Source organism: Eumetopias jubatus, unplaced genomic scaffold (genome assembly GCF_037043125.1).
Source record: "Eumetopias jubatus isolate StellerSeaLion01/CBP00866 unplaced genomic scaffold, mEumJub1_p1.0 scaffold_13, whole genome shotgun sequence".
In the NCBI taxonomy this organism is placed as follows: Eukaryota; Metazoa; Chordata; class Mammalia; order Carnivora; family Otariidae; genus Eumetopias; species Eumetopias jubatus.
Window position 1 is genome coordinate 9,270,790 of NW_028274819.1, and position 139,592 is coordinate 9,410,381.

At 51.0% G+C, this 139,592-nt stretch overlaps 4 protein-coding genes and 1 long non-coding RNA gene across 7 annotated transcripts; 3 read left to right on the plus strand and 2 right to left on the minus strand.

Annotated features, from left to right (window-relative positions):
* The first annotated feature begins 253 nt into the window (after window positions 1-253).
* TUT1 (terminal uridylyl transferase 1, U6 snRNA-specific) lies at window positions 254-11,500 on the plus strand. The gene is made up of 9 exons (XM_028117969.2): window positions 254-395; window positions 1,891-2,081; window positions 5,663-5,978; window positions 6,172-6,272; window positions 8,080-8,546; window positions 9,172-9,281; window positions 9,440-9,550; window positions 9,709-9,801; window positions 10,313-11,500. Exons 1-9 carry the CDS (start codon window positions 314-316, stop codon window positions 11,455-11,457), a joined length of 2,616 nt encoding a protein of 871 aa, XP_027973770.2. The 5' UTR covers window positions 254-313; the 3' UTR covers window positions 11,458-11,500.
* A 1,082-nt stretch (window positions 11,501-12,582) lies between these two features.
* Window positions 12,583-22,733, plus strand: EEF1G (eukaryotic translation elongation factor 1 gamma). The gene is made up of 10 exons (XM_028117970.2): window positions 12,583-12,664; window positions 13,735-13,893; window positions 14,822-14,885; window positions 15,041-15,183; window positions 15,736-15,879; window positions 18,017-18,146; window positions 18,507-18,711; window positions 21,861-22,033; window positions 22,128-22,252; window positions 22,491-22,733. Exons 1-10 carry the CDS (start codon window positions 12,653-12,655, stop codon window positions 22,647-22,649), a joined length of 1,314 nt encoding a protein of 437 aa, XP_027973771.1. The 5' UTR covers window positions 12,583-12,652; the 3' UTR covers window positions 22,650-22,733.
* Window positions 22,734-27,388: 4,655 nt separating this feature from the next.
* On the minus strand, window positions 27,389-28,389 carry LOC114220382 (uncharacterized). Its single transcript, XR_003611552.2, has 2 exons — window positions 28,264-28,389; window positions 27,389-27,695 (listed from the first exon to the last, which is right to left on the minus strand). It is a non-coding gene; the product is annotated as an uncharacterized LOC114220382 (long non-coding RNA).
* A 5,196-nt stretch (window positions 28,390-33,585) lies between these two features.
* AHNAK (AHNAK nucleoprotein) lies at window positions 33,586-64,580 on the plus strand. Of its 3 annotated transcripts, none has more exons than XM_088017422.1 (5): window positions 33,586-33,692; window positions 43,997-44,095; window positions 44,359-44,515; window positions 44,944-45,131; window positions 46,051-64,580. In XM_088017422.1, the coding sequence occupies exons 3-5, from the start codon at window positions 44,359-44,361 to the stop codon at window positions 63,733-63,735; spliced, it is 18,030 nt and encodes a 6,009-aa protein (XP_087873548.1). In that variant the 5' UTR covers window positions 33,586-33,692; window positions 43,997-44,095; the 3' UTR covers window positions 63,736-64,580. The 3 variants fall into 3 exon arrangements, with proteins under 3 accessions (XP_087873548.1, XP_087873550.1, XP_087873549.1); XM_088017424.1 differs by lacking the exon at window positions 33,586-33,692 and adding an exon at window positions 34,609-34,623; XM_088017423.1 differs by lacking the exon at window positions 33,586-33,692 and adding an exon at window positions 34,792-34,806.
* A 67,410-nt stretch (window positions 64,581-131,990) lies between these two features.
* Window positions 131,991-135,021, minus strand: SCGB1A1 (secretoglobin family 1A member 1). The gene is made up of 3 exons (XM_028117878.2): window positions 134,967-135,021; window positions 132,321-132,508; window positions 131,991-132,023 (listed from the first exon to the last, which is right to left on the minus strand). Exons 1-3 carry the CDS (start codon window positions 135,019-135,021, stop codon window positions 131,991-131,993), a joined length of 276 nt encoding a protein of 91 aa, XP_027973679.1.
* Between the last annotated feature and the right edge of the window lie 4,571 nt (window positions 135,022-139,592).

The window sequence follows — 139,592 nt, forward strand, 5'->3', positions numbered from 1 at the left end:
CTCATGGATATTCATGACTTTGGGCCAATTAACGCCTGAATGGCTCAGAGCACACCAATCGGCTTACAGCATGCAGATAAGTATCAAAGATGGGCGGCTTCTCCTGAGGCTGGTGGAAGAGACTCAACGCGGGGTGGAAACGGAACCCTGAGTCCAAGGAGCTCAGTTTCCCGAGGAGTGTGCTTGAGCGATTGGTCGATGTGCGTCACTTCCTGTCGGACTGGCGGAAGTTGCTTCCAAGCGCGTTGCGATTTGTAGGCGTGAGTTCCGGTGGTGGCAGAAGTGGTTGTGTTGCCGGTGCTGGAGAGTTGCGATGGCGGCAGTGGATTCGGATGTCCAATCGCTGCCCCGTGGGGGTTTCCGCTGCTGTCTCTGCCACGTTACTACAGCCAACCGTAAGCGGTGGCTTGTGAGGGGGTGGTTGTGAGTTCTCGTCTTTGGGTCCTAGCGAAAGTTAGGGTTATAGGTCATAGTTCTTGTCAAGTCGGTTGGTAGGGTCACTCACCTCCGTTTTCACGCCGTCTGTACGAAGGGATTGGAGAGTGGCGAAAGTCCCGCCACCTTACTCCCTCCTTCCTGGTGTCCGAAATCTCCACAACGAAAGTTTCTTCCCTCTTTAACGGTCATCTGTTGGACGCCACCTTTGTGTCTGGTACTCTGATGGGCTCTCGGGTGGGGTGAGGGGATTCAGAGATGAAGGAACTCACCATCGAGAGGTGGAGACAATTCCGATGCTCAATAGACATGTTTGGAGAGCTGTAGGATCACAGAGAAAGTAGTAATTAACTCAGGGAAGCCCTACAGAGGAGCTTCCCGAAGGCAGAGGTGTACGAAGGAGCATGGCATGCGTGACAAGGAGATGGGTTTGGCAAAGTGGACAGGGTTCTTGTATGACAGCGCAGGGGACATGAAACCTCAAATTCAACTTAAAAAAAAAAGATTTTATTTATTTTTGAGAGAGTGCACAAGTGTGTGTGTGGGGGGGGGCAGAGGGAGAAGCAGGCTCTGAGCCTGATGCGGGACTTGATCCCAGGACCCCGGGATCATGACCTGAGCGTAAGGCAGACGCTTAACTGACTCAGCCACTCAGGTGGACTCAAATTCCACTTCTGAAGTCTGGAATCGTGATCTTCCCTAAACTGGAATCACGATCTTCCCTAAACAGAATCTTCTGTTCCTTTTCTTTGTGAATGGCACTATCACTATTTGTCCTGTAGGGCAAGCCAAAAATCCAGCATAGTCTTCCCTGGCCCAGCATATACATTGGTGACAACAAACAGCTGACCCAGAATTTAATAAAAATAATAATTGTTAACTTTTCCCATGTTCAACATGTATCAGACCGCCAGGTACTCTATATTGCATAATAACCATGCGGTAAGTACTATTAATATCTTAATTTTGTGTCCTACGAAACTGATGCACAGAGAGGTTAAGTAACTTGCCCAAGATCTCGCACAGTTTGCCAGACCCGGGATTTAAACTTGGGCAGTGTGACCTCAAATCTTGCCCTTGCAATCTCTCTACCATACCTAGAGACCATCCTTGAGGGAATAGTGTAGGGTCCTGCTTTATTTAGTTCTTCTGTATATGACCTGGATAAGTTTCCTGTTAATTTGTTTTATAATTTGCTGGTGTTGCTCTACCTAGCACTTAGAGATGGTTTAAGAAAAACTTGTAGCTAGTTCTCCTGGGAACCACTTAGAATACTTTACATGGACACGTGGCCAAGAGAGGAAGGTGAAAAGAGCCAGGACTTTGTATATTCAGAGGTCACGCTTTCTGTGGCTTGGAAGGATCAGTAGGATTTAGGAGTGCATTTAGGTAAAGTCGGGGTAAGTACACTGAAGAGTGATTTGTATGTTTTCTGTTTTACGTTTGTCTTTGCAGGACCCAGCCTAGATGCCCACTTGGGGGGCCGGAAGCACCGGCACCTGGTAGAACTACGAGCTGCCCGAAAGGCCCAGGGACTTCGAAGTGTGTTTGTCAGTGGCTTTCCCCGGGATGTGGATTCTGCTCAGCTCACTCAGTACTTCCAGGCATTTGGACCCGTGGCCAGTGTCGTCATGGACAAGGACAAGGTAGAGTGAATGGCTCTTGGGGTAAAGGATGAGTCAGGTGTGCCACATACAAAACGAAATGAGAGAGAAACCAGCAGCCCTGTTTCAGCTGGTGCCTTGTTCCATGATGGACACCACAAGTACTCGGGCGAGTCCAGCTTTGTGAGCCTCCCTGAACCGTACCCCCCACACCCCCCCACAACCCCTACTCTCCCACCTCCCCGGCCCCTGCTTGGATTTTATCAGTTCACTAGAGTTAGTCATTGGGGGACTTGTTGGTCATCAGTTTAGTCAGTCAGTCTTCATTTTAGTTGCCAAGTATTAGCTGTTGACTTTGTACTAGGCACTGTGTGTAGAGCTGCATTTTTTAAAAAAGATTTATCTATTTGAGAGGGAGAGAGAATCTCAAGCAGACTCCACGCTGAGCGGGGGAGCCTGACACGGAGCTCGATCTCACGACCCTGAGATCACGACCTGAGCTGAAACCAAGAGTCGGATGCTTAACTGACTGTGCCACCCAGGTGCGTCAGAGCTACATTTTCAATAGTGAATAGGATAGATGTGGCCTGTGCAGGCACAGAGCTTATAGTCTAGTGACTATAAAGTAGACAATTAAATGAGTAACTACAATGAAGTAGGTGCTTTAAGACCACACCATCGGCAGATCTATCCTAACCCCACAAGAGACTGCTAGCAGTTTATTAACTTATGGTGAGAGGTACTGAAATTAACTGGTCAAAATACCCTGTCTTCTGGACAGTGCTAGACAAATAAGCTTGTTCTTTGTGATCCTATTTGTCTTCCAGGCAGGGCTTTTGTCAGTTTCTCTTTAGTCCTTTGAAAAAAGTTCACTGTTGTACTGCTGTGTTGTATCGTCATGTTCTAGTTCTGAGACTGTGCTCTGGTTGTGTAGGCGTGGCTTAGGTGATCCCAAATGGCTTTGGAAGCCCATGTCTTCTCTTAGGATGGGCTGGGGTGTGTTCTTCTTAGAGATCACATTCGGCAACTGACCCACAGAGGCTTTAACAAAAGGGGCTTAATTGTTCTCATTAACAAGAAGTCCAGACCTGGGCACTCCAGCACTTTACTGTTTTCCTGCTCTGTCATTGGCACGTGGCTCTCCCTTCCTAGTTGTGATAATGCTGTTTGTACATCTTGAGGTAAGAGAAGGGGGCAGGCTGAGGGACAGAGTATAAAAGGCTAGTGCCAGCTGAGTCTGACTCTCTTTCCCTGCTTTTCTTTATTTTCCAGGAAAATATCTTTCCCAGGGGCCTCTTCATTAGACTTCTCATTGGCCTGAATTCTATCACATGGTTACCCCTAGCTGTAGGCGAGCCTGAGAAATGAAGTTTTTAGCTGGACATCTTGCCCTTATGAACAATTGGAATTCTGTTAGTAAGAAAGAAAAGGAGAATGTATATTGGGAGGGCAGTTGGCAGTGTCTGCCCCAGATTCCTTTTTCAGAAAACTCCGTATCTCTGTTTTTGTTCGGATTCGTTTCAGTTGTAGGGAATGACCTTTTTTCTGAACTTAAACCTCACGTTTCTGAGGCTTTTAATTATTTTGACAATAATGACTAAAATTTTTATTGAGCAATTGTCACGCCCCAATCATGAGTGAAATGGTTTACATACAGTATCTCATTTCATTTCCACATTTCCTTGAGGGACAGCATCACTGGGAAGTTGGGAGATTTGGGGGATTAAGCCTTTACTTGGAGGCAGTCACAAGTTATTTAACTTCTCTTAGTTTTAGTTTCTTGAGAGAATTGTGCACTCAAAGACAAGGCCAGGCAAAGAGACACCTAATTTCTAGCTGGGGCTTTGATTGCATACTTGGGTTTGAACTGCAGTCTGGTGAGTAGCGTGATTCCTCAGAGTCAGAAGATTGGCCTGGGCAGGTCCAAGTGGCTGCCTTTCTCCTTGGTTTCACTATGGTTCTTTGCCGTGTTTGGCATGGGTGGAAGCGAGGGTAGGAGGGGTGCACCCCCCCCGCCCCCGGCTGGTATTTTTGATTGAGATGTGACTTACACAGCATAAAATTCATACTTTTAAAGTGTACAATTCAAGGGTTGTTAGTATATTTTACAAGGTTCTGCACGCATCATTCCAGAATGTTTTATCACTCCTCATGTGTCTTTCAAGCCTGTGTGCTGGTGAGGCTGCTCCCCCCTATCTCCCCCACCCCCCACTTCATTAATTTTTTTTTTAAATAAAGTTTCCTTTTTTTTTTTTTTTTTGAAGATTTTATTTATTTATTTGACAGGGAGAGACACAGCGAGAGAGGGAACACAAGCAGGGGGAGTGGGAGAGGGAGAAGCAGGCTTCCCGCTGAGCAGGGAGCCGGATGCGGGACTCGATCCCAGGACCCTGGGATCATGACCTGAGCCGAAGGCAGAAGCTCAACGAGCTGAGCCACCCAGGCGCCCCTCATTAATTTTTTTATATGGTGTAAGGTAGGGGTCCAATATTATTCTTTTTTTTTTTTTAAGATTTTTATTTATTTAACAGAGATAGAGAGAGAGCACAAGTAGGCAGAGCGGCAGACAGAGGGAGAGGGAAAAGCAGGCTCTCTGCCGAGCAGGGAGCCCGATGTGGGGCTTGATCCCAGGACCCTGGGATCATGACCTGAGCCGAAAGCAGCCGCTTAACTGACTGAGCCACCCAGGCGCCCCCAATATTATTCTTTTACATGTGGCTATCCAGTTGTCCCAGCAGCATGTGTTGGGAAGGCTATTCTTTCCTCATTGAGTGGTCTTGACAACTATATTGAAAATCAGTTGACCATAGAGGTATGGGTTTAATTTCTGGAGTCTTTGTTTCATTTTCTTCATCTGAATAACTGTCTTTGTGCCAGTGCCACCCTTTTTTCTTCTCCTTTTTTTTTTTTAAGTAACCTCTACCTCCGACGTGGGGCTCGAACTCAAGACCCTGGGATCAAGAGACGCAGTCTCCAGGGATTGAGCCAGCTAGGTGCCCCAGTATCGCACTGTCTTGGTTATTGTAGCATACTTTGTTATAAGCAGGATGAGGCTCTATCTTTACTACTGAAGAGAATGTAAAAGAATATGGACTTTTGCCCCGAGGCAGTCATATTTTTCCCGCTCCTGCTAACATTTTGCCTTAAATATATATATATATATCTCAGTGAATATTGTGGAACTCAACCAGATCATAGCTGTCATGTTGTTGTTATTTCTAGATAGGAAGTCTTTTCAAGGTAGGGTATGTTTATATTTCCACCTAGCACAGTTACATGGATTCCAAATCAATGCTAAAAGGTCTAATTAAGTTAGAAGGAAAAGTTAGGTGATGCATCAGAGTATAAGTGGTGAAATCATGTCATTGGCAAGAGTAGGGGAGAATAGAATAAATAAAATGGGATTTTCAGAGGCAGACTGGGATGAGAGTAATTGTGTGGGATGGGAGTGAGGGAGAGAGTTGTTTTTCTAAATATGTTCCCTGTTCCAGAAACAGTAAGCAGATTTCCCAATTTATAGGGTGGTCCCCATTTCAAAGAATCTCACCCACTGTCAAACCATGTGTTCGGTTTTTATTTTTTATTCCAAAACCATGATCCCTGCCCCGGTTGTGTTTTGCCAGGGAGTGTTTGCTATCGTGGAGATGGGGGACATTGGGGCCCGGGAAGCTGTCTTGTCACAGGCCCAGCACAGCCTGGGAGGACATCGCCTGCGGGTCCGGCCACGGGAGCAGAAAGAGTTCCAGAGCCCAGCCTCCAAATCCCCCAAAGGAGCGGCCCCTGACAGTCACCAGCTGGCCAAAGCACTAGCTGAGGCCCCAGATGTGGGGGCACAAATGGTGAAACTCGTGGGGCTGAGGGAGTTGTCTGAGGCTGAGCGGCAGCTACGGAGCCTCGTGGTGGCCCTGATGCAGGAGGTCTTCACAGAGTTCTTCCCTGGTGAGTCACTTCCCTTACCATGTTTGAGTCCCCATCCTCCCTCCTTCCCCTGCCCCCAAGTCTGCATTCCCCAGGTCTCCTGCAGCTAGAGGCATTTATTTGGCTGTTCTTCCTTCTTTGTGCCCCACCGTATTTTTCTACCCCATACTCCTCTCTAATGGCCCTCGACCTTTATTTTCTGCTTGACATCCAGGCTGTGTGGTCCATCCTTTTGGTTCTTCCATAAACAGTTTTGATGTCCATGGCTGTGATCTTGACCTCTTCCTGGATCTGGGTGACTTGGAAGAGTCGCAGGTGAGTGACCGGGGAGGCAGCTGGGAAGAGTCAGTGGGAATGGTCATGGGACTCTGGGCCAGCACGGTCTCTCTCAGGCCTTCGTTCCTCATTTGTAAAACGCAGATAATGGAACCTGAAAGGGTTGTTACAATTGGAGAAATGTGAATGTATTAGATGGGTATTAGATAGGATGAATATGAGTCGACACAGGATACGTGGCATTGGTAACAGGAAAAAACCAGATTTCAAAACGGTGTATATAATACTGTATTTTGGGAAAAAAAATATGGAAGGACATACAATAAAGTAATTTTGGGGTTATGTTTTTACTTATCTGTATTTTCTAACATCTAATGTACAGACTCTGCTTTTGGAATAGGAAAGGGTTGTTAGTATTTTTTTAATAGGCTTTGTGTTGTAGAGCAGTTTTAGGTTCACAGCAAAATTGAACAAAAAGTACAGCTTTCTATACTTCCTACTTTACAAAAAGGGTTATTTTATTATTATTATTATTTTTTAAAAAGATTTTCTTTATTTATTTGACAGAGAGACACAGTGAGAGAGGGAGCACAAGCAAGGGGAGTGGGAGAGGGAGAAGCAGGCCTCCCACAAAGCAGGGAGCCCGATGCGGGGCTCGATCCCAGGACCCTGGGATCATGACCTGAGCCGAAGGCAAACGCTTAAAGACTGAGCCACCCAGGCGCCCCTACAGAAAGGGTTATTTTAAAGATTTTATTTATTTATTTGAGAGAGAGAGTGAGCTCGAGTGGAGGGAGTGACAGAGGGAGAGAGAATCTGAAGACTCCACGCTGAGTGCAGAGCCCCATGTGGGGCTTGATCTCACAACCCTGAGATCATGACCTGAGCAGAAACCAAGAGTCAGATGCTTAACCGACTGAGCCCCCAGGTGCCCCACAAAAAGGGTTATTTAAAAAATAAATTTGGGGGCGCCTGGGTGGCTCAGTCATTAAGCATCTGCCTCAGGTCATGATCCCAGGGTCCTGGGATCTGGGTTCGAGCCCCGCATCGGGCTCCCTACTCGGTGGGAAGCCTGCTTCTCCCTCTCCCACTCCCCCTGCTTGTGTTCCCTCTCTCACCGTGTCTCTCTCTGTCAAGTAAATAAAATCTTAAAAAAAAATTTGTTTTATGAGTCTTTTTTTTCTTTATCCCTACATATAGACATACATGCACACACACACTTTATATTTTCAGAATCATTTGAGAGCAGGATGCATACATGATGCCCATGATAGTCCAGTGTCTATTAGGGAAACACAAAGGCATCCTCAGGTACAGCCACAGTACCGTTAGCAAGGGCAGATGTGTTAAATGCTACGAGATTTTAGGGGCGCCTGGGTGGCTCAGTTGGTTAGGCGACTGCCTTCAGCTCAGGTCATGATCCTGGAATCCCGGGATCGAGTCCCGCATCAGGCTCCCTGCTTAGCAGGGAGTCTGCTTCTCCCGCTGACCCTTTCCCCCTCTCATTCTCTCTCTCAAATAAATAAATAAAAATCTTAAAAAAAAAAATGTTATGAGATTTTGGTCTGCAGCTCATTCCCTGCATTCATCAGCTGCCCGCCAGCAGGCTAGTATTGGCCCCTCTGTCTCCTTTACAGTTCCTCTGCCTTTTTTTGCCTTTCATGACAGTGACAAAGTTGTTTTTTAATTTTAAAAAGGGGTTGTGAGGATTAACTTAGTTAATACATATAAAACCCTTGGAATGGGACCTGGCATATAAGCAGTAATAGATATATCCTGGGGAATGTTGCCCAGATGGGGGACAGCAGGAGAGGCGAATATTCACGGAGCCCATTTCTATCCACAGCCAGCCCCAAAGGCCCCAGAGTCTCCATCTTTGGACTCGGCCCTTGCATCACCACTGGATCCTCAAGCCCTGGCCTGTACCCCGGCTTCTCCCCCAGACTCACAGCCTCCTTCTCCGCAAGACTCAGAAGCCCTGGATTTTGAAACTCCTTCCTCTTCCCTGGCACCCCAGACTCCGGACTCTGCTTTGGCCTCTGAGACCCTCGCCTCTCCCCAGTCCCTGCCTCCAGCCTCACCACTGCAGGAGGACCGAGGAGAGGGGGACCTGGGGAAGGCCCTGGAACTAGCAGAGGCCCTAAGGGGGGAGAAAACAGAGGGGGTAGCCATGCTAGAGTTAGTGGGATCCATTCTTCGGGGCTGTGTCCCTGGAGTGTATCGAGTCCAAACTGTGCCCTCTGCCCGACGCCCTGTGGTCAAGTTTTGCCATCGGCCTTCAGGTCTTCACGGTGACGTCTCCCTCAGTAACCGGTACCTTTGTTTAGGGGGGTGGTTGGGGAAGGCCAGCTGAGCATTCTGGGGTGGGTGAGGAGGGAGCCCTGATGTGGGAAGCTCCTGTACTTGGGCTGAACCTCAAGGTTATTCTTATTGGGTCCCATCCCTCCTCCTGCCATTTGTCTCCTGTCTGGCATCCATTTTCTTGAACGTAAAGTGTGTTGTTCTTGGGAATACTATTTTTAGGGGATTTAGAAAAGAGTTCCAGGGTTGAATAAATTTGGGAAATGCTAAGTTAGATGCAAATCAGTTTCTCCCTTCCCACCCTCTCCCCCACTTCCTCTTTCCGCCTCTTTCTCCCTCCCTTCTGGTCTTTGTTTCTTTGCATATGAAAGGCTTTGAGCAGTCTTGTAACAAAACCCTTCTTGAATATCCTACCCAGGATGGGCATATGGGATGTAGTGTTCCCCCCCAACACACGTGACATCCTTTTGCATGCCCTTTCTTTGCATGCCTCTTCACATGACTGTGTCAGCAAACACTTGGGAAACCCTCTTTTGGCCTCATTCCAGCCGGCCCCCTGTTCTGCAAGCCTGGAACAAGGGCTGGGGTGATAGTTCAGAGGGTTTCCCCAGCACTGACATCCTTGTCTTGGTTCCAGGCTGGCCCTGCATAACTCTCGCTTCCTGAGTCTCTGCTCTGAGCTGGATGGGCGAGTTCGGCCCCTCGTGTACACCCTCCGCTGCTGGGCTCAAGGTCGAGGGCTGTCAGGTGAGAGTGAATCAGGACAGACTTGGGGCTGAGCTGGTGTTGGGGCAAAGGCAAGGGTTCAGGGAGGGGAGGGGAGGCAGGTACAGGAACCAGGGTTGGGAGATCCAAGCAGGCTGTTAGATGCACCTCCAATCTAATTGGAATAATTGTTTACCCAGGAAGTGGCCCCCTCCTCAGTAACTACGCCCTGACCTTGCTCGTGGTCTATTTCCTTCAGACCAGGGACCCTCCTGTGTTGCCCAGTGCGTCCCAGCTCACCCAGAAAGCAGGTACAGCGGCCCGGCCTCCACCCTCTTTGTCTTGTTAGCTTCGGCTTTCCTCTTTTCTCGTTTAGATGTACTGGGCTACCCCAGGAATGAGATCTCTGCTGTCACCCCCAAATCTGCTCCTGCTTCCGGTCTGACCCTCACCTTCTTTTCTTTCACAGGTGAGGGCGAGCAGGCGGAGGTTGATGGCTGGGACTGTAGTTTCCCCAGGGATGCCTCAAGACTGGAGCCCAGCACCAATAAGGAGCCCCTCAGTGAGTCTGGGGAGCCTGGGAGAGGATTAATAAATGATGTTAATCACAACTGTAGGTTATATCCATCAGTTACCGTTTGCCAGGCACGGTTCTCACAGCAGCCTCCTGGGATAGCTGGTATGGTTAATACCATTTCACAGATGAAGAAACCATGCCTTGGAGCAATTAAGCGGCTTGCTCAAGGTTACACTGCTAGTGAGGGGAAGGAGCAGCATCTGGGGGGGAAGTCGGAGTACAGGCCAGGGCTTGAGGATCCAGTGGTGATGCAAGGGCCAAGTCCAAAGATGGAGACTCTGGGGCCTTTGGGGCTGGCTGTGGATAGAAATGGGGGCACGGGGAGAGAGGCCGGTCCTCTTGTTTATGTAGAGATCAGAGGAGTCTGGCTTCTGGCACTCTTCTGAGCTACTTGGAAGGGAAAAGAAAGTCCTTCTAAGAGAATGCCTCTAGTGCAGGCCTGTCTCAGTCCCGGCCTCTAAGTAACCCGTTCTGCCTGGTCTTCCTCCTCCTCCAGGTTCTCTGCTAGCCCAGTTCTTCTCCTGCGTCTCTTGTTGGGATCTTCGTGGCTCACTGCTGTCCCTGCGGGAGGGTCAGGCACTGCCTGTGGCAGGGGGCCTGCTCTCTAATCGCTGGGAGGGTCTGCGCCTTGGCCCCATGAATCTCCAGGACCCTTTTGACCTGAGTCACAATGTGGCAGCCAACGTGACCAGCCGGGTAGCTGGGCGGCTACAGAACTGCTGCCGAGCGGCAGCCAGTTACTGCCGGAGCCTCCAGTACCAGCGGCGTTCCTGCCGGGGTCGGGACTGGGGGCTGCTCCCCCTTCTGCAGCCCAGCTCCCCTAGTTCCTTGCTGTCTGCAACACCCATCCCCTTACCCCCTGCTCCTTTCACCCAGCTCACTGCTGCCCTGGCCCAGGTGTTAAGGGAAGCACTGGGGTGCCATATAGAACAGGGAACCAAGAGACTGTGGTCAGACAGAGGGGGACCTGAGGAGTCTCCTCAGGGAGGGACGAGCAAAAGGTTGAAACTAGATGGACAGGAAAGAAGCTGTGAGGAAGGGCAGGAGGAGCAGCAGGGGTGTATCGGGGACCACAGTGAAGACGGGGTGGAGGAAATGGTTGTAGAGGTTGGAGAGATGGTGCAGGACTGGGTGCAGAGCCCTGGGCGGCCAGGGGAGCCACCCCAGACGCCCGGAAAGCAGCTAGCCCCTGGTGAAGAGGTGCAGTTGGGCCCTGCAGCACTGGCAGAGCAGGGGCCCAAAGGACCCGAGGCAGCCCGAGAAGGGTCCCGGGGTGAGACAGGGAAGGGCGTGGGGCTCTCCTCAGAGAGCTGGCGCTGTGCCCTGTGGCACCGAGTGTGGCAGGGGCGGCGGCGGGCCCGGCGACGCTTGCAGCAGCAAACCAAGGGAAGAGGTGGAGGCGGTGCTGGCACCGCGGAGTGGCTGGCAGTTGAGGCTCAGGTCACCCAGGAGCTGAGAGCACTGAGCAGTGCCGCACGGCGGCCCGAGGCTGAGCCGCTCCTCACCTTTGTGGCATCTGCCTCCCAGGCTGACCAGACTCTTACCGTCACCCCAATCCAGGATTCTCAAGGCCTGTTCCCTGACCTCTATCATTTCTTACAGGTTTTCCTCCCTCAAGCACTTCGGAACCTCCTTGAGTGAAGACAGGGACCCTAAGGGGCAATAAAGCTGCTAGTTTAATGAACACGACAGTTTCCTCTGATTTCCACCTGGTAGTAATCCTCCTTCCACCCAGTACTTGGCCTTCCCAGACCTTACTGCCTCTTCTCAGCCATGCCTTCTTTGGCTACCCTAAAATAGGTCTCAGCCTGTTTCCTTCCTACCGTTTATCACAACCTGCAGCGAGCGCCTGCAATGGTGTGTGTGTGTGTGTCCCTGCACCCGGAGCCCGCTCGGTAGGGTTCCCGAAGGATGGAGGGCCGGGTGGACGGCTTGGGCGGCAGTACCTGGCAGAAGAACCAAGTTTGCCTCCACATTTACCTTGCCGCCGGGATTTATATGGTGATGGCCTGAAATTGGGGTTCAGGTTTCTTCATCCACTGTCTCACTTAACCGAGTTCATGCTGTTCTGGTTAAAATGGGGGAAACATTTTCCGACCTGAGCGTGGGTAAAGGGCAGCCCATCATGGGTAACTGGCAGCCCCTCCAGGATGACAGGTGGAAGGGATCCGCCGTGTATTCTCGGCTCTCCCCGGCTGCAGGCCCGGTACCAGGGCCCTTATTGCAGCGAATGCATCGCGGAGCCATAGAGTGGTTTAATGGGAGGAAACCTAACTCTGGCAGGGTTTCTGACTTGGGCTCTGGTTAGATCCTCATCCTCTCCTCTAATGGACTTATCCACGCCGGACTTGTTTCCGCTCCTGTGAGTGTCCCACAATCCTGATGTTAGGGGCCTGGCAGGATCTCCGTCAAGTCACCGTGGGTTCCCGAGCTGGAGGGGAACGCCTCTGGGAGCCGGCGCGGCGCGGAGTTGGCAGCTGTGCCACGTCGCAGACAAGGGGAGGTTTTCCAGCTCGTTCTCAGTTTATCCTCCGCGCCTTCAACCTCCACGTCGGGACTCGCATTGGCCAAGCCTGGACGGGAGGGCCGGGCGGGCCAGCCAAGAGCCTCACTGCGCAGGCGCGAGCTTTCCGCCTCGCCAACCAGCAGGCCCCACCCCCTTCTTTCTCCAATTCAGCCGCCGCGGGAGACCGAACTGTCGTGCGTATGCCTTCTGTGCCGTCCTCGCTTTGCGGCTGCTGTTTCTCCACGGCTCCCCCCTTGCCCCCCTCCTCTCCCTGACGGCTTACTTTGCGGCACCGCGGAGAGCCCCACCCCCTTTCTCTGCGGAATCACCATGGCGGCTGGGGTAAGTTTGCCGGCTCCGGCGATCCAGGTCACCGTATCCGACGCCATCCTCTGCCCGAGTAGGGCCCTCCCGCGTCAGAGGAGTTCTGGAGCCGAGTGGGGAACTGATCCGGGGTCTAGAGACCGTACCGTTGAAGAGCAAGGCTTCCAGGCCCCGGAGGGGAACTGAGGCTGGGACTCTAGGAGGCCAAAGAGGTGGAAGGGTCTGGGGTAGAGGAGAAAAGAGATGTTGGGTCCTGGCCGTCTGGGGCCTGAGAAAGGGGTTCGGGTTCATTGCCGCCTCGAGACGTGGGATCCGGGCAGGTTGACAGAACTTTTGCGACCGTTTTGTGGGGCAGCAGCAGGGACGGGGTGAAGAGGAGGGTCTTTGTGGGCAGGTACGGCTGCCTCCGGTTAAGGGTCGTCTGGCGGGGAGGTTTGGGAGTGGGAGGACTCTCCGGACGGTGGAGTCACACGTGCTGGCCAGGTTAATAGAAGGAGAAGCCAACGCCAGGGAACTCACTGCGGGACAACCGGAGGGACGGTACGCGTGACAAGAAGGAGGGGTTCTTTGGGGAGAACGAGTTGATTTAGGAAGAGAAGATGCCATTCGGTTTCTCCGTTGCTCTTCTGAGGGTAACTTGGAAATGGTGTGTGTGAGAGACAAGGGTGATGCTTTGGAAGGGGTGAGCGGCTCCGCAGTGGAGTAGGCAGGTACTCGCTCACCGTCAATGAATGAAACCAGGGCTCCGGGAAGGGAGGAGTGTGTGTGTGTCGGCAGGTGGAGTCTGAGGGAGCTACAGGTTCTGGGTTTCTCGACGATGTATTCGAGATGAGAATGCTTCTGGAGCTGTCCTTAGGGAAGGTCAAGCCTGTCAACAAGCTTTATTTAGCAGTTGGTGTGTAGTTCTGTCTTTGGTATTTCAGAGGACTCTGATTACACATGACCAATACTAGAGAGTTTGGTTCACCAGGGGGAGTAAAAGTGAGTTGAACAGATTGGGAATAACTCAGGGAATTTATCTTGGGAGGTGACATTTAGGACTGGGACCTTTTTACTCATTAATATTCCCTCCCCCCTTTCTCCCATAGACCCTGTACACATATCCTGAAAACTGGAGGGCCTTCAAGGCTCTCATTGCTGCTCAGTACAGTGGGGCTCAGGTCCGCGTGCTCTCCGCACCACCCCACTTCCACTTCGGCCAAACCAACCGCACCCCTGAATTTCTCCGTAAATTTCCTGCCGGCAAGGTAAGTAGGAAAGTGGAGAGGGGTCTTAGGTCCTGAGAACTCAAGGAGCCCTGAGATTGTCTCACTCTGCAGATGGGTCTCCATCTTTAGGGCGCCTGGGTGGCTCAGTTGGTTAAGCGACTGCCTTGGGCTCAGGTCATGATCCTGGAGTCCCGGGATCGAGTCCCACATCGGGCTTCCTGCTCAGCAGGGAGTCTGCTTCTCCCTCTGACCCTCTTCCCTCTCGTGCTTTCTATCTCTCATTCTCTCTCTCTCTCTCAAATAAATAAATAAAATCTTAAAAAAAAAAATGAAGTTGGTCTCCATCTTTAAAAGGGAGCTTTCCGTATAAGTATCTTTTTTCTTTGCATTTCAGTGACTTAAAATTCTTTTTATTTAGAGCTGAATGTAGATTTACATGTAGTTAGAAATAACTCAGAGCTGTCCAGTGACTTGTTACAAAATTCACAGGTTTCTTTGTATTTGTGGGAGTGAGGTTTGATTTTCAGTGCAAATGTATCAGATATCTACCATGAGCCAGCCAAGGGGCTTATAGAGATCGATAAATAACCATGCTAAACGGAGAAGAGAGAAATGTAGTCTGGGGAGCCATACTTTAAAGAATATGGACAGAGATATGACCCTTGGTTTTTGATTTTTTGTCTATTTGATTGAGGGATTTTATATAAACATTTGAAAATATCTAAATCTTTGGGGTTTCTTAATGTGAGTTTAGATTGTAAGGGGAAAAAAATTAAATATTTCTCGTTCCTGGGTTACCGGTAGTACCAGTAGTTTGTATCAATAGTTTGCTGAGTAAGGGTTGTCAGCCTTATGTAAGAACTCTTATCCAAAATGATTTCACTTCCTGGGATTGGCTAGTGAGAACTTCCTGTGTATTTCACTTATTTTTCTGAATTTTACTTATCTTTTGACTGTTTTGTCCCAGGTTCCAGCATTTGAGGGTGACGATGGATTCTGTGTGTTCGAGAGCAATGCCATTGCCTACTATGGTAATTTGCAGTGGGTGTGGGAATGGGAAGATCTGGAATGAAGGAGGTAGGAGAGGATGAGGGTGAACTGGAGTGGACAGGAGAGGAATTTTCATGGACTTGGATTGATGTTGGCATGACCCCAAAGTTCTGACCTTTGTGTTCTGCCTCTGCAGTGAGCAATGAGGAGCTGCGGGGAAGTACTCCAGAGGCAGCAGCCCAGGTGGTGCAGTGGGTGAGCTTTGCTGATAGTGACATAGTGCCCCCAGCCAGTACCTGGGTGTTCCCCACCTTGGGCATCATGCACCACAATAAGCAGGTAAGCCTTGGAACTGGGGGAGAAGCCAAGGGCAGGGATGGCATCAGCTCCTGAGCGTCAGGAAGTAAGAAATAAAATAGATTGAGAGAAGGGGATGCTAAGAATATGTGGGTAATAAAAGACCTCATCATTGGGGTGTGAATATGAGTTGCAGTTGATGATATCTGGGTTCTTTGTCACACAGACCCAGTGGAAGTGGTGCCTGTTGTGAGTGGTCAGAAGAGAGATTTCTGCTGTAGAAAAGCCATACCAAATGGCTAGGGGGGTGGTTAAACCAAATGACTTCTAAGGTTCTTTCTAAAATCCAAAGGTAAAGGAGTAGGTCAGTATAGTGGGACATTAATCCAGACTGCTCCATGAGGAAATTTGACATGGAGAGCTTCATTTGTGATACATTTGGAGTGATCCTAGGATCTGACTCCATTGAAAGAGGATGGGGATGAGCCAGAATTTAGTAAATGAAATAGCTACCTTTGTCCTGTTGTTGGGGGAGGGGAGCAGGGAAAGGGATGGGTACCTACTATTAAGCTTTTGATCATTTTAAATCAATAGGCCACAGAGAATGCAAAGGAGGAAGTGAGGCGAATTCTGGGGCTACTGGATGCTCACTTGAAGACTAGGACTTTCCTGGTGGGCGAACGTGTGACACTGGCTGACATCACAGTCGTCTGCACCCTGTTGTGGCTCTATAAACAGGTGACGTTTATAAAGGATCAGGTTGGCAGAGGGTGGGGGCGGTTAGAAACGACCTGATGAGTCTTCCAGGTTACCCTGAATTCTGCCGAGGACTTGGATATGAGAGAGTGTCCGGTAACAGCTGGTCTCTAGGGATCCCAAGTTTGAGTGACTGCTTTCTCTCCTCTGAGAAGTTTGGTAACGTTCTGTTTCCTAAGTTTCTGTTTGGCAGCAAAGATGTTTAGTTTGTTTCCGTATTTTTTGGGAAGTCCAGCTATGCTTGTGGTTAGTTGTAAAGACGGAGGTAGGGCTGGTAGCTTCAGTATCAAGATGTTTGGGAGGCAGGCTAGGTTCAGTTGGCTTCATTACTTAGCGTTGTAGGTAGAGGGATGTGTATGTGTTTGAGAGGGGGAGAAGGAATTCCTTTAGTTCTTTTTCTTCTCTGTAAGCTGTAAAACCGGCGAGGTAATAATTAGTCTTGAGGTTACTGGGTCAAAGAAGATGACATGTTGCAGAGCAGCAGCTCTTTTTTAAACTTTTTTTTTTTTTTTTAAGATTATTTATTTATTTGAGGGAGAGAGAAAGCACAAGCAGGGGAGAGGGAGAAGCTGACTCTCCACTGAGCAGGAAGCCTGATGCGGGGCTCGATCCCAGGACCCTGAGATCATGACCTGAGCCAAAGGCAGATGCTCAACCGACCACCCAGGCGCCCCTGTGTGTGTTTGTTTTTAATTTAAAGATTTAATTTATTTATTTGAGAGAGAGAAAGAGACAGCATAAGCAGGGGGAATGGCAGAGGGAGAAGCAGGCTCCCCGCTGAGCAGGGAGCCCAGTGTGGGGCTCCATCCCTGGACCCTGGGATCATGACCTGAGCCAAAGGCAGAAGCCCAAGTGACTGAGCCACCCAGGCATCCTAGCAGCTCTTGGACTGATACTAGTCCAGAATGGTAGTTTAATAACTGGGGGGAAAAAAAGCACCTACTTTGTGTCAGACCCTGTGCCAGAGGCCTTGCAGGGATCCTCTTGGTTTTTACCTGTTGTATGGGTGAGGAGAAATGGAACCTGGCCCAACGGCACATAGCTGGTAAGTGGTGGCGTCGGATTTGAACCCAAGTACTGCAGAACCAGTACTATAGAACTGACTGCTCTGGTCTGTCTCTGTGACAGAATTAGTTTCCCTCTGGTCTTAGCAAACTAAAAGATGGTAAATAAGTTCATCACAAAGCTAAGTTTAGTTTAAAGGACTGTGTGTGACTCTGAAATAGTTATTTTTTTATTTTTAATTTTTTGGGGTTATTGAATATTCTTTAATTTCTGAAGTTTGGTGGAAGAAAAGTACATATCGTGTTGTTAATGTTTTTGTTATCTTGTTTATTTGGCAAAATGAGTATTGGTAGCTGTGTTGCCCACCTTTGCTTTTAGTTTTATTGACGTGTGACTTTTTTTAATTTTTAATTTTTATTTTTTTTTAAAGATTTTATTTATTTATTTGAGAGAGAGAATGAGAGAGAGCAGGAGAGGGAAGAGGGTCAGAGGGAGAAGCAGACTCCCTGCTGAGCAGGGAGCCCGATGTGGGACTCGATCCCGGGACTCCAGGATCGTGACCTGAGCCGAAGGCAGTTGCCCAACCAACTGAGCCACTTAGGCGCCCCTGTGACTTTTTTTTTTAAAGACTTTACTTATGTATGTGAGAGGGGAAGAGATAGAACACGGGGGTAGGGCAAAGGGAGAGGGAGAAGCAGGCTCCCTGCTGAGCAGGGGGGCTCATCCCAGGGGGCTCAATCCCAGGACCCTGGGACCATGACCTGAGCCAAAGGCAGACGCTTCACCGACTGAGCCACCCAGGCGCCCTGACACATGACATTTAAAAGAATAGAATGTGTAGGTGTGAAATGGTTTTGTAAAAGGAGTAAGGCTCCATATGAACATATCTATCAAGTAGATTTGTTGTAAACGAAAGACGGGATCAAGTGTGCGTTAAGTTGGACTGTCCTATAAATGAGGAAGGTCAATGAGAAGCAGCCCTCCAGGGTCAGATGGTATCTAGGGAGCTGCCCTCTCGGGCTTGAGAGGGAGATGGAGCCTTGGTGTAGAAAGAGACAAAGGTCTCTGGCTTGAAACCCCTCAAGACCTTTGCTTCTGCTCTGTGTTCTGACAGGTCCTGGAGCCTTCTTTCCGCCAGGCTTTCCCCAATACCACCCGCTGGTTCGTCACCTGCATCAACCAGCCACAGTTCCGGGCCATCCTGGGGGAGGTGAAGCTCTGCGAGAAGATGGCCCAGTTTGACGGTGAGTCTGCTCGGGGAGGAGCGCGTGGCCCGGCTTGGTCTCCGCCCCTCGATTGCCCATCAAGCCTCCAGGTTATGTGGACCCACAGAGTGTAGGGTATCCCACATAGTGACCAATACTTGATACGCGCACAGACTTTCCTTCGTTGGCGTTAACAGACAAACCGCGGTGCCCGTGTGTGTGTTGCCGAGTGTTGTGTTCTTGCTCCAGGACCTACCGGGAGCTGGCGGCCGAGCACGGCAGGGCCTAGATCCCGTAGTCGTCCCACCCAGCAGTTTCCTCCATCACCTTGTTCGCTGCCTGCCTTTAGGGGCATATGGGAAGAGGCAGGACACTGACTTCTACCTTTCTCTGCCCCAGCTAAAAAGTTTGCAGAGAGCCAGCCTAAAAAGGACACCCCACGGAAAGAGAAGGGTTCTCGGGAAGAGAAGCAGAAGCCCCAGGCTGAACGGAAAGAGGAGAAAAAGGCTGCTGCCCCTGCTCCTGAGGAGGAGATGGATGAATGTGAGCAGGCACTGGCTGCTGAGCCGAAGGCCAAGGACCCCTTTGCTCACCTGCCCAAGAGGTAAAGGTATTGGAGGGTAGGGGGTGTGGGACTAAAGAAGGCCGGTTTTCGCCTAGTGTGTTCCCCTCTCACAGCCAGGGCCGTTTTAGGTTGTCTGTATAAAATTGCAATGTATGATGTTTTATTTGCAAGGAAAACAACTTCTTGAGTTTATACTCAAAAATTGGGTGGATTTTTTTTTTTCTAAAGATTTTATTTTGAGAGAGAGAGAGAGGGTACGCGCGTGTGCGAGCACAAGCAGAAGCAGGCTCCCCACTGAGCAAGGAGCCCGACGTGGGGTTCCGTCCCAGGACTCTGGGATCATGACCTGAGCCGAAGGCAGACACCACTGACTGAGCCACTCAGGCGCCCTGTATTTTTACTCTTTTGATGAACAGACAGTATAAACATTCTCACTGAGAAGGGAGGCTGACCATGACTCCACAGTGCCTGTCTGCTTCATTGTTTCCCAGATTGGGGGAATTAAACTTCTCAAGGAGGAAGTAGATGGGATGGTCATCACCCCATCCACTGCCAACCTTTTCAGTAAAGGTTGAGGTTTTTGGAAGAAGAGGAAACTTTCTGGTGTGAAAAAAGCGGGACATCTAGTACTTGCCTGCTATTCTATACTCGTCATCAGCTACTGCCCTGGGTCGTTTCATTAGAATTGCAAGCATTATGAGACCTGTCTTGTCCGGAGCTACTTCACTTGGTTCTCTTTGCTCTCTGCTTTTTTCACCCATTCACTTTGCCTTTCCTAAAGCCATCCAGCCTTGCACTGTGTTGGTCTGTTGGAGTTGAACAGGGTTCACCCTCCCCCATTTGGTAATGGTTGTGTTTTTTTTTTTTTTAAGATTTTATTTGGGGGGGCACATGCATGAGCAGGGGGAGGGGCAGAGGGGGAGAGAGAGAAGCAGACTCCCCATTGAGTGTGGAGCTCAAATGAGGCTCGATCTCACAACCCTGAGATTGTGACTGAGCCGAAATCAAGAGTCCGGTGCTTAACTGACTGTGCCACCCAGGCGCCCCGTTTGGGGAGCAAGGAGTGTAGTTCTTAGGCCCAGGCACTTCGTACAAGACCAAGGAAGTCTCCAGATGCAGCTGCTCTTTACAGATGTATTTCTTTTTGAACTGAGGTGATTGATCTTGAACCTAACACAGGGACAGGTCAGGAGTGAGCAGGATTTTTGGTGCGTGCACATAAGCTGTGATAACTAAGCCCAGTTACATATGCTGCCGTAACACAGACCCAGTTAATTGATAGCTAGAGATTTTCACGTATATTAGGTCTGTGTATTCTGGGCAGAAAACAAATCACCAATAGACTGAAAATCGTTAATAAAGTTAGATCCTTTTGGGAATATCAGTTAATACCAATTTGCTGTATTACCATGGTGCTCTCTTGGGCTGCCAAGATGATTTTCCCCAGGATTTTTAACGCCACAGAGGTAATGTCTTCAAAGATGAAGACTGCTGTTTGTCAAGAGTTAATTCTAGTTATTTATTTATTTTAAAGATTTATTTGCAAGAGAGCATGAGCAGGGGGAGAGGGAGAAGCAGGTGCCCCGCTGAGCAGGGAGCCCCACATGGGGCTCGATCCCAGGACCCTGGGATTGGGACCTGAGCTGAAGGCAGCCACTTAACTGACTGAGCCACCCAGGCATCCCAGTTCTAGTTCTTTTAGTGCCTTCCAGCTACACTTGTTTCAGGAGCCATTCAGAGCCTTTCCTCATCTGGGGAGAAATGGATACAACATGGTCATAAATTATAAAGTTCGAACAGTTCAGGAGGGGGTGAAGAAAAAATCCCCAGTCCCTTTTTTGGGTGGTTGAGGTGGAAACTCCTCAGACGAGGTCTCCGTTACAGATTTGGGAAGGAACGAAGGACCCAGGGTTCAAGGGCAGCTTCTCCTTTGCTACATTGTGACAGTGGGCAGGTCACACCACTTAACCTTATCTGGAAAGAGGGAAAGGAATGGTTTTAACTCTAGGGTTTGTTGGCATTATTTATACTAATGAATGATTCAGCCAATTAAACATTTAGCAAAGGTTTTTTAAAATAGGTTTATGGCACAGTCATACAGTAGAGGATTATTTAGCCACTAAAACATTTGTAAGGGACGCCTGGGTGACTCAGTCAGTTAAGCATCTGCCTTCGGCTCAGGTCGTGATCCCGGGGTCCTGGGATCGAGTCCCGTATCTGGGTCCTTGCTCAGCGGGGAGTCTACTTCTCCCTCTGCCTCTCACCTTCCTCCCTGCTTGTGCTCTCGCTTTCTCTCTCTTTCTCTTGCAAATGAATAAATAAAAAATTCTTAAAACACTTGTAAAAAAGAATTCCTGATGGGGTGACAGTATTAAATGAACAAATCATGGAAGGCACAGAACTCCACACATCGTCTCTGGAAAGCCACCAGCTCTGGAAGCCACCAGCGGGAAGGACATAAACATATTAATCCGTTCTATTGTTTGCTGGCATTGTGGGTGATTTTCTTCAGTCAGCATGTGGTTTTTTATAACTGAAAAGAAAGAAAGCGCACCCTACCACGAGGGGAGGGACTCTCTACAGGGCAGAGCCTTCCGTGTGCCAGGTTGCTTCAAATATCTGAACTAAGGGCTTTGCAGCATTGGGGCCTGTTTCCGGGCAGAGTGACTCAAGGCCACGGGTATAAGGTCTGGGGCCTGGGGCGGAGGCCCTTTGATAGCATTTGCTACTTACATTGCTGTCACACTGTAGTGTGTGTAACCCCAAGAGGCCTGTGGTCGGGGAAGAGACTTTGGTGAGTCAGGGACTGAGTGTGACTCAGTGGGAAAGGGCCCTGAAGGGGGCAGGCCCTCGAAGGAGGAGCGTTCATTCTGGGTCTCCACCAGGGGGCAGCAGTTTTCCGTGCTTTTCTTGCGCCCCCTTCCCCCCCAGCCCGGTGGGTCCCACCCTCCTCAAGCTTAGCTGACTTAGGCTGCAGATAGGGAGCAGAGGAGTGCCCTATGCCCCTCTTTATATGCCCTTCGCTCTCTTCCCTTACAAGGTTGTACCCACCTGCCGATCCAGTGACCTCCTCCTTTAAACCAGTATATTTTAAGTGAAATTTGCCCTTAGTTTCTCTTAGCCTGGCAACCGTTTGTTGCTTCAGGAGGGCTTTCTGCCCATTGACCTTGCTTTTTTTCTCCATTCAGTACCTTTGTGTTGGACGAATTTAAGCGCAAGTACTCCAACGAGGACACACTTTCTGTGGCGCTGCCGTATTTTTGGGAGCACTTTGATAAGGATGGCTGGTCTCTGTGGTACGCTGAGTACCGCTTCCCTGAGGAGCTCACCCAGACCTTCATGAGCTGTAACCTCATCACTGGTGAGAAGGGGGTGGGTCTAGGAAGAGGAAGGGGGAGGACGAGGCAGTGGGGGATGTGATTCTAAAGGCTGCGTGTTCTCCCTCGACCCTTCAGGAATGTTCCAGCGGTTGGACAAGCTGAGGAAGAATGCCTTTGCCAGTGTCATCCTCTTTGGAACCAACAATAGCAGCTCCATTTCTGGAGTTTGGGTCTTCCGAGGCCAGGAGCTTGCCTTTCCGGTGAGGAAAGGTGTAGGGGAGGAGTCTGTCTCTTCAGGGTGGGGCAAGGGGATGGGAAGTCCGCCGGCATCCCTGCGCTTGTAGGCATTCAGGAGAGTTAAGGGAGTGTGTACAGGAAGGACTGCCATGGTCACTGCCTTTTAGGACCTGATGACGTGGGTCTGAGCTGGAAGTAACAGCTATGGGACAGTGTCTGGTAACTGACCACATGCTGCTTAACCTGGCTTTCTATCCGCAGCTGAGTCCAGACTGGCAGGTGGACTACGAGTCGTACACATGGCGGAAACTGGATCCTGGCAGCGAGGAGACCCAGACGCTGGTTCGAGAGTACTTTTCCTGGGAGGGGGCCTTCCAGCATGTGGGCAAAACCTTCAATCAGGGCAAGATCTTCAAGTGAACATGTCTTGCCATCGCCTAGCTGCCTGTACCCGCCCTTCAGGGAGATGGGGGTCATTAAAGGAAACTGAACATTGAACCCTTAGCTGTCCTGCCTCCTTTATGAGTCATGGCTTCTTCAAAGGGGAGTATAGATACGTTGGAGCAGGGTATTTTCTGGGCCTGCAGTACCTCCCTTTGCAGGAGAGGAGTCTTCGGAAGGGCAGAAGAGAGGCCTCTGCTCTGCCTGTACTGTGATGACTGACTTCTAGCCTAGCTGGGAAAGACTGGATGCAGTTAGGGTGGGTGGTGACATGGAGCTTGGTAACTACCCAATTCTTCAGGACCGGATTGCTAAGGTATGAAAGCGCACAGTGTTTGGAGGAACTTCACGTTATTTCTCACAGTTGCCCTGGGAGGGAGGGAGGTGGCATCGAGGGTCTTAGTTGAAATATTTCAAACAGGCAGGAATATCAGGCACAGACTACTCAGAACAGGACCGGCCTGTTGGCACTAACCTGGCTGCGGATCATCTCTGGGGTATTCCTACTTTCTCATAAGGAAGTGGGGTTCGGAGATGTAAGTGGCTTGCCTCTGGAGACAGGATTTTGACCCCAGTGGGTGTCACTGGAGCTTGTACTGGAAATGTGCCCTGCTGCTTCCTGGAATGTGGAGCAGTCTGACTTGCCACCCAAGAACCCACTCAGACCGGGGGTATTAGTTTTTCTCTCTTGAGCTTAATTTTTATCATGCCCTTTCTTCACAGGGTCTTGTTCCTACTTTGTCTTTTTTTTCTATTGTCTTTCTGAAAAGCATTGAAGGTCTCCCTGTGTATTACCAGTTCAGGTGAAGTTGGAAAGCTCCAGTTTGATTCACATTTTGAGGCAGATGCAGAAACAGTCACGATTCAACCTTTGGTCTCTAGTTTATGGTTTTATACGTGTTATTTCTCTCCCACCCTTAGTCCAAGCACAGAGAAGGGCTTAGCATGGGAGGGGAAGAAGGTGATCTTTCCAGGTACAGATGGTCTGGTAGCTTGGGAGAGTGTAGGGCAGTCATCTAGCTGGGTACTTGGACTACAGTTGGGGTTCTGGGAAGAATGGGCGGAGGAGAGTCCCAGTGTGGAATCCAGCTGGGTGAGGATGGGCTGGTTCTTGCTCAGGGTTTGCTCCCTGGCAGGTCATATTGAGTTGGATCCAAACTTGCCACCTGTCTTGCTTCCAAACATTCCGGGCTGCTCTTGGTTAGAATCTAAAAGTGCTAGTTGCTGGCTGGGTTGGGCCCTGCGCTGGGTGCCGGGGCCTCACCTAACCTGTCAGACTCCCTTCACAAATTCCGTTTCCCACCACACCTCCCTGCTCCTTCGCTTGTGTAATCTTCACCCTCTTCCCAGTATCCTTGACCTTCCCAGTAGCTGAGGACTTAGTCGGGAGAGACCCCAGTTCTACAAGGTTTGAAGGGGCAGGCCAGAGACCAGGTGTGGGGCCCTGCTGCAGAAAACGGGGTTTCAGCAGGGGGGGCTAGAACTTGGGCAGTAGCAGGCCTGGCACCCCAACGTGGACTGGGCGGGTCTGGGGGATCCCGCCTCTCAGCCTCCCTCAGACTGCAGGAAGGGTGACTCATCTGCACGTCCTGCCTCCGGTGCCTCAAGTGCTGGTGGTTTGGTGCAGAGGAGAGTTGGCCAGGTTGTTGGATGAGGCCAGGCCTGTGCTTGGGGGAGGGCCAGGACCCTCAAACGGAGGTGGGGTGGGCAGCCCAGGGGGAGGGTGTGTGGCCTCGGGCAGGGTAGCTGTTGGCCTCCAAAGCTGGTTGGAACTAGAGGGCCTTTGCCCTGCCCTGGTGGGCAAGAAAGAGGTTAACAGCAGGAGTTTCTAGCGGCAGATGTGGGGCGGGGGGAAAGGGGAGGTCCAGCTGGAGTTGGTTCGGTCCCGCCCTGCCCCGGGGAGGCCTGAGTCACCGCACAGCCGCGGGCTTGGGGCTGTGCTTGGGACTCGCGCCCTCCCGATCCTGGCTGGGGCCCCGCGCTTGCTGGAGCTCTGGAGCTTGGCCCGGCTGCCCTGCTCCTCCCGGCCCCGCCCGGCTCGCCCCGGCGGCCAGTGAGCGCCTGCGCCAGGGGGCCGTCTCTGGTTGTTGGGCCCATTTCCTGACATGCCCGGGAGGCTCGTGCCACCCGCGCACCACCTAGAGCTGGCATCCCGGCGCCCACACTGCAGCGCGTGCCTGCTGGGGCCCGGGCCGGAGTCGCAGGGAGGAAAGGGAAGGGGGCCTTGTGAGTGGGTCGGGGCTGAGAACAGGGCGTGATCTTGGAGAACTAGAGTAAGATGGAAGGAGGGAGCCGTTTTATCCACTTACTGGGCAAAATCTTAGAGCGTCTAGAAGAGGTGGTGGAGAAGGGAGAGGGGTCTGGGCTCAGGTGCTTTCGACTGAAGATGAAATCTTTATTTTATTTTATTTTTTTTAAAGAAATATTTTCTTTTTTTTTTTAAAGATTTTATTTATTTATTTATTTGAAAGAGCGAGAATGAGAAATGGAGAGAGAGAGAGAGAGAGAGCACAGGGAGGGGGGAGGGTCAGAGGGAGAAGCAGACTCCCTCCTGAGCAGGGAGCCCGATGCGGGACTCGATCCCGGGACTCCAGGATCATAACCTGAGCTGAAGGCAGTCGCTTAACCAACTGAGCCACCCAGGCGCCCCTGAAATCTTTATTTTAATTGAGTGTAGTTAACATACAGTGTTATATTAGTTTCAGGTGTACCATAGAGTGACTTAACACTTCCATATATCCGCAGTGCTCATCGGACAAGGGCACTCCTTGATCCCCATCCCCTGTTTCACCCATCTCCTCACCCCCTCCACTCTGGGAACCTCCAGTTTGCTCTCTATAGTTAGGAGTCTGTTTCTTGGTCTGTCTCTTTTTTTTCCCTTTGCTCATTTGTTTTGTTTTTTAAATTCCATATACGAGTGAAAGCATACGGTATTTGTCGTTCTCTGACGAACCTATTTCACTCAGCATAAGACTCTGTAGCTCCATCCATCGTCCCCGCTGCAGAGGAAGTCTTTACCGAGCCCAGCGCATGAATGGGAATGCCTGAGACTTGGTTCAGCCTGTATACAAACCGGTAGATACTGGTTATGAGCAGCTATTTATTTTAGCTTTGTTGGCCCTCCTGCTTACGTCACTTATTAAGACGCCTAAAGCCTTAAGTTCTTCCAAGAAAGACCTAGATTGTCTCCTTTTTTTCCTGTCCTGTTTGAGCTGGAGCTGGACAGCTGCTCGGCACCCTGGGTCAGACCCATCCCACCAGCTGCCCACATGCCCCAGAAGTGCCACTTCCCCTTTTGAGAGGTGGGGGAAGGCTCTAGAATGTTGAAGGGAGAGGAATGAAGTGTTTTGGAGGATCCACCCAGTCATTTCTGAAATCAATATTGTGGTTTTCATGGCAACCAGCACTCTTTGTCCTCGGAACCCAGAACTTTCCCTCCACACGTCAAGTGGGTTTTCCTGGGTGACTGTGGCTTCCCTGGCTCACCCCACCAGCCGTACCTACACTGCAGGGTAACTTCCCCAGCTGGCTCTGGTCGTCTGTGTGTTTGAGTGCCGTTCTGGGGTCCTCACCCTCTTCTCCGTGCCCCCACCCCCCATGCCGTGGAGCTAAAATGCCAGTGCTCCTGAAAGGTTAGGGAAACAGTCACCTGCTCCTGTCTGTTTGCTCTAATCAGGCTGGCACGGCTCCCGGGGGAGGCTGTCGTTTTACTCCAGTGGAATTACTGGGGTGTCCCAGTGCTTCAGCACCCAAGCGATGGCTGGAATGGCGGTCAAGGTGGCTGCTGAGCTCTGTGCTGTAGTCACTTGAGTGTCTCGGAAGAGGCAGAATGCCATGGGCACGTGGGGCTGCTTAAGTGGCAAAGGTGTCCTTGGTGACCCTGGGTCTCTAGGTGTTCCTGGGGCTCTTTTCATTCTTGTGGCCCCCTCCCTTTCGGGGGAACCTCCCCCTACCCTCTGCTTTCCTCATTTCCTCAGGATTCCAAAGGGGGCGCCTACTGACAGGAGCTTGTTTACACGATGGGCTTGGCCATGTGCAGAGCAGGGGCCAGACGGTCAGGGTTTGGGGCTATTTCTGATCGGATCTCCCATGGAATGTGCTTCCCTCTACTTCCAGCTGCCCCCTCCCCTCCGAAGCAGGAACAGGTGTCATGTGAGGGCCTCTCTCGCTGGCTCAGCCCTTTTGCAATCATCTGGCTGGCTCTGCCAGGATGGGGGTGGATAGTGAGGTTGGGCAGAGCCAAAGGGTGACTGAGGGGACATGGCAGGGCAGGGAAGGCTATGGAGTTGAAGGCCGAGGGTAGAGGGCTTGCCAGGGCCAGGTAGGAGGGCTGGAAGCAGCTGAGTAGGCCAGGGAGGCGGTCCCATGAGCTTAGGGCTACACTGGGACCGGAAACTTTCTAGGTGCAGGGGAGATGAGTTGGTTATAACGGGTCCCTGGCCAGTCATTCTTCAGGGAGATCTGCATTTCCCCTGAGTCACAGGGAAGCCACGGGTGCTTTCCTGCCAGGCCAACTCTCTGTGGGGTCTGAATCACCGAGTTGCCAAGGGTGTTGGCTGCCCTATTGTGGCAGTGCCTGGGCCCTACCCCACCCACTCCTGTTAGGACAGGGGTGAGCAAACATGCTACTTTATCCCACCCTCCTCAGTGGGAACACTCCATCTCTTGGACTCAGACTTACAGAAGGTACCTCATGCAGGATTGCCCGAGAGACCCCGTTAGGTAGTCCCTTTACTGTAGCCAGGAGGAAACGAGCGCAGAGAGGGGAAGTGACTTATCAAGGGTGCATGCAAGTCTTTCCATAGTTCGCGAAGCCATTCACTGAGTCACTTTGCTTCCTAAGAGCAGGAGGGCGGCGCTTCTCCCAAAGTTGCGGGGCGACTATGATGGACCAAGCACACTTGGTTTCCGAGGCAGACAGAGGGTGGTATCCAAGGCTGCCAGCAGCCCTGGCTGGGTATTGAGCACAGAAGTAGAGCAGGTCCCAGGGCAGGTCAACACCCCGCGCTCCAAGTCCTCCAAGTCCTGGGGCGGGCAGAGGGCGCAGGGTGTAGCAGAGGCGGGACTTATGGTGACAGGAACCTCAACTATGTGGTGACTCAGGCTCTGGGCAGCTGAGGCCCTGCCTTCACTGCTCAGTCTAATCTCCTTAGACTGGACTTGGGAAGTGCAAGCGGCAGAGGGAGGGAAACCCGGGCTGGTGCCCCATACCCCCCGGAACTGGAGGAAAGGCAGAGGAAGTTGGAAAGGGTGGCGGAAAGGCAGATTCCAAAAAAGGGGAGAGGAGGCTGGTGCTCCCCTCCCTGCCCGCTCCCCGCTCCCTGCTGGGGAGGGGAGCGGGCAGGGGCGTCTGCTGCTCCCTCCGCTCCCTCCGGCTCCCTCCCTCCCTTGGCTCCTGTTTACCGTCGTCCTGCCCCGTCCCCAGCTCAGTTCTGAGCTCTGCTTTTCGGCCCCCCTCCCTCCCCTTCACAGCCCTATTCATTCGTGTTCCGCCCCCTTGTGTTCCTTAACTTCAGCTCCCCATTTCCCCTCTCTTCTTGCTCTCCCCGCATCTGCACACCCACACCTCCCCAGCCTCCAGGCCATTTCTCACCATGTCCACCTGTCCTGCGCTCCCTGCCCACTTTGTCTCCTTTCTCTTGCCTGGACGCTCGTTCTGTGCCTTCTTTCCTCCCAGAGTCTGTACTCAGAGCCCTGCGTGCAGTCTCTTGTTCTCTAGTCAGCTTTAACTTAGGTTCTGCTTTGGCCTGAAGATTTCAATTAGGACCGAGTATAATGGGCGGGTTTCCGGTATCCCGGCTGTCTGATCTGAGTGATTCAGGAACTCCTTATTTGAAGTCCGAGGTTTAAGTACAGGCTGGGGTTTGAACTGAGCTGGAATACTTGGCTTCATATTTTGAGTTTGGGTTAGGAGTTTGGGGTTTCAGAATTGCTTAGGCAATAATGTCTGGATCCCAGCATCACTGGGGAAGACAGATTAGGAAGCAATGAAAGGGAACATCGAAGGGCCTGATGTTTGGCGGAGATGCTCCTCTCTGGGTGTTTGTGTGTGGGGTGGAGGTGGGGTCGGGGAGATCCCAGATGGCTCAAAGAAGGGGTAATAGTCATTTCTCTGCTTCCAAGGCTGACACGCCAAAGGGCCCTCATGGGAATGGCGGGGAGTCCGCTTTCAAAGAGACTGCAAACAGATTGCACACTTCACTTCCTTGCTGGGATCACAGTTTAAAAGCCATGATTACTCTCTGAGCAGCCGGCGTCTTGTCTTCCCTGTAATACACTGATTTTAGAGAAGGGGACTGTGGGGAGGAGGGAGGGGAAGGGGAATCCCCTGGCAAGGGGCCCGTCCACAGAGCTCCCTTTGTGGTTGCCATGGAAACAGGCATAATAGGAACAAAACAGAGGCACGTTGCCTGGCAACAAAGAAGCCCAAGGTTCATCACACACACTATGCGTGTGTATATCAGGGAACTCCCGGCGGCGGGGGGGGGGCGGGGGGGGGCTGAGGGGGGGAGGGAGCAAAACTTCTGGGGAAGCTGGGGTATCCCAGTGATGACGAGTCCTAGGACTCACCTACCTTTGCCAATGAATCCACAGGCCCGCGAGGTCGGGTACCTCGGAAAGGTGAGGGCGTGCGTGCTGGCAGGAGGCCTGAAGTCCTCCCGGAACAGCCCCCTCCCCCCCACCAGCCCTGATTTTGACAGAGGCATCTGAAACCTTCAAAAAGAGAAAGGTTTTCTTTGCAAAGTTGAGACGGTGGTGGGGGAAATCCTTATAATTAAAAAAAAAATAGTGTGTGTATCCACGAGTGTATGTTGGGGGAGTGAGGTATCAGTGTAAAGGATCTGGCAGAAAAGATAATGTCCCATTTTCAATGCATAGGACCTGCGAGGAGCTCAGAATACATTTCCTTCAGGACGGAGCACTGTGAGGGCAGGGATTCCATCCTGTCAGGTTTTTTGTTTTTTTTTTTAAAGATTTATTTATTTGACAGAGAGAGAGAGGGAACACAAACAGGGGGAGAAGCAGGCTCCCCGCTGAGCGGGGAGCCCCATGTGGGACTTGAGGCGGGACTCAATCCCAGGACCCTGGGATCAGGACCTGAGCCGAAGGCAGCCGCTTAACCGACTGAGCCACCCAGGCCCCCATCCTGTCAGGTCTTTATCCCCTGCACCACCAGCGCCAGCAGCAGAGGCCCCCGGCCTAGTGCTGCACACAGGATAAATGTTTGTGCAGAGGCATGAGACGCCGGTAAGTGGGGGAATTGCTCCCTGGAGGCTGAGAGTAAAAGGAAGTGTGGGGTTCAGGATGCTGTTGTGAAAAAGACATGGACTTTGGGGCCAGTTATCCCTGTAGTTCATTCATTCATTCATTCATTCATTCATTCATTCATTCATTCCACAAACTTCTTCAGCGATTGCCATATGCCTGCCACTACTCTAGGCACAGGGCAGACAACAAAGAACAAGAAAATCCCCACTCTCATGGAGCCTAGATGCCAGGGGGAGTTTTGACTCCTGCTTCTGAGGGCTGTGTGCCTTTAGGTGAATCACTAACCCTTTCTGAGACCATTTCTTCCCAGAGCATGTGAGGATTAAATGATCTAACACATGATAGTACCTGCAGTGGCCTGAGACACAATCACCATTACAGCTTCTGGGGGTGAGGGGTGAGGGGTGGGGGGGCTACAGCAGTGGGCAGGAGAAGGGTTGGCAGACATTTCCAAAAGGGTGTGTGTCTCCACTTACACCACTGAAAATTGCGGAATCGGGGCGCCTGCGTGGCTCGGTCGTTAAGCGTCTGCCTTCGGCTCAGGTCATGATCCCAGGGTCCTGGGATCGAGCCCCGCATCGGGCTCCCTGCTCAGCGGGGAGCCTGCTTCTCCCTCTCCTTCCACCTGCTTGTGTTCCCTCTCTCACTGTGTCGCTCTCTGTCAAATAAATAAATAAAATCTTAAAAAAAAAAAAAAAAGAAAATTGCTGAATATATTCCCTTCCCCTGGGCCGAGGAGGCTGACCTAGGAAAGCCCAGCTCCCCATTCCAGTGGGTACGGATTGTGGGGTGTGTGTGTGTGTGTGTGTGTGTGTGTGTGTGTGTTTTACGGGCCAAGGGTCTAGGTTACTCCTCCTCTCCTCTCCTAGCTCGCAATGGGGCAGGAGCCAGTCCCCATGACCACCCGCCACCAGGTATGACACTCCTACCCCTGAATGAAGGACCTGGACAGTAATCCCTACTCCATAGCTGCTCCCCAAAGCAGACTCTCCTGCCTTCTTTTCTGTTGACCAAGAGGGTGGCCAGAACAAACAGTGGAGCAGATAAGTTGGCCTTGAGCCCAGGACACTAGCCTCTGCTCTTTCACTCGCGGGGGGTGGGGGGGGGCTGACAGAGCCCATGCTGCGGGGAGGGTACAACATCCACACCCTCCCCCACTGGTCCTTTCCCGCTGCTCCAGCCCCTCCCTCCAAACTCCCATCGACCTTCTGCAGCTCCCCTGTGTCTCTGTGGTGCATCATCGATGTTTCCGAAAACCTAGGTGTAAATCCACTCCCCTTTTAAATATGTCCCGGGAAAACGTGCACTTTAAGGAACCAGGTGATTCATAAAGTTAAAAATCCTTCGGTCAACTGTTAACAGTGGTTACTTTTGGGGAGAGGGACTGGGTAGGGGAGGAGGGAGACATTTACTTTTTATCGTTCTACCTTTCTGTATTGTTTACATTCTTCAGCAGGTGGAGGCATTGATTCTATTTAAAAAATGTCAACAGGGATTATCTGACTCGCAGCATGACGGGCCCCTTTAGTTTCTCTGTATTCTTGCTGCATTTGTTAAAAGCTGAATAAATGTCATTGAAAATGAAATTAAGAATTAAAAAGCCATCAGTAAAGGGAATAATGAGCTCTCGGTATTTGTTTTTAAAAGCATCCCAAAGTTGAACAGTTTAGATGTTTTCTTTTTAAACATTTTATTTATTTATTTGAGGGAGAGAGAGCATGAGCAGGGGGGAGGGGCAGAGGGAGAAGCCGACTCCCCGCTGAGCAGGGAGCCCGATGCCGATGCTGGGACTCAATCCCAGGACCCTGGAATCACGACCTGAGCCCAAGGCAGATGCTTAACCCACTGAGCCACCCGGTGCCCTAGATGTTTTCTTTAATAAGGTTCTAGAAAAGGGGTACAGAACAAAATAGAGGAGGTGGTTCTTTCCAAAGCCTGGGTTTGTGATGTGTGTGCCTGCCATTGCCTCTGCCGTGGGTTTGAGTCCCTATCTGGGTGCCTCCGTGTGTGTGTATGTGTGTGTGTGTGTGTGTGTGTGTGTGTGTGTGTGTACGTGAGAGAGAGAGAGAGAGAGAGAGAGAGAGAGAGAGAGAGAGGTGGGGGGTGCGGTTGGGGGGGGGAGAGAAAACGCACTTGCGCACCAGAGCAAGTGAGAGACAGACAGAGTGAGAGAAGAGACAGAGAGAGAATGCTGGTGCCCAAGTCTCTGCTTTGTCTGTCTTTGCATGTCTATGCCTGTCTGAATGTCTACACATGTGTCTCCACCTTTCTGCGTCCATTGTGTGAGTCTCTGCACAGCTATGGCTCCTTCGCCGTGTCTTCCCTCCCCCATGGCCTGTGCTGGTAACTGGACCTGGGACACAGCCCCCAGGGCTGGCAGCAGAGTTGACTGCTGGGTATTTTTAGCCTGTAAACATGTTTGCCATTTCAGAGGACAGGGCCGCAGGTCTCAGCCCCAGCCCACTCATGATCTTGCCGTGAGGAGGGTGCTCCCGCCTGGGGCCAGGTCGTCTCGGGGCCCCAGCCTGGGGTCTTCCTTCCTCAGCATTTGGGAAGGAAGGAAAACCACCTTGATGTGGGTAGTGGGTGGCCACCTAGGAGGGAGGATAAGAGGATTCGTGGGGGAGAAGAGAATGGGAGTATGGAAGGGGGGCTGGGTAGTCAGAAGGCCCCCCCCGCACCCCATCATTAAACGGTTAATAAAATCTCATGGAGTTAGAAGTAGCTGTGGGAAATGGCAGTAAATTTGGAAATAGCGTCCTTGCAAGTGGGTAGGTGCGGGAGGGGCTCGGATAAGAAGTGGGTAAGTGGAGGCAAGGCTGGAGCTCACGCTTCCCTCCGGAGTCCGCAGAGGAAGGTGGGCCTCCGGCTCTGCTCCGCCAAGGGCTGCCGGCCTGACTCCCGTGTCGCTGCAGCGGCGGGAGCTGCACCGTGGTGCGTGGGGCACTGGGGACTCCACATGGGCACCCTAACTCCAGGGGTGGGGCCAGCGTCCACAGACCGGTTTTGAGGGGGGAGGGATTGGGGGGGCCCTCCGAAAGTGGGGAGGCGAGAAATGGGCGCGGCTGCATGAAGCTTGGGAACCAAGTGAAGAGCCTGGGGCCTGGGATTTGAAGTGTAGATGCCTGGGTTGAGAGAAAACTCAAAGGTCCGCGTCAGGCAGGAGGTCGCGGCCCAAGCACCCAAGCCCCCCAGCCGCTTTCTGAACTTCTTGGCCCTTCTTGCAAAATGAGCTGATTCGCAGTTCCAGCTGGGAAGATGAGCCTCAGGGAGCTTCGGGGAGTTTCTTGTCGGGGAGACCACACACTGAAAACGTTGGGGGGTAGATCCAGGCGCGGGCCAGGGCAGGGGGCACTGGAGGGGGGCGGGGGAAGGCAGCCCCTCGGACGTGCGGCGCCCCCTCGTCCCCGCGACCCCCAGTGCCCGCCCCCCCCAGCAGCCCGCCCCCCCCCCCAGCAGCCCGCTCCCGGGTCCGTGCCGAGTCGGCCCGCTCGCCCGTCCCAGCCCCGCTCCGGCCCCGCCCGGCCCCGCCCTCTCCCCACTGCTCCGGGCAGACCCGCCCGCCGGAGCCGGAGTTACAAGAGCCGCCTCCGCGCGCGGGGGCCCGGCCACTCGGAGCAGCTCCGCCGCGGGGACTGCACCGCCCGCCCTGCCGGACCCGCCCCGACCGGGGCTCGCCGCCTGCAGCAGCCGCAGCACCGCGACCTGGGGCCCCGCGCGGGCTATGGCTGTGCCCGGGGGCTGAGCGCGCAGGTAGGGGCACCGGGCGCGCCGCGGCGCCGCGTGAGCCGGACTCCGAGAACCGGTGAGGGGAGGGGGGCTGCAGGGGCTTGGACCAGGCGCTTGGGCCGGGCGCACTGCGAGGATTCAAACAGTGTGGAGCAAGCTGGGCAGCCCGGGGCCGCGCGGGGAGGCGACGCGTCGCGCCCTGGGAGCCAAACTGTGCCTTCGGAGTTGGGGCGCAAGTTGGGCAAAGTTGGAAAATCGCTCCGAAGCGTGTTTTGCTCCAGTCCCTATTTCTCTCGAGGGCTGGCCCCGTTCCTGGCCTGGGGGCCCCTGTGGGTCCCCGTCCCATCCCCTCCTTCTCCTTGGGGCGGTGGCTCAAGCGCTCTGCTCCCGCTCCTATTCCGTGTTTACTGGAGAAGTTTCCGAGGTCGCCGCCGCGGCCCCTCGGCCCCTCCCGGAGCCCCCGCACCCCGCGCCCCCTCCGCTGTCCCTCCCCGCTCCCCACACCTCCGCCTCTAACTGTGCGTCCGGAGTCTTCCCGGCCCCACCCAGTTCTGTACCACCAGCCTCTCCCTTTCTCAGCCCCTCTCCAGCTGCCCCGCCCTAGTCTGGCCCCGCCGCGTTCCCCGCTCCAGAAGTCTCCCTTCTTCCTCCAAGGCCGTGCTGCCTGAAGTTTGCAGCGCGCCTCGGGGCGGGACGGGTGGGAGTGGGGGTGGGGGGCGTAATTAGGGAGATTCCAGCGCGGGGGGGGATGGGCGGGGAGGGGGGGTACTGTGCGGCGGCCCGGCCCTCGGCACCGCCCCTTCCCTTTCGGGGGCGGTGCGCTCTCCCCCACCCCACTCCCAAACCCGTCAGGGCGGGATGGCCCCCGCCCCAGCGCCTGGCACGGCGCCAGCGGCCTGAGGAATGTGGTGGTTGGAGCCGCTGACTAATTCAAACCAGAACTCGGGGAGGAGTGGTGAGGGGCAAAGGGGAGGGGGAGGAAGGGGCTGTGTGTGGGACGTGGGGGCGGGAGCCGGCTCCGCGTAGGAGGAGGGCTTAGCTGTCGTCTCGGGAACCCTCCGCTCCAGCCGCGCGCTCCAGGAGACAGGGTTGGGGGAACGAGGTCCTGCCATGGAGTTGGAAAGGCAGAGTGCTTAGGGTGTGTTCGGAGCGGTGTTATGTAAGGCTTTCCCATGCAGGGAGAGGGAGTGCAGCGTGGGAGGGCCTGGCCCTCCCCTGGCTGGCCTGGGCGCCCCCTGCAGTGCCAGGGCCCGGGGTGTGGGGGGCGCAGCCCGTGGGCGTCGCTGGCCGCGAGGGACACGTGGGGTCTGAGCAGGCCTGGCTGTGCCCCTTGCGTGGGAGGGGAGCCGAGCGGGCAGACGGGGCAACTCACAGCTCTAGCTGGGCGCTCGCACCAGGTGGGGGACGGCCCTGGCGCCTTTGCACAACGTGGCCACAGAGAATTGTGTGCGTGGTGTGTGCTCTCGCCTTTCACTGGGTGTGGCTGCAGAGAGGTGGTGGCGAGTGCCCCCAGGGAGCCCGCGGGGTGCTGCTGACAGCGCTGCTCCGTGCAGTGGGTTTATGGAACGGCAGAGTGGGACCATCCCCTGTAGTGGGGTTCTTAGAGAATGACTTGGAGTTTGGGAGAAAAAAGGACTCGGGTATTTACCTCTGTGTCCCCAGCACAGCGCTGGGCTCCCAATAATTGCTTTTGAAATAGTTTCCTCTGTTAGAATCCAGCCTCCCGGAGGCAGGGATCACCTGCTCCTCCTTGCACAGTCCAGCGTTGGTGGGGACTGGGTTGGTGTTATGGGACCTAGTGACAGGGGCTGTAGGGATAGGTGGAGGCGGGGGGGGGGGTGGGGAAGAGGAAGAGATTGAAGGTGCTTTGGAAGGCATTTTCAGGCCCTGCACCTATGCTGCGTCTAAAGTAGGGGGGCAGATTCTGCTTTCTTTTCCGTCTCTTCCTTTGCCCTGCCATGAGGGAAATCCCTGCGGCAGGGTGTGGCACTCACTTCCTTTCCCAAGCGTAATGGGGAGATTTCCTTCTCCTGACCCAAAGGGATAATGGGTTGGGCCAGCACAAGGTAGGCAGAGTGTGCAGAGTGGGGAGTCGAAGGGCGCCCCAGGCTTAGGGGGTACTTCCTTGCTCTGAGCTGTGAGCTGGGGTATGAAGGAGGTGGGGTGGGGCAGGGAGGGAGAGGACCTGGGACAATGAGAGTTGGGCTAGCATAGGACACAGGGTCTGCCAGCTTCAAAATGGGGCTTGGAGGGTGTCTAAGCCCCTCTCTAAAGCCTTTTCCTGAAGAGATGACAGGCAGAAACATTGGTCATCGAACAAGGACACATAGGGCGCCACGTAAGTCAGGCGGGGCTTCGTGCTGGTGACAGGGAGGCCCTTAAGCAGTGATTCAGGGGTCCTGGTTTGGGCAGCCCCTTGAAGAGCTAACCCCACAGAGCTGGGGACTTGGACCAGCCAGACTTGGTTCAGGGTGGTGAGGCTACAGTCCAGGGCCCAGGGTGCACCTGAGAGAGTAAACCACGGAAGACTGGTGGAGGGAGAAGGCTAGCAGCGGACAAGGGCAGGGAATGGGCTGGGGGTCTCCGGGGTCACCTGAGTCCCAGGGAGGCCCTGGGTGGAGCTGCCCAGGCATTGCCAGACTAGATTCTTTGGCTTAACTTGGAATTAGCTGGCTGGTGCTGGTGGAGCACACTGCCCAGAGCCTGAGGAGCTGGTTTGAGAGGTTGGGGCAAAGCTGTGGGGGTGGAGGGGTGTGTGGGGCTCTGGGGTGTGGCCACCACCTTCCTCAGAACTTGGGAACCGCCTGGGGACAGACAGAGGCATACCAGGAGAGCTAATCCTGCTCTTGATGGGAACTCTCCCACTGCTGGCTCTTCCCCACCCCCCCACCACTCCCCAACGCCCCCAAGTTTCTCTCCCTGGAGCTGGGCTGACCCTCTGCCGGTGCCTGAGGACAGGAAGGGAGGTGGCTGCTGGAGAAGGTCTAGAATGTGCTGGTTTCAGTCAAGTGGTGGCGGCGGCCGATGTCTAGGGCCTTCTGCTTTCTCTTCGGCCCCCACAGGCTTCATCCAGGCTAGCCGGGAGCTGGCATAGCCCTGGTCCCGGACCATCCCGCTGGGCTCCCAGGCCTTCTCGGGCCAGCTCAGTTTCCTCTGTGCGTGGTGGCCGGGGCCAGGGGTGGGGGCCTGCGTGGGTGGGCCATAGTGGGGCTCAGCAGGAATGTGTATGTGCGCAGGAGTTCTGACAGAGCCCCTCTTCCTCACCCCTGGCCTCAGTTTCCCCCAGGAGGAGGCCTGGGCTGTTGTAGTTGTGGGTCTTGCCTGCGTCCAGGCGGCGCCGTTTCACGGTGGCCTTGCGTCCCTGTGACCGCTGGCGTCATAGCTGTGAGGTGTGTGTTATTCCCTGTGGGAGGATGTTCTTCTGGCTGAGCATGGTGGTCCTGGATGTGTCACTCTGCTTGCATCTGGGGCTTACAGGGCAGGGGACAGAAGTGGGACTCTGTCCTGGTGGTGGAGATTTCATAGGGGCTGCAGGTAAGGACTAGAGTCAGTTTCTGCATCCTGGACAGCTTCCGGGCCCTGGAGTTCATATCCAGAGGCCCTCGGGAGGGTGAGGATAAGCTCTGGGAATGAAGCCCCGGCTGAGTGATGCCGAGCGAGGCGCTGCACACGGCTGGTCAGGGAGGGACATCCTGCCCTGTCCCTGGGGGCCAGAGCGGAGGTTCTAGGGGAAGGGGAAGTGCCTGGAGCTGATCCCGGCTTCGTGTCCCGGCTGGGTTGGGGGGCGGCTCTTTGGCGGCTGAGCCTGGGGGCCTGGCCCTGCGCCCCTGCACTAGCGGGGCCTGACCGCTGGGCGGAGAGCTCGCCTGTTGCTTGGGGAGTTTCTGCACCCCCTGGCAGCTCCCGGGCTGTCACCTTCCCCCGGGGTGAGATGGAGCGTTCCTCTTCACCGCCCCTGCCCCATGGAGGGTGCCACCCTCAGAGCTGGTGTCTTAGTCCCCGTGGTCCTGGGTAAAGGCTCTCTCTTCCCGGGCTGTGCGGCCAGAGGCGGGGACTTGGGGCTGGATAATGGGCTGCTGCCCCCATCCCCTGTGGCAAGGAGGAGGGGAGTCCCTCTCGGTCATGGGAGGAAGAGGGAATCTCCCTCCCTGCTGGAAGTGAGAACTTGGAGCTCGCTGGGGGGTGGGAGGAAGCTGTGCGCAGAGGGCCAGGGGAGAGAGGTGGAGAAAGGTATAAGGGAGGGACCCAGCAGGCCCGTGGGGTAGGAGCGAGCGGGACTCCCCTGGACGTTGAGGTGGGGGGCCCCTGCTGGGGCTGACCAGGAGGAGAGGGCTGGAGTGACCCAGCTGGAGGAACTTCCTGCTGGTGGGAGCTGTGCGCTGGGCCAGTGGCCCAGGTAGCCAGGGAACAAGGAGATAGGGGCGCACGGGTAGAGGGAGACACTGACTCCCGGCACCGGGTTGGCAGGTATAGGCGCCTTCCATAATGGGCAGGGCCTGGGGCTGCCCGGACAGGTGTCTGTTGGGAGCTGGGGAAGGCGGGGCTGTGGGCCCTCTCAGGGCTGGGAAGAGCGGGGAACGGGGCTGATGAGCGTGTCTGTGTGCACGCGGAGGGTGCCCGTCCTTGTGTGTCCTTCTGGGAATGTCTCTCCAGTGCCCAGATCGCCTGTGTCTTGCAGCATGTTAGTGGTATTCTCCCTGATAATCCCGCCCTCCCCCCAACACACAACAGGCCCCCTTGGGCTGCCCCCCCCCCCAGGATGAGCGGAGTGTAAACGTTCTCGATGCCGGCTTAGACTCTTGAGATTACCGTGCTCTTCTCCCCCAGTTAGAATATGGCAGAGCTCTGGCAGCCGCCTCCATGGAGGTCCATTTGGAGGCTTGGGCCCCAGAAGCCATGCCTGCCCCGTGTGGGATGAGCATCAGCCCTGTTGTGGTTGTTCCCATTTCCCAGTGAGCAGAAGTAGCTGCCTTGCCCTACTGGTGCTTTTCTCTGGAGTGGGTCTCGTGTCCCCCAAGCCCCAGAGGGGACCCTTCACCTGCTGGGGTCCCAGAGAGCGTACAGGTGAGCTGGGGGTCTGTATGGTTCAGGATATCTGACTCCTGGGGACATGGCCTCAACGAGCCCCTCAGATCCTGGCTCCCAGGATTCCTGGGACTCTGCTCATCCAGGTCTGCTGTCCCCTTTTGGCCGGGAAGTGGCTGGTGTGTGGGCACGGGAGGCGTGGGCGCCGGCCCTCCCTCCTGCTGCTTGTGGCACTTGAAAGGGGTCAGGTTCTCTGGGCGGGTCTCCTGCACTCCCTGGGTCTTTGGGTCCCCTAGGGGCATCTCAGCCCCTCTTGCTGAGGCCTCCCCCCGCACCATGTCTCCCTCTAGGTGAGCATGGAGGCCCCTTCATCTTCCCGTGGGTGTCTCTCTGGCCCTCCTCCAGTGTAGGTCTCTCTTCTGTGTATCTCCCTTGTGCATCTTTCTCTGTGGTTTCTCATCCTGTGTGTATTTATTTGCGCTTTCATTCCTCCACCGAGGTAAAGGCTGTTTGCTTTGGAGCCACAGAGTCCTAGAAGCCCGGGCTTACATCTCAAACCCTAGCTCATACTTGGGCAAGTCATCTTTTCTCTGGAGGCCTGCTGCTGCATCTCTAAAATAAGGACATTAATTATTAATCACGGAGGGTTGTCCGGGATCGAATGAGCCCCCAGGCCTGGAACTACAGCACGCCACAGGAGCTCGGCAGAATTCTCCTTTTCTCAGTCTGTTGGGGGTTTTCTCTCAACGCAGCACTTTCCCTTCCTCTTTGCTGTCTGGTGCTTATGAGAGCGGATTGCCCCTCTGGGTGTGTCTTCCTTTTCTTTCAATATCCTACCCGCTCGTCCTTTTATAAGGGGACTTTCCCTCTGGTGGAGGTCTCTACCTGGGGTGTGAGTCATTTCATTCTTCCTGGGCTCGGGAGGTGCTTCTCCCTGGCTTGTGTGTATGGTGGGTCTGATCCGTCCCGTACCTGCCATTGCGCTGGGTACAAGTCCCAGTGCTGTTGGTGTTGTCTCCTCAGTGGGTGGGAGCGCCTCTCTCTCCCTTGGAGCCTCACCTCCCGTGTCCATCCTGTGCTGGGCATGTGCTCACACTTGTGCCCCTCTGGTATGTAGCTTCAGGTTTGGCGCACAGAAGGCATAGAGGCCCACGGCCATGTCTCTCGGGCAGTGGGCCTCTGTCAGTTCCTGTCATCTTGACCCTGACACTGGCTGCGAGGCTGTTTTTGGCTGCAGCGGCGGTTAGGCTGGGCCCCCCCCCCCCCCCCCCGGCTGACTTCATACTCGCTCTTGGGGGACGAAGGGGCTCTGTTCCCTAAGGGCAGGGTGGGAAAGATGCTCCTCTGGACGCCACCCCTGGCAGAGACCCTTTGCCCTGGGCAAGGAGTCTGCCTCCCGGATCTGCCCGCATGTCAACCCCCGCCCCCTCCGGTCTGCACATTCCTCTTTGAAGGCTTTTTAAAAAATTTTATTTATTGGGCGCCTGGGTGGCTCATTTGGTTAAGTGACTGCCTTCGGCTCAGGACATGATCCTGGAGTCCCAGGATCGAGTCCCGCATCGGACTCCCTGCTCAGCGGGGAGTGTGCTTCTCCCTCTGACCCTCCCTCCTCTCATGTGCACTCTCTCTCTCAAATAAATAAATACATAAATTTATTTGAGAGAGAGAGTGTGTGCAGGAGCAGGGGGCGGGGCAGAGGGAGAGGGAGAAGCAGACTTCCCGCTGAGCAAGATGCCCAACGGGGGTGGGGGCGGGGGCGGGCTGGGGCTGAATCCCAGGACCCTGGGATCATGACCTGAGCCGAAGGCAGATACTTAACCGACTGAGCCACCCAGGCGCCCGCTCTTCGCAGTGTTGAATTGTTGGCACAGCCCTGTTCTTCTCTCGCTGCTTCTAGCCCGAGTTATGGTGTCTCTGCAGTCTCAGCCTCACGGGTGGAGTGGACGTCCCATCTCGCTCTTTCTCGGCCCTCTAAGCAGCCTTCTGCCTAGAGGGTCCCCACTCCAGTCCCTCCCATCATAAAGGACACTGTGAGCCAGGGTCAGGTGGACCTCGGGGTGGGGAGCTGGCAGACCAGGGTTCTGGGACCCCGACACTCTCCTGTCCTCACCTCTCTGGACCTTGCCTTCCCCATCTGTAAATACCGGACAGTGCAGTCCCGCAGGGCTTTCTGCAGTGGTGGAAATGTTCTGCATCTGCCCTAATATGGTAGCCCTTATGTGGTTGTTGAGCTCTTGAAATGCGGCTACTGCAAGCAATAAACTAACAATTCAATTTAATTTAAATTAATATACATTTAAATAGCCACATATAGCTACCATGTTGACAGCATGGCTATAAGGTGTCTTCTAGCTCCAAAGACTTATGACACTTGGGCCGAATGTGCAGAATTCCCTGGAGTTCCAAAGACCCTCCTTTGGGTAGCCACAGGGCAGGACCCTCAGGCCCCAGGGAAGCCTGGCATCACCTGACTTATGTAGGGGAAGAAGGGCCCATATGGGCTTGGTACAGGCTCCAAAGATGTGGGAGAGACTGAGCGCTGGGACTCAGATGCAGTAAACAGACCCTTCCCACCGTGGTCTCGAATCCCCCAGTAGCAGCCCCATGTGCAGCCACCTCAATGGCCCAGAGCAGAGGAGAGGGGAGGGGAGTTGCTCCTGGCTGCGCTAGAAGGAGAGCCCTAGGCCGGGGCAGGCAGGGTGGTTGGCAGCCCCTCCCAGCCAGGAATCCAGGGGGTGCCCTGCTGGGGCCAACCTGCAGCCCCTGGTCCCACGGCTCCTGTTCTCACGGGCTGTGGACCCTTCACCACTCATGATGGCTTTCTCCCCTCCTTCTGAGCTGCTTGGCTTGAGGTGCATAGCAAGTCCCTCCTGAGCCTCCGAGCTGTGCTTTTGGGGACTCCTGGCCTGGGGCTCCATCCTGAGGGAAGCTGACTGCCCATCTGCGCCGGAGCCCCAGCCCCTCTGGCACCGGGGCTCTGGCCAACGAAGCACTTCATCGATGGGTTTTTAGGCGTGACCCTTTGCATGTCTGGAGCTGTTGCAGCCTCAGTGACTCATTGGGGAAGGAGGGAGGGTGGGGCCGAGCTGTGGGCGAGGGTGAGCTGGCTCTCCGTCTCCACCCCTCGCTGCCTGCTGGCTCTGCTGGGCAGAGAAAAGGGGGGGCCTGCTCAAGGAGGAAGAGTGGGGTGCTAGGCTGGTTGGTGGCTTCAGAGAGCTGAGAAGCCCTCAGGCTGGAAGCCTTTTCCTCCCCTGCCCTGCCTGGCTCCCTGTCTGCAGGGCTGGCTTCTTGGTGCTGGACGCTGGGGGAAGGCGCCTTAAAGTCGCAGCTGTGCTGTTCGCTGGGGTCGGTGTGACTTCCCATAGGGGCTGCTTGTTGGGAGGGGAAGAGGCGATTCCCTAGCTCACACCTGTGCTGATAGGCTGCTCACCGTCAGTGGCTCTGCTCGCCTCCTAGGCAGCACCCATGTCCTAAATACTGCATGCGTGAGTTCAGTGTGTGGAGGACTGGTATCTAGGCGCTGTCTTTCGCCAGAGCTGCTAAGCGCCCGTGAATTTCCGAGGGACACGATCCTGTGCTCAGAGGCAAACTCTAACGCCTTCAAGAGAACTGGCAAATAATAGGTTCTCTTTGCCCCATTCTCTCCTTCTACATTTCATTCCCCCCCCCCCAGGAGGCTCCCCAACCTTCTAGAACATTCTGAGGCTAAATGAGTCACACCCAGAGCACCTTGCTCATAATTTATATCCGGGACAGGAACTTAAGTCTTTAAAATCTCCCCATCTGGTGCATGGAGCGCATTTAGTAAATGCTGGGAGGACACGCAAGTGAAGTTCAGTGACAATCTAAAGCTGCGAGTGGGCGCAGGGCTGGGCTGGGCTGTGCCTGTCCCTTGCTGGTTTTCTTTGCTGTGTCTGCAACAGTGTTGGACATGCAGGAGGCCATCAGTATGCACGTATTTATTGATCGGTTGACTAATTTCTGAATGTAAACAGCTTTAGGGTGGGGCTTTGGGTGAGGCTCTGCCTGATTTTTAGCATCCCCCACACGGTTTCACAGACCTGCTTCTGGATGACTCTGCCCCTGCCATTCTGCGTGGGTGGCTGTAGGCCAGGGCTGTATTCAGAGTCCTGCCTCGTGTCTTCCCAGGGCACCTCTGCAGCTGACAGCTCATCCTGTGGCCAGAGGGCATCTTTGCTCCCGAGTGCCGGCTCCTCAGGGGGCCTGGCCCAGCGCCCTGCGTGGGCAGCCAGATGGGCCCTGACTCCCCGTGTCCCTGAGGCAGCTCAGCTGCATTCAAGCATCTGGGGCGTGGACTGGCCCCGGAGGGGCTCGGGGCTTCTTTGGTTCAGCCTGCTGCATCTGGAGCTCCCAGCTGCTGAGAGTCCCCCTGGTCCTAAAGACCGGGTTGGATCAGGTGACTCAGAGTCACTGTTTGTCAGCAGGGGAGGGAGGGCACCACCATTCCTGCTTTCAGGCCTTCAGTGCTGGAGACACAGAGAAGTGGAGTCTCACGCCGGTTAAAGCTGCAGACCTGAGGTGCTGTAGGGGAGAGAGTTGCAGACTCAGAGCCCAAGGGTAGTGGCACGCTCATGGTGGACCTCAGCTCTCAGTTTCTCCATCTGTAAAATGGGGACAGCAACGTCTCCTTCCTGGAGCTGTTATAAAGAGCCTAAAGAGAATGGGTGTTTTGTGAGACTCGTGTGCGCCTGAGCTTTTTCACACACGCTCGCGCGCGCTCTCCTTCCATCTTCAGGGAGATCCTGTATCAGCTCCGTTTTCACAGAGGAGGAGATGGATGTTCAGAGAAGTTGAGTGACTTGGCCAGGGACATGCACACAGCTGGGAGGACGCAGAGCTAGGGTTTATTTCTTTTTATTTTTTAAAGATTTTATTTACGTATTTGAGAGAGAGAGAGAGAGAGAGAGAGAGTGAGAGAGAGCTCGCGAGCAGAGGCAGAGGGAGAAGCAGGCTCCCCGCTGAGCTGGGAGCCCGATGCGGCACTCGATCCTGGGACTCTGGGATCATGACCCGAGCTGAAGGCAGCCGCTTAACCGAGTGAGCCACTCGGGCCCCAGAGCCAGGGTTGATACCAGGGTTTATATCTGGGTCTGGACTCCCCTAAGCCCCCTTTCTGCGATCCCAGCTTGGACAGTCATGTATGTATGGAGCTGAAGTAGGGGAGGGCTAGGGTTTCGGTGTGGCCCCGAGAACGGAACAGGAGCAAGCCAGCCACCTTTTGCAGTCGGGGTTTTGAGCGAGCTGCCTGTTGAGCGTGAGCATCTTTGTCCACTTTTCCCTAGGCTGTGTGACCGAGATTCCTGACGAGAGAGACTGAGAAGAGAGGCAGGAGGGGCGGGCTCCTGGCAAGGCATCCGCTCCTGAACTGAGTCCTGCAAAAGGTCCGTGGGAGGGAGGGTGTGACGGAGGTGAGGGGCGGGGGAGGGGGGGACCCAGGGTGGGTGGCATCGGGAGGCAGGGCCCCGGGGGTAAGGAATGAGCCAGTGTCCACTTTCCACGGGGACCATTTCCACAGCAGAAATGGGCACCTGGGACACGCTGCACTCCCTGCAAGTTCACAGCACCAGAGATCCTTGGCTTTCTTATCTCCTCATGCCCTCGAGCCCCCACTGTCCTGAGCCCACGTTTCCTTACCTCACCCCAGATGGAGAAGGAAGAAGACACGACCCGGGAGCTGCTGCTGCCCAACTGGCAGGGCAGCGGCTCCCATGGGCTGACCATCGCCCAGAGGGACGACGGCGTCTTTGTGCAGGAGGTGATGCAGAACTCCCCTGCGGCCCGCACTGGGGTGGTCAAGGAGGGTGAGTCACCTCAGGGTGCGGGCTGGGTGCTGGGCTGGGCTGGCTGAGGGCGGCGGAGGGAAGGCCACAGGGGCCGTGGAGGGGCCAGTGCCAGCGACATCAGGACGGTCGGTGCCCAAGTCCTGCCCTCCCCTGCCCTGCCCACTCTGTGTCCCTCGATCCAGAGTCCTCGGGGGGAGTGGTTATGTAGGGGGGTGGAGACGTCGTCCTTAGTGCCCACTTCACTACCCACAAGATCTGCCACTTCGGGCGAATCGGTGGGCCTCCCTAAGCCTTCCTTTCCTCATCTGCGCAACGGGTATTACCGCACCTGTCCTGTAGGGTGGTCATGACACACATTGAATGCAAGTCAGTTCGAGGGCCCAGGATGTGTGCTGTTTTCCCAAGACCCCGTGGGTCTCACCTGCTTCTTGCTCCGTCCTGCTCAGGGGACCAGATTGTGGGTGCCACCATCTACTTTGACAACCTGCAGTCAGGCGAGGTGACCCAGCTGCTGAACACCATGGGGCACCACACTGTGGGCCTGAAGCTGCATCGCAAGGGGGACCGCTCCCCTGAGCCTGGCCAGACCTGGGCCCACGAAGTCTTCAGCTCCCGAAGCTCTGAGGTGGTTCTGGTGAGTGCCCGACTGGCCCATCTGCGCCCTGAGCCCCCTGTAGCCACACTGACCTGCTGGCCACTTCCTGAGCCTTGTATCTGCCTCCTGGGCCTCTCTTGTGGCTCCTTCTCCTGCTTTCTCCCCTCTGCACTCTCTGTTAAGTCAGACCGCGTGTTCCTCCTATTTGTGTGTGGCGTGTGGCTGATGTTGCCCTTGAAAGTCTTCCGTCAGTCTCTCCAGAGTGCCGCAGCATAGGGACCCACTCACGCTGTCTGGCCCTAGATGCCAGGAGGAAGCTCAGCTGCTTGGCAAGGAATCCTCAGACTAGTCTCACAGGTGCCCTGCTCTGCCTCCCAGACACCGTTTTTATCCTTCCAGAGGCCTGGACTCATCTGTGAGTCAGAGGCTGGGCAGCAAAGTGCCTGGGGGACGTTTCTTTGCTCCTTCTGATGGCTTGTTTACTTAACAAATAATGGGTCCTCAAAGTGAAAGTGTTAACCCAAGCACGGCAGAGTCTCAACAAAAGCTTTCTGACGGGTCCCCATTAAACAAGCCAGTGAGTCGAGAATTGAGAGCCCAAGGGTCAAATCCACACAGAGCTGGGAGGCATCCCTGGGATTTGACAGGACAGGTGGAATCTAGAATTGATTGTAAATCCTTCTTCCAGACCACGCAAGGCAGGAGTCAACCCCACATCTCTCCCCCATGGCTTTTGCTTCCCGGAGTGTCCCCAAATAATTCGTTTTCCTCCTGTGATGTGGCTGTCAGCCCCTTTCTTCCCCGCTCCGTGCTCCGCCCCAGGAGGCTCCGTGGGGCCTCCGTTCTGGTCCCAGCTTCTTTGGGAAACAGGCAACCATGTTGGCAGCTGGGCTGTGGCCGGGCGTCTGTGGCTCAGGCAGACCCTGCTACAGCCTCGGCCGGCTGTGTCTTTCTGCAGAGCGGGGATGATGAGGACTACCAGCGCATCTACACCACGAAGATCAAGCCTCGGCTGAGGTCAGAGGATGGACTAGAAGGGGACCCTGGGGAGACCCAGAGCCGCACCATCACGGTGACTAGAAGGGTCACGGCCTACACTGTCGACGTGACAGGCCGCGAGGGAACCAGGGAGATTGATATCAGCAGCCCAGAGTTCAAGATCAAGATTCCACGGCATGAACTGACGGAAATCTCCACTGTGGATGTGGACACCCACTCTGGCCAGACAGTGATCAGACTGCCCTCGGGCCCGGGGGCAGTGTCTTCTACCACGGGCTCTGTTGTGGACATCCGAGCGGGGTCCGTTTCCGCTTCAGGACCAGAGCTCCAAGGTGCTGGCCACTCGAAGCTCCAGGTCACCGTGCCTGGGATAAAGGTGGGGAGCCCAGGCATCAATGTCAGTGCAAAAGGCTTGAACTTGGGTGGCAAAAGAGGGGTCCAAGTTCCAGGAGTGGACATCTCGTCTTCTCTTGGGGGTGGGGCAGTGGAGGTGCAGGACCCGTCTCTGGAGAGTGGCAGTAATGGGAAAATTAAAATTCCCACTATGAAGGTGCCAAAATTCAGTGTGTCAACAGTGCCTGAGGGCCAGGCACCAGTGGCAGGGCTGAGCGTTTCTGTACCTGAATTCTCTGTGGAGCACAAGGGTGGCCAGCCAGGCCTGACCATTGGCGGGAACATCCAGACCCCTCAGCTAGAAGTCAGTGCTCCTTCTGCCAATATTGAGGGGTACGAGGGGAAGCTGAAGGGCCCCCAGATCACTGGGCCATCCCTTGAGAGTAACCTAGGCCTGAAAGGTGCCAAGCCACAGGGGAGCATAGGGGTGGACATCTCGGGGCCCAAAATTGAGGGCACTCTCAGTGGCTCCAGTGTGGAAGTTCAAGCCCCTGACGTTGATATTCATGGGCCTGGGGGCAAACTGAATATGCCCAAGGTGAAAGTTCCCAAATTCTCTGTATCAGGTTCTAAGGGAGGGGGAGCTGGCATTGATGTGGCACTGCCCACAGGTGAAGTGACTCTTCCTGGGATCTCTGGGGACGTCAGCCTGCCTGAAGTTGCTGCTGGGGGACTGGAAGGGAAGGTGAAGGGTACGAAAGTCAAGACTCCTGAAATGAGCATACAGAAACCTAAAATCTCCATGCAGGATGTGGATCTGAGCCTTGGATCCCCTAAACTGAAGGGAGATATTAAGGTTTCAGTGCCTGGGGTGCAAGGTGATGTTAAAGGCCCTCAAGTGGCAGTTAAAGGCTCCAAAGTGGACATAGAGACACCTAGCCTTGAGGGGACCTTGACAGGACCCACGCTTAGTAGTCCTTCTGGGAAAACAGGAACGTGCAGGATCTCTATGGCAGATGTAGATCTCAATGTGGCTGCACCTAAAGTGAAAGGGGGTGTAGATGTCACACTCCCCAAAGTAGAAGGGAAAGCCAAAGTCCCTGAAGTGGATGTCAAAGGCCCCAAAGTGGATGTCAGTGCCCCAGGTGTGGAAGTTCATGGCCCAGAATGGAACCTGAAAATGCCCAAGTTCAGCCCTCCAGGAGTTGAAGGGGAAGGCCCAGCTGTAGATGTGAGACTACCCAAAGATATCAGTATTTTGGGGCCCAAGGTCAATTTGGAGGCCCCAAATGTGAACATAGGGGGCCTGGGAGGCAAACTTAAAGGCCCTGATATTAAGCTGCCTGAAGTGAGTGTCAAGACACCAAAGATCTCCATACCTGATGTCGATTTGCATGTTAAAGGCACAAAGGTAAAAGGAGAGTATGATGTAACAGTCCCAAAACTTGAAGGGGAACTGAAAGACCCCAAAGTGGGCCTTGATGCCCCAGATGTGGATGTTCAGGGCCCAGACTGGCATCTTAAGATGCCCAAGATGAAAATGCCCAAATTCAGTGTGCCAGGGTTCAAAGCAGAGGGCCCAGAAGTGGATGTGAACCTGCCCAAGGCTGATGTGGACATTTCTGGGCACAAGGTAGATGTTAGTGCTCCAGATGCGAGCATTGAGGGACCAGAAGGTAAACTGAAAGGACCTAAGTTTAAGATACCTGAGATGAATATCAAAGCCCCAAAGATCTCCATGCCAGATGTGGACTTACATTTGAAAGGCCCTAAAGTAAAAGGAGAATACGATGTCACAGTGCCAAAAGTGGAAGGTGAGATTAAAGTTCCTGACGTTGAACTTAAAAGTGCCAAAGTGGATATCGATGTTCCAGATGTTGATGTTCACGGCCCAGACTGGCACCTGAAGATGCCCAAAATGAAAATGCCCAAGTTCAGCATGCCTGGCTTCAAAGCAGAGGGCCCAGAAGTGGATGTGAACCTGCCCAAGACTGACATTGACATCTCTGGACCCACGGTGGACGTTGAAGTTCCAGATGTGAACATTGAAGGACCTGAAGGAAAGCTGAAAGGTCCCAAGTTTAAGATGCCTGAGATGAATATCAAGGCCCCTAAGATCTCTGTGCCTGATGTGGATTTGCATGTGAAAGGTCCCAAGGTAAAGGGAGAATATGATGTTACGGTGCCAAAGATGGAAGGGGAACTCAAAGGGCCAAAAGTAGACGTCAGTGCCCCAGATTTTGAAGTTCATGGTCCTGAATGGAACCTAAAGATGCCCAAGATGAAAATGCCCAAATTTACCATGCCCAGCCTCAAAGGGGAAGGCCCAGAAGTGGATGTGAACCTGCCCAAGGCTGATGTGGACATTTCTGCACCCAAGGTAGATATTAGTGCTCCAGATTTGAGCCTCGAAGGACCAGAAGGAAAGTTGAAAGGCCCCAAGTTTAAGATGCCTGAGATGCACTTCAAGGCTCCTAAGATGACTCTGCCAGATGTTGACTTGGATCTTAAAGGACCCAAAATGAAAGGCAATCTAGATATGTCAGTACCAAAAATAGAAGGTGAGATGAAAGTTCCAGATGTGGACATCAAAGTACCCAAGGTAGACGTTAAAGCACCAGATGTGGAAGTCCAAGGTGCAGACTGGAGCCTGAAAATGCCCAAGATGAAAATGCCCAAGTTCAGCATGCCCGGCTTGAAAGGCGAGGGCCCAGATGTGGATGTGAACCTGCCCAAGGCTGACGTTGACATCTCTGGACCCAAAGTTGACATTGAAGCCCCAGATGTGAGCCTGGAAGGTCCGGAAGGGAAGCTGAAGGGCCCCAAGTTTAAGATGCCTGAGATGCACTTCAAGACCCCCAAGATCTCCATGCCTGACGTGGACTTACACTTGAAAGGTCCTAAGGTGAAGGGGGATGTGGACGTGTCTGTGCCCAAGTTAGAAGGTGAAATGAAAGTGCCAGATGTGGACATCAAAGGACCCAAAGTGGACGTCGATGTCCCAGATGTGGACATTCACGGCCCAGACTGGAACTTGAAAATGCCCAAGATGAAAATGCCCAAATTTAGCATGCCTGGCTTCAAAGGTGAGGGCCCAGAAGTGGATGTGAACGTGCCCAAGGCTGACATTGACATCTCTGGACCCAAAGTGGACATTGAAGCCCCAGATGTCAACATTGAAGGACCGGAAGGAAAGCTGAAAGGCCCCAAGTTTAAGATGCCTGAGATGCACTTCAAGGCTCCCAAGATCTCCATGCCTGATGTGAACTTGAATCTTAAGGGGCCCAAACTAAAGGGAGATATGGATGTGTCTGTGCCTGATGTAGAAGGTGAAATGAAAGTGCCAGATGTGGACATTAAAGGGCCCAAAGTTGACATCAGTGCTCCAGATGTGGATGTTCATGGCCCAGACTGGCACCTAAAGATGCCCAAGGTGAAAATGCCCAAGTTCAACATGCCTGGCTTCAAAGGTGAGGGCCCAGAAGTGGATGTGAACTTGCCCAAGGCCAACATTGATGTCTCAGGGCCCAAGGTGGATGTTGAAGTTCCAGATGTGAATATTGATGGTCCAGATGCAAAAGTAAAAGGTCCTAAATTTAAGATGCCAGAAATGAATATAAAGCCTCAGAAGATATCCATGCCAGATGTTGGTTTGCATTTGAAAGGTCCTAAAATGAAAGGAGATTATGATGTTACAATTCCAAAAGTAGAAGGAGAGATAAAAACTCCGGATGTTGACATCAAAGGTCCCAAAGTGGACATTAATGCACCAGATGTGGGAGTTCATGGCCCAGACTGGCATCTAAAGATGCCCAAAGTGAAAATGCCCAAGTTCAGCATGCCAGGCTTCAAAGGAGAGGGCCCAGAAGTGGATGTAAACCTGCCAAAGGCTGATATTGATGTCTCAGGTCCCAAGGTGGACATTGATGTTCCAGATGTGAATATTGAAGGTCCAGAGGGGAAACTAAAGGGTCCCAAGTTCAAGATGCCAAGCATGAATATACAGACACAGAAAATCTCTATGCCTGATGTTGGACTTAATCTAAAAGCCCCTAAACTGAAAACTGATGTAGATGTTTCCCTTCCCAAAGTGGAAGGAGAGTTGAAAGGTCCTGAAATTGACATGAAGGCCCCGAAGATGGATGTGGATGTTGGTGATATTGATATTGAAGGTCCAGAAGGGAAGCTGAAAGGTCCTAAGTTTAAGATGCCAGACATGCACTTCAAGACTCCCAAGATCTCCATGCCTGATGTGGACTTACACTTGAAAGGCCCCAAAGTCAAAGGGGATGCAGATGTGTCTATGCCGAAGATAGAAGGTGAAATGAAAGTGCCAGATGTGGACATCAAAGGGCCCAAAGTAGACATCGATGTCCCAGATGTGGATGTTCATGGCCCAGACTGGCACCTGAAGATGCCCAAGGTGAAAATGCCCAAGTTCAGCATGCCTGGCTTCAAAGGTGAGGGCCCAGAAGTGGATGTGAACCTGCCCAAGGCTGACATTAATGTGTCTGGCCCCAAAGTGGACATTGATGCTCCTGATTTGGATATAGAGGGACCAGAAGGAAAATTAAAGGGCTCTAAATTTAAGATGCCTAAGTTGAATATCAAAGCTCCTAAGATATCCATGCCAGATGTGGACTTGAATTTGAAGGGACCCAAAGTGAAAGGAGAAATTGATGCTTCTGCGCCTGAGCTAGAAGGTGATCTCAGAGGTCCACAAGTTGATATCAAAGGTCCCAGTGTGGATGTGGAGATGCCTGAAGTCGATCTGGAATGTCCTGATGCAAAGTTGAAAGGCCCTAAGTTTAAGATGCCTGAGATGCACTTCAAGACCCCCAAGATCTCCATGCCTGACGTGGACTTACACTTGAAAGGTCCTAAGGTGAAGGGGGATGTGGACGTGTCTGTGCCCAAGTTAGAAGGTGAAATGAAAGTGCCAGATGTGGACATCAAAGGACCCAAAGTGGACGTCGATGTCCCAGATGTGGACATTCACGGCCCAGACTGGAACTTGAAAATGCCCAAGATGAAAATGCCCAAATTTAGCATGCCTGGCTTCAAAGGTGAGGGCCCAGAAGTGGATGTGAACGTGCCCAAGGCTGACATTGACATCTCTGGACCCAAAGTGGACATTGAAGCCCCAGATGTCAACATTGAAGGACCGGAAGGAAAGCTGAAAGGCCCCAAGTTTAAGATGCCTGAGATGCACTTCAAGGCTCCCAAGATCTCCATGCCTGATGTGAACTTGAATCTTAAGGGGCCCAAACTAAAGGGAGATGTGGATGTGTCTGTGCCAAAATTGGAAGGAGATTTGAAAGGCCCCAGTGTGGACGTGGAGATGCCTGACGTTGATCTAGAATGTCCTGATGCAAAGTTGAAAGGCCCTAAGTTTAAGATGCCAGACATGCACTTCAAGACTCCCAAGATCTCCATGCCTGATGTGGACTTACACTTGAAAGGCCCCAAAGTGAAAGGGGATGTGGATGTGTCTGTGCCCAAGATAGAAGGTGAAATGAAAGTGCCAGATGTGGACATTAAAGGCCCCAAAATAGACATTGATGCCCCAGATGTGGACGTTCATGGTCCAGACTGGCACCTGAAGATGCCCAAGATGAAAATGCCCAAGTTCAGTATGCCTGGCTTCAAAGGCGAGGGACCAGATGTGGATGTGAACCTGCCCAAGGCTGACATTGATATCTCTGGACCCAAGGTGGACATCGAAGCCCCGGATATGAACATTGAGGGTCCAGAAGGAAAACTGAAAGGCCCGAAGTTCAAGATGCCTGAAATGCACTTTCATGCGCCTAAGATCTCCATGCCTGATGTTGATTTCAACTTAAAAGGGCCTAAAATCAAAGGAGACTTTGATGTTTCTGCCCCAAAGCTGGAGGGAGAGTTAAAGGGTCCAGAAGTGGATGTCAGAGGCCCCAAATTGGATGTTGACATGTCAGACATAGCTGTGGAAGGTCCAGATGGCAAATGGAAAAGTCCTAAATTTAAGATGCCAGACATGCACTTTAAAGCTCCCAAAATCTCCATGCCAGATGTTGATCTACACTTAAAAAGTCCCAAGATAAAGGGAGAGGTAGATGTTGATGTTCCCAAATTGGAAGGTGACCTCAAAGGGCCAGACCTCAAAGGTGACATCAGTGGGCCAGATATCGACATTGAAGGACCAGAGGGCAAATTGAAAGGTCCCAAGTTCAAGATGCCTGACATGCATTTCAAAGCCCCAAATGTTTCTATGCCTGATGTGGACCTAAATTTGAAAGGACCAAAAATCAAGGGGGATGTTGATGTGTCTGTGCCTGAGGTAGAAGGTAAAATTAAAGTACCAGATGTGAACATCAAGGGTCCCAAAGTAGACATAAATGCTCCTGATGTTCATGGCCCAGACTGGCACCTGAAAATGCCCAAAATGAAAATGCCCAAGTTCAGCATGCCTGGTTTCAAAGCAGAGGGTCCAGAGGTAGACGTGAATCTTCCCAAGGCTGACATTGATGTCTCAGGACCCAAAGTTGACATTGAAGTCCCAGATATGAGCATCGAGGGTCCAGAGGGAAAAATCAAGGGGCCTAAATTTAAGATGCCAGAAATGAACATCAAAACTCCCAAGATCTCCATGCCAGATGTGGATTTACACTTGAAAAGTCCTAAGGTCAAAGGTGATGTGGACATTTCCCTGCCTAAGGTGGAAGGTGACCTAAAGGCCCCCAAAATGGACATTGATGTCCCAGATGTTGATGTTCAGGGCCCAGACTGGCACCTGAAAATGCCCAAGATGAAAATGCCCAAGTTCAGCATGCCAGGCTTCAAAGGAGAAGGCCCAGAAGTGGACGTGAACCTGCCTAAGGCTGACATGGACATCTCAGGACCCAAGGTGGACATTGAAGGCCCTGATGTTAACATTGAGGGTCCTGAGGGAAAGTTGAAAGGTCCTAAGTTCAAGATGCCTGAGATGAACATCAAAGCCCCCAAGATCTCCATGCCTGACTTTGATTTGCACCTGAAAGGTCCCAAGGTAAAGGGTGATGTGGATGTGTCTCTGCCCAAAGTGGAAGGTGACCTAAAGGCCCCTGAAGTTGACATCAAGGGCCCCAAGGTGGATGTGGATGTCCCAGATGTGGATGTCCATGGCCCAGACTGGCACCTGAAAATGCCCAAGATGAAAATGCCCAAGTTCAGCATGCCAGGCTTCAAAGGAGAAGGCCCAGAAGTGGACGTGAACCTGCCCAAAGCTGACATTGATGTCTCGGGACCCAAGGTGGACATTGAAGGCCCTGATGTTAACATTGAGGGTCCTGAGGGAAAGTTGAAAGGTCCTAAGTTCAAGATGCCTGAGATGAACATCAAAGCCCCCAAGATCTCCATGCCTGACTTTGATTTGCACCTGAAAGGTCCCAAGGTCAAAGGAGATGTGGATGTGTCTCTGCCCAAAGTGGAAGGTGACCTAAAGGCCCCTGAAGTTGACATCAAAGTCCCCAAGGTGGATGTTAATGTCCCAGATGTGGATGTTCATGGTCCAGACTGGCACCTGAAGATGCCCAAAATGAAAATGCCCAAATTCAGCATGCCTGGCTTCAAAGGAGAGGGCCCAGAAGTGGACGTGAACCTTCCCAAGGCTGACATAGATGTGTCAGGACCCAAAGTGGATGTTGAATGTCCTGATGTGAATATTGAAGGACCTGAAGGAAAGTGGAAAAGTCCAAAGTTTAAGATGCCTGAAATGCATTTGAAGACTCCAAAGATATCTATGCCAGATATTGATCTTAATCTAACAGGTCCAAAAATAAAAGGAGGTGTGGATGTCACAGGTCCCAAGCTAGAGGGAGACTTGAAAGGCCCTGAAGTTGACCTCAGAGGCCCCAAAGTGGACATTGATGTCCCAGATGTAGATGTCCATGGCCCAGACTGGCACCTGAAAATGCCCAAGATGAAAATGCCCAAGTTCAGCATGCCAGGCTTCAAAGGAGAAGGCCCAGAAGTGGACGTGAACCTGCCTAAGGCTGACATTGATGTGACTGGACCTAAGGTGGACATTGAAGGACCTGATGTTAACATTGAGGGTCCTGAGGGAAAGTTGAAAGGTCCTAAGTTCAAGATGCCTGAGATGAACATCAAAGCCCCCAAGATCTCCATGCCTGACTTTGATTTGCACCTGAAAGGTCCCAAGGTAAAGGGTGATGTGGATGTGTCTCTGCCCAAGGTGGAAGGTGACCTAAAGGCCCCTGAAGTTGACATCAAGGGCCCCAAGGTGGATGTGGATGTCCCAGATGTGGATGTTCATGGCCCAGACTGGCACCTGAAGATGCCCAAGGTGAAAATGCCCAAGTTCAGCATGCCAGGCTTCAAAGGAGAGGGCCCAGAAGTGGATGTGAACCTACCCAAGGCTGATATTGATATATCAGGACCCAAGGTGGACATTGAAGGCCCTGATGTTAACATTGAAGGACCGGAGGGAAAGTTGAAAGGTCCTAAGTTCAAGATGCCTGAGATGAACATCAAAGCCCCCAAGATCTCCATGCCTGACTTTGATTTGCACCTGAAAGGTCCCAAGGTAAAGGGTGATGTGGATGTGTCTCTGCCCAAAGTGGAAGGTGACCTAAAGGCCCCTGAAGTTGACATCAAGGGCCCCAAGGTGGATGTGGATGTCCCAGATGTGGATGTCCATGGCCCAGACTGGCACCTGAAGATGCCTAAGGTGAAAATGCCCAAGTTCAGCATGCCAGGCTTCAAAGGAGAGGGCCCAGAAGTGGATGTGAACCTACCCAAGGCTGATATTGATATATCAGGACCCAAGGTGGACATTGAAGGCCCTGATGTTAACATTGAAGGACCGGAGGGAAAGTTGAAAGGTCCTAAGTTCAAGATGCCTGAGATGAACATCAAAGCCCCCAAGATCTCCATGCCAGACATCGATCTTAACCTGAAGGGCCCCAAAGTGAAGGGTGATGTGGATGTGTCTTTACCAAAAGTGGAAGGTGAGATTACAGTTCCTGAAGTTGACATCAAGGGCCCCAAAGTGGATGTTGATGTTCCAGATGTGGATGTTCATGGCCCAGATTGGCACCTGAAAATGCCCAAGATAAAAATGCCCAAGATCAGCATGCCTGGCTTCAAAGGAGAAGGCCCAGAAGTGGATGTGAACCTGCCCAAGGCTGACATTGATGTCTCAGGACCCAAGGTGGACATTGATGTTCCAGATGTGAATATTGAAGGTCCAGATGCAAAACTGAAGGGCCCCAAGTTCAAGATGCCAGAGATGAACATCAAAGCTCCAAAGATACCCATGCCAGATTTGGACCTTAATCTTAAAGGCCCTAAGATGAAAGGAGAGGTGGATGTTTCCCTTCCAAATGTAGAAGGTGATGTGAAAGGGCCTACTCTTGACATCAAGGGTCCAAAGATAGATGTAGATGCTCCAGATATTGACATTCATGGCCCTGAAGGCAAATTGAAAGGTCCCAAACTGAAGATGCCAGACATGCATGTAAACATGCCCAAGATCTCCATGCCAGAAATTGACCTGAATTTGAAAGGGACAAAGCTTAAGGGAGATGTTGATGTTTCTGGACCCAAGTTGGAAGGTGACATTAAAGCTCCCAAGTTGGATGTAAAGGGCCCAGAAGTGGACATTTCTGGTCCTAAGGTCAATCTTGAAGGCAAGTCAAAGAAATCACGTTTTAAGCTTCCTAAATTTAACTTTTCAGGCTCCAAAGTTCAGACACCTGAGGTGGATGTCAAAGTTAAAAAGCCAGATATTGATGTGACAGGTCCAAAAGTTGATATTAATGCTCCTGATGTTGAGGTCCAAGGGAAAGTGAAAGGATCCAAGTTCAAAATGCCTTTCCTGAGTATTTCATCTCCTAAAGTTTCTATGCCTGATGTGGAGTTAAATCTGAAAGGTCCTAAAGTTAAAGGAGACTTAGATGTTACAGCTCCTAATTTAGAAGGTGACTTTAAAGGACCCAAAGTAGATATTAAAGCACCAGAAGTTCATCTTGATGCACCTGATGTGGATGTTCATGGTCCAGATTGGAATTTGAAAATGCCCAAAATGAAAATGCCCAAGTTTGGTGTGCCCGGCTTAAAAGCGGAAGGGCCGGAAATGGCTGTGGATCTGCCAAAAGGAGATATCAACATAGAGGGTCCCAGAATGGACATTGAGGGTCCAGAAATCAATGTAGAAGGTGTAGAAGGAGGCTTAAAAGGTCCCAAACTCAAGATGCCTGACATGAATATCAAAACTCCCAAGATCTCCATGCCTGACATTGATTTAGACCTGAAGGGCCCCAAGGTGAAAGGTGATATGGATGTTTCTCTGCCCAAAGTTGAAGGGGATCTGAAAGGGCCAGAGATGGATATCAAAGGGCCCAAAGTGGACATTGATGCCCCTGGTGTGGATGTTCATGGCCCAGACTGGCACCTAAAAATGCCCAAGGTGAAAATGCCCAAGTTCAGCATGCCTGGCTTCAAAGGTGAAGGCCCAAATATGGATGTTACCCTCCCTAAAGCTGACATTGATATTTCTGGCCCCAAAGTGGACATCGATGCCCCAGATGTGAGTATTGAAGGTCCAGATGCAAAACTGAAGGGCCCCAAGTTCAAGATGCCTGAGATGAACATCAAAGCCCCCAAAATCTCCATGCCTGACCTTGATCTGAACTTGAAGGGCCCCAAAATAAAAGGTGATGTGGATATGTCATTGCCAAAAGTAGAAGGTGACCTGAAGGGCCCTGAGGTGGACATAAAAGGCCCCAAAGTGGACATCGACACTCCTGATATTAACATTGAAGGTCCAGAGGGGAAACTGAAGGGGCCCAAATTCAAGATGCCAGAGATGCACCTAAAGACTCCTAAGATTTCCATGCCTGATATTGATTTAAACCTGAAAGGCCCTAAGGTGAAGGGTGATGTGGATGTTTCCCTTCCCAAGTTTGAAGGTGATCTGAAAGGCTCTGAAGTGGACCTCAAAGGTCCCAAAGTGGGCATTGATGCCCCTGATGTGGATGTTCATGGACCAGACTGGCACCTGAAAATGCCCAAGGTGAAAATGCCCAAGTTCGGCATGCCTGGCTTCAAAGGAGAGGGCCCAGAAGTGGATGTGAACCTGCCCAAAGCTGACATTGATGTGACTGGACCTAAGGTGGACATTGAAGGCCCTGATGTTAACGTTGAGGGTCCTGAGGGAAAGTTGAAAGGTCCTAAGTTCAAGATGCCTGAGATGAACATCAAAGCCCCGAAGATCTCCATGCCTGACTTTGATTTGCACCTGAAAGGCCCCAAGGTCAAAGGAGATGTGGATGTTTCCCTGCCTAAGCTGGAAGGTGACCTAACAGGCCCTGAAGTTGACATCAAGGGCCCCAAGGTGGATGTTGATGTCCCAGATGTGGATGTCCATGGCCCAGACTGGCACCTGAAAATGCCCAAAATAAAAATGCCCAAGATCAGCATGCCTGGCCTCAAAGGAGAGGGCCCAGAAGTGGACGTGAACCTGCCCAAAGCTGACATTGATGTCTCAGGACCCAAGGTGGACATTGATGTTCCAGATGTGAATATCGAAGGTCCAGATGCAAAACTGAAGGGCCCCAAGTTCAAGATGCCTGAGATGAACATCAAAGCCCCCAAGATCTCTATGCCTGACTTTGATTTGCACCTGAAAGGTCCTAAGATGAAAGGAGATGTGGATGTTTCTCTGCCTAAAGTGGAAGGTGACCTGAAGGCCCCTGAAGTTGACATCAAAGGGCCCAAAGTGGACATTGATGTCCCTGATGTGGACGTTCATGGTCCAGACTGGCACCTGAAGATGCCCAAGGTGAAAATGCCCAAGTTCAGCATGCCTGGCTTCAAAGGCGAGGGCCCAGATGTGGATGTGAACCTGCCCAAAGCTGACATTGATATCTCAGGACCCAAGGTGGACATAGACGCTCCTGATGTTGACATTCATGGCCCAGAAGGGAAACTGAAGGGTCCCAAGTTTAAAATGCCTGACCTGCACCTCAAGACACCCAAGATCTCCATGCCTGAAGTGGACCTGAATCTGAAGGGTCCCAAGGTAAAGGGTGATGTGGATGTGTCTCTGCCCAAAGTGGAAGGTGACCTAAAGGCCCCTGAAGTTGACATCAAGGGCCCCGAAGTGGACATCGACGTCCCAGATGTGGATGTTCATGGCCCAGACTGGCACCTGAAGATGCCTAAGGTGAAAATGCCCAAGTTCAGCATGCCTGGCTTCAAAGGAGAAGGCCCAGAAGTGGATGTGAACCTGCCCAAAGCTGACATTGATGTCTCAGGACCCAAGGTGGACATTGATGTTCCAGATGTCAATATCGAAGGTCCAGATGCAAAACTGAAGGGCCCCAAGTTCAAGATGCCAGAGATGAACATCAAAGCGCCTAAGATTTCCATGCCTGATATTGACTTTAACCTGAAAGGTCCCAAGGTAAAGGGTGATGTGGATGTGTGTTTGCCTAAAGTGGAAGGTGACCTCAAGGGCCCCGAAATTGACATCAAAGGGCCCAAAATGGACATTGATGCCCCTGATGTGGATATTCATGGTCCAGACTGGCACCTGAAAATGCCCAAGGTGAAAATGCCGAAGTTCAGCATGCCTGGCTTCAAAGGAGAGGGCCCAGAAGTGGATGTGAACCTGCCAAAGGCTGACATTGGTATTTCTGGCCCTAAAGTGGACATTGATGCCCCGGATGTGAATATTGAAGGTCCAGATGCAAAATTGAAGGGACCCAAGTTCAAGATGCCAGAGATGAACATCAAAGCTCCCAAAATCTCCATGCCTGACCTTGACTTTAACTTGAAGGGCCCCAAAATGAAGGGTGATGTGGATGTTTCTTTGCCCAAGGTGGAAGGTGACCTCAGGGGCCCTGAAATTGACATCAAGGGCCCCAAATTGGACGTCGACACTCCTGATGTCAATATTGAAGGCCCAGAAGGAAAATTGAAGGGGCCCAAATTTAAGATGCCAGAGATGCATATTAAAGCCCCCAAGATCTCCATGCCTGACTTTGATTTAAATTTGAAAGGGCCAAAAGTAAAGGGTGATGTGGACCTTTCATTACCTAAGGTGGAAGGTGATCTAAAAGGGCCAGAGGTGGACATTGAAGGTCCTGAAGGGAAACTCAAAGGTCCCAAATTTAAGATGCCTGATGTCCATTTCAAAACCCCACAAATCTCCATGAGCGACATTGATTTGAACTTGAAAGGACCTAAGATAAAGGGAGATTTGGATATTTCAATTCCTAAAGTGGAAGGAGACCTGAAAGGCCCCAAAGTGGATGTTAAAGGCCCTAATCTGGGCATAGACATGCCTGATATTGACATTCATGGCCCAGAAGGGAAACTGAAGGGTCCCAAGTTTAAAATGCCTGACCTGCACCTCAAGACACCCAAGATCTCCATGCCTGAAGTGGACCTGAATCTGAAGGGTCCCAAGGTAAAGGGTGATGTGGATGTGTCTCTGCCCAAAGTGGAAGGTGACCTAAAGGCCCCTGAAGTTGACATCAAGGGCCCCGAAGTGGACATCGACATCCCAGATGTGGATGTTCATGGCCCAGACTGGCACCTGAAGATGCCTAAGGTGAAAATGCCCAAGTTCAGCATGCCTGGCTTCAGAGGAGAAGGCCCAGAAGTGGATGTGAACCTGCCCAAAGCTGACATTGATGTCTCAGGACCCAAGGTGGACATTGATGTTCCAGATGTCAATATCGAAGGTCCAGATGCAAAACTGAAGGGCCCCAAGTTCAAGATGCCAGAGATGAACATCAAAGCGCCTAAAATTTCCATGCCTGATATTGACTTTAACCTGAAAGGTCCCAAGGTAAAAGGTGATGTGGATGTGTGTTTGCCTAAAGTGGAAGGTGACCTCAAGGGCCCCGAAATTGACATCAAAGGGCCCAAAATGGACATTGATGCCCCTGATGTGGATATTCATGGTCCAGACTGGCACCTGAAAATGCCCAAGGTGAAAATGCCAAAGTTCAGCATGCCTGGCTTCAAAGGAGAGGGCCCAGAAGTGGATGTGAACCTGCCAAAGGCTGACATTGATATTTCTGGCCCCAAAGTGGACATTGATGCCCCGGATGTGAATATTGAAGGTCCTGACGCGAAATTGAAGGGTCCCAAGTTCAAGATGCCAGAGATAAACATCAAAGCTCCCAAAATCTCCATGCCTGATGTTGACTTAGATTTGAAAGGATCCAAAGTCAAAGGAGATTTTGATGTGTGCATCCCTAAGATTGAAGGTACTTTCAAAGGCCCAGAAGGAGACCTTAAAGGTTCAGGTCTGGATTTTGAAGGCCCGGATGCCAGGTTCAGTGGCCCAAATTTGAAGATGCCATCGCTGGATATATCTGCCCCTAAAGTAACTGTTCCTGATGTTGATTTGCATTTCAAGGCACCCAAAACTGGGGTTTCTGGTCCCAAGTTGGAAGGTGCTGAACTGGACCTCAAAGGGCCCAAAGTTGATTTAGAAGCTCCAAGCTTAGATGTGCACATGGAGAGCCCAGATATTAATATTGAGGGGCCAGACATTAAAATTCCCAAATTTAAGAAACCCAAGTTTGGTTTTGGGGCAAAAAGCCCTAAAGCTGACTTCAAGTCACCTTCCCTGGATGTGACCGTTCCTGAGGCAGAACTGAATGTTGAGACTCCTGAAATTAGTGTTGGTGGCAAGGGCAAGAAGAGTAAGTTTAAAATGCCCAAAATTCACATGAGTGGCCCTAAAATGAAGGCCAAAAAACAGGGATTTGACTTGAATGTTCCCGGGAACGAAATTGATGCCAGTCTCAAGCCTCCTGATGTAGATGTCAACGTTGCCGGGCCAGACGCCACATTTAAAGCTGATGTGAAATCCCCCAAAACCAAGAAAACTATGTTTGGGAAAATGTACTTTCCAGATGTAGAATTTGACATTAAATCACCTAAATTTAAAGCTGAGGCCCCCCTCCCTAGCCCCAAAATGGAGGGTGAAATCCAGGCAACTGATGTGGATATTTCTTCGCCTGGGATTCATGTGGAAGGTCCCGACATCAAGCTGAAGGCTCCCAAGTTCAAGCTGCCAGGTATGGATGTCTCAGGGGGACAAACAGAGGGTGACTTGAAAGGCCCCAGGGTGCAGGCAAACTTGGACGCACCTGACATCAACATTGAAGGCCCAGATGCTAAAGTCAAAGCCCCGTCGTTCGGCATTTCTGGCCCTCAGGTCTCCATCCCCGATGTGAACGTTAGCTTGAAAGGACCAAAGATAAAGGGTGATGTCCCCAGTGTGGGACTGGAAGGACCAGACATAGATCTGCAAGGTCCAGAATCAAAGATCAAATTCCCCAAGTTTTCAATGCCCAAGATCGGCGTCCCTGGTGTGAAGATGGAAGGGGTAGGAGCTGAGGTTCATGCCCAGCTGCCCTCTCTCGAAGGAGGCTTGAGTGCACCTGTTGTTAAGCTTGAAGGGCCGGATGTGTCTCTGAAAGGGCCAAAAGTAGACTTGCCTTCAGTGAACCTCTCTATGCCAAAAGCCTCTGGACCTGACCTTGACCTGAACTTGAAAGGACCAAGTTTGAAGGGAGACCTGGATGCCTCTGTTCCTGGTGTGAGGGTGCACTCCCCAGGGCTTGACCTCAGAGGTCAAGGTGGAAAGGTGAGGATGGAAGGAGACAGTGTGAAAGTGCCTGGGATCGACGCCACGCTAAACCTTGGCACCCCAGATGTGACCCTGAAGGGACCAACCCTGCAGGGAGACCTGGCTGTCTCTGGTGACATCAAATGCCCTAAAGTATCAGTAGGTGCTCCTGATCTAAGCTTGGAGGCCCCTCAAGGTGGCATTAAACTTCCCAAAATGAAGCTGCCCCAGTTTGGCATCTCGACTTCAGGGTCCGACTTGGACATGAACGTCAAAGGGCCACAAGTGACTGGAGAACTACAGGCCCCAGGCATCGGTGTGAACCTCGGAGGCCTGAACCTGAAAGGGCCTCAGGTCTCTGGCCCTCAAATCTCAGCACCAGACATGGACTTGAACTTGGAAGGACCAAAAATAAAAGGAAGCCTCGGGGCCACTGGTGAAATGAAAGGCCCCACTGTTGGGGGAGGTCTTCCGGGCGTCAGTGTTCAAGGCCTCGAAGGAAACGTCCAGATGCCTGGAGTTAAGTCCTCTGGATGTGATGTGGAGCTGCCAGGTGTGAGTGTGAAACTCCCAACGGGGCACATTTCTGGTCCCGAAATCAAAGGCGATCTGAAAGGTTCAGGAATAGGTTTCCACGGGGCTGCTCCCGACATTAGCGTCAAGGGGCCTTCACTTAATGTGGCCTCTCCTGAGTCAGATTTCGGTGTCACCCTGAAGGGCCCGAAAATGACAGGAGGTGTGGATGTTTCAGGGGGTGTCAGCGCCCCAGCTGTCAGCCTGGGCGAAGGACACGTGAGTGTCAAAGGACCCCAGGCCTCCTCCGCTCTCAACTTGGATGCACCTAAGTTTGCTGGGGGACTTCATTTCTCCGGACCAAAGGTAGAAGGCGGTGTGAAAGGAGGCCAGGTTGGACTCCAGGGTCCTGGGCTGAGTGTGTCTGGGTCTCCAGGTCACTTGGAAAGCAGATCTGGAAAAGTAACATTCCCCAAGATGAAGATCCCCAAATTCACCTTCTCTGGCCGTGAGCTGGTTGGCAGAGAAGTGGGGGTAGATATTAACTTCCCTAAAGCGGAGGCCACTGTCCAGGCCGGGGCCGGAGATGGGGAGTGGGAAGAGTCTGACGTAAAACTGAAGAAGTCCAAAATCAAAATGCCCAAGTTCAATTTTTCTAAACCTAAAGGGAAAGGTGGTGTCACGGGCTCCCCGGAAGCATCCATTTCAGGGTCCAAAGGCGACCTGAAGAGCTCGAAGGCCAGCCTGGGTTCTCTGGAAGGAGACGCCGAGGCCGACACGTCATCGCCCAAAGGCAAATTCTCCTTATTTAAAAGTAAGAAGCCCCGGCACCGCTCAAATTCCTTCAGCGACGAACGGGAGCTCTCAGCGCCTTCCACCCCGACGGGAACGTTGGAGTTTGAAGGTGGGGAAGTGTCACTGGAAGGTGGGAAAGTCAAAGGGAAACACGGAAAGCTGAAATTTGGTACCTTTGGTGGATTGGGGTCAAAGAGCAAAGGTCATTATGAGGTGACTGGGAGCGATGACGAGACAGGCAAGTTACAGGGAAGTGGAGTGTCCTTGGCCTCTAAGAAGTCCCGACTGTCTTCTTCTTCCAGCAATGACAGTGGGTCTAAGGTTGGCATCCAGCTTCCCGAGGTGGAGCTGGTGGTTTCCAAGAAAGAGTAGCAGGCCTCTGTGTGTGTACATATATGTATAAAAATACACCAGCCTTGGGTGTGTTTGTATATAAACTCCAGAGAGAAACACGCCGACAGCCTCAGCATAATGCAGAGATCTGGCCTCTGCCCGTGGCAAGTGCTGAAAAAGCCAACCAGCCGCCTTAGTTCCCCCGGCCCGGAGCTTTACAGATACAGGAACTAAGGGTTCCAAGTTCGTCCAGCCCATGTGCAGAGCCAACAATATTTGCCTTGAGATTTCAGTTTTTTGTTTTGTTTTGTTTTGTTTTGCATTGAATGCTGAGAGCTCCTGTTTACTAAGCAAGCTTATGTGTTTATTATCCTCATTTTTACTGAACATTGTTAGTGTCAGGGTAATGGAAACCCACTTTTTCATTGTAATGACTTCAGGGGCTTTTGTTAGTAAGGGTGGGGTGGGGTAGAAGGCAGTAGAGGGGGCCAGACCTCCATTTCTCCTAAGATTGGATCTATTCAAACAGGGAACACCCAGGGAGGGCCGAGAGGAGCCGCCAGGCAGGGCGCATGGGTGTCTTTAGGTCTCTTTAGCATTGCTTTTTCCCCCAGGGGTGGCGGTCCTAGCCAGTTTGGTGTTCACGGTGAGACAGAATTAGAATCTATTTGCAAATTGGCCGATGTACCCCCAGCTCAACACGTTCTGTGCATTGTGGGAGAAATGTTTCCTTCGTGGCCGCCACATTCCTGAGACTAGTTCTGATTTCTTTTAATAAATGTTATCGTGATTAAGAAAATTTCCCGCACTTTAATGGCAAATTAATTGAGAATGTAAGAAAATCGATGCTGTCAAAGGCAAATAAAGCTGTTTATTAACCCTGATGTCTTGTGTCTTTGCATTCTGTGTCTGTGAACCCAGCCCTGACAGTTGAGACTCCGTCCATCCAGCGGATTTGCGGGTTTCATTAATGGGTAATTGGGGGTGGGGGCGGGGGGGCCAGTCTTTGCGGCCTGATTCTCACAGAGGCTGGCTGCACCCATTGCTGAGAAATCAAGAGAGCCTTGGCACCCTGGCAGCCCGGGCCGCAGGACCCACCCACCCACTTTGCATCCTCCGATAGGAAACACAATTCAGAAATGGTTTTGAATGGGCAAGAGGATACAGATATGAATGGAAAACAAGACCTACTGGAGTGGTAGAAAGAGCTCGATCTGGCTCTGAGTTACAGGCATGCCATCTATTTCTGACTTGGCTGCGGGGTTGCTGGGTGGCCTCAAGTTACCTGCCCTGTCTGGGCCTCAGATTTCTCTTCTTTGAAATAAGGGTACTGATCTCGTAATAGAGGTCTTTGGGGTTCCTGCTAGTCCTACTGAATTTATGAAAAACCTCTTGTGACCAGAGTCCTCTTTTGATTTTCAGCTCTGCCGACAATACGTGGTGGTGGTGGTGGCGGGGGAGGCTTCTAGAAACTGGCGTCTAATGTTGGTCATTGCTGAGCAGAGGGCCATGCTTTCTTATACCAAAAACAATTGGAGCAAGCTCCTCCCCTCACCTCTCCCCAGAGCTGCCGCCTTCCTGCCCATGGAGACGGCTCTGCGCCTCTCCCAGCAGCCCAGATCACCCCAGACCACAGATAACAGCTCCCACCCCATCTCATCCGGTCCAGTGTCAGCGGGTTTGGGCACATGGCAATGGGGTCTGCCCAGGGGGCGCTCCACCTGCCCTGGCTTGGCTTTCACACTGACTCTCAGCTTCATCCATTTGCACCTCAGCCAGCAGAGCCAGCGTCCCTGGAGGCTCCGGAACTCAAGAGCGGCTCTTGGAAAGAGGGAACAAGGGAGGTGCTGGAAACCCTGCTGCTTTTCTTAAAATGACCGACCTACCGTCATCGCTTTTGTAAATTAGGCAAGACACTTAACCCCTTTGAGCCTTCGCTTCTTCCCCCATAAAATGGGGACACGTATCCATAGGGCCAAAGAGTCTGCCCGGGTATTTGGGTTGTCGACTGTGCAAGGACACCACATTGAAGGGGGTAACATCCATATCACAGCCATAGGTTTGTTTATTGGGAGCACGAGGGTGGGTGTGGGGTCCTAGAGAGGCAGGTGCACACCCTTCCACGCACACTCAAGAGCGAGAGGACGCACGTGCCCACCGGCACACACGCCTGCACGCAGCTGCCTTCCGTGCTAACCTCTCTGGGCGCCCTCTCAGTGCTGCTTTCACTCTTCCAGAGCTCAGAGCCCAATCCCGAATCCTTCCTCTGGCCCTGATGAGGGGGCTCCACGTTATTCTCCAAAGTCCTGCAGGGCCCAGATGCGAGAGGTCTTACACTTTGAGGTCTCCGGCGGGAGTAGCATCAGGAGACCGGGAAGGGGCTGGGCTGGGCTCCTGCTGGTCCTTCCTCGGAGTTGCGAGAGCTGTCCGAGGGCCGGACTGTAGCCTCACCTTGTACCCTGCCTTTGGCAGCGCGACAGTGTGTGGGAATTGGTGTGGTTAAGGGGACATTTCAAAAATGGAGTGACTTGAAAAGCACCACCCGCTCACAGATGGCAGTAAATATTTTTCATTCACACAAACTCATTTCTAAATCTGTCAGGGTCCCTAGAGGAAACAAAATTCCACTGGAAGATAGTTAAAGCACAGAGGCTTTGAAAAAGGTACTGTCCAAGGAAGAGTGGGCGGGGACAGTGGAGCCGGCGAGGGGGGATGGGAACAGGGACAGCAGGAAGCTGGTACCACCCAGGGGCCTGAAGGGGCCCGGGGAGGAAATGGTGTTCCTGGCATCCCGCGTGAGCTGGAGGCAGGGCAGGGACTGCCGGCCGGAGCTGTAGCCACGAAGGACCGCAGCATCTGCCAGAAACTGCCAGCCGTGGGAAAACAGGAAGAAGTGATCTTTCCTCCTGCTGGTGCCTCTCCCTGGAGGGCAAGGGAGTCTAGGTATTGCGAGTGAAGGGATCAGCCCCCGGGAGCGGGGAGAAGGACTCTGAAGGTGGAGATGCAGGTAGAGAATAAAGAGGGCAATACGCTAATCTTCTCGTTTTTCTGCTAGGCAAGTTTGAATTTCTGTATATTGAGATTTCTTTTTCTTCTTCTTTAAGATTTTATTTATTTCAGACAGAGAGAGAGAGAGAGAGGGAGTGTGTGCACGTGGAAGGGGGGGCAGATGGAGAAGCAGACTCCCCGCTGAGCAGGGAGCCCCACACGGGGCTCGATCCCAGGACCCTGGGATCATATCTGAGCTGAAGGCAGACGCTTAACTGACTGAGCCACCCAGGCGCCCAGTATATTGAGATTTCTTAAAATAGCCCCCATGATGTGGGATGTATTTAAGGTGTGATCATAAAATGACAATTTTTGTTTTAAACAAACAGGTTTGGGAGGTGCTGCTATGAAAATTCTGTTAAGAATATTTTGTTTCCTCTCTTTTGAAATGGCTCTCAATACATCACCTATACATTAAAAAATTCTTTTTTTTTTCTCTTGGGGAAACACAAATCTTCCTGTCTTGAATTTTTTGCAAATAGCCAAAAGGCCTGGAATATACTCCAGGGTTCCCAGGACAGTACCCTGAAAGGAGCACTGGCCTGGGAGGAGTCAATGGGATTAGCCATGATCTTGGATCCTGTCTGAGCCTCAGTTTCCTCATTTGTAACATGGATCAGGCATGCGTTCTCGAAGGCTGTTACCAGTTCCAAATAACTTGTGATTCTTTCAGAAGTAAAGCTGGTCGATTAGGCAGATGGGACCGGGTTGGGTCAAGAACGAAGTGTGATTACAATGTAGTACAACTAATTTTCCTGTGTGGTGGCTAAGTTGGGTCAAATGTTTTGAGCAATGGCAGCATTATTGAACTAGTGCTATGTCTCCAGCGTTCCAAAGCCAAAGCGCAGTGCCCACTGGGACTTTGCAGATCGCTGGCACGTCCCGCCTCAGCTCCACTAAGCACTTTAGCTGTGACACACTTAGTATCTGGGAGATGCAGCTGGGCATGTCCGATGTTCCTTTATTTAATTATTTAATTGATTTAAAAAAAAAGATTTTTAAAAAGATTTTTCTTTTTCTTTTTTTTTTTAAGATTTTACTTATTTATTTGAGAGAGAAAGAATGAGACAGAGAGAGCGTGAGATGGGGGAGGGTGAGAGGGAGAAGCAGACCTGCCGAGCGGGGAGTCTGATGCGGGACTCGATCCCGGGACTCCAGGATCATGACCTGAGCCGAAGGCAGTCGCTTAACCAACGGAGCCACCCAGGCGCCCTAAAAGATTTTTCTTTTTAAGTAGTCTCTACTTAAAAAGTAGAGACTCTCGGGCGCCCGGGTGGCTCCGTTGGTTAAGCGACTGCCTTCGGCTCAGGTCATGATCCTGGAGTCCCGGGATCGACTCCCGCATCGGGCTCCCCGCTCAGCAGGGAGTCTGCTTCTCCCGCTGACCCTCTTCCCTCTCGTGCTATCTCTCACTCTCTCTCTCAAATAAATAAATAAAATCTTAAAAAAAAAAAGTAGAGACTCTCTACACCCAACCTGTCTCTACACCCAACCTGGGGCTCAAACGCACGACCCCGAGATCATGAGTCACACGCTCCGATGACGAAGCCGGCCAGGTGCCTTTTTTTTTTTTTTAAGAGTGTACTTTTCTTCTCTTTTTTATCCCCTCCTTTTTTTCCTTCTCTCTCTCTCTCTTTATTTAAAAGTGTTTTTTTTTTGTGAATTTAAACCTACAGAGATGTTGCAAGAATAATACAATGAATAATCCATATGCCTTTCATGTAGATTTACCAATTTTACCTCATTTGCTTTAATCTCTCTCTATAGGTTATAATTATCATTATTTTTGCCGAATCATTAGAGGGTCAACCGCAGGTCACCAGGACCCTCTACTCCTAAATACTTTAGCATGTATGGATGTTGTCTTCTATAACCGCAACACAGCCATCAAATCCAGAAACCTTAACATTGGCAAAATACTATCATCTGACATACAGCCCATTTTTAAATTTTATTAATCGCCCAATGATTGCCTTTTGGCGAGGTCTTCTTTCCCATTTTGGCCTCGATCCCTGCCCACGATCCCACATGACCTTTAGTTCTCATGGTCGCTTCCATCTGGACTCTTCCATCTGGAACCGTTCCTCAGCTCTTTGTTGTCATTCGTGACATTGGTAGTTTTTTAAATGTGCGGGGCCGGTCGTTTTGCAGAACACGTCGCCTGGTCTGGGTTTGTCTGATGATGTGTTTGTTTTCCTCTTGGTGAGATTCAGGTTATGCATTTGGGGCAGGGAAGAGCATAGCTGTGGATGGGGTCACTTCTCGGGACCCCCGTGACTTCGAGCCCTGGATTAGGGAGGAGATTGCCAAGTTTCTCCATTGTAACAGTGCCATACTTTCCCTCTGGCATTAACAAGTAAACCCAAGTTTTCAAGAGAGAAGTCCAAGTTTGGGCAAGTTTATTTCGCAAGCACACAAGGGCTTGGTGGCCTGCGTGCCTCAGCCTTGGCGTCTTCTCCGGCTAGGGTTCTGGAAGATGGAGTTCTGGTTTGGGGCTTTGCAGCACAGAGTAGCTCTCTGTCTCTCCTCACGAGGACAAAGAATTCAACGCATGCATGCTTGCCATATGCCCGAGAATGCCATGTGCTGTTTACCAGCCTCTGAATAGCCCCGCGGTGGCCAGCAGCCGGGAGCTGCAAGTGTTTCTTAAGGCTGAGTGCTCCCAGCAGAGGCGCTGCCAGGGGCCACAGGGAATGTGTGGGGAACATTCTGCTGAGGAGCGTGGTTTTTGTTCCCTTTAAAAACCTCTGTTATTTTCCACCGCGAGCTTGAGGCCTGGCCTTCATGGAAAAGCTTCCCAACCGTGGGGCCAAGGATTGGGAAGGGTTAAGAAAGAAAAGACCCTCTCTTTGGACAGGGCATTCTGGTCTACAAGGTGCTTTATCTCCTGAGATCACAGGCTGGGCTCTCAGCTCTCCCGGGGAGAAGGTGGCCTCCAGGAAGGGGAGGTTAGGGGAGGTGAAGCCGTTGGTTGGTCTCAACTCACAGAGCTGGGAAGAGGTGACTCTTCTAGGTCAAGCCAAACCTTCTGATTTAAAAATTCTTTTTTTTTTTTTCTTTTCCATGATGCCATCGCTGTTTCCCCGAGGAAGCTGGGGTTCTTTTTCTGGGGAGGTTTTAGGAAATGGAAGAGGCCTTTTGAAATGTGTAGGGCCTTGACCTTCCAACAACAGCCCTGAAGTAGTTATTAAATATGTATGTGCAGAGCCTCTTTCTTCAATGAGTCTATTGTGCAGGAGGTGAATAATAATGATAAAATAATAATACCTATTAGCTTTTCCACTTTGTAGCTGTATGATCTCGGGCAAGTTATTGAACCCCTCTTATGCCTCACTTTCCTTATCTCTAAAACAGGGATGATACGGTACCTCTTCCCGAGTGGTGTTGTGAGGATGAAGTGAGTTAATACCTATCATGTGTTCGGCACACGGTAAAAACTATAAGCACTTGGTGATTACTCTTGAATACTTTGCGTGAGGTATTCTGTACATATTGTACATGCTTTAGCTCTTTTGACTTCTACAACAACCCCATGAAGTGGGTATTCTTTTTCTTACTTACAGACAAATCGAAGCTCAGAGAGGTTAAGCAATATGCTCAGGGTCACACAGCTGGTATATGGCACAATTCAAACTGGGCCGGGTCTGACTGAGAAGCCCATGCTTTAAATACTCACGGCATTCTGCTTGCTCTGATAACGGGGCCGACTGTGTTAGTAACATATAACTGTTTCCAGGTTTGGAGAGGAGTGTGGGGCGCACATTCCAGGCAGAGGGAACAGCAGGAGTAAGGTGTGGAAGCGAAGGGTGTGGGGAGGTTCAGCAAAGCGGGGTAGGGTGGGGCCTGGGGAGGAGAAGAGCTAAGAACTTAGAATGACCCTTGAGAGCATGCAGGCAGCCAGCCTGGTTTCTGGTCCTGCTCAGAAAGGAAAGGAAAAGGCGCTTATCAACTTGCCCATTTTGGAGGTAGGAGGTGGACTCCAGGCCTCAAGCAAAGTGAACCCTTGGCCCAGGTTCAGCCTCCCCGGCTGCTGCCAGCCCCTCTTGCTCAGTATTACCCCGGGTCTTTTCCTCTCCCGGGTCTTCACTCTTCCAGAACGAGGATCAACAAGGGAGTAACTGCAATCAAAGCATTCGCATTATAATTAGCCCCACCCCCTGTCCCTGACCGCCGGCCAGGCAGCCTGGAAGCCTCCGCCCTGGCTCCAGCTAGTGGCCTTGCCGCCCCACAGCTGTGGGAATTTGGCCCAGGCCTGCGTGCATCCCTGGAGCCAGCGGGGGCCCTGTGGGGCTGAGCTCCCTCTCGGGCGGTGGGGGGGGGGGGGGCTGGCATTGTGAGGGCGCGGTTCAGAGAAGAGTTTGGGGGCAGAACAGAGTAGTTCTCAACTGTGGAGAGAGCTTCTCCTTTTTTTCTTTGGCCTACCGGCCCTGATGGCTCCACGGCTGTGGCCAACTAGCACCTGGGACTTGCTAACAATCCACGCCATGAGCGTGAGGTCTCCTGGTTGCCTGGGAGGATGCCCAAGGCGAAGGAGCTGAGGCCTCCACCGACTGGAACGACTGGCCCTTTATTCTGGAGATTATGGGGAGCATGAGGGAAGAAGGAAGCAGATAGAAATCCATAGGGAAAGCAGAAGAGCAGGGTGCTGGCGGGCTGGAGTGAGAGGGCAGCCCTGGAGAAGCAAAGTGCTAGGGAGAGAGAGGGAGGGGGGAAGCCTGGAATGAGCAGCTGGGAGCATGAAAGCTGCAAGGGAGGGAGGCAAGCAGAGAGGACCCACAGGGAGCAGACGCAGGGCGAAGGGCTCTGGGGGCACTTTAGCCCCGCTCCCCTATCTCCGTAAGTCCCTCCTGGCACCCCAAAAGAGCTTGTAACCTAAGTAAAGCAGCATGCTTGCCACGTCTATTCGCCCCCAAACTCCAGCCAAAACTCTGGTTTTTGCTTTAGCCCAAGACCAGATGACACCCTGAAGCCCCCCATACTGTAATCTTGGGGCCGCCAGTGTCCAGGGAGTATAAGAGCCTCCCAAAGAGACTCTCGGTCCCAGAGAAGTAGGAGGGAAAGCAGAGGGGCGAGGGAAACCAGAGGAGAAAACAGTCACTAGGGACCATCTGCCACCACACCCCGTTCCATAGATCTGCTGATGGCCAGGCCGTCCTGGGGTCCCGGGACCCTTTGCCGGGCTGGTTCTTACCCACCTCTGGGCTGCTCTGAGCTATGCGCCCAGCGGTGGCCTGCTGGGACTGGGAGAAGGGTGCCGCTGGTAGGAAACTGGGGAAAGAAGACCCTGGGGGGCTGTGAGGAAGTTGCTGGAGGCCAAGTCCAGACCTCCCAGTGGCTGCTGGGAGAGCTAGCTAGCCTCCTGACCCCAGTGGGCCCCTAAGCTCCAAACAGTGCAGGGACCTAGCTCTTCCCTTAGGCCAGACTTTCCTCAGCCCACAGCTTTGTACTCGGAGAAAGTGCTGTGCCATATATGTTAATACTTCGGGATATTTACATTAAAAAAAAGGGCTTTTGGGTCCCAGGGATGGACCCATGGCTGGCCAGCTCAGGGTATTTTGGGACAGGAGAGCCTTTTAGCAAAGCCACACACACAGCGGGGGGCGTTACCTGTCTTGCTTTTCCCTCTGGGGCCCTGACCCAACCCTGGGCTGTAATGGGGCATTTGACCCCTGCCTGTCTTGAGGCCCCTACTCTGGCCTAGGTGAGAAGGAAGGCTTTGGGAGGCCTTTCCAGCCAGTGCCCTGTGGCGGGGGTTCTGTGTCCGCCGTCTCCCGTGGCCAGGCAGCGGGGAGGGCTGGAATGTGAACAGGCAGGACAGACTAATGACGGGGCATTTTCTACTCCTAACAGTGCAAGTTCAGCTCACAACTTGAATTTCAAGTGGGCCCTTCAGGCAGATTAGGGAGGTCAAGTGAGAGTGTGGAGGCAGCCATTGTGGATTGTCTAAATTCCTAGAAAATAAATTCTAGGAATTTCACCGTGGGAGGGAGGAGTAGCAGGTGAGCCTACTCAGTGTCATGCATAGCAGGGGTTAGAGCTGGTAGTCCAGGAGGCCTGGTCGGAGGAGGTGACTTTTTGCTCTTCTTTCTCTATTTGAACACCCTGTATTTCCAAAAATGACTTGTCTTTCCAATCAGATCTGAGAGACAAATTCATACTTTTAGCCAAGGCCTTTCTGGGGGGGGGGGCAAAAAGTTATTTTTTCACTGAGCTGCCGTCGTCCTATGGAAGAGAACCACTCCCTCTAAATACCACTTTTGGTGACTGCCCTTTGTTTGAAGTCATTATTGTCCCTAGAAATGGGAAATTACACATGACTGTTTATCAGAAGGAAATAAACACCTTGGATTAGTAGGGTTCTTGCCACTGGATGGTGGATCCAGACCTTGCCAGCGAGCTGGGTGAGAACATGCACAGTGCGTCCTGCACACATTCACTTTCGGTGTTTGACGATTTCTAAAGGGGAAATGGTTGGTTCCTGTGTGTCTCACGAAACCTGCCTGCCCTGTTCTCGTTACGTCATCCTGGAGAACCTTCGATAGGGCTTTTCTGGGTCAAGAGCAAGTACAGGAAAAAACACGCGGAGTAGGGCGTGTCACCGGCTTACTCTATTGGGACATGGATTGGGCTCTTGTTGTTCTTTATTCATGGGCATTTGATGAGCTCTTACTAAATGAGAGTGAAAAGTGGAACTGGAATGTTTTACTAAGACAGCCTGAGCCACGTGCAGGTTCATGCAGGGAAGAGAAGGTCTTGCAGATGGCTCTGAGCTCTGTGTGTTCCAGCCTTTCCGTGTTCCAGCCCAAACCCCGGGGAATGCTTGTCCTTAGTTTTGACTCTGGCCATAGTCAACCTCTGCACCCTCAAGTTGGCCTCTGAGCCACACTCAGCTCTTTCCAGCGCTCTTCACCATACCCTGCCGTCTCCAGCCCCCTGGCTTTTAAGCAGGCTTCTCTTCTTCATCCTTTGGATTTCGGTTTAGGGGGGCATTTCCTCCCAGAATAAATCTTCCCTGCCACCCCTCCCCCCTTCCACCAACCCTCTGGGTGTTCATGCTGCTTTCCGTACCTTCCCGTTCTCAGCACTATTCCTACTAAAGCAGGAATGACTAGTTGCTGGTCTGTCTGCCGCCGCCATCAGACTATCAGCTCTGTGAGGGAAGGATGCAGCCTGCTTGTTCCCCATCACAGCCCTGGATGTAACCCAACCCAACCCAACCCAACCCAACCCAGAAAACCAACAAAAGAAACACCCACAAGAACTGTTTCCCTAATGTCATGGCTAAGGTTCTGCAGGTCAGCGGCTCTCCTTGAGCTGTCGAGGAGTCTGATTTAACAAGGGTGGAAAGCAGGGAACATTCGGCACACTTCGCCAGCATGCAGGCCTGCCTTGTTGGGGTGGAAAAGAAGGTAAAAGAAAAGCCTGGGGACCCAGAAGGTGACCTGGTGGCTGCGGAGGGCAGAGGAGAGCTGAGTGGGGGTTTGGAGGGAGAGGAGGGGCGGTTGGAGATGGCCCCCACCAGAACTTCAGGGGAGAGCGCATGGCCATGAACTGAAGCTGGGGAGGGGGGAGGGAGAGAAAGCTGGGTTGAGGAGGAGGAGGGGCTCCCCAAATCTGATCACTTTGCTCCATAACCGGTGGCTGGCCTCTGAAATGTCACTCATGGCTCAAGTCTGGAAATTGTGACTTCGGATTTTTCTATTCCCAATTGATTATTTTTGTGTTTTTTTTTGTTTTTATTTTTTATTTTTTTATTTTTTAAAGATTTTTATTTATTTATTTGAGAGAGTGAGAATGACAGAGAGAGAGAGCACATGAGAGGGGGGAGGGTCGGAGGGAGAAGCAGACTCCCCGCTGAGCAGGGAGCCCGATGCAGGACTCGATCCCGGGACTCCAGGACCATGACCTGAGCCGAAGGCAGTCGCTTAACTGACTGAGCCACCCAGGCGCCCCGATTATTTTTGTTTTTATTACTTTAAAACGTGTGTCTTGGGCGCCTGGGTGGCTCAGTTGGTTAAGCAACTGCCTTCAACTCAGGTCATGATCCTGGAGTCCTGGGATCGAGTCCCGCATCGGGCTCCCTGCTTGGTGGGGAGTCTGCTTCTCCCTCTGACCCTCCCCCCTCTCATGCTCTCTCTCTATCTCATTCTCTCAAATAAATAAAATCTTTAAAAAAAAAATAAATAAATAAAATAAAACGTGTGTCTTTCTGATGAGATGTTGAGTGCCCCGGCCAGGCTTTGTTTTATGAAGGGAGTAATATGAAGAAAGGGCCTTCTTTTGCTCCGCCTCCTCTTGGCCCTCCCTCCCTTCCTTCCTAGTGAAATTCTTGACCGGAAAGCCCAGCCAGGATGTGGAGAATTGTGTTTTCCACCTGAAGCAAGGTGGGGCTGGCCGGCTCTTTGTTGCAGCATGCTGCCCAAACCCCACCGGGCAGTTGTCCTCTTTGAGCGGGACAAACACAGCAGGCCCCGTGGTCATGGCCCCGTGGCCAGTGCAGCCCACTGCAGAATGAGACAAAGCCCTTGTGTACTTTGCTGGGAAGCACTTGGCTGTGACATACAGGCGCGTGAGTGCAGGAGAGCATTTGTGGTGTCCCAACACAGAGCACTCACAGCACGCCTTTCAGAGCGTTTCCAAGCCTCCTGCAAGGACAGCCAGGCTGGGGTGTGGTAAAGGTGTTTATTTTTCTCAGGTTTGGGCAAAGTCCTTCTAGAAAGTAGATTTTGAGGCATTGAGATCAGAGCTCCTGGGGAAGTGGGTGAGGAATCGTGTGTTTGAATCTGGGGCAGCGTGTTTGAGCAAAGTCCATTTGTCAAGAAAGAAATAGCATTCACAGCCCAACACAGACTTGTCCACTGGCAGCTGACCCGTCTGTCTGTGCTGGTTCCTTATCTACAGACAGCAAGGGCCCCGAGGGAGGAAGGACTTCCTAGTTGAGGGAGAGATGATAAGTGAATTGGTGGGTCAGGAATCCCCCAGTTGGTTCTCTTAATTCAAAGTGGAAATGAAGCAGAGGGTGGTTCTTTTTTTAAAAAATATTCTAGGGCGCCTGGGTGGCTCAGCTGGTTAAGCGACTGCCTTCGGCTCAGGTCGTGATCCTGGAGTCCCGGGATCGAGTCCCACATCAGGCTCCCTGCTCAGCAGGGCGTCTGCTTCTCCCTCTGACCTTCTTCCCTCTCGTGCTCTCTGTCTCTCATTCTCTCTCAAATAAATAAAAAAAAATAAAATAAAAAAGATTCTAAAAAAGTTTTTATTTATTTATTTATTTGAGAGCGAGCGCGCACAAGCAGTGGGGGAGGGGCAGAAGGAGAGGGAGCAGTAGACTCCCCACTGAGCAGAGAGCCCAATGTGAGGCTCTATCCCAGGACCCCAGATCATGACCTGAGCCGAAGGCAGATGTTGAACCGACTGAGCCACCCAGGCATCTCGAGGAGGTAGTTCTTTACCCTGATTTCCAGTATCCAGTACTGAGCAATTTGAAACCCACTTGGATTTTACAAATCATCAGAGCTATGCAAAGCTGCTCACCACGCCCTATGTCGGGCTCTATGAGGGACTGCACGTAGGTTTGGGAGAAACAGGTTGAAACCTGACTTTGATCCTTAACAAAGCCAGTCTTCCCTAGCAAACATGAATCTCCTGGCCAATCAGATTACCTCAGGCTTCCAGCGCCCATGTGAACTGGCTTGACAGGGAAGCTGGCGGGGGGCCGGGGTTCAGGTAGGGCAGCCCAGTGCCTGTAAGATGTGATTTGAAGCCCTCAGGAAAGACCCACCTTAGCCTGAAATCTCTCCCCACTGGCTCATCAAGGATGTCTGCAATTTCACTATTATTGAGTCATTCCTTTGCATTTACCATGGGCTTTCTCCTGGCCATCCCTCTGAAATGCAGGTTGAGGGTGCCTGGGTGGCTCAGTTGGTTAAGCGACTGCCTTCGGCTCAGGTCATGATCCTGGAGTCCCCGGATCGAGTCCCGCATCGGGCTCCCTGCTCAGCAGTGAGTCTGCTTCTCCCTTGGACCCTCCCCCCCTCATGCTTTCTCTATCTCATTCTCTCTCTCTCTCTCAAATAAATAAATAAATAAATCTTAAAAAAAATGAAATGCAGGTTGGTCTGGGGTATGAAGGATTCCCTTAACCTTCTCACCTTGAATTCTATTTTTTAAAAATTTTGTTTTATTATGTTATGTTAATCACCATACATTACAACATTAGTTTTTGAGGTAGTGTTCCATGATTCATTGTTTGCGTATAACACCCAGTGCTCCATTCAATACGTGCCCTCATTAATACCCATCACCAGGCTAACCCATCCCCCCACCCCCCCCAGAACCCTCAGTTTGTTTCTCAGAGTCCATCATCTCTCATGGTTCATCTCCCTCTCTGATTTCACCCCCTTCATTTTTCCCTTCCTACTATCTTCTTTTTCTTCTTCTTCTTCTTCTTCTTCTTCTTTTTTTTTTAACATGTAATGTATTATTCGTTTCAGAGGTACAGGTCTGTGATTCATCAGTCTTAAACAGTTCACAGAGCTCACCATAGCACATACCCTCCCCAATGTCTATCACCCAGCCGCCCCATCCCTCCCACCCTCCACCACTCCAGCAACCCTCAGTTTGTTTCCTGAGAGTAAGAATTCCTCATATCAGTGAGGTCATATGATACAATGTCTTTCTCTGATTGGCTTATTTCGCTCAGCATAATACCCTCCAGTTCCATCCACGTCATTGCAAATGGCAAGATTTTGTTTTTTTGATGGCTGCATAATATTCCATTTTGTGTGTGTGTGTGTGTGTGTGTGTGTGTGTGTGTGTGTACCACATCTTCTTTATCCATTCGTCTGTCGATGGACATCTTGACTTTTTCCATAGTTTGGCTATTGTGGACCTTACTGCTATAAACATTGGGCTGCACGTACCCATCGGATCAGTGCATTTGTATCTTTGGGGTAAATACCCAGTAGTGCAATTGCTGGGTCGTGAGGTAGCTCTATTTTCAACTTTTTGAGGAACCTCAAAAAACCATACTGCTTTCCAGAGTGGCCGCACCAGCTTGCATTCCCACCAACAATGTAGGAGAGTTCCCATTTTGCTGCATCCCTGCCAACATCTATTGTTTCCTGACTTGTTCATTTTAGCCATTCTGACTGGTGTGAGGTGGTATCTCATTGAGGTTTTGATTTGGATTTCCCTGATGCCGAGTGATTTTGAGCGCTTTTTCATGTGACTGTTGGCCATTTGGATGTCTTCTTTGGAAAAATGTCTGTTCATGTCTTCTGCCCGCTTCTTGATTGGATTATTTGTTCTTTGGGTGTTGAGTTTGATAAGTTCTTTATAGATTTTGGATACTAGCCCTTTATCTGATATGTCATTTGCAAATATCTTCTCCCATTCTGTCCGTTGTCTTTTGGTTTTGTTGACTTTCCTTTGCTGTGCAAAAGCTTCTTATCATGATGAAGTCCCAATAGTTCATTTTTGCCCTTGCTTCTCTTGCCTTTGGTGATGTTTCTAGGAAGAAGTTGCTGCGGCTGAGGTCGAAGAGGTTGTTGCCTGTGTTCTCCTCTATCACCTTGAATTCTATTATAAATCTCTTGGATAAACCACAAGCTCAGTTCCACTTTTTCTCTTTCTCGTTTTATTGAGAGATACTTGACGTAGAACCTTGTCGTAGTTTAGGGTCGCCCCATGATGATTTGATATTTGTGAATATTGCCAAGTGACCCATGCAATAAGTTGAGCTGCACTTTCTAGATGGTAGGCCTCTCTCTAGTCACCTTCTCTCCGCGATTCCTTGTTCTGCTGGGGAGTGGCCTCACAGCTGACTGCAGACACCCCAACTTGTGCAATTGATTGGAGCAGACATGGAGGGTGTTTAGTGAGGGGCCAGCCAGGTGCTATGGGGCTCACCTCATCTCTCTCCCTGGCCTAGAAAGAGGACTAGAGCCTATCTCTGCCTTGCCCCTGCCCTGGGCACGTTGTACCAGCCCATGCTTCTCTCCCAGAGACACCGCCCTCCCCTCAAAGCAGATATGCCATAAACTCCACTGGACTATAAACTCCATTGAGGCAGATCTTTTTTTTTTTTTTAAGATTTTTATTTATTTATTTGACACAGAGAGAGAGTTAGCGAGAGTAGGAACACAAGCAGGGCGAGTGGGAGAGGGAGAAGCAGGCTTTTTGCTGGGCAGGGAGCCCGATGCGGGGCTCGATCCCAGGACCCTGGGATCATGACCTGAGCGGAAGGCAGACGCTCAACGCTCTACGTTCAACGCTCAATGACTGAGCCACCCAGGCGCCCCGAGGCAGATCTTTTTACTATTTCTCCAGAGTTGCAAACAGTGCCTGGCCCACAGTAGGGGCTCACTAAGTATTTGCTGAACAGACCTCCTCAGCTGGTGAAATACCACAGCTGGTAAAATACTTTCCACCCCGATGAACACGCAATTGGGTATTATTAGGACTAACATTGGCAAAGATTTAATTTTTTCTCTATTGTGCCCATCTTCCCCCTCAAAGGTTAATTTTTAATTACACCACATAACAATTCAGTTTTGGAAAACATTGAAACAATAAGAGAAGTCCTCCTCATCCTCAAAACCCAGTTGCATGCTCATCTTGAGTGCTAACCACTGACATCCTCTCGGCATGCACCCCACAGACTTTGCTCTGTGCATTTGGGCACATCTGTATGTTAACACAGATGTCTGTAGTTTGGTGAGTTAAAAGAAACCATAAATGGGGCGCCCGGCTGGCTCAGTCGGTAGAGCGTGCAACTCTGCGACTCTTGATCTCTGGGTTGTAAGTTCGAGCCCCATGTTGGGTGTAGAGATTACTTAAAGGTGCGCCTGGGTGGCTCAGTTGTTAAGCGTCCGCCTTCAGCTCAGGTCATGGATCCCAGGGTCCTGGGATCGAGCCCCACATCGGGCTCTCTGCTCAGCGGGAAGCCTGCTTCTCCCTCTCCCACTCCTCCTGCTTGTGTTTCCTCTCTTGCTGTGTCTCTCTCTGTCAAATAAATAAATAAAATCTTAAAAAGAGAGAGAGAGATTACTTAAAAATAAAATCTTTAAAAAAATTAAAAGAAACCATAAATAAGATTGCACTGTCTTGTTTTGCAATTTGCTCCCCCCCCCCCTTTAATAATTATGTTTTGGAGATGTTCTGTGTAGGTCAATCAATGTTCATTCTTCTTCACTGTTGTGGACTGTGGCACAGCATAGATGAAGCATTCGATGTTTAATGATTCCTCTAGACGGAACTTTAGGTTATTTCAAGTGTCTGCAAACATCCTTGCACACAGCACTTGGAGTGCACACACAAATATTTCACCTGAATTATTAGAGATGGAATTGCTGGCAGAAGGAGCACATGCATTTAAAATTTTAAAGCTACTCTAAATCGCCCTCCCAAAACGCTGTATCCGCATACATTCCCACTTCTGGGTGTGAAAACCCTGGCTTTGTCCATACCCTTGTTGGCTTTTAGAGATCTCTTTTACTTTTTACCAATCTGTTGGCCAAAAACCATGATCTCATTGTTAGAATAAAAATGTTCAGCTCAATCTACTTGGCCAGGAAGTTGTGAGTGATTCACATTAGTAACATAACCCCATGTATAGTGATAATACCATTTAATGGCTATGTGTTCTGTACTTAGTAATCATTTTGCATGGACTGAGTAATAATCAGGAACAGTCACAAATCTGTTTTCTCCATATATTTCACCACGACCTTTAGATGTGAAACAGGACTGTGGGGTCTTGCAGTATGCAGGGAATGACCTCCACGCCTGCAGCCTGCCCTTCCTCCGTGTCCTTTCCTGCCCCCACAGTGGCTGTGTTCTGGAACGATGATGCCAAGTTGTCCAATCTCAAGCAGCAGTGCATTTTCTGCAACCCAGCCTCTGGATTTCTCCTTTGATCAGCTCAGAACGTGTCAGCCGAAGTTATGGGTTTGGTCCTTTGCTTGGCTTTGAGGTTATCATGAGGCCCATCTTGGGGCACAACAGAAGCTATGTCACGGGCTGGATCCTGCCTTTACCTTTTCCAAGCTCACACACCACCTAGGACAATGTTTTCCACATTGAGAGGTACATTTTTTTTAAAGATTTTATTTATTTATTTATTTATTTTTATTTATTTCTTTGACAGAGAGAGAGAGACAGCGAGAGAGGGAACACAAGCAGGGGGAGAGGGAGAGGGAGAAGCAGGCTTCCCGCGGAGCAGGGAGCCCGATGCGGGGCTCGATCGCAGGACCCTGGGATCGTGACTTGAGCCGAAGGCAGACGCTTAACGACTGAGCCACCCAGGCGCCCCGAGAGGTACATTTTAAAAGGAAAAGCTTTAAGAGCCTTTAGGATCATACCCTGTTTAATTTCATGGCTGTTTCCCTCCCCTACTCTCACCATGATGCCATGCATTTCTTCCACTTATCTCTCTCAACCTCTGTATTCAGGATAAAACCAAAACGGCGGTTGTGAAAGATTCCGCCCCCCCCCCCCGCAAGTTTTCTCTAGGCCTGGTTCTTTGTCACTGAGAACATCTAGCTTAGAGTCATGTAGTGACTTAATATTAATCTCTTGTGCCTCTGGTATGGCTGCATTGAATAATGGCTTCCTACTACGGTTGAGGTAGGGCTTGTGACTTGTTCTGATGGCTTCAGATTAATTTTGTATTTGTATCAGAAAGCCATTTGCTTGAAAGTGTGATTGTTTCATTTTCTAAAGCGAATTGGAACTGAATTCCCTTCCTACCCCTTTATCCAGTCCAGCTAGTACAGAATCTTTGTTTTGTTAGTTTTAGTAATATTACTCTGTTATTTCTCTCTCTCTCCTTTTTAAAAGATTTTATTTATTAATTTGAGAGACAGAGCACAAACTGGGGTGGGGGGACACAGGGAGAGGGAGAGAGAGAGAGAATCTCTCAAGTGTCTGACGTGGGGCTCGATCTCATGACCCTGAGATCATGACCTGAGCAGAAACCAAGAGTCTGACACTTAACCGACTGAGCCACCCAGGTGCCCCTACTCTTTTATTTCTAACGCTCTCAAGTTTTGGCCACAAGTTATACCAACAGGACACTGTGATGCTATATATATATATATATACGTAGCTAAGAACCATACTTTTTTCAGGACGACTTCTTATTTGGGGTAATTCTAGGAACTTTGGCTGGGACTTTTTTCCCTTTCATATCCTCTAATATATGCTGTTGGACCTGAGTGGATGGTTTAATGGTTTAGAGAGGGCTTGGTTTCAGATCCTAGCTCTGCCACATCCTAACTTTGTAATCTTGGGCAAGTTACTCAAACTCTCTGGGCCTCAGTTTTTTCTTGTGTAAAACAAAGTAAGTGCAGCTCCTGTCTCCTGAGTTACCATAAGGAGTTAACATACAAGATAAAATAGTGGTTGGCACATGGTAAGTGCTGATGTGTTTGCTATTATTATTCAGTTCTTTCTGAAAGAAAAAAAAAACATTCCTTTCTTCTGTGGTTATTTGGATGTATTCTGAGTCTCATTTTATAATTGAAAACTGAACAAATTGAAATAGAAGAGAGAATCACTGAATGCTCAGTTACTCAACCAAGCTCTTTCTGGAAAAGGCAAGATTTTTTTCTCTAAAATAATTCACACCTGATTAATCTATTAGAATTTGTGAAAATTCGTGGACGACTTGAAGAGTGACCCTGTAATAATCCTTGTCCTTGTTAGAACACACCACAACCATCAGCACTGGAGTGCAAAGACCAGAATAAACCCGAGGAAACCACCAGCCGAGCCGGGGCAGTTTCAGTCTCCACCCCAAATGCAGGTGAGAGAAGGTGGTGGTGACTAAAAGAACGGTCTTGGTAGTGACCCTTTCCATCTGGAGATTGGGCGACAGGAGCGTCTGCATGGGACCAGGCCTTCCCGGGTGCAGAAGTCCCTCCCTCTCCAGGGCCTAGAAATTCAAGTCTTTCTTCCCCTTCAGCTTTTTTTTTTTTTTTTTTTTTTTGAAAAGACTGCAGAGAACGCATTTGCTACAGAAGAATTCTCAAGGCTTTTTTTGTACAGAGGGCTACTGTGGACCATTTACGTGGTTGGTGTAAATGACTTCGAGGACAGTGTCTATTAAATTCAGAGTTCAGGGTGGCGCGGAGGCCAGAGATTTAGGATTAAAGGATTAGTATCCACATCTCGTTGAAGATCAACCAGGGTTTAAGGAAAAGTATTTTTGATCCTATAAAGGAAATGCTTTCTGAGGCCTCCCTGAGGAGAGACACCCGTGTGAAGGGCAAGAGAGAGGAAGTAACTGGAGAGTGAAAGTTCTGGATCATGGGGCACTAAGTGGGGGGCTGTTGGCTCAGTCCAGGCCATAGCCATGATTTGGGCCTGCATAACAATTAAACTGTTTTTTGGGGGTAGCTGTACACATTTAAAAATCAGATTTCACAGGGCGCCTGGGTGGCTCAGTCGTTAAGCGTCTGCCTTCGGCTCAGGTCATGGTCCCGGGGTCCTGGGATCGAGCCCCACATCGGGCTCCCTGCTCCGCGGGAAGCCTGCTTCTCCCTCTCCCACTCCCCCTGTGTTCCTGCTCTCACTGTCTATCTCTGTCAAATAAATAAAATCTTTAAAAAAAATAAAATAAAAATCAGATTTCACAGAAAATAGGGAATGTATGGCCTTTCCTGAAATGTGGAAAATCTTTGTGGAGCCTGTCAGCTGGAGCAGAGTGACAGCCCTGTCACTGGGGAATCGGAACTCGTCAGCTCCCCTCACCTCGCCCCCTCCTTTGTCCCAGGAACCCTCCTCCTCCATCCCAGCACCACGTGGGATCCCTCCAGGGGTTCTGTGCGTCCCCTTCACTCACCCCTTCTCTCCCCAGCACCCTACCTCTACCTTGGCATCTCCTCCCAACTAATACATCTGTGCACCCCTCCCCTGTTTAAAGAAACCCTCCCTCAAGCCCTCTCCCTCTGGTTATCTATGGGGTTGTCCCTGAGGGGCCAACCTGCTAGAAAGGGTGCTTCTTCCTCGCCTCCCACTCACCCTGGTGCCCCGCCCATTGCCCCTGGGCTCCCCACCCGCCCCCCCCAAAGCTGTTCGTGCTAATCCTTACTCTGCCCAGCCCAGTCTCTGGGTGCTTGGTGCTGTGCGCCCTCCTGGAAGCCCTCTCAGCCCTCTGCTGAGTGACATCACTTATCTTGATGTCTGTATGGTTAGGGTGGCTTTCCCCTCCCTTCCCAGACCCTTCATGGGCTCTTCTCTTCCCAAAAGTTCACAAATGGCAGAATTTCCCACGGACCTGTCCTGGGGTCTTTATTTTTCTGACACTAGGCTCTCTCGGGGTCACCTCTAGGGGACTGCTGATTTCAGCCTGCTTTTCCGAGCTCCAGGCCTGACATCTTTGATTTTCATTCCTGACTGCAATCACCTCCTCACGGGTCTGCCCATCATAGATCTTTCCCTCCGCAGGTGGAGGGAGCTTTAGAGGCCAGTCTAAAATAAAAATCAAATCAGTTTGCTCCCCTGCTTCACATTCTGCCGTGGCTCGTCTTGGCTTTCAGGGTGCGGTTCACATCCTTGGCTCAGCACAGGAGGCCACCATGACCCGCCTGCCATTTCAGCCCCCACAGCTTCCTGTGTGCACCTTTCCCTCCCAGCGTCCTGGTGTCGGTCCCTGGAGCTGTGTATTCACAGTGCTCTTCCACGTGCCTTCTTCTCCCTGGTTTTCTTCCTTCCTTCCTTCTTTTCTTCCTTCCTTCTTTCTTTCTTTCAAGATTTTGTTTGTTTGTTTGTTTGTTTGTTTATTTATTTATTTATTTATTTAGAGAAAGCAAAACCAAAAACGGGGGAAGGGGCAGAAGGAGAGGGAAGCAGACTCCCCGCTGAGCAGGGAGCCCAGTCACGATCTTGATCTATCAACAGATGGACAGATCGCAGGCTCGATCCCAGGACCCTGACATCATGACCTGAGCCGAAGGCAGACGCTTAACTGCTTAACCGGCTGAGCCACCCAGGTGCCCTGCTCCCAGTTTTTCTGAGCATTTGAATCAGCACCCCCAGGCCCACCTGAGCCTCCAAGTCTGGGCTCAGTGTCCCTTTTCTGTGCTGTCCTGGCGTGCCCGGGCATCCCTGTGTCAGCTCCCATAGGACTGGGCTTCCACTAGACTTCACGTCCAGTGGGGACTGGGAGGGTTCCGGGAACACTGTGTCAGGCACATAAAACAGATGATGGCAAGAGCTTCTGGCTGGCTTCCTAGTGCTCACACATGGCTGGATAGTCTTCTCTTGCCCTTCTGGGAGCGGCTTCTAGCTTGTCGCAGTGCTTGCCTTCCCAGCGCAACACGTCTTGCTGCACAATGTACTTCATTGGCCTTTATTTAAGTGTCTTGAGATTGAAAGGTGTGTGGGATTTGACCCCCTTCCTCAAACGGCCTGTTATGCTCTGATGCATAATATCTCTTTAGTCAATGAGCATTTACTGAGAGCCAGCCCTGAAGGAGGCAGAATTAAAGCTGCTGAGCATAGGGATTCAGATAAAATCTGTGCAGCTGAGAGGAACTTGCTGTGGTTTCATGTGCCTTGGTTCAAACTAGAGGTGAGTGATTACAGTCATCCTTGTTGGAGACTCATCGACAGACCGTGTCGTAGGCTTTCCCCTGACCCTGATGCTTCCTCGGAGACCAACTTCCATGGTCCACACTTGCACGGACTTTGAGGCTGAGTTTCGTGTCAACATGACCTCCCCGGGACGCCAGAAATGAACCTTTCCTGCCCCTGCCACGAGCCTCCAGCTATCTCTAAATCAATTTCTCAGAAGGATTCTGCCATTTCCCTTGATTGTTAGAGACACGTTTGAACAGCACACAACTCGCATTTCTCATGGTAGCACGGCGGTCAGCTGATGTCCTAGAGAGTCATCCCGGTAAATAACCAGATGGGGAGGTTTGATCAGAGAACCATCGCTGCACTTTGAGATAAGACTGTGAGGTTTGGACCAGCGGGACTCTCGAATCAAGACATCGACCCGGTCACACGGTGTCCTAAATGCTCAAGGGGGTTTGGAAGGGTGGAATCCGGGGAAGTTGACCACGGGACTGTGGGTCACACTGCCCGCCGCTGGGAGCTGTGTAGCCGAGAGGGTGAGAGCCCTGCTCCGGGGCTGCCCTGCCTGAGGTCGAATCCTGTTTCTGCCTCTCTGACCTTGGGAGGTTTCCAGTGTCCTCATTTGTGAACCGGGGATGATGCGGGGGCAGGGGCGGGGGGACATCCCTTACATGGTCGGCGGCTGTGAGGATTGAGTCAGTTAGTCCCTGTAGGCTGCTTAGACACACAGGAAGTGCTCAGTGTGAGCTGTTTCCGGTGTGGCCACTCACCATGGGTGCTTGCTCTTGGTCACCAAATGTCCTCAGGTCTCCCCCATTGCACGCCACATCGTGCCTGTTCCTGCTGTTTCAGTCTTCTTTGCTCACTTTGCTTCTCTGAGCCTCTTATTCCAGTCCTGTGCTCTTTCTTTTTTTTTCTTTTTTAAGATTTTATTTATTTATTTCAGAGAGAGAGAGAGAGAGCGCGTGTGCGGAGAGCGGGGGAGGGGCAGAGGAAGAGGTGGCGGGGGGGGGGGAGAGAGAGAGAGAGAGAGAGAGAGAGAGAAGTCCAAGCAGGCTCCATGCTCAGCAAGGAGCCCGATGTGAGGCTCGATCTCATGACCCTGAGATCACGACCTGAGCCGAAATCAAGAGTTGGACGCTTAATCGACTGAGCCTCCCAGGCGCCCCAGTCCTGTCCTCCTTCACACTGTTTCTGCCTGGGACAGGCTCCTGTTTGGCCCCCGCCCCTCCTGCGACGCTCTCCATCTCCCTATTTTGCAGCCACTTGGTGGAATGGATGTGAATAGTCCTGTGCCCACAGCTAACCATGAGACAACTTTAGGATCATTTTTCATTTGCGTTTGATTTTGTACGTCTCTATAAGATAGATGGTGATCTCAAAGGTTAGTCCACTGGTAAGGGCTTTGCATGGAGGCTTTGCCCTTGCCAGTGGACTAACCTTTGAGGTCACCATCTATCTTTTTAAAAATCATAAAATATACATAATGTAGAGCTTTCCATTTTAACGGTTTCAGGTATACAGTTGGGTGGCATTAAGTACACCCACACTGGTGTGCAGCCGTCCCTACCTTCTACCTCCAGAACATCTTCACCTTCTACCTCCAGAACATCTTCATCTTCCCCAACAGAAACTCTGTCCCCATTAAACACTAACTTCCCCTTCTCTCCTCCCTCCAGTCCCTGGCAACCCCCATTTCATTTTCTGCCTCTATGGATTTAACTACTTGAGGTCCCTCACATCAGCGGAATCATACAAGATTTGTCCTCTTGGGTCTGGCTTAATTTCACCGAGCATGAGGTCTGCAAGGTTCGTGTATGCCGTAGCAGGCTGAATCAGACTCCATTCGATATGCATGCCAAATTTTGTTAATCCACTCATCTGCTGATGGACATTTGGGTTGTTTCCACATTTTGGCTATTGTGAGTGAGGCTGCTCCGAACATGGGTGGTGTTCACGCAGCTGCACGAGTACCTGCTTTTAATTCTTGTGCGTATATACCCAGTAGTGGGACAGGGGGATCATATGGCTCATCTCTTATGCAAGGCTGACTTTACCAATCAAGAACAGAGCTTGAACACTTGGTGGGAAAATTCTCTCTTCCCCTCCCTTCTTCCCCACCCCCACCCTGTACCTCCCACAGACCTTATTTCCATAAACATTAGCACCACCCTCAGGTTCTTCGGACTGAAACTTTGACGTCATTCTGGACTCCTCTAATTCTTTTACAGCCCATATGTAGATGATTACCAATTCCCATCAGCTCCGTCTTCCAGATCCGCAATCTAGTCTCTTCTCTGCATCTCCGTCCTTACTACCTTGATCATGGCCGCCATGTCTCTCATCTGGAGGATGGCAACTGTTTCCAAACTGCTCTCCCTGCTTCTGCCCTGGGTACTCTCTGGTCTCCTAGCACAGCAACAGGTTTGATCCTTTTTTTCTTTTAATGTTTTATTTATTTATTCATGAGAGTCAGAGAGAGAGAGAGAGAGAGAGAGAGAGGCAGAGGCAGAGGCAGAGGGAGAAGCAGGCTTCCTGCTGAGCAGGGAGCCCGATGCGGGACTTGATCTCAGGACCCTGGGATCATGACCTAGGCCGAAGGCAGACACTTAACCATCTGAGCCACCCAGGCGCCCCAGGTTTGATCCTTTCAAAGCATTCGTCAAATCATGTCCTTCCTCACTCACGACCTTCCCTTGCTCCCTCTCTCACTCGAGGGAGATCTCAAATGCTGGCAAAGGTCTGTTGGCCCTCAGTGCTCTGACCCCATCTCTCCTCCTGATCTGAGCTCCGGCCACAAGGGTCTCCTTGCTCTTTCACCTCAGGGCTTCTGCATTGGCTGTGAACTATGCCTGGAATGTTCTTTCCTTGACAAACTCTTTGCCCTCCAGTGAGAGGCCCTCTCTGAGACCTTACCTAAAGTAACAAGCCCTCCGTCCCCTGACCTCAGGCACTGCCTGTGCTTTTTACCCTTTTACTTACCGCTCTCTGACATACATTAATTCCCTGATTCCTTCACTTCCTTCTTCTTCACTAGAAGCTTCATGTTGTCAGGGGCTTTGTTTGGTTTCCTGTCATATCCTCCAAGCCTAGCACATAGTAGGTGCTCAGTTTGTATCTGTTGAATGAATGGGTGGTGCGTTGAGGTCCCCACCTTATTGGCCCACTGATGTTCCTATGTCTCCGACAGCTGTGCAGAGGTGTCCAGCTCCCGCTGCCGTCCTTCTGGCCGAGGACAGCTTCAAAACGAAGGGAAACGGGCTGATCTGTACTTGCTGCTCCCTTTAGCCTTAAGTGGTTCTTAGAAATGTCCCTGATTCAGGCAAGGATTTTTTCCTAAGAGAAACAGCCCTTCAAGGACATGTTCCGTATGTGAGATTCCTCACACTGGGCTCTGCGGGTGTCTTCTCAGGGGTTCAAGGATTCAGCACAATCCAAAATTTTGTTTTCACATTTTAGTGACAATCTAAGGAAAAAAAAAGAAGAATGGAAACATATTTTTGGTTTTTTTGATGACTGTCTTAGAGCCAAGGATAAGCAGTTTGTGGGTGGTGTTTGTCTTTGTGTGCACATAGCATTCTTGGTACCCAGTGATCACCGGAAGCAATGGCCTCTCACTCTTAATTATTGAAATGGGGGTCATTGCAAATCTATGATAATTTTTTTTTCGTATCAAACGTGTCTGAATAAGAAATATTCAGACTACACAGCCATTAACTGTGAACTAGAGCGAAGGCTTCCAGGCTCCAGGTGGCAGATTTACATGGGTCAGAGTCAGCCAGAGACAAATGGGCTAAAACAGAGGCAAGAACAAACATTGGCCTTATGGTCAGGATCAACCTCTATCTTGGAATGAACTGTGTGGCCCTGGGTTTGTCAATCCACCTTTCTGGGTCTCAGTTCTTCATCTATAAAATGAAATAGAGAATCTCCAAGTTCTCTTCTAGCTCAGACATTCGATTTTCGGGGGGTATGTTGAGCAGAAATGTCCATTTGAACACCAAGAGAAATGCTTTGTTGGTACCACGCCCGGGGCACTGGCAATGAGGATTAAGGTGTCCCTTCAAGGTTGCTTTCTCCAAATGGCCTTTTCTGAGGACTTTACCTAAAATCACACCCCATTCCTGTCCCATTTAACCTGCTTGGCTTTTCTTCATAAACTTTTCCTATGCTTTTGAGAAAATCTTATTTTATTTTGGTTATTTCTTATTATCTGTCTTTTCCTCCTAAAGGTCAACTCTATAAGGTGGAGTCATTTTAAGATTGTGCCCCAGTGCCTTGGAATAGAGCCTATCATTTTGTAGATACCAGTCAACATTTGCTGAATAGCCTAATGATTTGAGCACCTCCTTTGGTTTGGGTTCTGTGCAAAGTGCTTTACACTGTAATCAATACGTGCATAAAGTAAGCATGATTGTTAGCTTTATGCAACAGCTGAGAAAGCTGAGGCCTCACAGCTTGCCTGTAAGTGTCTGAGTTGGGACTTAAACCCAGCCCTACACCTTGCCATATTCATCCTTAGCTTTGGCACCTCTCAGCCTAGAGAGCTCAGGTACCAAATGCGTCAAGGCACAGGTGAGGCTCTGTTTTTTCTCCCTTCTTTCTAATACTGCTCTGTTCACGGGGAAAGGGAAAATCAAACTCTCATCTATTGAAGAGACTATACTTTCCCCATTGTATATTCCTGGCTCCTTTGTTGTAAGTTGATTATCCTTAAATGCATGGGTTTGTTTCTGGGCTCTCTATTTTGTTCCCTTGATCTATTTGTCTATCGTTATGCCAATATCCTAGTGTTCTGATCACAGTGGCTTTGTAATATAGCTTGAAATCAGGAAGTGAAATCATCATTGTTCATCTTTCTTAAGATTGCTTTGGTTGTTTTGTGGCTCTATACAAATGTTAGGATTGTTTTTTCTGTTTCACTGAAAAATGCCATTGGAATTTTGATAGAGATTGCATTGAATCTGTAGATTGCTTGGGGCAAAAATTAAACTCTTAGAATCCTCCTTGACTGCCTTTGCTTGCTCTGACTGTACAGAAAGCACTGTGCTGGGGCGCCTGGGTGGCTCAGTCCGTTGAGCGTCCGACTCTTGATTGTGGCTCAGGTCATATTCTCGGGGTCATGAGAACCAGCCCTCCAGTCGGGGTCTGCACTCAGCTGGGAGTCTGCTTGTCCCTCTCCCTCTGCTCCTCCTTCACCAGCTCCCCTCTGAAACAAACAAACAAACAAACAAATAAAATAAAAAAAAGAAAACACTGTGCAGAATTTCAGAACTGGGTGCTTTGTTAGCTCTCCTCTGGTTCTACCAATGTCTTCATTTTAAAGCTGAAGAAAGGGAGTCCTGCAAAAGTGGAGTGTTGCAGGACTTCCATATTGTCTTGAACTACGAACTGGCTAATTCATTAGCCTTCAGCAGTCTGGGCAGTAAACCAGAAGGCCCTGGGAGGGAGTGCTGGGAGCCTGCACGGTGCCAGGGACCCACCCCACCTGATGCTGTCGCCATCTAGTGGCCCCCTAGGATCTCCCCTAACCTGGGTGCTATTCAGTTTCAGGAGGAGCCGATGCTTGGCTGAGGTCCCTTCTTCTGATCAGACCACCCTTCTGGCAGTTCTTCACGTGAAAACCACGTCTTTGAAAATGTCATCTTTTTGGTGTTCAGATACACCAGGAGGATGAGTTTCAGGATCATTGTGTGTGTGTGTGTGTGTGTGTGTGTGTATGTGCATGCGTGTGTGGGGGGACGGGGGGCATTCTCCTGTCTTTATGTTCCTGACAGTTGTCTTCATTTTTTTCCTCCTAGGCCTCTTAGGGGTTAAAAGCTATCAGGAAGAAGCAGGGAAATTTCTCCTGCTTATTCTGCACATTAGGAATGAAGAATATTTTATGTTCATGAATAAGCTATTGCTTTTTATGTTCTGATTACAGATAAAATGTTCTTGTTCCTCTTTGTTACACATGAAATTGCAGCGAACGGTACAAGATCAACTATGAATGATGTGCTCGAGTGATGTGGTCTCTACTATTTCAGGGGTAGAAATTCAGGGGAAAAGAGTATTGGAGATGATCAGAATGGTCAGGTAATAATAAAACTAAAAATAAAATAAGAACTAACTTTTAGCAGGCACTTTCTAGGTGTCAGGCATGATGCAAATGCTTTATGTGATGTAACTCATTAATCCTCATGAAAACCCTATGAAGCAAGAGCGTTATATCCCTGTTTTACAGTGGAGGACTCTGAGGCACAGAAAGATTGAGGGATAGAGAGCTGGCAAGGGCCAAGCCAGAGTCTGAACCCAGACTGGCTAGCTCCAGAGTCCTTTCTCTAGAATGCTACACCTGATGGTCTTGATGAAACTTCGTGAAGGAGGCGAGCTTTGAGCCTTGAACAATGAGAGGTCCTACAGCCTGGGGACAACCTGAGGGGTGGCCCAGGGATGGAGTAGGCATGGCAGGCCCCAACAGGGAAGGTGAGACTGATCTCACTCTGCAGAGGGCATGTACTGAAGAACAGTGGGAAGGATGGTGGGGCAGTAGGGTAGGGACAGATTGTAAAAGGTCTTAACATGTAGGCTGAGGGTTTGGTCTTGGTCTGGAAGAGCACTGCCTTTGAAGTGTGTTGCAGGGTGGCTTTCTAGAAGCAGAGGTTTGGGGGCAGTGGCAGGTCTGAGGGTAGGCGGTATGGAGGCAGGAATGAAGCTCTGAGGGTCTAGCTTAGGATGATGCAAGAGGAATGGAAGCAAAGGATCGCAGTGTGAGAGAATTCACAGACAGGAACAGCAGGTTGGAAACGAACTGGCTTTGAGATTGTGCGTCTGGTGAGAGGCACAATGTTGACTCCATCATGCTTACTCACTCAAACTGCTATCACAGAGAATTAAACATATAGGACATCGTCAGGTGATTTGTCTTAATCTCGCACCTGTTTGGGTAGCCTACTAAGACAGATTTTTTTTTCCCTACTGATTATTTTATCAGTCAGGATTTGATCAGAGCAGTAGAACGTCCGTGAGCTACAGAGAGAAGAGGGGCTTTATCACAGGGGTCCGAGCTTCCACGCTGGTGGAAGGTCAGCCTCCAGTCTGTGTAAGGTGTTGTCCTGTGTCTCATCGGGGCTGGCTCAGGGAGGGACGGTGGGTGTGAAGGAGGGGAGGAGGAGGGACAACCTGGAACCATGTCTGGCCCTCACTGCTTGCATTCTCCATGACAACCTGGAAGGGTGACCTGAGGGGCAAGCTGGGGCCCTCATCCCAGAGCGGCATTCACCTGGCCCAGGAGCTGGATTTGCTGCAGGCCCAGCGGCTGCCCCACGCCAGCAAGGTGGGCCAGCAGGGCAGCGACGGTGTGCGTGGGGTGCGTCTGCCCTGCGCCACCTTCAGAGCAGAACAAAATGGCCGCGCTTCACCTGTGCCTTCCAAACCTTCCGAATGCCCACGCATTTCTCTCGTGGCCCATGCTGACCCAGGTCCCTAGAGGGAAGGGAATCCTGGGAAATGTGGCTACAGGGACCCAGCACGAAACCACATGATTGGCCACATTCATAGAAGATTCACTTTCCGTTAACTCTTCTGTTCTCCTCCGATGGGTGGCAAGAGGCTTTCAGAAGCTGCGTCTTCTGCCTTTGCCCGCTAGGGCCGCTGTAACAAGGTGCCATAGACCAGGTGGCTTAAGCAACAGAATCTTATTTTCTCACAGTGCTGGAGGCTGGAAGCCCAAGGTCAAGGTCTTGGCCGTTTTGGTGTCTTGGGGCTTATGGATGATGTCTCCACATGGTCTTCCTTCTGTACCTGCCTGTGTCCTTATGTCCTCTTGTGATTCGTCCTCCTGGACTCGGGCCCCTCTGATGATCTTACTTTACCTCAATCACTTCTTGAAGGATCTGTCTTTAAATACAGTCCCATTCTGAGGTGCTGGAAGTGAGGATTTCTCCATATGAATTCTTTGAGGACAGGGTTCGGCCTTTAACGCTTTCTTTCTCATCCTAGTTACCTCATGGTGAAGGATCAGCCCTGTGCCTCTCATGGAAGGCAGCCCCTGGGCTTTTTTGGGAAAGTCGAGGACATTATTTACCGAGGTCTGCTTTTCTGTGCATGGCTGTCCTTGCCCAGGCAAGGAGCATTCCTCTGCCCCACACATTCCGACTTGGTCAGATCCGAAAGCGGCAAATCCAGGGGGGATTGATTGATTGATTGATTGATTCTTTTTATTGCATGCAGAATTCCTTGCATAGCAGAGAGCTCAAGAAGGAAGGCCCGGTTTGGGGACAGAGGTCAGGCCTTCAGGGTTCAGGGCCTTTCGGAAAGGGTCAGGCCCTCCTCTGTTAATCCCAAGTTTGCTTGATTAGACTCTGAATTGATGTACCTAGAATGAACTCGAACACAACCCAGAATGCAATTTAACCCTTGAGCTTTGTTTTCTCCTGTCCCTAAAATATCAGTTGCCGGGGGGACTTAGAAAGGGGAAGAGGTAAGCATAGCAAGGATGAGGGTTCTGTGGCTCTCACTGTCCAGGACAGCTGGCCACTGGGTCCTGCCTGCCCCCCCAGCGGTCATGGGCAGGGAGCCGAGGGCTGCCCTGCCTGGCAGGAAGCAGGGACCGCGCACACATGGGGGAGGCTTCCCCGAGTCCTGCCTCCTGCCCTCCTGCTAGAAATGGGGAGAGCGGGATGTGATACCCTTCTACAAATCTGGAGCCAGAAGGGCACCTGGCATCTTACCACTGTTTCCTCTGGTTCCCAGCTCCCTGGCCCTGGACAAAGTTACCATCACTTTTTATTGAAGTGAAAAACAGTTGAGATACGAATATTCCCTAAAGCCACGTTAGAATACTTTCAAGCATAGTTTCACAGCGAAATAGGGAAAAGGACAAGATTGCACAAAGGGCTGGATCACCCACTTGGAGAGCCGGTTCTAGAAGGAGAACTTTAATTTCATGCTATGGGCTTCACGCGCAAAAGAAGAAGGGAGTGGGAGGCATTGGGGTGGAGGGACAGAGGCCTGCTGCTTGTCCAGGATGTCCCCCTGTGCACAGTGACAGGCTGTTAGGGAGACATCTCAGTAAAAGGGGTCGTGAGCAGTCTGGCAACCTGCCAACCCTCCTTGTACCGGAGACAAAAATGTTGGCCTGACAAAACTATTGAGGCGATTTCCTAGTGCATTTACCACTTTACCAGACCCCAAACTACCCAAGGAAATGGATCTCTTTTAAAAAAACAAAGCCACTTGAAAATCTGTCCAACTATCTTATTACAGTAAGTGCTGAAGTAGGCGTCCTTTCTCATCTTAATTCTCGACCTTAGTGAAACTCTTGCATTCCAAGGCCTGGCGGGTCTTATTTTATTTTATTTTATTTTTTAAAGATTTTTATTTATTTATTTGACACGGAGAGAGACACAGCGAGAGAGGGAACACAAGCAGGGGGAGTGGGAGAGGGAGAAGCAGGCCTCCCGCGGAGCAGGGAGCCCGATGCGGGGCTCGATCCCAGGACCCTGGGATCACCACCCGAGCCGAAGGCAGACGCTTAACGACTAAGCCACCCAGGCGCCCCTGGCAGGTCTTATTTTAAAGTGATTTTGTTGGGCGCACACTCTCCTCCTTTCTAAACACGCCCAGGGGTGGTCAATTTGGGAAAGACAAAGGAGAAGGAAAAAGGAAAAGAAGAGAACCTTTTCCACCAACATTCTCCTGGGGTCTAGAAAGGGGTTAACATGGCCCGGTGAGAGCTGGGGGCTACCTGCAGGGGCTATTGGTGGGGGGGCACTGGCAGGGATGGGGCGGGGTCCAGTTTGGGTTTGAAGAGGTCGCAGGGCCAAGACCGCCCCCCTTCCCCGCCTTCCCCGCCCCCCAGCCCCAGCTGTAGCTGGAAGAATGGAATGTGTGTGCTGACCAGGCCTGCCTGGCTGAGGCTGTGGGAGGCAAGAGGCCATCCCAAGAAACCACAGGGAACAGTGTGAGGAGATAAGGAGGCCAAGTGCTTTGTGCTCTTAAGATAACACTGTCTCCTGTAGACGGGAGTTCCTCGGAGCCCAGCCACTGAGATTCCAGGCTGCTTCGCACCAGGGCTGCTGATTTCTGAGGGGCCCGGAGGCCTCTGACCAGGCTTCCCTTTGTTCTCGGTACACATCCCCCAGCCCTCACCAGCCGGCCTTGCAGCCCTTTTCACACGTACCAGAGGCCTCTGGGCCTTGGGTCCTGTAATTCCTCTGGCCAGCAGCGCCCCGGCCACCCCCTAGGCCCATTATTCCTCAGGGTCTGATACAGCTCTCACCCCTCAGGAAAGCCTTGAGGGATCGTGTCTGAGATCTGGGTTAGAACCCCAGCCCCTAGGAAGTCAGCAACCTCCTGACATGTTTACAAGTGGCCTTGGGCTGGTTCTGGCTGGCAGCTCTTGGAAGGTGCGAGAGTGGGAGAAGGGAGACCCCTGCTGTCTCCCCTGTGTGGCTTCCAGATCAGGAAGGCCTGGCTCAGCAGGCCCGGGACTGGAGGGGCGGCAGCTCCTGGTTCTCACATGGAGGGTGCATAGAACCCTCTGGAGGGAGCTGGTTAAAACTTCCCAAGATGCTGATTGCATCCTAGCATTTTTTTTTTTTTGAAGATTTTATTTATTTATTTGTCAGAGAGAGAGGGAGGGAGAGAGCACAAGCAGGGGGAGAGGTAGAGGGAGAGGGAGAAACAGGCTTCCCGCGGAGCAGGGACTCCGATTCGGGATTTGATCCTAGGACCCCGGGATCATGACCTGAGCTGAAGGCAGACGCTTGAACCGACTGAGCCACCCAGGCGTCCCGTAGCATTTTTTTTTTTTATTGTGGTAAAATACACATAATCGAAACTTGACCATTTTAATCATTTTTTAAGTGCACAGCCTGGTTGTATGAAGGACATTCACACTGTTGCGCAACCATCGCCGCCAGCCGTCTCTGGAACTTTTTCATCTTTCCAAACAGAAACTCTGTCCCCGTGAAGCCCTCACTCCCAGCTCCCCCTCCCCCAGCCCCTGGCAGCTACCCTTCCATTTCTGTCTCTGTGGATTGACTGCTGCAGGGACCGCACGGTGTGTGTCCTCTTGTGTCTGGCTTCTTTCTCTGTCACAGCATGTTAAACAGGGGCCCCTGGGAATCCTCGTGTAGGGGTCTGGATCACGCTGAGAAATTCTGGTAGCCCCAGGGAGGGGGGAAGAGGAGAAGCATCCTGGCACAGGCTCTGAGGGCCGAGTTGACAGGGAGGGTGAGGCAGGAGGGAGTCAGGCAATGTGACCGGAGGGGCGGACAGGGGGAGGTGAGGGTGGTGGTGACAGAGCGGCCCTGGGGTGGGCAGCGGCTGGCTTCTGGTGAGTATTGCTTAGGGCAGGGTGTTGCCCAAGGCCTGGGAGCTCAGGGCAGAGGGACAGTGGAGGGAGAGGTGTGTGGACCAGTCCGTTCCGGGAGGGTCCTTGAGCTGTGGGTCACAGCCAGAGTGAGGTGCTGACAAGGGGAGATCAGAGCCGGGAAGGAGCTGGGGTGCGGTGGGGTGTGTGAGGGCCACAGAAGGCGAGATAAACCAGAGGGAGAGGGGCCACATGGGTCAACCCAGCTGGGGGCGCCCATGAGAAGCAGGGGCCAGATCCCACCCTAGGCCTAGAGGCAAATGGTGGGAAGTCCAAGGAGGCGAGTAGGGTCGAAAGATGTGGGAAAGTGGGCCTGTGGGCACAGGAGAGAGATCTGATATGGAGCCAACCCTTTGCCTCAGTCGGGAGATTGCTCAATACTTCCTCATGAGGAGGTGCCAGTTTATGGGCGGTGTGACCCTGAGGGTCCAGGACGTGGGAGTGGCACAAAGGGCAGCCCTTAACCCAGCTCAGGTCTTGATCTCAGGATCGTTGAGTTTGAGCCTGGCGTTGGGCTCAGGGAGGAGTCTGCTTGTGCCTCTCCCTCCCTCTCTGCCCCTCCCTCCACAGCTCTCTCACGCGTGCTCTCTCTCTCAAATAAGTAAAATCTTTAAAAAATAAATAAATAAAAATAAAAATTGGTAAAAAATGTTTAAGAGAAAAAACTTAACAAAACAAACAAACAAAAAGGATATAGCGAGAAAGTGGCTCTTGGCAAACCAGGTTGAGGACTCTCACCAGAAACCCCCATGCTCTGGACCTCTGAGGACAGATTTCCAGCTTCCAGAACCGTGGGATACATTTCTGTAGTTTAAGTCACCCATCTCGAGTATTTTTCTCCTAGCAGCCCAAGCTATGGCGCACAGAACAGCCCCCCGCAACAAGAAATTATCCAGCACAAAATGTTTCAGGTGTTGCTGTAGAGAACCTCTGCACCAGGGCTGCCTGAACTATTTGTAGTCGGCAAGCTCTCCCCCAAGGAGTGCCGGCCTTCCCGTGTGGCCCGTAGGATGCCTCTATCCTCATCCCTGGGGCTGCAGGAGGCTGGAGGCTCTTGCCCAACAAAAGTTCCTCCCGGATCCTTCTCCTGTACTGGTGTAAATAAAATCAGAAAGTCTCTGACCCCAGGTGGAGGAAGCATCTGTGATGAACAGCAGGGAGGGCTCGCCCTGGCAGGATCGCAATAGGCCCAGCACCTTGTATGGTCTATTTCTTCTACAGAAATGCACCAGCTGGGGAGCGCCTGGGTGGCTCAGTTGGTTAAGCGACTGCCTTCGGCTCAGGTCACGATCCTGGAGTCCCGGGGTCGAGTCCCGCATCGGGCTCCCCGCTCAGCAGGGAGTCTGCTTCTCCCTCTGACTCTCTTCCCTCTCGTGCTCTCTATCTCTCATTCTCTCTCTCTCAAATAAATAAATAAAATCTAAAAAAAAAAAAAAAAGAAAAGAAATGCACCAGCTGGGTGAGCATGGGATTCTTGTGAATAAAGACATGAGAGAGAAGGTTGGTGGGAGGTGATGATCTGATGTCAGCAGTCATTCATAAAACTTGACCTTGCCCACCTGGGGTGACCACCCATCAGATCCTTTAATCAACACTCAGGTCTCGTTCTGCGGCTGCGTGACGAAGCATTGCGACGGACGATTAGCTGAGTTTTGAACCTCTTAACTTGTGTGGTTTTGGTGGCTAGGAACTGGAGTTCTAGCCTGTAGTTCTAGTTCTACAGGAGTTCTCTAAATTCTATGAGTTTTTTTCACGTAATTTTTGGTTCGTGATCGAGCACTCATACATGGATGAACTGTGCTTCCTGTTTTCCCCGTGTTTTCCACTTTGTGGACTCAGGCCATCTCTCACGTCACCTTCTCTGTGCCCGACATCTCTCCCTCTCGGGGAGTTACCTGTTCCTTTATCTGTACCCTATACGGCGCCTTAAACCCCCCTTAACCAAGCTTTTATTATAGTCTGGTTATGTGAACATAATTCCAATATAATTAATATAACTGATACAATTATTTCCCAGTGGAAGATTCTGGAGGGTAGGGACCATGTGTTGTTTACTCATCTTTGAGCCCTTGGCACTGGAGCTGTGTCTGACCCAAGATCAGCCTTCAGGAAGTGTTTGCTGAGCTGACTGAACTTCAAAAGAATGAACTGTATGCAACAACTTCATGGGGAAAATGGCAAACGTGGGCCATCGATCATATCGATTACATCGTCTCAGTCTCTCCTTGGCTTAGCAGGGTGTGCTGGGAGCTGCCTGAGAGAGTGGCCTTCTCTCTTTTTCAAACCGGTTACAGCTTCTAGCATGCTTTCCTGAGTGTCAAAAGGCTTGAGTATTTCAAGATGCATTTTTGGAATGCTAATGGAGCCATGGTGGAGACTAGAAACATCAAGAAGCTTGGGTGTTCCTAGCATGTGTATGCTCTCAGAGATCACTGCAAAAGTTTGAATAGTAGATTATGCATTTTCTTTTAAGGAAATGCAATGATATTACTTTGAAGGCTATGTTTTAAATGTATTGAACTAGGCTGTGAGGAAGGACGTAGGCTCTGTATAACTACCAAGTAAACCAGGTCATTTAAAAGGGAACCCTGGGGACCATGACGAGTATGCAAATGATTCAGGGTTAACATATTGCTTGTAGTTTATTGTCTCACATAGTTAAAATGCTTCCTTATCTTCATTTTACTGTTACTGTGCTTAGTAGCCTCTGTTTACATGATCACAAACTCTCAATCAGGGGCATGTTTGAATCATTCATTGATCTAACAAGTATGTATTGAATGCCCATTATGTTCCAGGTCCCTTAGATAGCAATGAACAGACCAAATCCTTGCCCTCTTGGAACATTCTAGTGAGGCAAGACGTGATGATGGTTGGCAGAGGGGAGGAAATATCTAGAACGTAGAGCTGACAGAAACTGCTGATGGATTGGATATGTGGGGGCAGTGGTGAGAGAGGGATCGAGGATGACTCCTACATTTTTGGCCTGAACAACTGGCAGAATGCCCCTGCCCTTTACCAGGTTGGGGGAAACAGGGAAAAAAGAATCTGGGAAAGAAAACCCAAAAGTTCCGTTAGGGGCATGTTATGTTTGAGACCGCCAGGGGGACGTCGAGGACACAGATGTGCGTACAGAGTTCTGGGGTTCAGGGGAGCAGTCCAGGCTGGAGATACAAACTGGGGGTCGTACTGGTTTCTCAGGGTGGCTTAAAACAACAGAAATTTATTGTCTCTTGGTCTGGAGGCTGCAAGTCCAGAATGAAGGTGCTGTCGGGGCCATGTGCCCTCTGAAGGTTCTAGGGAAGACTAATAAGATTCTTTCCTTGTTTCTTCCCGGCTTCTGGTGGCTGCTGGCTTCTGGTGGCTGCTGGCTTACGGGTGTACCCTCCATTTCTGCCTCTTCACACACATGGCCGTCTTCCTTCTGTACACGTCTGCATCTCTTTGTCTAAATTTCCCTCTTATAAGGACCCCAATCTTTGGGTTAGGGCCCACCCTAAACCAGGAGAGTGCGGGATCTAGAGCATTGCCTGCTTCACGGGGAGACATGTTACAGAAATTCAGAGTAGGCATTCAGCTACGTTTGTAGCCATCTCACCCAAGCTGTGCTCATTCTTGTAGCTCTTCATTCGTATTCTCTTACAAGTGTTAGTCTGTAATCAATAGGAAATAAAGATGCAAAAATCTTCGATCCCTCACCACAGGTTGAGTAAGATAGGAACTCAGAATTCACTTTGGATTTGGCAGTATGGGTGGTCTTGACCATGGAGGTTCTGTTAGAGGAAAGAGGAGCCCACCCCCTCCCCCGGCCCCTGGAGTGGAAGCTATGGACCAAGATTGGCAGGTGTGAAAGGATTCAGTGGGCACAGGTAGAGCTGTGCTTGGAAGGGCAGCGAATCGGGTTGGTAGGAGGGGAGGAAAGTGGGGTCAAGGGAGATGTTTCTTATTCTTAGACCATGTCTATATGGTCAGGGGAAAGGGTCAGTGGACAGGAAGAGGCGGTTGAGGCAGAAGAGAGGGTGATGCGGGACTGGACCCTGCAGGCTGGCAAGAGGGGGTGGTACCCAGTGTCCCCCCGGAGGGTGGGCTTCCCGTGGGAAGGCGTGGAGGGAGCACATCTGTGTTTAGAGTGACTTCCCCCCGTTTTAGCCCTGAAAGTCCCACATCCTGGGAAAGCTTTAAAACGGAAAGTTCCATGTCCCAGGGTCACTCCCCTGCGCCCAGTCCCAGGCAAACCAGGACAGGTGGTCACTCTATCAACAGAACTGGCCTGAAGGGAGAGTTGATGCTGGGAGGCCGAGGGCTTGACGGAGGGAAGATGAGGTAGCCTTTGATGGTGGCTTCTATTTTCTGGGTGACAGAAGGGGTGAGGTCATGCACTGAGAGCAGAGTCAGGGAAGGAGGCCAGAGGGGAGAGGAGAAGGTGTGGAATAGCCATCTTGGGAAGGGGGTGAGGTAACTTACTAAGAAATGGAGTAGCATTTCCGGGCAGTGTTGGGTGGTACCTTGAGATCTGTGGTCGTGAACTTGAAGGGATACCAGTCAGAGTGACAGTGGGGATTCTGCAAAAATCCAAAAGGCTAGCATTCCGTCATAAGTGATTTGTTGGAACATAGGACACTTATTGTGTTGTTCTGGGATATGGCGAAAATGGATACATCATTAGAAACACATTCCTGGTCTGTAGGACTTCCAGATAAAAATAGAGCAGAAGCCATCTCTCCTGAGAGTAGATTAACGACAGACACTTTCACTCCGACCTTTGATTTCTTCACTTACAGGCTGTTCACAATGACAGTGCGGACCTGGTCATGTTGTCCACACCCTTTGTATCTCCTCTCCTGAAACACCTCAGTGGCTTGCTCATACCAAATACTTCTTTGCCATTTGCAACTACGATGATTCGCACAAGCAACAATTTAACAATAACGGAAATAAAAAGTCACCGCCCAGCTTGATTCCACGGATCTTCAAGTGAAACGAGTTTAGCTGGATTGCCGATTTTGGCTCATTCTGCCTATTTTCTTGGCAGATTTTATTTATTTATTTTTTATTTATTTGAGAGGGAGAGAGAGATTGAGAGAACAAGTGGGAGGAGGGGCAGAGGGAGAAGCAGACTCCCTGCAGCGCAGGGAGCCCGATGCAGGACTCAATCCCAGGACCCTGGGATCATGACCTGAGCCGAAGGCAGTTGCTTAACCAACTGAGCCACTGAGGTGCCCTCTTGGCAGATTTTAGATGTGTGATCAAAGTAGGTCATTCAAAAAGTAGCAAGGTATCCTTATATTTGGAGTTAGAACACCTGGATTCGAGTTATGCCCCTCCTGGTTTTTGGTCAGGTGACCTTACGAAGCTCACATAACCTGCAAGCCTTAGTTTTGTCATAAAAATGTAGCTAAAACTACCTTTGCCGGCTGCTTTGTAAGCTCTGTAAAGGAAAATGTCGTGTGTCAAACATAGGTTGGCTATGTGCTCTGATGGTTGGCCGTGTGGTTCTGTGATTCTTTGGTAGATTCCAATTCTGTAACTTTAATAATAGGGACAGAGAAAACTGCTGATCCACCGGGCGTGGCAGCTGAGCTCTGGATGACCGTCCGTGATGAGGCGCTGGACTGGGGACCAGGGATGAAGTGAGTGCAGGGCAGGCGTGGAGGGAATGAGCAGGGGTGTGGGGTGGGGGTTGTGGCAAGAGAAGGAAAATTCTGGACCTAAGAGTGGGGTTCTTCCAGGCACTGGTAAGCCGTAGGGGCTGCCTTAAAATGGGATTATGGAAATAATGTCCTGGGTTCTCTGCTTTAGAATGCAGGGGGAGCGAGGAGGCCCATTTAGAGAGACTTCTATTTAAAAATTTACTTGTTTGTTACTTAAGGTTTTCGCCTTCAGCTATTCAGGAAATTCTACTCTGTAAAGTGACTCATTCATTCCCTAAGGGTTCCGCATAGCCAGGGTTTTACTGGGTCAACCACAGAAGCATCAATTCCTGGAAGATTGTTTCCATTTTGTCACGGACTATAACTTGGAGGTAATATTTTTGAAAGCTCAGTTATGGAGAACTCAAAATACTTTTTAGAAATTAGCTGTGAAATCCTTAGGTGCTGCTTGACGATCTCCAGATTGGTTACTTTTAGTGTACTTAAAAAGGCAACTTGGAGTCCAATTCTACCACCATAGAGACAGCCCCCTTCCAGGAAATCCACCTTGCCGCCAGTCACTGAGGTGTCCTTTGGTCTTCTGGCCTTGTTCTCAGCCTCTGCCTTAAAACCCCACTATTCTCCTCTCTCTGCTTTCCACAGCTCAGAGCTTGGTCTCCTGCTTCTCTATTCATAGCCACCAAAGAACTCCCCATCCCTTTAATCTTATTTATTTATTAATTATTATTATTTTAGAGATTTTATTTATTTATTTGAAAGAGAGAGAGAGAGCGCACAAGCAGGGGGAGGGGCAGAGGGAGAGGGAGAAGCAGGCTCCCCACTGAGCAGGGAGCCCGATGCAGGGCTCTATGCCAGGACCCTGAGATCATGACCTGAATTGAAGGCAGACGCTTAACTGACCGAGCCACCCAGGTGCCCTTATTATTATTATTATTATTATTTTAAAAGATTTATTTATTTATTTGAGAGAGCGAGAATGAGAGAGAGAGAGTACATGAGAGGGGGGAGGGTCAGAGGGAGAAGCAGACTCCCCGCTGAACAGGGAGCCTGATGTGGGACTCGATCCCGGGACTCCGGGATCATGACCTGAGCCGAAGGCAGTCACTTAACCAACTGAGCCACCCAGGCGCCCTATTATTTTTTTAAAGTAGACTCTGCCTGTGACGTGGGGCTCGAACTCATGACCCAGAGATCAAGAATCGCATTGCTCCACCAACTGAGCCAACCAGGCACCCCTCACCCCCAACCCCTTTAATCTTTTTTTAAGAAAAGTTATCACAAAAACCAAAGTCTACCAGTTATTTCAAATAACTCAAAACTGTTTAAAGTGAAAAGTGAAAGTCATCCCCACTGCTCTTTCCAGGATAACCCCTATTCTCTTTGGGTAAACTCCCCAGCTAAAGGCTTTGGGACTGTGTCCATGGGATCTAGTCCTGGCTCCTGGAGCGCTGGTCCCTCCCTTCTGCTGCACGTTGTCATGAGGGTCTCTCATTTCAGATATAGCAAATCTTCGGATTCGTTGGCAGGTCCCACTGTGGACAGGGCTTTTTACCTGCAAGAGACGTTTCCTGTGTATGGCCTTGAGAAATATACTTGACCTCTGTGTCCCTCAGTTTCTTAACTGTAATGTGTGGGGGGTTAGGATACCATGAGCCTTAAGCACTCTTTGCTCCAACCCATCTATGTGTCTAGCCTCCTCCCCCTCAATTAATATTTCTGGCTTCTTTTTCTGCTGTTGTCTTTTTTTTTTTTGCCCACAAGGCTCGTGTTGAGGAGCAGAGATCCGAGAGCTGGAGTCACCTTTTAGCTGGCTCGCTATGTGACCCTGCTAATCATGTGGCCCTTCTGGGCCTGAGTTTTCTCATATAGGAAATGAGGCAGGACTGTCTGATCTCCAGGAGACTTTCTGGTTCTGACACACCATGATCCTCACAACCTCCTCCTACCCAGGGGTGACTCCTCTGATCTTAAGGGAACACACTCAGCTCAGGGCAGGCGTTTGTTGCTTTCAGCACAGGGTGGTGATAGTAGGTTTTGGGCAGGGGACAAACTGGGGGAGCTGGACCCTATTCTAGAGTCCCTGAGTCAGCTTCTCATCGTCTGACTTCATTTTTTCATCTGGAGTGTTGTGAAATCCCAGAACATCACCCACGCCCACTCTTAACGCTGAGTACATTTGAGGCACATTCCAACACCAAGTAAGAGCCATTTGGAGATGACAATCTCATCTGTGAGCTTGGAAGCCCCTGCTCCTTGTCCTTGTGTGTGATTTGAAGGGGGCTAGGATGGCCAGCCATCCCAGCTTGCCCTGGACTGTCCCATGTCCCAGGAACCCCCGGGCCATATCAGGACAGTTGGGTCCCCTACTGATGTTCCCCATCAGGGCCTGGTCCACTTCTTGAGTGGACTAAGGAGCCGGCAGGGCAGTGAGACTCAGAATCAGCTGGGGTGCTTGATGAATGCAGATTCCTGGGCCCCACTCTGGAGAGCCTGATTCAGTAGATCTGAGCCGGGGACTGGGAAATCGCATTTAACAAGGCCTCCAAGTGAGTCTGGTGCCAGTGGTTCAGGTACTGCACCTTGAGACACACTCGGTACTTGTGGCGATATGGGGAAGGGAACCCGCTCCTGCCCTCACATTGCTTGTACCATAGGCAGGAGAAGCCGGGGGGGGGGGTGGCTGGGGGGGGGCTACTAATCACGTGTACATTGAAACGAACACTGTAACATGAGTAGCATGAGGACCGAGAGATTTTATTCCTCCTCTCACCCTCCAAAGTGATTCAATGCTTACAAAGCTCGGCTTTGTTCATTAAGAGAGTTGACTTGGCATTTTTCTGCAGGGGGCCTGCAGGGAGGGTGAGTTAGTTGCAAGAGATGACCATTCCCTGCAGTTTATGTCAGACTCCCCTGTCTCACCACCACCCCTGCTCGGTCTGCTGCATTGTGGGACCCCTCTGGTGGAAGGACAAGGGGACCATCTCTAAGACAACGGTAGCTCTGACCTTCTGGCATGGGGAGCAGGGGGTGAGGAAGTAGCCCTGGTCTTATTCTTGGTAGGTAGCTGTCATTTCTGTTGCTTATGCGCTAATCCTTTTTCTAAGGTGAATCAATGAACTTGAGTCCCCAAGGGCACTTAGCTAACAGGAATGATTTGAAGAGGACCCAAGACGGCTTGTGAAGCGCGAGCTTATTGATGGTTCCAGTGGGTTGCTCAGTGCCTGCTGCCAAAGAACAAAGTGGCAGAGGCATCCCTCAGAGGGGAGAGGAACGAAGTCACGGCTCCACAGGTCTTCAGATGAGGAACGCGAGGTTCATGGGCTCCTGGGAAGACCTGCCACCACTGGGGTTCCAGGAAGGCGCTATGGGGCCATGCACCACCACTGGCCATGTTGGCCCTACCCATCCAGCTTGTCTGAGAGCTGGGCTTCGGGGGGCTGACTTAGTTCAGGCTGCTATAACAGGATACCGTAGACTGGGTGGCTTATTAATGATAGAAACGTATTTCTCGTAGCTCTGGAAGTCTGAGGTCAGGTTCTGGTTCTCTTCTGGGTTGCCGCCTGTCAACCTCTCACTGTGTCCTCACGTGGTGGAAGGAGGTGATGGAATTCTCTGAGGTCCCTTATATAAGAGCACTAATACCATCGCAAGGGCCCCACCCTCATAGCTAATCACCTCCTGAAGGCCCCGCCTCCTAACATCATCGTGCTGTGTGTGTGTGTGTGTGTGTGTGTGCGCGCGCGCGTGCACGCGCGCGCACACACAGAGCAGGGGGAGTGGGTAGGATTTCAACAGATGAATTCTGGGGGGGACACATTCAATCTGTTGCAGGGTCCTTCCAGGGACTGGTGCCCTGGGCCCGCCCGGGCTGTGTTGTGATGGCTTCAAGTTGAATCCTGTCTGAGTTGTTTATCCGCTGGCTGTGAGCTTGGGTAAGGCATTAACTTCTCTGAACTTCAGTTTTCCCATTTGTAAAATGGGGTAACGTTCCCTGTGTTGTTGAGAAGATTGAATGAGATAAGCATACGAACTGCTTTAGCACAGTGCCTGGTGTGGAATAAAGGTTAGGCTTTATTATTATTAGTGACAGAAAGTGATAGAGGCCTGTAATGAGGTCTGTATTAATTTGCTCAGGCTACCATAGCAAAACACCACAGAACAGTTCCAGAGCCTGGAATTCCAAGATGAAGGTGTCAGAGGTCTGATTTCTTCTGAGGCCTCTGTCGTTGACTTGCAGACGGCTGTCTTCCCATCTTGTCCTCAAGTGGTCTTTCCGGCATGCATGTGAGTCCTTGTGTCTCTTTGTGGGTGCAAATTTCCTCTTCTTATGGAGACACCAGTCAGACTGGATTAGGACCCACCCTATGGGCTTATTTTAACTTAACCACTTCTTTAAAGACCCTGTCTCCAAATAGAGTTACATTTTGAGCTAATGGGGGTTAGGGGTTCCACATATGGGTTTAGGGACACAATTCAGCCCATAACAAGGGCCGGTCTCCGGACCGGGACCTCTGAGGGTCAGACAGAAAAGGCCCCCTCTAGGGAGCCAGACACGAGAGTGGGGTGCAAGCTTGTGTGGGGGCCATGCTGTGGTTGCCCAGGCAGCCCGTCCCACTGGACCATGCTGCCAACTGCAGTGAGTCTAGAATTATGGTCAATGCCTGGGTTTGCCTGGGCCCCAGCCTGGCATGTGTGGTTGAGATCAGCTCCACGGGTGGAGTGGGGAGGTGAGTGTGTGGGATACGGAAGGAGGAGCAGATGGTAGCTCTAGAAGAAACATGAAGATCACATCCATGGGAATTAGGGAGACAAAACAAAGGCAAGGTTGGGGACCTCTGGGCTCCCAGCCCAGTTCCTTAGGGTTCACAAAACTCTTGATTGCTTTCAGTGGGTCAGGAAACCCTTTTAAGAATGACAATGTGATAGGTGCTCCAGTGGAGGTTGTTGGCCATTTAGGGCCTTCTCATGGATCCAGTCCATGCATTTCTTTAGGAAGTGCAAATCTGGGCTTCGGCAAACAACCAGGTGGCTGGGGTGTAGGTCCTCAAATTCTTGGAGCCTTTTAAGGACAAGCCTAGAGCCCAGCATGGGGGCAAGTGTGCCAGTCCACTAACTTTCAAGCCAAGGATGAGCTCATGGAGGGCGCCTGGGTGGCTCAGTTGATTGGGCAACTGCCTTCGACTCAGGTCGTGATCCTGGAGTCCTGGGATCGAGTCCCTCATCGGGGGGGGGGGGGTCCCTGCTCAGCAGGGAGTCTGCTTCTCCCTCTGACCCTCTTCCCTCTTGTGCTCTCTATCTCTCATTCTCTCTCTCTCTCTCAAATAAATAAAATCTTTAAAAAAAAAAAAAGGATGAGCTCATGGAGGTCACTTGTCAAGCCCCCTCCTCTTCTCCCCCTCCCACTCTTCTCTTCCACAAGGGTCCTCTTGAGCTACTTTGTGGACTTTCCCAACATCCTGGCAAATCTGTCCCTGCCTGGGTTCCTGGACTGAGCATCTCTTTACCTGCCATTTGGCTTTGATTTTGGCTGAGCTGAAGGCGGGGTCCTGAGGATGGCATCCTGGTGGCTTGTTGCTGGAGTGAGGGTGGGCAGTTCCCGCTGCCGCCACGAACATTCTAGCTCCCTCACCTTGATCTTAAGGCTGTCTTGGTTTCAGCCTCTTATTCACGTCAATTATTTAAATGGTTTGGAATTTGATAGTCTCTCTGTTCATAGTCATTCTGAGGGTGCTAGAGGTGGAAGATGGCATTCTTTTCAAACCCTTTGGCTGTCTCCAAATTAACTTAGAGTTTCTGACCGTGCACATGGCAGAGGGTATTTAGACACAGTCCTTTTATGGCGAGATGTGTTCCTGGGGCAGAGCCCCTGAATCCAGGCTAGAATTCAAACTATATCTCTTGCTTAAAGGGTCTCCTCAAGCCACCCCTTCCTCTAAGGGAGCTGAAACACTCTGGAGAATTAGCTCAGATCCTGTGGGCACTGGGTTGTAACCTTCTTGGAAGACAATTGTGCAGTGACAAGTGCAAGTCCTGGGTTCAAACCTGGCTCTGCTGTTGACGAGCCGGGTCTCCTGGGGTGTTTCTGGTCTCAGTTTCCTCATTTCTGAGTCATTGTACCTGACACATATTAAGTACTCAAAAAATCATGGCTGATTTTATTATTTTTTTAAAAAATTTCTTTATTTGAGAGAGAGAAAATGAGCGGGGGGCAGGGAGAGGCAGAAGCAGATTCTCTGCTGAGCAGGGAGCCCGACATGGGGCTCGATCCCAGGACCTGGAGATCATGATCTGAGCTGAAGGTAGATGCTTAACCGACTGAGCCACACAGCCACCCCCCCCCCCCCGATTTTATTCTTATTGCTTTCACTCATTCAACTTCCTCAGCCCAAATGGTGTTGAGTATAATGGTTTCCCCTGGAATGAGGATAAGGTAGAAGAAATTACCCTGGAGCCACGCTGGTCCTCAGGGAAGCTGATGAGTGACAAGTTGGACAAGAGTGATAACAGCCAGCCCTAAGGCACTGCTCGGTGGAAGAACAACCTGAATTGTGGGAGAAAGCAGAGACAGGTTTTAAAATATCTGAAGCACGCCTTCTGGCATGTCAAGATAATGCTGTTTACCCTTCTGGAAATGCAGTGCCTAGCTATGGATAGGGTTTGGAGATGGGATGCCCCTGGGACATCTGACTCTGTTTTGGGGAGCAGATGGGCATAGGTTCCTCATATTATTCTTGCAAAATTTGCAGAAACCCCTCTTACAACTTCACAGGTCCCATTGCGTGAGCCCCGGAAGAGCTCAGACTCAGGGGACAGGGGTTGTGGAAGACACCTACTGACTTCGATCTCTATCACCCCCCAGCTTGGGAAGTCTTAGATGGAAGTCAGATAAAACCATGGCAGGGACGGCTGAGAGCACTAATGAAGCAGTCACTGGGGGACTGCTTTCACAGTGCCTGCCTGCCTTCTCCACCCTCCAAGTAAAAGCAGCTGGTAAGAAACTGCAGGAATCCCACTGACCCCCCCCAACCCACAGTCACGTGGGATCAGAGCCCCCTCCTGCAGACAGTGCAATGGAACAGGCTCTGTGGCTTGGTAGATAGAACCTCAGACTCCAGAGCAGGGCTGCGTTCAGGTCTAGCTCCCTACTTACAAGCCGTCTTTTTTTTTTTTTTTTTTTTTAATTTATTGATTTATTGGAGAGGGAGGGGTGGGGAGGGATAGAGGGAGAGTGAGAGAGAAAATTTCAAGCAGAATCCCTGCTGAGTGCGGGGGAGCTTATACTCCATCCCATGACCCTGAGATCATGACCTGGAGCTGAAATCAAGAGTTGGACACTTGACCTGAGCCACCCAGGCACCCCCGCAAGCTGTTCTGAATTAGCCTCTGCTTCCCCCTTGCTAAAAAGGGGATAATAATAGCCACGCACATCATAGCAGTGTTGTACACATACGATGAGACTATAAATGTGAAATCCTGGGCACGTAGGAAGAAATGTTATCTGTTATTCTGATTGCTGTCTTTGGAGTGGGATTTGTGATCAGCCTGTAGGCTTCTTGGGAATATACTGCTAATTGTCACAGGCACTGAAGTGCCATCTGTCCTGTGAGATTATTATTATATTTTTTGAGACTAAAGGCTTTTGGGCTTCTGGAGAGCCCTTTTTTTTAAGGATTTTATTTTTTAAGTTACCTCTACATTCAGTGTGGGTCTTGAACTCACAACCCCAAGATCAAGAGTCCCATGCTCCACCGACTGAGCCAGCCAGGCGCCCCCTAGAGAGTCTTACTAGTAAGCATCCATTCTAAGCATTCCAGCAACTGTCCTGCCTGCTGGCTCGCTGGGCAAGGACCTGGGATGGGCACAGGGTGAGTGTCTGGGTTTGCAGAGGCACCTGTAAGAATATCAGACCAGATGACAACCTTTCTCTGACCCTACCTTTTGCCCGGGGCTGCATTCCCCAAACCACCCATGTTATTTAAACTGAAGTCTCGCCCCCAGGATTGTTCTGAAGTTTTGGTGGAGGAGAGATGAGTTGAGACCCGCCCTTGGCATGTGGAGGTGATACCACTGGCCCCAGCTAGAAGGGCTGGCTGAGATGTTGGCCCTTCCTGGAATCCTGAACTGGTCTCTCCATCAACCTTCCCATGGCTGCTTTTTGAAGATGTCATGAGCTTTTGATACTTGCTTCAGTCAGCGTCTACTGAGTGGCAGCCGCTGTGCTAGGTGCTCAGAATGCAAGAAAGAGAGAGAGGTCCCAGTCTGTAAATCTAATGAGCTTAGGGCTGGTGGCCCTTGGACCTCCCTGAGTGCAACTTCCTGTCTCCTCCCTGGTGGAGTAGGGCCAGCAGGGCGTTCTGCTCCTGGAGACAACAAGAGCAGAGAAGCAGGTGTAACAAGGTGGTACATTCAGGAAGTGAGTGGCCCCAGATGGAGGAGTGGGTCATGTGGGTGGGTTATGGTGAGACCAGAGTCCTTATCTTTGGGGATTGGGAGCCACTGGAGGTTTTTATATGGGGAAATGGCACAAGCTGGCTTTTGTTTTTCTTGTAATAGCTATCACAGTGATTGGTATTGAGCATTTCTTGTGATAAGCGTTAACTAAAGGCTTTACCAAGTTACCTTTTTCTTTTTCAAGATTTATTTATTTATTTGAGAGAGAGAGAGAGAGCACATGCAAGTGAGCAGTGGGGAGGGACAGAGGGAGAGGGAGAGAATCCTGAAGCAGACTCTCCGCTGAGCACAGAGCCCGACGTGGGGCTTGATCCCAGGACGCTGAGATCACGACCTGAGCCAAAATCAAGAGCCTGTGGCGTAACCGACTGAGCCACCCAGGCGCACCCCAAGTTTTCTTATTTAAGTCCCTCTTGCAGATGAGGCTGGGAGAGCCCACAAAGCCCAATCATGTAGCGGCAGACAAACCCATGCCTGTCTAACACCAAAGCCCTTGCTATTAACAGCTCCTCAACCTCCCTGAGCCTCAGTGTCCCCGTCTATAATACCTGCCTCGTGGGGTTGTCTTGTGGACTTGGGGAGCATATGGGCACTTGGAACAGTGACTGGCACATTGTAAGCGCTCAGCAAACGTTAGTCACTGTTATTTTTGGTGTTGTGGTTGTTGTCTGTTGTAGAGAGCCCGCTCGCATGCCAGGTGTTGCATGGCACCTTGAAGTTTGAAACCACATGGGCTGATGTGAGTCAACTGCCCTAATAAAGGCACTCCTGTCAGAGCAGGGTGCTGACTAGGGTGCATGGCTTGAGTCTGCCTGCACCCACCCCAGTTGCTGCGGTTACCGACCTGGGCACCTCATTCTCTCTGTCCTGGGGGGCCTCTCCAACTCAGGCTTGAGTAACCCTGTTCCCACAACTGCTTCTCTGAGGCTTCCTGCTGCACCCACTGGTTTCAGTTTTGCTAAGGCTGAGCAGTGGCCCACCCCACCGGTGGCAGAATGGTGGAGGCCCTGGAGGCACTGAGGTCCCGGAGGCTGTTGAAAGTCTCCAGGTGAGACAAGGTCAAGGCTGGAAAGGCACAATCATGGGAACGGAGAGAGAAGACAGCTTTTGGGATATTTTGGACTTAAACTGATAAGATGTGGCAATCTAATAACCCAAGGAGAAGACAAAAGGAGATGTGAAGAATAAATATCTCTCATTTAAATGGCCTGATGACCCTACTGTTTCCCTGTCCATGTTTCCGTCAGTGGATCCCATCCATTCCCATGGCTTTATTTTATTATTTTATTTTTCCTCATGGTTTTAAATACATTTCTAGGCTGACAATCTCCAAATTCCCAGTTCCCTAAGCTCCAACTTTGAGTACTTGGCTGTCTCTTGTTCTCTTCACTTGGATGGCTCTCAGGCATTTCAAACACAACATCTCCAAAACAGAACCCCAAAAATGATTTGCATGCCTCACCTCCAAACCTGTTTCTCCATCTCAATCAATGGTACGACACTCACTTGTGTTCAAGCTAGAAAATACGGGGAACATCTTTGCTGCCTCCTACTTCCTCACCCCTGGAATCCGCCTCATCAGCTAGTCCCATAATTTCTACCTCAGGAGTACATCACAAGGGAAACACATCACCATCGACGCTGCTACCATCCTGGGCCAAGCTACCCCCATCTCTCACCAGGGTGACTGTGAGTCCACATTGCCTCCCCTCTTCTGCTCTGGCTCCAGATCCCAGCCGCATCGATCTTTCACTAACACAGGTTCGACTGTTAATCATCTTACCTCGTGAATTCCAACTGCACTTAGCGTTAACAACCACTGCCTTCCCGAGGCTTACAAGGTCCCGCACGGATCTGAGCTTCATCTGACTTCCTCCTCCCCATCACTCGTCTTCAGCCTCACTGGCTTCCTTGCAGTCCCCATAACGTGCCAAGTCTTTCTTTCCGCAGGTCCTCACCCACGGTTCACATTGTTCCTACTGTCTGGAATGCTGTGCCCCATCGTTGTCAGTTCCTTTTCATCCTTCAAACTTCAGCCTAAATGTTCCCTCTCCGGTCACTGACTACAGCCTGAGGACGTTCCACATCTTTCTCAACATCCTCTTTAGTTAATCATTTCATTCAGAGCACACACTGATCAAAAGTTGAGATTTATTATTTGTTCATCTTGTTTATTAGTTGTCCCCCCCGCTAGAGCGTCAACTCTATGAGGCCAGCCAGGCACATAGACGGTGCCAATAGATGTCTGTTGAGTTAGTAAGCAGGTGGATGAAGAGGACATACACCCAAGCAGCAGAGAGGGCCAGGAGAACCCCGATACTCAAGGGGTGGGCAGAGGGGCTGTCAAAGGGTCATGGAGACTTGAGAATGAGGGACAGGAGAGAAGTGTCAGTAACCAAGAGAGTTGTGACATATTGGTTGGGGATGCTATTGGCTCCAGGTAATGGCACACCTGTCCAGTGGTGATGTAGACAGAGATGATTTTTCTCATAGTCAGAATGTTTGGCGGCAAAGCTCTGGGCCAGTGTTGCTGAGTGCTCTTGGCCTTCCCTCAGCTTCAAGCATCACATCCTCACACAATTGAGTTCAAAGACAGGAAACAGGGAGCAGCATGGGGCAGACATCCTCCTCATATGTCTCTTTCTTATGGGTGGGGGGGTGGGCTGCCCCCAGAAGACTCCAACAGACGTTCCTCCATATTCCACTGGTTAGAAAGGATACATGCCTGCCCTTGGACCAAGGCCTGTGCCCACCCTGTCGAAATAAAAGAATCTCTTTCCTGTCCTTGAACAAAGTTGGTCTTGTGCCAGCTAAGGAGAAGGGGAATGGCTTTTGAGTAAGCCATGCACAGTGCTTGCTCTAGGCACATCTCACGAGGAAGAGTTTTTTCTGTTGGTTTGATTGATGTAGAAAGGTCAGATAGGATGGGTATTGAGCAGTGGCTGCTGGAGTTGATGCTTATAGACTATTTGTGGCCCTTGAGAGAGCAGTTCCCATAGAGTGGTTGGGCTGGGCTGCCCACTGCAGGCTTAGGAATTAGTGGGAGAAATTTAGAAGAAGAAGGTAGACTACCAGGAAGTTTGATGTTAAAGGTAAGAGGAAAGATGGGGGATGCCTGGGTGGCTCAGTCGGTTAAGCGTCCGCCTTCGGCTCAGGTCATGATCCCAGGGTTCTGGGATCGAGTCCTGCATCGGGCTCCCTGCTCCACAGCGAGCCTGCTTCTCCCTCTGCCTCTGCATCTCTCTGTCTCTCATGAATGGATAAATAAAATCTTAAAAAAAAAAAAAAAGAGGAAAGATGGGACAATCTCTGGCCACAGGAGGCAGACACAAAGAGATCTTTCTTGGGGCAGATTTGAAGATGTTTATTGGATGAGCCAAAGAAGCCAGCAGGAGAGAGTGGGAAGCAAGATAGTGTAGTTGATTCCCTGGTCTTGAAAGAGGCACGAGGATGGGTTCAAGTGCACAAGAGGTGGTGGCTGTTACTGGACTGAGTGGGGAGGCTTTTCTGGAGACTCAGATGCCTTCTGAGATGGGAGGATTGCAGGATGGTGAAGATGCCCAGGGATGAAGATTCCCCTCTTTCCTTTGTGTGACAATGGGCTCATTTAGAGAGTGAACGGGTGACCTTGACCTTTCCAGCACCTTTGTTTTAACATTCTGATATAACAGACTAACAGCAACAACAACAACAACAAAAACCCCAGATCCATTTGTGTGGTTGTACACTAGAAAGTCCAAGGACAAAGCCTGATCCTTGAGGTTTCTTGTTCATGTACGCCCTGTACATGGTCAGGGGTGTGGTTATTACATCATGCCATTCAGAGGGTGCAGGACACTTAACAGACAGCACAGAGCTTCCAGATCCTGCAGCCCATGGACAACAAGGTGGTGGGGGAGCAGAGAGGACTTGGGTCCCACGTCTAGGTGTACCACTTACAAGCTGGGGTTCACTGGTGTCCTCCAAGCCTGTGACCTCATTTGCAGTGGGCTGGGCTGTGACAGACTCTCTCCTCTGCCCACAGGTTTAAAATACGCATGCTCCTCATGAGGACCTACGGGGAATGCCTTCCTGCCCTCTCCACATCCCTTTCTGGGGAGTTTTGACCCTGCGCAGGACCCCTTGGAACAGGACGGTGTTTTCTTTCACCATTAATCCTGGTCCCTCACTTCTGGCATCTTTTCCCCTTTGTTTTGGGGAATGATGGCATAGGGCCCAGCTAGTAGGATTGGGAGCCAAACATTTCTCCTCTATTTATTCAGATCGTAGCTATGGATGCAGCAAAAAGCAAACAGAAGTTTGACTAGATATATGAGCTCAATATTCCACAACATTTAAAGCTGGTGCCTACTTACGTAGGAGGCATAAAACACAACATTATGTTAAAATGAATAATAGCCCCAACAGAAAAAAAGAGTGTATTTTTAAGAAAAAAATCCTTAGCAGGAATGTTCAGATGCAAAGTTCGTAAGATTGACATTAGCTCTGTGCGTCTCCTCCTCAAGAGCTTGTTAATGTCCACCCACATCCTGTGCTGTCGGTCGGGGTGCAAGTACTGAAGGGGACATGTCTTCTCTTAGGTCACCCTCTTTAGCTGGCATGTGGGGTTGGAGGTTGACCTCAGGAGGCCTCCATGCATGTCTCATGGCTTCGCTGGGGGATGCTGATGTTGGTAAGAAGTGAGGAGCGGGATCATGTAGTCCCATCAAAGCTACCACAGTCAGATCAGTCCTGCCCATCCCTGGGTCACCTGGACTCCACTACCTCATGACCAAAATGTGACTAACAGTAGTTTTTCCCTCATGGGATGGCTATGGGGATTCGATGAGTTTACTCCTCTGAAGTGTCCAGGAAAGTGCCCAGATGGAATCAGTTACTCAACCCGCCAACACAGAGTGCCAGCAACTTGTTGGGTATACCCTGTGGGAAGGAAGCCCCAGGTGCGTCTCTGCCCTCCAGGAGTCAGCATCTAGCTGGAGAAAGAACATGGACCTTGTGGAAATCAATAGAGAACCAGAGCAGCCTCCAAGACCAGCCCTTCCCAATGGCATGGAGGACTTCCTGGAGGGCCAGCAGCTGCTGGGTGGGGTGCACTGTCAGCCGGCCCTGCTTAATCTCCTGGCCGCCAAAGCAGGGAGAAAGGAGAATCTGGTATTCATTGTGTGGTTGTTTCTAATTTCCTTCTGCTTTCGAGATCCTCTTCTGAGGGAGAACAATGCCCTGAACAAGGCTCAGGCTTCCTTGTCCAGGCACCCGCCCAGCTGTGGGGGAGGTGGCGCCTAAGAGAATACAATGGCCGGCACTCCAAGGGCAGATGGTGTTTGACTCCTGTCTCTGAGAGAGCTGGGGACGGTGGGGTTTGGAGGCTGGTTCGGATTCCAGCCTATTGTTTGCTGTTATATCCCTGGGGCTTTGAGCAAGTCCCCCCATCTCATTTATGAGTATTATTTATAAACTGTCTCTATTTGCCAAGGGAGGACAGTCCTTCCTGTATCACCAGGTATAGGTACTAGTACAGGAAATTTCGTCTGAGGCTGGAATTCCCATAGGACCTAGATTCTGGAGCCACCAGCCTGCGCCATTTACCCCCATGCCACCATACCCCCGGCAGGAGGGGGTGGTGTGGGGTCCTTGACAGCATGGCCAATGCACAGACCAGTGCAGGAGGGATCCTCATCAGAGGGCCTGGGGCCGGACATTTTCCCAACCAGGGTCTTGTAAGTCCGTTGGGCGGCAGAAGGCCCAGGACTGGAACCAGGTTAAGGGCGCGGTATCCTCATGCCTTTCTGTCTTCTTACTTGGCCTCTTGGTCGTGGATCTCAGTACATTTATCAGCCTTGCTGGGTTTCTCTTTTACCACCAGAAAGCAGAGAGAATCCAGAAGTGAGTGACCCGCACGTGGAACAGGCCAGGAGAAGGCAGAAGGGCTGACTAGGGTCTTTCAAATCCACAGGGCTTTACTGAGGCAGAGGCCGTGGGAGCGGCAGGTGGGAGTCCGATGCGCAAGGGCTACGGCAGGGCAGCCGCCTCTAAGCTGGAGGCCCACACTTAAGTCCATCCAGGGCCACCATCACCCTCTCTGCACATCCACATGCCCTCCGTACAGTTTGTTTAATGGTCCTCTTGAAACAGATTTATTTTAAAACCTCACATTTAATTATTATTATTTTTTATTTTTTTTAAAGATTTTTATTTATTTATTTGACAGAGAGAGACACAGCGAGAGAGGGAACACAAGCAGGGGGAGGGTCAGAGGGAGAAGCAGGCTTCCCGCGGAGCAGGGAGCCCGATGCGGGGCTCGATCCCAGGACCCTGGGATCACGACCTGAGCCGAAGGCAGATGCTTAACGACTGAGCCACCCAGGCGCCCCACCTCACATTTAATTAAAAAGAAATCTTCATCACTACCATAAATGAAATCTGGCATTTTTCTAATAATTGTTGACACAAGTTCATAACTGTTAAAGTGAAAATACTCGTCATGGAACCGCTAAAATCTTGAGTTTTGTGTAAGTTCTTGGTGTGGACTTTTACACACAAGGGGGTCTCCATGGATGTCTGATGGTGACATTAGGGGTGAGCTTGGTGTTGGCAAGAAGTAATGAGTAGGGTGATTTGGGTATATGGGTGACCCCGTCGAAGACATTTCTGGAGGGCACCCGTGTCTAGTGTACGGTAAGCGCTCAGTAGGTGTTAACAGCCACCATAACTTGGGAGGTTCCAGCTGAGCGCTACCCTGGGGTAGGGGGGTCCCATCATCTGCCTGTTTGGTGACAGGGCCAGGACAGACCCGATCTCCAGGCTCCCTCCAGCTCTCCAGCCACCTCTGTTGCTCTCCAACTCCTCCGTTGGGACAGATGCGGGCAGGTGGTATGCCCATCATTTCCCTCATGATGATAGAATTAAAACTAAGACATGGTCGTGGCATTTGTCATCTCAAAACATCCCCGATAGAATGGGTTGTCATCTGTGTCCATGAGAGGCTCTGGAACAGGCTCTCAGGGACCGATGCTCATGCACACACGCTGGGGGCTTGTCCCGTCTGAGTCTGCTGCTCTATCTGAGCAGTCCTGGTTGTTTCTGGAATAGGATGCATGGCTTGGAAGGAGAAAGTTGCTGTGGGAAGCAGTCCCAGGTTCCCTGGTGGGACTGGAAATTCTGCCTCAAGCCCTGGAATTTCAACTTCCTGTTTGGCCTGGCTTTGTTCCCCCACATATTTGGCTCTGGTGCATCCTTTCCCTCCCCCTCTCGGGATCCGTTTCCTCATCTGTAAAATGAGGGGGTTGCACTAGATCATATCTAAGGCTCTCTTCAGCTTGAAAAAGCTATGATTTGCCTCGCACCCCCTTACTGTTCCCTCAGGCCTCTTGATTGACAGAAGGAAGGTGGGAAGGAAATGGGAGGAACCAGAAGAGCTGTGCGTCCTACAGTGTACGGGACAGGCCCCACAACAACAGTTTCCAGCCCCAAATGTCCGTGGCACTTGGGAAATGAGGCTCCTCCCCACTGAAGCTGGGAAACCTGGAGTTAGAGGAGGGGTGGTTAAGGGGGCAAGAAGCAAAGGCGTCAACTGGGTAGGTGAATGATGATAAAAGGGCAAATCCAGGGAGAAAAGAACATGCGTGGGGAAAAGGCTTATAAAGGGGGGGCAGTGAGAGTGGCTAGGATGGGAAGAATGTGTCTGCAAAGTGATCGCAGCTAGGGTTTTGGAGTAAACCGCTGGCCTGAGAATGTAAATAGTATTGAGGGGGACTGATAGCTTCTCTTCTCCTTTCTGGCTCATTTTGGAAGATGCCCCCCCTCCCCCCCCTGCCGCCCAAATTAGAGTCTCTGGAATTACAGCAATGCAGCCAGTCAGCAATGGTGCCCTTTGATGCTCTAAGTTGGCCTTAGGATAACAGACTGGATGGTCCAAAGACTGGTAGTCATGATCATGTGAGCCAAAGCACGCAAACCAGTCATGGTGAGTTTTTCTGTGGGACCTTTTCTCCTTATTGAAATAGAAGCTAATCTCAACTCTAAAGGAAGCTACCGGGAAAGCAAGATAAAAGGAAATTAACATAGAGAGGATGTCTTTGTGACCCTGGGGGTGGGCAAAATTTTCTAAAACAGAACGCCAGAAGCACTGACCATAGAAGAAAAATAGGTATGTTGAGCTTTATCAAAATTATAGCATCTCCTCATCAAAACGCACCATTAAAAACATGAAAAGGCAAGCCCCAGACTCAGAAGAAACCTGCAATACATACATTCGACGAAGTATTCGTTTTAAGGATATGCGAAGAACCATTTTAAATCAATAAGAAGGGTGCCTGGGTGGCTCAGTCAGTTAAGCATCTGCCTTCAGCTCCGGTCATGATCTCAGGGTCCTGGGATCAGCCCCGTGTCAGGCTCCTCGCTCAGCAGGGAGTCTGCTTGTCCCTCTCCCTCTGCCTCTGCCCCTCCCCCTGCTTGCGCTTTCTCTGTCTCTCTCTCACCAATAAATAAATAAAATCTTAAAAAAAAAAAGTCCTTAAAACAAATCAGTAAGAAAAAGACGATGACCGGATAAAAACTGGGCAAAAGACTTAATAGATCCTCACAAAATAACAAATCCAGATGGCCAAATAAACTATGAAAAGGTGCTCAATAGCATTACTCACTGGGAAGATGCACATTAAAACCGCGAGGACATACCACTACACACCCACCAGAGCGGCAAAAATGAAAAGGGTGACACTACCAGGGGTCACTGAAGATATGGACCCACTGGAACTATCTATCATACATTGCTGTGGGGACCGTAGAAATGTACAATCACGTAGAAAATTGTTAGTTTCTGTTCGAGCTAAAGATATGCCTACTCCCTAACTCTGTCATTCCCCTCTGGGTATATGTATCTAAGAGATATGAACAGCACAGAGATATGTACAAGAATGTTCAAAGGCATTGTCTCCAAACTTGAAATTCCCATCAACTGGAGGTTGAAGCCATAAACAAATGGTGGTGTATTCCTACAGTAGAGTACTACATAGAAGTGAGAGATTACACGTTGTAGGATTTCATTACTACGAAGTTCAAGAAGAGGCAAAGCTAAAATATGAAAGGTCAAATCATAGGTATATCTGGTGGAGCTATGGAATGAGAGGGTGCATGAGAGAAACTTTTGGGGTGCTAGAAATAGTCTATGTCTGGACTGGTATACTTATGTAAGTGCATATCTATGTAAATGATTATCAAGCTATCCATTTATGCATTTTTTTATTTTTAAAGATTTATTTATTTATTTGAGAGAGAGAGTGAGCAGGGGCTGGGTGGGTGGGGGTGGGAAGGGATAGAGGGAGAGGGAGAGAAATCCTCAAGCAGACTCGCCCCTGAGGGCAGAGCCCTACGCCTGGGGCTTAATCCCAGGATCCTGAGACCATGACCTGAGCCGAAATCAGGAGTCAGGTGCTCAGCTGACTGAGCCACCCAGGCACCCCAGTTTTTATTTTATTTTATGTTTTTATTTTAATTGCAGTTAGCTAACATACAGTGTTATATTAGTTTCAGATGTACAACAGTATAATTCAACCCTTCCATACATCCCTCTGTGCTCATCACGACAGGTGCACTCCTTAAGTACTTGACTGTAGGTGTGGTAGACTTCGATTTAAAAAAATGAAAAGAAACACAGATTCTTATGTCCAAGGGAAGTAGTAACAGTACTAATTTATTGAACACTCGTTGTATGCTAGGTGCTTTGTATAAATTATTTCATTGAATCCATCCAAACCACCCTGTCGGCTAAGTATTATTATTTTATAGAAGAGGAAACTGAGACTTCATAAGGTAAATATCTTACTGGGCCTCTCTGCTGCAAAACAAAGGAGCCAGAACCTGAGCACCACAATCCATGTTCTTGCTACTTGGCTTGGGATCTTAGGGTGATGTAGGTGCAGCATCAAAGCTTCCCCTCCAAGCATCAAAGCCTTAGATACCATTTTTAAAAAAGATTTATTTATTTTTATTTGAGAGAGAGAGAGAGAGAAAGAGAGAGAATGCAGCAGGAGGAGGGGCAGAGGGAGAGGGAGAGAGAATCTCAAGCAGACTCCATGCTGAGTGTGGAGCCTGATGTGGGCTCGATCTCAAGACACTGAAATCACGACCTGAGCTGAAACCAAGAGTCGGACACTCAACCAACTGAGCCACCCAGGCACCCTGATACCATTTTTTAAAGAAAACTTCATCATGTCTCCCAATATTCCAGGATTAAATCCCTCTACTGTCTTAAACAAAAACAAGAAGAAAAAACCCCCCAACACTGAATGGGGAAACTTTCCATGAATTTGTTCTAACTGGGAGAAGAACCTGTGGTTTCCTACCCATGCTGCTCATCCTAACTGTGCTGTGTTGTAAAGTCTCCGAGAAAGAAGTGTCACGTATTGGCCACAGCAGTCAATACTGTGAGCCAAGCCTGAGCTCCAGCTCACTCCTCTTAAACCGGGAGGCTCTCGGGGAAGTTATTTAGCTTCTCAAAGTCTTTGTTTCCTTGTCTGTAAAAAGGGGACACGGTACTTACCTTATAGTTTCATTTCAAGGGTTGAATGAGGTCATACCCAAGGAGCCCTCAGCTCAGCAGCAGGGTCATAGCATGTGCTCAGTAAAGGGTAGTATAGAAATGTCAAAACTGACACTGAATTGGTTCCACCCAGGACTCTTAAAGTGGCTTAGCACCTTTCTCCTTCATACAATTCAGCACATATATGAAAAAAAAAGTTATATTAATGATTTCTTTACGAAGTGAAGATACTTTGTGGATGGGGCAGAATCTCAGTGCTTTGGTAAGGGGTGGGGGAGGGAGGTCATTTTCAGCTAGACTGGGCAGAGAGAGGTAGTAGCTGGATGGGACTTCCAGAAATGGGTAAGATTTTGTCACAGAGACAGGACCAGGAAGGTCATTCCAATTTGTGGGGTGAGGGAGAGAGGTGGTACCCAGAGGGCGGGTGTGGAGTCTGGGAGTGGTGAGCCGGCCATTTTGGAGGGCGCCTAAGATTTATGTAAGAACTTGTGGAAGATAAGCTTGGAAAGGAAGACTGGCTCCAGATGAGGTCCCACCAAGGATGCTGGACTCTTGTCTATAGGAAGAGGAGTCACTGACCATGGTTGAGCAGGGAGGGTGTAGATGAAGCTGGGGTGTGCAGGCCCACACGGGAGGTCCAAGTGACTGGGCCAGGAGGCCGGTGAGGAGAGAAAAATGCAAGTTCAGGTGGGGAGGAGTTCTGTGTGATCCAGGTGAGGCAGCAGCATGGAGAGGAAGGGCTAAGTAGATGGGGAGGGAGGGGGAGGGCTCCCGAAGTCTTGGAGCCAATTTCTTGAGTTTACGAAGCAGAGAGGAAGTCTGTGTGGAGATGGTAATGAAAGGGATTTCTTCATGGCTAAGACAGGAGGGGATGCACCTCATCGGTTCCTGGGTCCTCCCCTTCAGTCTGCTATTTGCATGTCCTCAAGAACAGAGTGTCCTCTTCTGGTTTCAAGACTGCACGGGGCACCTGAAGAACAGACACAGGCTTTCTAGACACTTCCTTTCCACCCTTACTGCATAAGAACAACATGGAGGGAGGTGTATCAAGACCAAAACAGATCCAACAGCAGAGTAGTTTCCAAATCGACCCCTCCCAAAGAGAAGAGTTTGGATGCTCTACCAAGGGGTCGCAGGGATCTTTTCTCAGCTCATGCGAAGCTAACGAATGGCCTCCTGATTTTACAGAGAGAGAGGCAAACAGTGTTTTGAATAAAAATCCCGTTGTTATTGTTGTTTTACAGGGCTGTAGCAGTGGCCAGGAAGAAAACCGCCCCCTCTGAAAGCTGTTTTTGTGACTGTTCTTTGGAGCATTGTTCTAAAAATGGGAAATTACATCTTTCTGTGCCAAAGGAAACAAACACCTGCAGTTAAAAGAATACCTTCCACGAGGTGGCTTCAAGAGCCCCAGCCCGTTTTGGACGCAGGGCTGCTGCAGGAGTTCCACTTGGTGCGTTTCTTCACTTCTAAGGGGATGGGGTGTGGGCTAACATTTGTAACCAGGGTGGGCTTTGGCAACTGCGGGGCCCTGGTGGTTGTCTTACTCATTCATTGAATAAACATCTATCGAGCATCTATGCTGGGTCAATGCTGGTGGTTCTCACTACACCCTTCCCTGGCGCTAAAAATCAGGAGAGTGGGGCCCCTAGGGGGCTCAGTGGGTTAAGTGTCTGACTCTTGATTTCGGCTCAGGTCATGATGTCAGGGTTGTGAGGTCGAACCCCGTGTTGGGCTCCAAGCTGGTTGTGGAGTCTGCTTAAGATTCTCCCTCTGCACCTCCCCCCATGCTTTCTCTGTCTCCCTCTCTAAAACAAACAAACAAACAAATAAATAAATAAAAATGTAAAAAAAAATCAGGGAGAGTTGGATTCTGGTCACTTTTTGTCAATTTTCAGAGTCCGTGCATGACTACTGACTCCATATGACCAGGAGCTAGAGAGAGCCCGAGCACATTCTCTCCCTCCTTTCTCTTTCCTCTTCACCAGTCTACAAAAATAAAAATGTTATTTTTAACATGTCAGTCAATACGTTTCTTTATGCATATGATTTTTCAAAGTTTCCCGTTACGGGGATACATACAGAAATTCTTGTTCTATGATATGAGACATCAAAATTTGATTTTTTGGTTATCCAAAAATAATTTTTTGGTTATCTGGTTAATAGTTAACACTTATCAACATTGATATAATTGCAAAATAATCAGGTCTTGAAATTCATCAAGGGTGAAATGAATACACTTCAGATAGATTTGTGGTTTACAGAACATCCAGTTGTATAAGCTGATCTCATCTTTATTGGAAGAAAGAAAGACAGGAGCCAGGGGGAAATAATGAATTTCAAACTTTTTGGAATGCGTTGACTTTGGTTAGAGCTTCTTGCCCATGAACACGTGCATTCCTCCAAGGGGTTGGCCAGTGAGCGATGGCAGATCTTCTTTGGGAGCCAGGGTTATCTCTCTGGGACCACTTGGTGACTGATGTGGTCCCGCCTGTAAGAAGAGAGATGGGGATAAAAAGGCTCTCTATGCCTGTAACATGCTTAATCTACTGTCTGAGTTTCCACATTGGTCTCAACTTTTCCACCAGAGGCTCAAAAGTAGGATCCTGCTGTACTGGATTCATATTTGAGTGCTTTCCGCCCCCCCTTTTGCTTACCTGGATTTTCTAATTTTTCTTCAATGACTGGCAAGATAACACAAATTTGGATCATGCCCTCATGGCGCTCATGTTTGAGAGAGGAAAGCAGATACAAGAGAACGTGTTCCCATGAGATAAGTGTACGACAGAGCCTAGGTGAGGTGCAATGGTGGTAGAGAGAGTCCCCGGGCCTCGGGGCAGCTGGGGGGAGGGTAGGAAGAGCCCAAGAGCTGAGTCTTGAAGGAACCGCAAATTTGCTAGATGTAGCAGATAAAAAGAATGCCCAGTTAAGTCTGAATTCTAGATAAGTGATGGATTTTTTTGAGTATAATTATGTCCCAGATATTGCACGGATCACGAAGGGTAGAGTGTGGATCTTCAGGTGACTTTGGGAAGAGAGGGTACTTCAGTCAGTGGGAACTGCCTGCAAAGGTGTGGAGATGTGAACAGCATGGATGTGGTGCCTCTTTCGGATATAAATGTGTGTGCCTCACAGTAATGCAGGTAAGTGTCACCTGAGGAAGGAGGTCTGCCCACCAGGAGGATCCTCTGTTCTGGGCTGGTGGCATCCGATTTCCCGCTTGCTCGCCCTTTCTTCCATTTGTCTGTCTTCCATAGACCACACACCTGGGGCTGTCTGGGGGAACCAGATGAGAGATGGGACCTGGGTCTTTCTCTTAGCTTTGTCGCTTGAGAACCCGTGTGAGGGGACAGAATGAGAAGGGCTCCATCTTTCAGAGGAGGCTGCATACTAAGTGTCCAGACCCATAGCTGCAACCAGATCACATTTATTTTTAAAGGTTTTATTTATTTGAGAGAGAGAGAGAGCAGGGGGCAGGGGGAGGAGCAGAGGGAAGGGACGGGGAGGGAAAGAATCTCAGATTCTGTGCTGAGTGTGGAGCCTGAAGCGGGGCTGAGTCCCATGACCCTGAGATCATGACCTGAGCTGAAACCAAGCATTGGATGCTTAACCGACTGAGCCACCCTGGCGCCCCCAGGAGCACATTTGTTAATTTGCTGTGAGAACTGTCTAGACTAGACAAGTATATTCTGCCCTGTGGACAAGTCAGGAAGGATGGGCGGTGAGCACAGACTTAGTATATAAGATCCTGGTTGAAGGGACCCAGTCAAGGCTCCTTGCGGATGGAAGCGGCAGAGACTCCTCCATTGTCTCTTCTTCCTGCTCAGGACCCCTTGTCTCGGTGTGCTGTTGCCCACCCCTCGTCTTTGGCACACCAGCCCTTTCTGTTCATCCAGCAGGGCACAGTACGTCCGCTTGGATTTCCACTTACTAGGTGACCCCCGCGTTCTTCACGTGACGCCCTCGCACCTTGGTGGAGTACAGGATGTGGCAGAAACCTTTCCTCTTCGTTAGGGACCATCTCCTGGTTCATCCCCGTAGACGACTCACTGCGTCCATGTCTGTGAACTTGCCAACCTAATTTGGAGGGCAACCTTCCTTCCAAGTCTTGCCCATTGCTGCACCCGTGGTGTAGGTGGGGGAAGCAGGAGGCTTTGAGGCCAGAACTGCAGGCAGGGCCCGTCTCCAAGGAGGGCCTCCAGGGCCGGGTGAGGAGTCTGGACTTTATCCTATTGGAGACTGGTAGCAGAGAAGGATTTTAAACAAAAGCATGGCATTTCTGTTTGATTTCTGGCAATTGTGGGAAGAATATTGTGGAAGGGGGCATGACTGAAATCTTAGAGACTCTTTGGGGGCTGAATGATGACTCCCAAAGAGGCCCGCGTCTGAATCCCCAGAACTTGTGCATGTGTTAGGTTCCATGGCAAAGGGGAATGAAGGTTGCGTGTGGAATTGAGATGACTAATCAGAGGACGTTGAGCGGCCATGAGCCGCCTGGCTTATGGGGGGATGGGGGTGGTGGGCGCTGTGCAAGCACAATGATCTTCATCCGTCGCCGAGGGAGGCAGAGGAAGAGACCAGAGCCAGAGAACAGAAGAGGCTGCACTGCTGAGTTTGAAGGTAGGGGAAGGGCCACAGGGCTAGGAATGAAGGCGGCCTCTAGAAATAAGAAAGCAAGGCACTGGTTGCTCCCCTAGAGCCTTCAGAAGGAACACAGCCTGCTGACATCTTGATTTTTAGCACATTTTGGACCTCTGACCCCTAGACCTATAAGATAATACATTTTTTAAAGCCGCCAAGTTTCTGGCAATTTGTTCTAGCAGCCATGGGGAATGAATTTAGAGGCTCTTTGCAATAACCCAGGCTACAGATGGTGAAGGTCTGCTATTGACAAGAGGGGCAGGAGGAAGGGAACAAAGTCAAGAGAAACTGAGGACATGGACTCAGAGGCTGATTGGACACAGAGGGTCGGGGTGGGGGCAGAAGACCCTTCTCCTGCCCAGTACCCTGAGGCTTGCTCCTCATTTCATCTGGCCCGCAAGGCAGCCCCTGACCTGAGCCTCTACCCTGTCCCAGGGCTGAGGGAGTACTTCTTGGGCTACTAGAACCACAGGAGGGAATTCTAAAGGATGCTCTGTAGTTATGTGCCTCACACTTAACACAGGATGGTCGGGTGCCGCAGACACACAACCTCAGATGTTTTATGAGTTAACTAGACTTTTCCATGGGCCAGGAATCTATTCACTTGGTGGGGAACAGATCTAGGTTCCAAACCCCGACACTGGCCACTGTGCATGTTTAGCTGAATCTATTTTCAGATTCCAACCCCCCCCCCCGCATGTACTATAGTCTTATAATTTTAGTTTGCTCATGGAAAGATGTGGGGTGGCTTACTACGGATGATTCATCCTCACATTGTCCCATGTGCCCGTTGGTGTGTTCTGTAAATGCTTGGGAGAAGTGTTCCCTAATTACACGTTTCAGGATGCATTGTTTGTGTGTCCCCGCCAGCATCAATCAAGGTGTGCTTTATCGTCCATCTGAAGCCGTTTTGAGTGGCGGTCACCCTGCGGAGAATTACTACCCACCAGTCCCTTGGCCTTCACAAACAGCATGCCTTGCCTCAGCCATAAACTAGACATAATTTTAGCCACATCATCCTGATAAAGTTGATGAGGGCTAGTTTTGCTTCCTCTTTCCTGCCTTGTGAGTCATTTATAGATTTTTCTGTCAGGCTAACCTCAACTGTTTCATGCATTGAGGGCGTTAAAATTAGCTTTCCTAGCGATCAATCACTTCGGGGACACACTGACTTAGAGCAATGGCAAGCCCTGGGATTTTGCAATGTGATGGCAGTGTCTGAGACTCGCCACTTCTCTTTCCTTCAAGAGTAAATGTTCCTTTGTTGGTAGGTGGCGGGGGTGACAGACTATTTTCAAAGACCATTTTCACCCAGATTCACACTTTAGTTGACAATGTGGTCGAGGAATGCAATCTTTCCCCTGGGCTCCTCAGAGGTATGAACGCCAAAACTAATATAGTACTAAAAATATAATTTTCTTGGGCTTTTCCCCCTTGTTTTTAATATGTATATGTATATATACATATACATATACATATATATATATTTTTGCTTTGTTGGGATGCATTGTAAGTTTTCTCTTTAGTTTGCGTGTAATGCTTCTCAAATGCAGGAGGCTTACATTCATACACTGGCCTCCCTGTGTTTTGGTGTTTGGCATATTCATGGTGAAAATGGCTGGTTATATAATTATATATTTATATGATACAGGGATGGGCAAACTTTTTCTCCTGCTCTCCTCTTCCTTCTTCAAATGTAGAAACCGTTCTTACCTTGAGGTCCATTCAAAAACAGGCCATGGATGGGGCGCCTGGGTGGCTCAGTCGTTAAGCATCTGCCTTCGGCTCAGGTTATGGTCCCAGGGTCTTGGGATCGAGCCCCACATCGAGCCCCACATCGAGCCCCACATCGGGCTCCCTGCTCTGCGGGAAGCCTGCTTCTCCCTCCCCCACTCCCCCTGCTTGTGTTCCCTCTCTCGCTGTGTCTCTCTCTGTCAAATAAATAAATACATAAATAAAATCTTCAAAAACAGGTCATGGCTTGAATGCAGGCTGCGGCCAGAGCATGTGGACCTGTGCTCTAACTTATGGGTAAGCACATGCAGACAGAAAAGAACCCAACGAACATTCCTTCGGTTCTCCAAGCTCCTTCTGCTTTCTGGCAACACACACCACACGGATTCGTGCTCTTTCTGTGGTTGGAATCCATTCATCTTGCATTCTGTTCTCTCAAAACTGAACACACGTTTCCGTGTTGACAGCTCACATTCTTGTGGATCACCTACATCTCTAGCCCCCTTGAGGCAGACACCCGCTGCAATATAATTGTACTTCCTTTCATCTCAAGATACCTGTGTTGTATTTGCCCTAGGTAAATACTTCCCCGGCTGTGAATAGGTAATTAAAATGCTGAACCTTTTATGGCCCTGGATCCTTATCCGTTGGAACAATACTCACCTAGGTGGAGGGCTCACGGGAGGCAAAGGTATGTGAGTTGATGATGACCTGGATGCAGAAGAACCCGGGGCCTGAGCAGTGAGGGAGTGAGTGTAGGAGGTGGGAGAGTCAGGAGGCCCCACACCAGGGTCCCACCTTCTGCCAAGAATCTCTTTTGAAACTGCCAATCTTGATGACCTGCTCTGGAATTTTTACCACCACAGAGTCCCTCCTTTGTCCCACAGTCCCTCAGCATTGTCCCACAAGGAAGGGTGGGGCGTGGTGGCTTTAGGATGTGTGCATGCACGTGTGTGTTTGGGGGTGGGTGGACATTGCTCATCAATCTTATTTATTGGCTTAGCAGATTCCTGCATCTGGAATCTCATTCTCTGTACGGCAGGGGTTGGGGCCTGGGCTCTGGAATCTGGGCTGTGTGAAGACTAAGAAATTGCAAGAATGCCCCCTAGCAAGTGAGCCATCTATAAAGATAATTACTAGGTTGTGCTTTCTGCTGCCAGACTTGAAAAATGGGGCGGAATGAGGTCGAAAGACAGCTCTAGCAGCGCCCCTTGGTCCTCGCAGGTTGTAGATTCTGCTGGACTCGCCCTTGGAATAGTCTGGGAATGGAATTATTACTAATTCCCAAAGGGCTGACACATCACTGGCAGCCTTCCGCGGGCAACCGCTTTGTTTGTGGGACTGTCCCTGTGTTTTCTCAGAATTCTGATATTAAAAAAATCTCAGAAATCAAATTAAAGAAACCATATACACGATAAAAGGGCCCCAGGAAGGCGCTGGGTTTCATCATCTGTCCCGGGGAGGGCTCAGGGCCGCGGTGCACAGGGTATGGGAGCCGCGCGTCCGCTCCCCGACACCTTGGCCGACACCGCCCCCTAGTGGCCGCGGTCGCCCCGGGAGCTGAGGGCGAGGAAGGCGCGTCTCCGCCCTCCCGCCCGCGGGGCTGGCTGGAAAATTCCGCCTGCAGAGGTTTCTCTCCTCAGCAGCCTCCTTGCCTGCGCTCCGCCGATGCTCTTTCCGTGCCTGCCTCCCCTCCGCACGTCCTACACTTTCATTCAGTGTCCGCGGATGGTGTGGCCCGGCCGGGCGCCGATGGCCACGGAACAGGGGGGTGTGTTTATATCCACACGGGACACATCTTTATGACAAGTTCTATTCTTTGCACATTTTGTTCTAGGGCCATTTTCTAAACAGTACTTTTGAGCAGTTGATGCTGTGAGGCCAGGACAAAGGCCCTGAGGTGGGAAGGGGTTTGGCTCTTAAAAAAAAACACTGACCTGAAGGCAGGGAGGGAGGGAGGGTGGGTCTTGGACTGAGCAGAGGGAATAAGCAACGGGAAGGAGGGCGGGAGGTGAGAGCCAGCGATGGGCAGGTTCCGCAGTTTGCATTTTATAAGAGCGCTAGAAAGCTTTGAGGGATTTTACTTCGTGGAGGAGGGTGGCGGTGGAAGGGGGTTTTCATGTGATTAAAATAACTTTGGCATTTGGGAGGAGAATGGACTTCAGGGGCGCTGAGTGTGAGCTAGGAGGCCCCTGGGTTGTGAAGGGAGAGGTGGCTCGTGTGGCCCAGTTGGGGGTGGCCCTGGGGACATGGAAAGAGCCTGGGGTGAGGGGTGGAGCATGAGTTCCTCTGGACAAGCGGAGTTTGAGAGGCGGGGTAGATGATCTGGGGAGGAGGTCTGGGCTCTTTTGGGGACAGGTAACAGAACCTAGAGGAAAGGTTCTTTAGACAGGCTCTGAATTTTCTCTTGGGATCCAAGGGCTGGGTTCACTGGGGCTTCAAGAAGGGAGGGGGTGTCCCCAGGCATCCTCCACACTCCGTTCTCTGTGCATCTCTGTTCCCTTCATTCTTGCTTTACCCTCTGCCTGGAATGCCCTCCCCTGGGGGCTGGCTCCTGTCCTCCCTTTAAGCTTCTGCTCAAATCCTAAGAAGGGGGCCTCCCGAGCTACAGTTGGCCTGTCTAAACTCCTCTGGCTCGCATCACTGCATGGATTTCTTTTATGGTTTTTATCGCTGTTTCCTCTACCTGTTTTTTGACTTGTTTATTTGGCCAGAGCTGGTGAACTTCCCCATCCAATCGCCAGCTCCCTGAGAGCTGAAGCCCCTGCTTTATTCACACTGCCATACTTGGGCCTTAGCGCTCTTCGGGCCCAGAGCAAGTGCTTTACACATACCTCCTGGGTTATGAAATCTGCTCCTGGGTTCCTCAGAGTGCCCAGCGCCACGATGCATGCATTGAAAATGCCAGTAAATACCTAGGGATTAGTTTCATGCCTGAAGACTCCTTTGCCACAGAAGAAAGGGGTGACTGATTCTCTTTCTGCAGGAAAGTTGACGGAACAGGGACTCAGGAAAGGGGGCAGGGGCACAAGTCAGGGCTCAAGAACATCACCCCGTGGACATGGACGGTGGACAGCAGTAACCCGGTGCTGACCAGCCCTGCATCTGTGACATCGCTCCCCACCCCGGGGTTCTCTTCGGGGCAGAGATGTCTTTAAAGTAAGACTGATGTGAATGGACAGATTGACTTGTAGGCTTTTGCGATTTAAACCTGGAAATATAGGGGCACCTTGGTGGCTCAGTCAGTGAAGCGTCCAACTCTTGATCTCAGCTCAGGTCTTGAACTCAGGGTTGTGAGTTCAAGCCCCGTGTTGAGCTCCACACAGGTTATGGAGACTACTTAAAAACGAACAAACCAACCTGGAAATATAATGTCCTAACTATGGTGACAGATAAAAGGATCTAGGAAATGCATAACAGGGTTTTTTTTTTTTTATTCTCCACCCCCTTTAAAAAATAGTTTAATAAATAATTTCATGTAGCATATATCCTGCCATGTCTGGGGACTCCACGTGAACCACCCTGCTGGCCCTGAGGAGTCAGGGTCTGTCACCCTCAAAGGCACCCCAAACACCTTGGATCCCTAATTAAGGAATTGAACCTTCCCACCTTTGTTGTGTAAGTGTCTTACAGGAATCCAATTCCCTCCCTGAGGGATTGTGCGCCGTATGTGATGTGAAATGCTCTGATGCTGGGCCAGCCGGCCCCTAAGTGATCCCCACTGCTCTGTCCACATGCTTGAAGCAGATGTTTCCATTTATCTTTGGGAGACGTAACTCTCTGGGAAGCTCCATCTTTGCTTGCAGGTGTGGCTGGGTAGCATAATCAGCTTAAATATTTACATAACAGTTAATTTCCTCACAAAATGGCTGGAGGTTGAGGAGTCTGTCTGAGGTCAGCCGTCACCCTCCATGGACCCCCTTTTCTTCCCCTGTAGGTTAAGTTCGAGCAGGGCCCTGGGTGGCTCTCTGCCCATGCCAGGGAGTGTGTGCTGGACACTGTCTTGCCACCTGTGGCCAGTCTGGTATGTGTGGGGGACTGGGATTGAGACACCTGGGCCCCTCGGAGATGTGTTTGCTTGGCCGCTGCCTTTCTCTTTGCACCTGCTAACCTTACCCTCGCAGTGGCGGACCTCCTCACTCTAGCAGGTGAGCAAAAAAGAGGTGGGGGCAGGGGGCACAAAGGTGAGATGCTCATACTTTATTGAAGGGAGCCAGGCTGGGGACAGGGTGAAGGAAGTGTCCAGGAGCCGCAGGAGCTCCAGCAGTCGGAGGTCTTCAGCTTCTAAGTCCTAAGCACACGCTGGGCTCTTTAAGACAATGTCCTAAAACAGACACACACCAAAAAACCCCAAGACAATAGTGAGCGAAAACTCAAAGTTAGACCAAGATGTCTGCATGCAGAAACTTCAGTGTCAATTAAGAAGTTCAGTAGCTCTGGGAAGAGCTAAGCTTGTAAGAGTTCTGATTATTTCTCAGAAGCCTCTTAAAAAGGGTAAGATGACTGAATCTGCTCCAAAGGGCTAGAAAGGGCTCCAAAAAAATGGGGCGAGGCTGCAGCCCAGGGACTGGGGGAGGGGGGATCTGCTGCTAAGCGGCGCAGAGGGAAGGGAGCTGTGTACCATGAATTTTAGGAGGTTCTCCGTGGTGTTTGGGGGTAGGGTGTCCACCAGACTCCTCAACTGGATCATCGCATCTTTCATGTTGGCATCTGGGACGAAAACTTGAATCGCAGCCTCGTAACTGGAGAGCGTGCCCATGAAGAGGGTTTTGATGACATTCAGAAAGTTCGGGCAGATCTCTGCAGAAGCTGAAGCACAGAAAAGAGAGAGCATGCGTGTCCAGGCCCTTTTCCAAGCTGGCCAGCCCCCTGGCTGGGCCCGCCCCAGAGGCAAGCGGGCGGGCCTGTCAGCAAGAGAGAGCAGCCTTCCTGTCAATGGGATGGTGTTGAACATGAGATCTGGTGGTGCTCCACGCCGTTGGCTCTTTGGCACTGTGGGAAGGCTTTCCAGGGTTGCAGCCAGCTTCTCGTGGCTTGCCCGAGCCCTCCTTGTACTTCCTGGGTTGGGGTGGGGCAATTTGCCGTTTGTTCTTTCTGTTAGAGCTCCAGGTAGAGGATTGATAAAAGAAGCTGCTGATCTGGTCTTTTATGCAACAGTGGGGGTTTGGGAAGGGGCTGCCGAGGGATTCTGGTTGTTGTCCCGCCGGAAGCATGCCTCTTACCTATGGTTAGTGATGGTCTGAGCCACTTGCCACGGGGGGTGGTGGTGGGGGCAGGGGGCAGAGTCAGGCTCTGGCAGGAAGAAATACTTGTCCAGGACAAGAGCAATCCCCTGAACTGGCCCGGGAAGAGGTGTGCACCATGAGCACTGGGCCCCTGGGGTGCACTCACCTGCCCACATGCCTCTTGTGTCCAAGCTTGGCCCCACTATGTTCCTTTCACCCGTAGTGCTCCTCAGGTTGTGCTCCCTTTTCAGGCCTCTGCCCCAGGAACATGGGGGGAGAGAGTCACTGCTTCCTATGCCTGAGTCTTGGTCCCCGTCCTTGAATTCTCTGCCTCGTGTGCAAGTTCCGCTTCCCTGCCTGGACTCCAGGGACCCCCGGAATGGCCACTCCAAGTCAAACCCCCTCCGGAACTTAGAGCCCTGCTTTGCAACTTACTACGTCATCTGGCAAGTTACTTTCTCTTTGTGTGGCTCCATTTTCTCATCTGTAAAATGGGAATAATAGCCCTATTTCATGGGGTTATTATAAGGATCAAAAGGGGTTTAGAACAGTGACTGGCACGTTGTCAGTGCTGAATAAATGGGGGATATTATTGTTGTTATTATGACATGTGTGCAAACACACAAATACACAAAGGCATCCCAGATTCATCCCTTATCATATTTCAGCCCTATCTTGCTGAGCCACCAGCTCTATGCACAGCACTGATATCTAAGTAACATACAATTGACCTTTGAACAACACAGGATTGGACTGAATGGGGCCCCTCACATGAGAATTTTTTTCAATAAATGTATTGGAATTTTTTTTTTTGAGATTTGTGACAATTTGAAGGATTCTTAGATGAACTGAGTAGCCCAGAAAAAATGAAAAAATTCAGAAAAGTTTGGGTCTGATTGTCAGAACAGTATATAATACATACGGCATACAAACTATGTGCTAATTAGCGGTTTATATTATCGGTAGGGCTTCTGGTCAACAGCAGGCTGTGAGTAGTTAAAAGTCAAAGGTTATAGGCAGATTTTTGCCTGGGGGGGGCAGTCAGCACTCCCAACCCCTGTGCTGTTCGGTATATGTCAACTGTACATGTCAGTCCAAAATGATGTTATTTCCCCTTAAAGACAAATATCTCTTCACAACAGTTGTCCCCATTGCCTCTTGGTTTGGTTTTCCAGCTCTTTTGCTACTCCCCAGGGTCATCAAACTTATTGCCATGGGTGTCATGAAACTTTTGAAGTGAACTAATTGAAATTTGCTAAAAAAACCTTTTTGTTTGTTTGCTCATTAAAAGGAATAGAAGAGGCTGATACAGAGTAAAAACCAGTTACTCAATTACCAAAAGATCAGGGGACTTCCTCCTTCCCTCTCTCCTTCCCTCCCTCCCTCCCTCTGTCCCTCCCGCCCCCCACCCCAATTCCTTTCCTCTTAATGACAGCTGCAACTATTCAGAGACTCCTAATCCTTTTGGCAGAGGACAGAAATGTTTAGAAAACTCCACTCTGGGTTGGCAGTTTCCCAAAGGAAGATCCCTTTCTAGAATATTCCTCTCTGCCCAGAATGGGTGACCTTGCCTTAGCTTGGATTTCTTTTGGAGACATGAGGCTCTGCAGCTCCTCCTAGCCCCTTTGGCTGCCAGTGTGGTGTGGAGACCCCAGACCTGAGGGCGGCACTGTACCGTGGTCTCTTGGCATCCTGGGGGTCTCTTGGAGAGACTGGACTCTGAGGAGCTCATCGTTCCTATTCTGTTGGCCATTGAACACACACATCCATTACAGGATCTCCTCCATTCCTGCCTCCAGTCTGTTCCAACACTGCAATTCCGAGGTTGTTGGCTATGGAAGATGGGATCCCTTCCAGGTTTCCTCACGGGCTCAGGGTGCTCCCCAAGTTCCCAAGATGGCCCTGTTCACAGATGCGGCTTCCTGGCTGGGACTCAGTGTTCCAGCTAAGCAGCTGCCCCCTGAGCAGAACTGGGAAGCAGAACTGGGGAGCAGGAAGAGTTCCTGAGCCTGGCTTGGGGGAGAGGGGCTCTGGGAACTCACCAGGGCTGCAGCAGAGAGCCAGGGTGGCCAGGGCGAGGATGACAGCGAGCTTCATGGTGGGCAGGAGGCTGGTGAGTGAGGCGCTGGCCTGTGTCTGGATCGGGTGGTCTTGTGTGAGACATGTCCATCGGGGTGCCTTCTTAAATGCTCCAGGCTCTACCTGGAGGGGAGGAGGAGGGCAGGCCTGGGCTCTACTGATGGGACCACACTATTTATTTGGGTATCAGCTTGGTGGGAAAAGTAAATATCCTCTTTTCTCAACCCACTTTCTTTCCTCATTGGAACTGAGTTCACACAATGGGGCACTTGGATGGGGAAACCCAGAGTGCTATGTGGCTGCCACAAGGGGACTCAAGTCAGAGGGTGTGGAGAGCCAACAACCCGTGCCACTCTCACTGAACCTGAGCGCCGGGCCAGTCCAGATCGACAGAGGCAATTGCAGAGTCCACCTGGACCCATCACCCCAGGAGAAACTGAGGCCTAAGGCCCCTCACACATGGTGCCATGTGGGCTCAGGACTCTTGATGCTCCATCGGGCTCCTGCCATCGCCTTTCCAAAGAAGGCGACCGGAGGGTCACATGGACCGGAGCATCTCCGTGGTCAGACTCGGGGGAGACCCTGGACTGAAGCATGTTGACAGAGGAAGGTTTTCTCCAGAAAGCCCACGAGAAACCTGAGCCTCAGATCAGACTGGAGAATGTACTGGCCTGGGCTGGGTCTGTTGCCACCCCAAGCTGCTCTCAAGTCCTGCCCTCCTGGTGGTCCACTCCGTGGGCACTTTCGGCCTTATCTCACTTGACCTCTTAACGGCCTTGACCCTCTTGACTTTTTCTTTCTTGAACTGTTCTCTCTCCTGTGTTCCCATGGCCCTGTTCTTTCCTGATTTTCTCCCCAACCGACCATCCTTGTCCTTTAGATGTTTATTCTTTACTGACTGCTCTTCCCTGATGGCGGTTCCAGACTTTGGCCGTAGCCCCTGCTCACCTCCCGCTGCCACATCTGTCCTCTCCCAGTACCCGCGCCTCAGGACACAGGCCTGGCCTGCTCAAAGCCAACTCCTGATCGGCCTCCCGTCCCTCGCTTGCCCTCCTGGGCCGTCCTCAGGAAGGCCAACAGAATGATCTTTCTAAAACCAGCTGATTGGGCGCCTGGGTGGCTCAGTTGGTTAAGCGACTGCCTTCGGCTCAGGTCATGATCCCGGAGTCCCAGGATCGAGGCCCACATCGGGCTCCCTGCTCAGCGGGGAGTCTGCTTCTCCCTCTGACCCTCCCCCCTCTCATGCTCTCTCTCTCTCAAATAAATAAATAAAATCTTAAAAAAAAATAAAACCAGCTGATCATGTCAATTCTTCTTGGAACCCTTCGAAAGTATCCTTTTGCCGACGGGGTAAAATTCAGGTGTGATCTACAAGGCCCTTGTCCACTGGCCTTTGCTTATCATTTGAGCCTCATTCCCTCACTTCCCTGCATAGTGATTTAAACCTGTCTTCGTGTTTGTGGATTCGGGAATATCCCATGTGTTTCTTCATGCCTTTCTACCTTTGCACAAAGGATGCTTCATGCCCAGAATACACATCTCCTGCCTTGTCTCCTTCTCCAAATCCTGTTTGTACTTCAAGATCCAATCAACTGTTAATTCATTCATTCATTCATTCATTCATTCATTCTGAGCACCTACTATGTGCCAAGCATTGTGCTAGGGGTTGGCGGTTGGGGTAAATATGGAGAAGCATTGCCTGAAGCCCCTCCAGAAGAGCTTGTCACCTGGCCATGAGGAGCATGGTCGGCAGAGAGCCGCTAGATGCTTGTAACTTTGGGGTCTGCCCTAGGCACAGAACACTGCCCCGCTCAAGGTCACACCCTTCCTGGGGCCGCTCCCTTTGGCGGCCAAGCAAGGATGGCACTTCTGCACTGTGCAGAACCACTCAGGTGGGTGATACCGACTCCAGAGCTTCTGACCTGGCCGGCTGAGATTTTGTCAGGCCCACATCGCCAGCCGGCTTTCCTTCTGCCCAAGCCTGCTGTGGCCCCTTCCCCACACAGTTACTATCCCTAATGGTGGTCTTACCCTCCAGATTCCGTCTCAGCATCGGCTTCCATGGCAGCATCGACCCACAGCAGGGAGGCAGTGATGGATGAGGCAGGCCCGGGTCCCTAACGCTGAAGAGCTTCGTGCTGGTGGTGGAGACTGGCAAGCGGGCCATGAAGCCAGGGGTGCTGGGGGAGCTAGGGGAGCACGAAGCAGGACATGGGGTAGAAAGTAGGTGGGGGAGTCAGCGGGCAGTCACTCCGAGCAGGTGACTCCCTACTGGCCGAGGGGACGCCCAGCACCCAGACCCTCAGGTGGGAAGAACCAGGGTGTTCCCCGGGGAGCACAGAGCGTCCGTCGTGTCTGCGGTGGGGAGCGAGGACCCAGATCTCGCAGGGCCTCCTGCTAAGCAAGGTCTCTATGCTCGCAGTCCTGGGAGGCTCTGGAAGGGTTTTTTTTTTTTTTTTTTTAATGCTTTAAAAAATATGTTAAAATACACATAACGCAAAGTTTCTCATCTTTATCACTTTTACGTGTACAGTTGAGTGTGTTAAATCCATTCACATGGTGCAGCCGTCCCCACTGTCCCTTCCCGTGGCTCTTTTCGCTTTACAAAACTGAAACTGTCCCCATTAGACACCAACTCCTTCTCTGTCCCCAGCCCCCGCAGTCTCCGTTCTACTGTCTGGCTCCATGATTTTGATTACTAAGTGCCTCCTCTATGTGCAATCCCACAGTCTTTGTCTTTCCGACTGGCTCATTTCACTTAGTGTAGTGTCCTCAAGGTTCATCCATGGAACGTATTGCAGAATTTCTTTCCTTTTAAGGCCAAATAATGTTCCATTGTATGTGCAGACCACATTTTGCTTATCCATTTGTCGGACACTTGGGTTGTGTCCACCTTCTAGCTATTGCGAATAATGTTGCTATGAACATGGGTGCACAATTGGGAAGGTTTTAATCTGGAGAGATGTGGTCTGATTTCCCTTTTGATGGGATGCCCCTGACTACTCTGCGGGTGGGGGCTGGGGGGGAGGGGGTGACAGAGCAGCTCAGCAGAAGGGATGGTGGCTTTGGACGAGCTGGTGGCAGTGGGGTGAGGGTCTGAGAGACACCTGGACAGGCTCAATGCTGGCTAGAACAGAGCAGGTGAAGCAGAGGGAGGCGACAGGGTGAGCCGGGCGGGCTTCTGGCTGGGACAGCTGGGCGCATGGGGGGCTATTTCCTGACAGAGAGAATTCGTCAGGTGGAATAGTGTTGGGAATGGGGACCGAGTGGAGCCTTCTCCCACCTGCAGTTCCCGTGGCTGATCTCGCACTACTATACCCCTCCGTTATGAGCTCCCCATGTAGCGTTTTAACTGTGCGATTCTTTTTTTAAAAAAATATTTTATTTATTTAATTGACAGAGAGAGACACAGCGAGAGAGGGAACACAAGCAGGGGGAGTGGCAGAGGGAGAAGCAGGCTTCCCGCTGAGCAGAGAGCCTGATGCGCGGGGCTCGATCCCAGGACCCCGGGATCATGACCTGAGCCGAAGGCAGACGCCCAGCGACTGAGCCACCCAGGCGCCCCTAACTGTGCGATTCTTTACTTGACTCTTTCATGTCACGGTTGCTAAGCAGGGAGCCATGGCATGAATCAGTGCAGGAGCCCCGCTTGTCATGTGCTATCTGGAGGCCACGATGAGGCTCAGAGGAGCCTAAAGACGCTAAGAGCATGAATTCCAAACTAGCCAGCCACGGGGACTCGCTGAGTAAGCCGCTGTGTGTCCGGACGATGCAACACCAAGCAGCTGATAGATCAGGAGAGGAAGATCTTCTGAACTAAGAGGGGAATGATCTCCACGGCAGACTGCGGAGGGAAGAGAAACAACAGCAAGGCAGAACAGAGTAAAAAAATACCTGGATGAAAAAAGAGCAAAAAGGAATCCACGTAGGTAACTGCGTGTGTGTGCATAAAAGCTCTCTGGAAGTAGCGGCGCTGGCTGTTTACAGAAGGAAGAACCATGCGGGAGGGAGACTGAGAAAGGAAGCTTTCCACTTTCAACATTTTGGGGCCCTCGAATTTGGAACTGTGTAAATACCCTATTGATTTGAAACACATTTTTTTTTTTTAAGTAGGTTCGTTCCACACCCATTGTGGGGCCCACACAGGGCTTGAACTCATGACCCTGAGGTGAAGACCTGAGCTGAAATGAAAAGGTGAATGCTTAACTGACTGAGCCATCCAGGCGCCCCTCAAAACAAACTTTTTTTAAAAAGATTATATTTGGGGCGCCTGGGGGGCTCAGTCGTTAAGCGTCTGCCTTCGGCTCAGGTCATGATCCCAGGGTCCTGGGGTCGAGCCCCGCGTCGGGCTCCCTGCTCCGCAGGGAGCCTGCTTCTCCCTCTCCCACTCCCCCTGCTTGTGCTCCCTCTCTCACTCTCTCTTTCTCTGTCAAATAAATAAAATCTTTAAAAAAAGATTATATGTATTTATTTATTTGAGAGAGAGAGAGAAAGAGAGAGAGAGAGAGTGCACAATCCAGGGAGGACGGAGGGGGACGGAGAGAGAGGATCTGAAGCAGACTCCTCACTGATCGCGGAGCCTGATGCGG

Bases quoted from the DNA above. Each gene is read 5' to 3' on its own strand.
- TUT1 (XM_028117969.2), top strand. From the start codon at position 314: ATGGCGGCAGTGGATTCGGATGTCCAATCGCTGCCCCGTGGGGGTTTC. The intron at 6,273-8,079 runs GTGAGTGACCGG...TTCTATCCACAG, and splicing joins GTGACTTGGAAGAGTCGCAG to CCAGCCCCAAAGGCCCCAGA. The intron at 9,282-9,439 runs GTGAGAGTGAAT...TTGTTTACCCAG, and splicing joins TCAAGGTCGAGGGCTGTCAG to GAAGTGGCCCCCTCCTCAGT.
- EEF1G (XM_028117970.2), top strand. The intron at 13,894-14,821 runs GTAAGTAGGAAA...GTTTTGTCCCAG, and splicing joins GTAAATTTCCTGCCGGCAAG to GTTCCAGCATTTGAGGGTGA. The intron at 18,712-21,860 runs GTAAAGGTATTG...TTCTCCATTCAG, and splicing joins TTTGCTCACCTGCCCAAGAG to TACCTTTGTGTTGGACGAAT.
- AHNAK (XM_088017422.1), top strand. From the start codon at position 44,359: ATGGAGAAGGAAGAAGACACGACCCGGGAGCTGCTGCTGCCCAACTGG. The intron at 44,516-44,943 runs GTGAGTCACCTC...CGTCCTGCTCAG, and splicing joins CACTGGGGTGGTCAAGGAGG to GGGACCAGATTGTGGGTGCC. The intron at 45,132-46,050 runs GTGAGTGCCCGA...GTCTTTCTGCAG, and splicing joins GAAGCTCTGAGGTGGTTCTG to AGCGGGGATGATGAGGACTA.
- SCGB1A1 (XM_028117878.2), bottom strand. From the start codon at position 135,021: ATGAAGCTCGCTGTCATCCTCGCCCTGGCCACCCTGGCTCTCTGCTGC. The intron at 132,509-134,966 runs GTGAGTTCCCAG...TCTGTGCTTCAG, and splicing joins GGCTCTCTGCTGCAGCCCTG to CTTCTGCAGAGATCTGCCCG. The intron at 132,024-132,320 runs GTACACAGCTCC...TGTCTGTTTTAG, and splicing joins AGAACCTCCTAAAATTCATG to GACATTGTCTTAAAGAGCCC.